Consider the following 144,179-nt stretch of genomic DNA (forward strand, 5'->3'; position numbering starts at 1 on the left):
TATATGAAAAAGTAGGAGACTCCAGTTGTCCTCCAGTGGCCTCCACAGTCACCAGATCTCAATCCAGTAGAGCCCATTCAGGATGTGGTTGCATTCAACATAGCTGTAGACAAAACTGCAACAACCTTGTGATGTTAACTTGTCAGTATGTAGCCAAGTCTGAAAACTGTTTACAACACCTTGTTGAATCTCAGCCACCGGGAATCAAGGGAGCCCATAACTAGCAAGGAGGCTAATAAACTGTCTGAGTTTAAGTGTTTAAAACAAATAGTGATTTGAAATTCTGCTAATTGGATAAGCTTTGTCTAATTCTTGATCAATACCATTTATGGCAACACCACTAATTGTCCATCTTCACCTTCTTTACATTTATCCTATGGAGAGTTTCCAAAAATATCATAATAATGAGCAGTTGAACATGTCTGCTCTGTGGGAATCAAAGACTTGACACAAGATGTGTTTGCGTATTTATATGCCCACACATGATAACAGGCTAAAACCAGTCTGCAGATCTGTTGCCACACTTTTGACTACATAATCTTGAAATCTAACCCATTTGAATCTTGTGCAGGAGTCAGGAAGAGTGCATCAAGGCGTATTTCTCTGCTCTGTATGGGAGGTTCAAAGTAAAAGAAAGATTTCTATCAGGGTGGGACTTCAGGGTGAGTTCATTTCATCTGGCACAGTGTCTGTTTGCTTGGGTTTTATCTTGGATCCTGTCGTTATCCCGATGGATGATCTCAACCCGAGATACTGGGCAAACAGGATGAGAGTTCACTGGAAATGACCCACATTCAGCTTTCATGCAGCCTGCTATTCGATTCAGGCTAAATTAAATGAGTAGATATCTGCTTATTTCTTCCTATAAAGTATAGGAGAACAAACCTGCATGGCAAGAAAACCATCAGCACCTCCAGTATTTGGAGCTGAGTACTATATGAGTACAGATAGCATCAGATGGTATTTACAGGGCAGAAAGGATTATTATGCCAGTAAATCATATTAAACCTGGAGGATGTTTGACTGGTGACTGTCTTAAACGATTCTGTATTGTGCTGCTCCAGAACACAGAGTGGGTTCAAACCAGCTGCTTTATCCTGTTAGATTGTTTAATTCTGTGTTCAGCAGAAAATATTATTCTAACTGAAAGCACCGTTTCTGCCAAATGACCTAGTGCTCATGCACCAGCCATCGGTATGAGAATACTATCATTTCAGCGAGACAGGCTTAGCAGGGCGTTTTTAAAGAGGTGGAGTGTGTCACTGTGTTGTTTTAAGAAAAGCTAAAGTGCATTAACTGCTCAGTCCCTGCAAAGTGTGCAGAATGATAGAAGATATTTTCTCACTCGAGATACTGGAACATAATTATTTCCCAAACATTTCCAGTTCAGACAAATGTTTCTCCCAATCACTTTTGGGCTTATTTTCATTACCAGTCATGCGCTGAGGTGACCCAGGTTTGTAAAAGTCATACAAAAACAATGGTCTAAAAGGGTTTATGTAGCGTTATTGGAACACTGCCCATAAAAACCTCTAAAAAGTCTCTTAATTAGGCTGTAATATGCTCTGATGCAGCGCTGTGTGCTGCTGGCTCACTGAAAACATCTTTTCAGATGTCGCCAACCTCAAAATATCTGGCAGGGATTTTTTTTATCTTGGAGGTTTTTTCATCTGCATTCACTTCTTATATACAAAAATATACTATTTGCCCACTAAAATATGGTCCACATGGAATTTTCCCCCACAGTATAATGTGCATACAGTACAAGGTGTTTATCATATATTTGCTCTGCTCAATACAGAACAACTAAAGAAAGCACAACAGAATTAACACCATCATCAATATGTCAACATTTTTACCACAAACACACAAAACATGACTGCAAAATTTCACAACAGCTGCAAACTTGATACACAAAACTGCATGAGTTTATGTTAGTACATAAAAAACTAAGTCAGACTGGAAAACACCATATCTGCTCATTCAAATCGCATCACACTGATGACTTAAATCAAATCAAATCAAGTTTTATTATTAAAGCACTTTTCATGCAACCAGCAACACAAAGGACTTATTAAAAATATTACATAATAAAATAAAGCCTTCACATGCCAAAGTATTCATTTAAAAACACAGACCACATAACAATCTCCTTCACACATGCAAGCACACACACTCAAAAAATAGACTCCCTCCCTCCCTCTAAACATGAATTAGAAATAAAATTGTTTGAATAGAAATTATAGAAATAGAAATAAAATATCTGGCTTGACACTGCTGTTAGGTAGTATGATCCACACCACAGCCTTAGGGCTGCAGTGCAGGACCCCCAACCACCCGAGGAAACAATCCTGCAGACCAGGCAGACAAAGCTTCTGCTGTCTAGGATCCCCATGAGGAAAACATTGGAGTTCAGAAGTATTAAAATCTAGAAACGAATATAAAAATCAACATCAAAAGCAATAAGAACAGGAGCTAGGAACAAGTGTGAGAACACCATTAATGACTTTATGAAGAGATTGTTATGAAATCTAATAAAATAAGATACTAAACAAAAATAAATGAATAAAAATCCAGTTAAAAGCTCTATTAAAAATGTAGGTTTTGAGCCTCTTTTAAGGTTGCATTCACATCAGGATAGTCTGGTAGACTCGGTACGATTGGAGACTCGGCTCAGTTGTAGGAGGATGTATCCATGCAGACCGAGGTCATGTTGACGCTGCACTTTGGTCAAACGCGCCAAATCTTTAATAAATCCTCATTCCCACCAAAGGTGGCGCTGCACTAGTATCTAGCAAAAGAGACGACAAGACTCACATGGAGAAGAAAACTCTTCCCTTGGGAGCTAAACATGGAGACAAAACTATTGCTGTTTTGGGTTTTTATTAAAATATACAGCAGAAAAACACTGCAACAATGACCGCAGTATCAACAACAGACTAGGCAGAGGACTCTTAATGCGATCAATATGTATTTACCCACGATGCAATGCTATGTCACATGCAGGAAGTGACTTTTTTTGTAGTTCCCCAAACGAAGCGGACTTTCCAAGCAAATGGACTCCGATTCTAATCAAAAGGCTGATGCAGATGAGCCCTAAAAACATCACCAGTGTCTGCAGCCCTGAGTGGTGGAACGAGGCCCCACCTTAAAGAGATGCTATTATGGTATTTGGAGTTTTCTGAGCTTTTCTACATTGTTACAGTGTTGAATCCTCATCAGACATGTGAACGACACTGTTTTTTATCACCTAAACCCATGTTTGAGTTTGAGTTCCAGCACGCTGTCTGTTCGGTTTCCATGGCAACGTTTTAGAGTTTTTTCTACTTGGAAATCCTTGTGACGTCCCGGGGGATAAGGTTCGGTGATTGGTTGCCTTCTACTGGTTAACAAGGGCATGTACAAATACATCAGGCGGGTGGAAAACGTGGGATAAAGTTATTTCCAACGATGGCTGGTGAGTTTACCAAAGAGAGACATCCTGCTGCATTCGTTGCTGTGGGTTGCTGTTTTCCACTTTGTTTTCAGGCTCTGATTCAGGTTCCAACATGTAGGGCTGTATGCTATGTGTTGACATTGTATTTTGTTTTTTTATTGAGTTCATATTAGCCTAATCCTTCTGTTTATGAGATGTTACAATGACGGTGAAAGCAGGTGCGGTGCGCGCTCCCGATGTAGTGCAGTGGCGGGAGGCGGGGCTTAATGCAGAAGAGTCTCAATCCACTCGTTTTGCCCGCAGTCTGATCTGACAGCCTACGGAGAGGGTCGGTCTGAAGTAAATAAAGCCATTTGTGACAATAACTTGATCAATCCCAGCCCTTCTGGTCTCAGAAATAAAAATAAATTAGCCTGAAATGCACATAATAGTTCCACTTTAAGCTTTAGTTCTCACTTAAGAATGGTTAAGAGGGCGATACCAGAGGACCTCAGGGTCCTTAATGTTCATCGTTTAAGAGCAGGTCTGACAAATAAGAAGGCCCAACACCATTAAGACATTTATAAACCCCTAAAAAAACCTTTATATTCAATTGCTGTTGTACTTTGATATGTTCACACGGTAAGGCCAGATTATCCAATGGGCAATATAGGCATGGGCCCAGGGGCCTCACCCATTGGGGGCCCTTGTGGGGCCCATGTAGGGCATATTTCAGCAGTTTAGACATGAAATAAAATGTATATAAAAGCTAGATAGTTCCACCACAGTGTCTAGTGCACTGCTATTGGTACTACTGGCTGAGAGATGTTAGAAAACTCATTTCACAGTGTATCATTCTCAATTTTTACAATGTTATGTTGTGGAACTGGGTCTCTGGAACACTCTGGGCCCAGGGGCCTGTGCACTTTTAATCGAGCCCAATCACACCACAAGATTCCTGACATGATGACACAGGGAAGGTGAGGTCAGTCAAATTGTGCTGTTTTGGTATTTGTTGCTAACCAAGTTGCTTTCATCAGTGTGAAACACACAACTTAGTGAACCTTAGTTTGTGGCTGATGAGTGTTTTTCTCTGAAGATGAGGCTTTTTACCACATAGATGCATGTTTAGATGCGTCATAAGCAATCAGATGTGTGTTAGCTCTGACGAGATTCTGTCTCATTGCAGATAAAACTGTGCCGTATGAATTTCCAAAAGTGTGTTAAAAATGTAAATTTTCACTGCAGGACTGTATCATGATGAATTTGGATAAGTGAAGTTCTGAACAGGTTGCGAAACTGACAGCGATGCTAATCATTGATCACTACAAACAAACTACAAACACATTCAAGTGAAAATGTATTTAAGAAAAACAGCTACCAGGCTCCTTGTTTTATTACTTTTGTTGCTGTTTGCATGTAAATTTTCCATAAAGTGGATGAAAAACTGCTAAATCAAGCCTTTATCATTCCGTCTGAAAAGAAATTTCGCTGCGTTGAAGGCTAGGAGGAATAGCTTGTGTCTTGCTGAACCACTGATAAAACACATGGATGCAGAAACACGGTTGGAAGAAAGGAAGCATCTCTTTAAAATTGTGACTTGAATCTTATTTATTTGTAAATGAACAGTAATCCATCGCGATCATTTTTGTTTTCCTATATATAAAATCTCTGATCAGTTTGCACCATGTCTGACCTTAAGTCCAGTGTGCTTTCCTCCTTGAACCCTCCCCATCATTCCCACATTAATCATCAGTAGCCGTCTAGCACAGCTCCAGTGGAACCTACACAGCTGCAGTGTCTGCGTTTCAGCCTTCATGCCTGCTCTCACGGCCTGTCGGTCATTATCTGATACGCCGAACCTGCACGTGATACTCAAACTGCATTCCTCTGCTCTTTGATCATGAGAGACACTTGGTGTTTTGTCTGTCAGGATGATGTACTGGGTTTCCTGGTGTAAAACACAGGATGCAGGCACACCACTCTAAATAATGACTAGGAGCTTCTAATTCCAAAAGCACCCTGCAACCGACTCTCCCAAGACATTAAGCACAATGTGCATCTCACACATTGTGCTTAATGAGTCCCAAAGGCAACTTGATACTCAGGTTAGACATTTGACGCCTACAACACAGAAACAAGAGCGTCTACACACACTTACAAACACGTGTGCTGTAGTGCTACAAAGAGCACGCAGAGAGCTGCATGGCTCCGTCTGAAAGTCACTGGAACTTCCCGACTGTCATGATGATCTACTGAGTTTAAATTACTTTTATTTTTCTCATGTGAACTTGGTTTTTGTTGTTATGTGAAGCACAACCTTTTGCATTCTCCTCCCTTGTTTCTGTAACGCTTTGTTAGGATGCCGTTGTGCAACTTTGCGTTGATAGGTAGCTGACACAACTATCGCTATTTGTCTGCTACTCCCTGTCGTACCAGGTCAGCTTACGGTCAGCTGTGGAAACACTGCAGAGATCAGGGTTTACCAGACCAAACTGCTCCCTCCCAGTGGAGCCATTGGGTGGAAAAGAGCCAGTGGTGACAACAGAGCTGCTTGCCAACATGTGCATCAGTTTTAACTCGTTCATTCATATATTATCCAAACCACTTAGTCCGATGAAGGGTTGTGGGGAAGCTGGAGCCTATCCCAGCAGTCTTTGGGTGAAAGGCGGGGTACACCCGGGACAGCTCGCTGGTCCATCGCAGGGCCAGTTAGAACTCAATACTAAAAATATTCATGGTCAAACAAGAAAGAAATCTTTAGTTGTCCGTATAGGAAACACACCGAACTGGTTATGCTCGGAGCAGTGACTTTAGTTTTGTCTAGATCAGATTGTTTGGAGCAGCTAATCGGGAAGTTTGTGGAATATGTTTTATTAATCCTGTTTATTCCACATTAAAACAAGGTGGACTGGTTTTAATTGTCAAACTCCAGGGCTGAAAACTGGTTCCACTCAGGGCCTCATGTATACTTTCAGGTTTTTTATTTGAATTTATCTAAAGGTTATTTGTTCCAGTTTCAGTGAAGATTAAAAAATCATCCAGAGCTCTGAAGTCATGTGCAAAAGCACACCACCAGCTCAGAAACATTTACCAGTACACTTCCACAGGTCATCATGTACACAAGCACGAAAGGAAAAGGACAAAGATCCTTTATGTGACTACTTACATGTTTTTCTCTCTTTATGTGGTTTATTTTGCCCTTTTGTGTAAAAGGTTTTGTGAAAACCTTTGTCCGCCATCCAGTTTCTCTTTTGATGATGGGAGTTTCCCAACAAAAACACACCCTCTGCACTGGTTCCTACTTTTACAGTACTTATAAACCACAAATACCCACCATCCACCGGACCTCTGCCTTTTAATTAGACAACAAGCACACCCTGCGGAAAAGAGACAACACATAATGCACAAATGACACTCACACAAGATAATAGCATCTCTAGAGGGAAGGTCGTTAGAGCTCCAAGGGAATTTTTTTCATAGTTTGCTCATTTTGTTTCTGCATCTTCTTCTTTTCTGTCTTGATGCTGTTTTCCAAATCCAACACATTCCTCACAGATTGACCTTTAAGGCCTTTTAAAGTTAAATTTCATTACAATGATTTGAAGCTATTTATGATTGTTAAAGTAGTGCTGACTATTGCTGTTTGGCTAGAAAAAAAAAAGTCCAACATTTTGTCAAGCCATCCATCCTCCTTCATTGCTCTTCTCCAGACTGTAGCTATAATGGCGCTGTAACTCTGTACAGACTGTGTTTGCTGAGAAAGGTTAGCATTTCTGTCCATTACAAACTAACGGTGAGCATGTAGTATGACGTCAGATTTTGGTGAACTTCAACTCATTTGTGCGCACGGAGCGCACGCTTTGATGCAGTCAAACTCAACATCTGTGAAGAGACACTGATGTCTGTAACAGCTTGGTCTGCTTTGAAACTGAATTAATGTTTAACTAGACATTTAACTGCAGGCAGATTTTCCCACAGGACTTGTTCTAGTCATGGAAACTGAAACACTCTAATAATAGAATAATTTCATATGATTGACAAAGAGAATTAAGGTTTTACAGTTCTCCTATTTAATAATATGATCAAATGTTAAAATGTAATTAAATAAGGCAGCTAATTTAAGATGATAGACAAATAACTGTAAATATAAATCATGTTAGTGACATCCACCAGTTTCCAGTCTTATATAGATTTCTGTTTCTTTAGTCTTTTTGTTTGTTTCTATTTTATTATTTTATTTTTTATGTTTGTATACCATATCCTGTTTTTCTCATTCAAGAAATGATTTTTTAAATAATTTTTATGTATATAATATTATTTTATTATTATATTGTATTTATTATTACATTATTGGCTCAAGTTTTTAATTAGACTTGGATTTGTACAGAACAACAAAAATAAGTTTTTGGATGTCCCTGCAGGTTTGGTCAGGTTGGAATAATTTAACTTTTTATTCAGGTATAAGAAACAGTTTTGGCCTGAGTTTTAAAAAAAAAAGGACTTTGTGTCCACATTTTCAACTATTATGTGATTTATTTTCTTAATTTATCTGTGAAATAACCGCGTGAGACACCAAATATACATATCTTCTGTATATAAACGTGACAGTGTTGCAGGAAATTGCAGTTTTATTCTTAATTCTCAATAAATAGGAAAAAAACAAAACAAAACTGGCACTGACCAGCGCTGCCAGATGTGTTAGAAATATGATACTCCGCGTCAGAATGTATATAATGTGTATCTGCAGATAATCTGTGTCATCTAACCAGAGTTCTTACTGAAAAAAGCCTCTCCATCTCTGTAGCTGTGACTATATGGCTGTGTAGAGGCCATTTATGTTTTTGTTTTCTTTTATGAGAAAAGGCTGTTATTTACGTTAAATTATTTTTTGTATTATATTTTAGTATATTATGTTATATTACACAGATATATTTTTATTTAAAGTCTGTTATTTAGCTCTTTGAGTGTGAGAACGGTGAGGGAAGACAGGTAATTTATGTCACATCCGATGTTTTTTTTGGATGGAAATCAGTGTCAGGTGTTGTGAGACAGGATGAAATTTTTTTTTTTTACCACTTTCAGGCGTTTTGTTGGTTTTTGTTAACTGAAACAATTGTATAATGATTCAGCCTTTTATTTAAAAAAAAAAATTATTTGTAATTTTCTAAATCCTTTCCCTTTTTATTTTATTTGGGTTTTGGAAGTGCATACAAAAATCTGACAGTCAACGCTGCCACCGCCTTTAAAAGTAACGTGGAAAAGGCTGGTACAGACTGTAATACTTTGTTTTTATTCTGCTACCAGATGTTAACAAACTACACATTAAGATTAATAACTTTCATGTAAGTTTAATGTTTGTGGGAACGGTTTGACTGAGGATTTAAGAGGAAGAAAAAGCCACAAAGCAGTGTTTAATAGCCGAAACTTGCTCCATGCGGGGAATGAGAGGGTGCATACCAAACGGGATCAAATGCCCTCAGCAGCTGAGATTCTGGGTTGACTTCCAGGACCTTTGCTGCTTCCCATCCCCAGCTCTCTTTTTCCACACATTCCCTCTCCAAATCAACTGCACAGTACGAACCAAGCCCGTTTCGATGCCAAGCTGCTTTTAATCCCTCCTCAGACTCTCTGTGCAGCGGCTGTATGTATGTTAGTAGCTGTCTGCACTGGAATGCCAGTAATGTTCAACCAGACTGGCTCTGGGCCAAACTGACTGGACAGAGGATTAACATCAGTGAACACACACACACAGATCTCTGCACACATGAGTGTCAGTGTTTGCCCTGGGTGTGGCTCGGTCCAGTTAAACTGGATATATGAGAATGAAGTTTCACGTGTGTGAAAAAAATGTCAGGACTGGCTTCACACACTCCCACTGGGGCCACTTGCAGGAATCCTGCAGGAGTTGACCCTAAAGAGTGTGTGTCGCCCTGCACATGCAGCCACATACATTTGTTATGGCAAGACAAAGAGGCCAAATATCGCCACTTAATTAGCATGTTGGCATAACAATGCCGTAAATACTCTGGTATGTATTCAGATTTTAACACCATTGTTGGCATTATCAAAGGTCTAATAGATAATCTACAAAACAAAGAATCACCAGTAATGAAGTCTTAAACCTCTACGCCACCAAGAAATAATGAATTAATGAAGCTTTTCTGCTGACAGTGAGTTCATCCACGCAGGAAGCTAGACATACCAGAGGAGATGAATGCTTATCCGTGTGTTTGAATGTGTGTTTATATGTATCTTTGCAGCATTTTAAGGAAGCAGATTTGGGTTTGGCTTCTCCACATGTGCCATATTTTTCTGTGGTCCCGTTTCTAACCCTTCTGGTTTGAAATTAGAGCCTGCATGTCTAAAAATCTCCCAGTGTGTCCAGTGGCTGCTGCTACTGTTGCATGTGTGTGTAAGTGTGTGTATGAGTGGGTTAGGCTTGATTTATTGCAGATGTACTGTAGATTTCCCTCTACAGCTGAACCTCCATTGCTGATATTTGTGGCTTTCTTGCAGCTGGGTGGGCTGCTACTCTTACATGAAAACCTTTTGACTTCATGTTCATTTAAGAAACATGGTGAAAGTAGCCTCAAAAAGAAGTCCCTTTAAATTGCTGCGCTGCTCACTAATAGTTTCCATTTGTTGGCCCATGAGGGGATGGTATAAGGGCCTTTAAGACTGCCTGCTAAAGTGTGAGTGAATCTTTGAGCCTTTTTACAACCACAAAAGTAAGTCTGTCAAGTTGCCTAAACATAGAGCATAATACTCTTTCAGTGCTTTTGAAGCTAATCCATGTTTTATGGAACTGAATGACGACAACTTGGCTATGTTTTATAACTCATACTGCTATAAAACTTATTACAAGCACATTGTGAAACAGGGCATCTATGAGTTGTAGAAAAATTACCAGCAGCATGTCGAGAAGAGACTCGCTAAAGCTTGACAGATGCAGAAAATCATATGTTGGTACTTTATTTGTGAAAAATAAAAATCTTTATGTATGCCGTTTTACAATGCCCTCAGCTTACTGCAGAAATAAGCATGTTTTACAGTCTGATACAAATAAACAAGCAAAAAAAGAGTTTTTATAGTTCAATTTTTCATTTATGATGGCTGTAACAGAATAACACAAATACCAATTTATAAATATTTATTACATTATAATATGTGTTTATGCCCTGCGATGGACTGGTGAGCTGTCCAGGGTGTACCCTGCCTTTGCCCAAAGACTGCTGGGATAGGCTCCAGCTTCCCAGTGACCATTCATCGGACCAAGCGGTCAGGATAATGAATGAATGAATGAATAGATATGTGTTTGTTTTACATGATGGCAGTTAACCAGTGGATTTGTAGTACATTGGGAGTTCAGTCTTATATGTGTTAAGTGGTTTTGTAGGAGCTAGTCTAGTCATTAGCCATAATTAATACAGGTACATCTCAGAAAATTTGAATATTATGAAAAAGTTCAGTATTTTTCGTCACTCATTTCAGAATGTGAAACCAATATATTATTTAGATTCATTACAAACATTTCAAACATTTCCTGAAATTTTGATGATTGTGGCTTATAGATAATGAAAACCCAAAATGCAGTGTTTTAGAAAATTAGAATATTGCATAAGATCAATGAAAAAAAAAAATTTTTAAACAGAAATGTCAGGCTTCTGAAAATTATGTTAATTTCCGTGCACTCAATACTTGGTTGGGCCTCCTTTTTGCGTGAATTACTGCAATTACTGCCATGCGGTGTGGCAATGGAAGCGATCAGCGTGTGGCGCTGCTCAGGTGTATTGGAAGCCAAGGTTGCTTTGATAGCAGCCTTCAGGTCATTACATATTTGGGTCTGGTGTCTCTCATCTTGCTCTTGACAACACCCCACAGATTCTCTATGGGGTTCAGGTCAGGTGAGTTTGTTGGCCAATCAAGCACAGTAACACCATGGTCATTGAAGCAGCTTTTGGTACCTTTGGCAGTGTAGGCAGATGCCAAGTCCTGCTGGAAAATTAAATCTGCATCTTCATAAAGCTTGTCAGCAGAGGGAAGCATGAAGTGCTCTAAAATGTCCTGGTGAATGGCTGTGTTGACTGTGCGCTTCAGAAAACACAGTGGACCAACACCAGCAGATGACATGGCTCCCCAAACCATCACTGACTGTGGAAACTTCACGCTGGACAAGAAATAAATGTTTGAAATGTTTCAGTCTATGATGAATCTATAAAATATATGGGTTTCACATTCTGAAATGAGTGACAAAAAAATATTGAACTTTTTTAATGATATTCTAATTTTCTGAGATTTTACCCAGGTTATTAATGTCTAACATTGATAATGGGCTATCACTGGAAGATTTCAGAACTAATAACTGAACATTGATGTTGTAAGATGGTAGATCTCGACAACTGGACCTGGGCATCCCTACTTTATCGTGTAAGATAGGGATGTGGAACCCTGGTTTTCGAAGGCTGGACCTTGCAGGTTTTCCATGTATTCCTGGTCCAGCACACCTGTTTCAAACCAAATGGATCCAACAGCTAAATAAGATCTGCACATTGATTCATTCATTTGAATCTGGTGTGTTGAAACAGGGAGACATTGAAAACTTTCAGAAGGAGAACCATGGTTCCCCACCCCTGGTATAAGACATAGCAGAGTCTGCAACACTGCCGATGCGGCACTGATTTGCCTTTGGATCTTCATCCTTACCTCACTTGGGAAAAATAGGAATTGAACCTGCAAGTCCCTCCCTTTCTGTGTAAAGCTGCCTTTTGTTAACTTGTTTCGGGATTTGCAAAAGTGTTCTGCCAATGGTAAATTTTCTCTGCTCTTTTAAAAGAGTTTCCTGAAATATAAATTTGTTTCCTCAATTAGGAATTTGTTTTCTTAGTTTTATTTTTTTTCTAAAAATGTACATTTGTTTTCTAAAAAGGCTATTTTTTTTTAATTTGAATTTGTTTTTTAAAATTTAAACTTGTTTTTTTTTTTTATTGAGATTTTTTTTAAAATTGTGAATTGGTTTTTAAAATGCAATTTCTGTTTTTGAATTTTGAAATGTGGTTTTGAAATTTGAATTTGTTTTGCACTTCCCAGCCACCGTACTCGGGACTTATCCCTCACTTCACCATCACGTCATTGTTTTCTATTCTGTTTTCATCAACTTGATCAGGGTTCAGTTTCTTACAAATAATAGCTTTCTAAATAATGAAACATACTGATTCGCCATTCGGCACTACTTGGAGATCTGTAGCTTTTAAATGTTTATATAAATACATTGCATCTGTTGAATGAACTGTTCCCGTTCCTGTGGCATCATCAACTGAAAATGTTAGATTTTGTAGAAATGTGTTTTAATGGACTTCTTATTCTCTGCTAAGGATGTTACAGGTCTTTTTAGATTAGGTTTTGTTCCACACATAGATGTTGAAGCAGAAAAAAACAAAATATTTTTGTATGCTTCAATGACAAACTTGTTTTCTACAGTGATGCATTTAGATGGCTTTATTTTTATGCACAAGTATGGTACTTTCTGTCTGTAAAAAGGGTAAATGTTTGGCTTTTCTTTGAACCAAAACATCATTTTCTGATAGATCCAAACCACACCACGTGAAAACTTCTCATTTGGGTTTGGCGGATTTCATTCAGAACCTCTCATTGTCCATGGCAAACATCCACATGGCCACAAGACATCTCAGATAAAAAGATGCATGGCTGTTGTTCCTCAAGATACTTTCTAAGTGCTATGGCTGTTAGTCTTCTGGTTTCTGTCTTTGGGAGTGTTTTTTCTGTTGTTGGGACTGTCTATGAAGTCAAACTGGAATGGACATATAACCCTCTTCTCCCCTTAGGCCTCTTCTCAGGTTTATTGAGTGAACAAAGTGAGCATTAGCAAACACCTTAAGGGCTCCAGATACTCTTCACAGTGGATTTAAAAGCAAAGAAGAAAGGAGAAATCCTTTTTTAAGTGGCTCTGGCTCTGCGTTGATTAAGACATTCAGAAGTTGTCTTGTGTTTTTAATGAACTTCTTCACTTGATTCAACAATGATGAAAGCAGTTAACCCCCCCCATGCATGAACAGATATGAAAGCAACTAGAAGTGATTCTGCCAGAAAGTGTGAAAAGTCCAGTTCCACCCAAAAATAAAAGTTGCCTACGTAGGACTTTGCAATTAAACACACGCTGAATGCGTCAGTCCAGCAACAGTAGCTATTAAATCTGTTTGGTGCCTGTATTTTGGGCTTACTTGATGCTAGTTAGGGCAGGGAAAGCATGCTGCAGAGGAAAAAGCTTAGAAAGTTTGCACTGGTTTGTTGCCTGTTGATTGAGGTAAGACTGCTTTCTGGCTTATTTATGTATTTTAGAGATATCTATCTGACATTAAATGAGGGGGAAAAGCATCAGTAGCAGCACGCTGGTCCGCAGTGACCCCCTGGCCTTGTTTTTAGAGATGCTGGTAACCTTATTTTCATGTGTGGGTTGTATTTCAGTATTTTGAATTTACTGAGGTTTCGTCAAAGTTACCCAGGTGAACTGAACCAAAGCAAAGAAATGCCTCAAATTTTGCCTCTGGGTATTTCAAGAAGCCATTACTCACTCACACTGAGGCGAAAGACACCAAGCCTGACAGACACACAACAATGAAAACCTAAACACATACCGTTTGTGGTTGTTTCAGTCTGTATGGGGGCCTTCTTGTAGATGTGTTGCAACATTTTACTTTGTGTTTACTTTGTGTTAATTTTGCATCTCTTTCTTGTTGTTTTAGCAAAACTTTAGTTATTTTGCATTTTCATAACAATGCATTGTTTTGTTTAAATTTTCTTGTCCATGGTCATTTTGCCTATTGTGCATATTTTAAATATATTTTTGGTCATTTTTGTTCAGTATTGATAATATTGTCTCTTATTGTGATCTCACTGTACTTGTGATCTATGTTTTTGTAATTATTTATATTTGGGTTTGTTTTTTGTTTTTTTTACTTATAATTTTGTAGTCTTTGTGGGGTTTTTTTCAACAGGATTTTCTAAAGTATTTATTTTCAATACTTTAAAAATGTGGCGTAATAATAGGACAGTCGCCGATTTTGGCGTTTCTATGTTTTCCCCATTTTTCTTCTTTTTATTATTATGCGCTACTTAAACTAGTATCTGAGCTCTGATTGGTTAGCCTGTTGTTTGGGGTGTGGCTATATGACTTATGAAGCAGGTGATTGGAGGTTGAACTTATAGTAGGCGGTGCTTTACTGTAGCTGTCTGGCTGTCACACAAACACCGTATGCACTAACCAGTTAACGGGAAAGGCGTCGTTTCAGAGGAACTTTCAGTGGATTCTGTTACTTTTCTTTAGAAATTTTCGAATTATTACAAATTATTACAAAATGGACCTCCTTTGTTTCAGTGGAGATTACTTTTGTTTTCCTCTTTAAAAATGGTGACGTTTCAATAAGTTTTGTTCATGCCGGTGCAGTGAAGCCCGTGACGGGAGAGGAGGAAAGCAGGCGACTGGGAGACAGCTGAGCGGATTTAAAGGAGGAAATCATTCCAGCAAATCTCTGAAACTGTGAACACAGTCAGGGGTTTGTTTGTTTTTTTAACAGTTTCTGAAATCTGTTTCATGCTTAAGTTGCTTAGTTTTTTTTTTTTTTTTGATGCGATCGGATCCGAGTAGAGGAGTTTTCTCCGCAAATGACGTGGAATAGCACGATGAGCAGTGGCTACAGCAGCTTGGAGGAAGACTCCGAAGAGTACTTTTTCACGGCCAGGACCTCTTTCTTCAAAAAACCTCAAGGGAAAGTCTCTGAGTACAAGGTAAAAACCAGAAACCTTTCTGTTTGTGTTGGTATGATACAAACTCACGCCCTTTTAAGCGAATTACCACTTTAAAATGAGAGTCACCTGTTGTGTCTGGTTTAATTCACTCAGTAAGGAAGAAGCGTCAGTTTTGATCAAACTCGTGATTTTTGCAGCTTTTTTCTTTGTGTTGACATGAAGAAAAAGCTTTGAATATTTCTTGCATTTAAGCTTCAGTGTTCTACCTCTCACATTAGCTTGTCATTGAATTTAAAATGCATTAAAATGTGTGGAGATGGAAGTTTATTACAGCACCTCCGCTTGTTTGTGGCTTCAATCCGGATTTTCTAGTTTTTGCAGCTGCTTTTACTTTAGTCTAATTTGACATTTGGCACCATGTCCTGCAACTATTAGTCTTTAAAAGTAAGGGAGTGAGATTTATTCTCATACAAATGATATTCCTGCAATTATTTCAGAATAATCTGTTAAAAACATCTAAGGTGATGATATTCTGCTTATAGTAATACCTCGGAGCTAGATGACGCCACCACAAGCCATCTCTTTGAGATCTTTCCTGACCTAAGAACTGGATTGACATAAAACCATTAACATTTGGGTTTGTCATGTCTGGAACCCAATAATAAGTTTAGTCTTGGAGTCTCTGGCTAAGTCCTGGCCTGCTACAGTCCTACAGTGCCCTCTTACATTCCTACAGGAGCACAGAGTATCTGAGAAAGTCCTCCAAACACAGCTGGTTTGTTCCTTCCCTTGAAGACGCAGCATACTGTAACAGAATTGAGCCATTCTTCTTCTTTGCCCACTTAAAATTTGCCCTCTGATGCGACTTGCTTGCAGATTCTGCAGCCATGCTTGACCCTTAACTTTTCCATAGGTCTTCATTCTTTCATGACGGCGTGCGTGTTTGTGGATTCACACATGCTGCAAGGAGGGGTTGTGACCTGTGTGTGTTAAACTGTGGCTTTAGACCTGAAATGGGAAGGGGGTGCTGGCAGCTGGGTGGTGGTTTCCCACAACAGTAATTACAACCGGAGAGTGGATGTGTCCCTTGGGAAAAATGTGTGCCACCACTATATGAAATGACTGGTTGTGTATCAGGAAAAATAGGACATTCAGTGTGTTGATGTGTACTTTGTACTTGTATGTGTACTTGTATGTGTACTTGTATGGAAGCAACAACGGTTCACTTTAAATGTTGGTGCTGGCTGAAGCTTCAGCAAATAGCAGATTATCCCATTGGTATTTTTTTATTTAAATATCTCCAAAGTGGAAGGAGCTTTTGAATAAAAGTGAAGTTACGGAAGCTCGGTGTGTATTTCTCAAACATTTAGGCCAAAAAAAGCTGCAAATCGAGCTGGTTTTCTGAGGGTTTCTGATGTTTTTGCATGCACATTTCTCATAAAGATTACTCAAATTTAGATTATGATCAAATCTGCAGATGGATTATGGTGGAATAAATAAGATTACTGCATTCTTCAGGACAAACTATGTCACTGACCTGCCATGAACCTGCAAGCGCTTGGATTTCTTGCTGTTAGAAGCAGCAGCAACAATATCAGCTTATTTAGCTTTATATAGATGTTTGTTTTGTGTGCTTTTCCCCTCAGAGAGCCTCAGTGAGCTGAATGGTGTTTGCAGAAATGAGGAAATACGGAAGTGAGCCACTTCCTGGGATAGTTGCTGTAACAGCACAAATGGCAGCAACAGACATGCAGCTCATTTTTTATTCTCACTTCAGAGAAACTCCCAGGAGTATCAGCAGCGATGGCTAGGAAAACGTGATGATCGAGAGTGTAAAACTGTGTTTAAACACGACAAATAAACATGTGGTGAACTGATCCTGGAGGCTGAAACGAGTGAGATGTAACAGTCTGATCAGAGGAGGATTTATCTCTAGCCTGGAGCAGGGTTTACTCCCACTCCCCACCACACACACACTGTTCCACCACCTTTTCAGTGTGTGAATAGTGTTTCTGTCAGGGAAATGTCACGCTGACCAGTGGGTCTGAGCGTCACATGAGAAAACACTGAAGGGTAATCCCACCCAACCCCCCCAGCATCACCAAACATGCACTCACACACGCACACACACACCCGTCTAGTGGACAGCTAAAGCAGCTCATCTTCAATTCAAATCATCCTGGCAGACTGTAGGCTTATGTGTGGTGTTTTTGTCCCTTTTTTAGACTTAATAAGAGGAGCCATGTAGCAGCTGAGACCTCTTCACTAACCAGAATTAATCTTATTTAGCAGCAATCGGAGATAAAGAACCTGTATGAGGCCCTCAGAGTGTGTTTGGTACTGCAGCGTGTGTCTACTCTAGGTTTCCTTTAGTCACACAGCCGCATGTGCAGCAAATGTAATGTAGTTTACTGTGACAGCGACTGCATTGTGCTTGTGAAATGGATGAAGGTCAGCCGCTTACCGTTTTCAGCTGACTGAGAATTAGTTAATATGCTGCAGGGTCAAGTAGCTGCTCAGACTTGGACGCATTTCCAAGTCATTTGCCTTTGTTTTATATTCTCACTGAGGACTCTAGAAAACTTTTAAAAATATCAAATATAAAACATGGCTTTCTAAAGAGTGTCTAAATCTGTGTTTTTGTTTTGCTTTTCAAGAATTTTTCACAGTCTGGCGTAAAAATGAAGGTTGAGTGATATGTTAAAATTTCCCAACCAGCCACAGTGATTGCTGATACATGCAGTACGCCAGTACCATACTAATGCACTGAGGAGTCTGACGTCATGAGACGAAGGATGCCTTCAAGTAAAACATCCCAACAGATGATCCGATCCGGCACCTGCTCACTTTGCAGCTTCCAAATCACTAAACAGGTGGGGATAACATTTGCTACAAGGCAGCCAACTCCCATGCAATAACTGCGAGTTATGTAAGTGACAGTCCTCACATACTCGCTAACCCAGCTGACTCTGCAGGAGAAGATGCTACTGTTTTAAAACCACAAATGCATTAGTATATTAAGTTATTTTTTGAGCTGGTATTTAAGCCACTAACATGAGTTATAACAGCTTCCTGGTGGAGACGGTCATCTGAAAATGACTTGTAAGAGCCATCTATTGCCACGGCTAAGTGCTAATAAGGCCACATTTCTCAGTACATGAGGTTAACACTGGTTCTGATCCCAAGTTTCTTCATTTAAGTTAAAATATGGACATAAAATAACTTAATAAGGCATGCAAATACTGTAAAAATGCAACCTGAATAGAAAGTTTGCCTGGTTTTTCCACAACAGATTAAACAATAATAATAATAAAAAGTTTCCCGTGTATATGTTTCATATCCCACACAGGTCAAAGGTTTACCAATAAACTCTCCACCTTAACCCAAGTGAAGCCTTCAGGAAGAGAAAATAAAAAGAAAATGTGCCAGATTCTGATGCAGGAGCTGCTGATAATCTGGGTCATGAAAGAGAAAGTCTAAACATTCCCCAGTTCTTCCATTTACAGTCTCTCAGAAAGAGGGGGAAAAAAAAGCATTAACCCCACCGCTCTCTGCTTTCCGTTAATCATACATCATCCCAGCGAATTCTCAGCCTGTAAATCAGCTTATGATTCCAGCAGCAGGACGATAAGACGGCCGTTCACCCTGCAGATGCATGACAGGAGCATGTTTCTCTGTAAAGAAGTCTTGACCGAGACTGTCTGGGTTGAAGAGGACTGCCGTGTTCTGTGTTTGCCTTTCAAATGAGCTGAAGAGGGCTGACATCATGCCGGACCAGGGGAGATAATAGATGTTTGTGGATCATTCTCCACTTCTTATCATCCATGTCCACGGCTGAGAGAATATATTTACCTAACTCCACCCTGTAACCTTTGCCAGGTATGGATTTTACCTGCAGTTCATTTTATTTGTCCTGTCAAACCAGTCTGTGTGTGTCCTGCTTTTATTTAGATCTGATCAGTTGGAGCTTTTCTTTGGTGTCCCAGCGCCTATCAAAGTGACATTATTCGCTTTTCGCTTCTTCCTCACCTGCCGCTGTCGGAAACGTACAACGGGACTTTCCAACGAGAGCGCTTGCCACCATGATAGATCTTATCTGTTCTTTAGTATCTCCACCCTGCTTACAGTTTTTACTTTCTTCCACTTCACTGCAAACTTTATTCTCTGCAAATCAATGTTTGTTTGAACTCTGAGGTTTTTCTATATTATTTTTTTTTTATTATAATAGCTTAAAATGTGAAGCTACTACCAGTTAGTCATCTACTAATTAATTGGCAATTATTTTTTAAACATTAACTCGCGTAAACATCAAGTCACTCATGCAGCATCAGTCTTAGATTTATTGAAAGGAAAAAAAGTAAATGCATAAATAAATGAATGAATGAATGAATAAATAAAAAGCTTAAAAAATAAAACAGGAAAATGAGACGGTATAACACCTATAATGAAAATGTTAGGATAAATATTTGTTTAAGTTGAATTACTGTATTTTTTCTCCATCTGAAGAGTTTTATTTATGTCATTCATCTTTAATATAGTGACCTTTAATATAATCACTTATTTTTTAATTATAATAGACTGTATCATTGGCATTTTTTTTACTGAAATCCTGGTTTTGTTGTTTCCTGTTCTCATGCAAATGTAAATCCAAACTATTCTTACTCCCATTTTCTCTCTCTCTCTAGATTTCCTTCCTCTGTCTTGCTTCCTCAGCCCCTACTTCCTGTCTGTTTTCAGCTGTGTCCTGCCGCTCTGTCACGACCACTGCAGTTCTGTTGTTGTTTACTTTTGACGGACGGCAGATTCAGCAAATTGAGGATATGACTGGATTTTATAAAACTGCATATAAGATAAAAGTATTCACCTAACAAACAGGTTTTGAGCTCAAACATGGGAAACTGGACTCCTAAATGTAATTAGATCCACTCCAGTGAGTAAAACTTGCAAACAAGGATTCAGATCCCTAATAAATATCAATTTATCCAGTTTATGTTAAGTAATCAGGACTAAGTGCCACATACAGTTGAGATCTCAGAGAAACCACAGTACTGGTTAACTGGTTGGGTCATCCCAGGTTTCCTGACTTGCTGGCATCAGATGATCAACAATCATGCATCTGAAGCTTCCCATCTTCTCTTATTTTTATTTGACTGAGGCCACATCTGGTTTGAAACCACTCCTTTGACAGTTTTACTCCTGTAAGTTAAATATCAAATATTTTACTACCAGTATCGGTTTTGGCAGGTGATACTGGATCCTGTCTGACATGGTACCGACTCGACAAGTTTCAGAAGCACGTCTTCAGCCTCTGTTAAATACAGATGGGTCACATGCATCATGCGCATTAAACTCACCGCCTATTAAACATTTTTCTCATTAAACCTTTTAAAGCATGTTTAGACTCACAGCGTCGCCATGCCAACTGTAAACATGGGATGGCGTGTCAGTAAGAGCTTTGTTGCGTTCACTCAGGGTGATAAATAAGTTGCTACAGGTTTGCTTTTAGTGTCAGAAACCATGTTTTTGTCATTTGTAAAATATATCTGAGCTCTGAAGTAAAGTTTAGGTTTGTTTTAACAGTCAGTACTGTAACTTTAATTTAAACATTTCCTTTATAAATTCACTGTTTTCTTTCTATTTTTCTCACCCAGAAAGAAGTGAAGTATATTTCTTTTCTTTATCTTCAGTTTTATAAGCTTGTCCTGTCAATCATGAAGGCAGCTGAGTGTTGTTCTGTTCACCGTCGGGAACATTAGCTTTGTTAAATGGGAGCTTTACAAGCATAAATGAAATTCAGCTTTGTTGCTACAAGACCCCCTTTGATACTTAAGTATTCGTCTTTGTTTTTAATGAGGTTATTGCTGGATTACATATTAATATTAATGTTGGACCTGACAGGGGAACAAAAGAAGGGTGACAGTGAACAGAAAAGGCAGAGTGATGAGAAGATGGAGACAAAGAAACAACAGCAACAGTGGTATAATCAAAACCCAGACAACCAGCTGCTACGCCTTTTTATTGGGGAAATAAAAAGACAAAAAACAAAACATCTTGTGTAACAAAGCAGGGGATCATCGGGAGCACTTACAGGAAGACAAACTGAGATAAACATAAAAAAAAAAAAAAAAAAAAAAAAAACAATTATGCAAAGATAACAGGCGCTATTAGTTGTTAAACCTGACAATAACGCTGAAATCTCACTAGAGATGCAACTTAACAATCAGAAATGGTTTTCAGATACTGCATCATCACATAAAACTGTGTTGTTTTTTTGTTTTGTTTTTTTTGTTTTTTTAAGTAGTCCTGACGACAGACCTCAACAAATATCAGATTGTTGTGAAATGTTCAACCAGGTTCCTGCTGTGCAGCGGAGGCAACCTACAGACCTTCTTCACCCCCAGACCGAGCTTTACGGCCGCTTTAAAAGTGATATTTATGGTTTCAAGCAGAATATCTAAACATTATTCAGATGAACTGCGAGTAGATTCAGAACAGATGTTCAGTCTGCTCATGATTTGTATGACTTGTTGAAAGTTTAGTGTTTCTTTAGGGTGCAGTTGCTCCCCTGCCCAACAACTTTATTACATGCTTACTGGCCAGCAGTGTGTGTTAGTGTGTCGGTGTTATGTGAAGCTTTGTGTTGTGAAGTGCAGCTTCTGTTGACTTTTCTAGAAGCTTTTTATGAGGCGCTTGCCTTTTGTTCTCCTCTGCTCTGAAAAACCTAAGTGATGCTGTTTCTTAACTTCGTGTCTCTTCCAAACACAACCAGAGTGTTTTTATGCGTGGAAAGCATAGACTGTATGTAAAAAGACGGACAGAGCCTCCGTAGCGTCACTCATAAGTTTCTGAAGAGCTGAATTGAAGCTCGGTGGGCGGTTCCTACCATCTCCATCTTGGCAGGAGCATGTGCGTCGTCTTGTCCGGAAAATACAAATATGGGCAAAGAGGTGGAGCTGAGAGGAGCTCTGCAAGCGTCATGGGGGATGACGCTTGCAGCTTGTAGCTAAGAGCTAACCGAGCTTGCCCAGAGATAACAGGAGCTAACCAGCTAATGGAGGTAAACGGACTAAATCTAAGTCACGTTGTTAATCAGCTAAAAACCGCGGTTGTTCTACATTCTTCTGACTTGAAGCAGGAGATCGGGTACCTGTCAATCAAAGGACACGACCCTAAATGTGCCAACCTTGGAGATTAAATTACTTTTAAACGGGCGAGTTAGAAACACACACCCCCCCCCCCCCCCCCCCCCCCCCCCCACAGTTGTCATGACCTATTAAACCTAAAATGGATTTTTGAACCAGGCTGTAAACATGCTTTTTTCTGCTGTGAAGTTGGTCTTTTTAACATGGGAGTCTATGGGGATTTGCTCTGTTTTGCAGCCCCTAGTGGATGAAGGGGGAACTGCAGTTTTATGCACTTCCACATAGGCTTCACTTTTAACCGCCGGAGGCTCCGTCCATCCTTCATATATGGTCTATGGGTGGAAAGACACACTGCAGCACATAACGCAGCCCCTTGACTCAGCTCTGTGCTTTGTTGTATAACAAGATAAAGCTGCCTTTGAAAGGAACTGCCTGCGTCATGGACAATATGAGGTGGTTGTCAGGACTGCGTGTGTGGAAAAGGGTTTAAATTATTGTCAGAGGTGCTGTGAGATGGAGTACACATACACTGCATAGTCCTTGTGTTGCCCAAAAAATGAAGCAATGGGAAAGACACAATTTCATTGTTAGTTTTACAGCTTTTCTTATGTTCTTGTAGAACGTTTTAAAACCTTTATACCTGAAAGTGAATGAAGAAATTTTAAAAAATTGCAGGATTTTTTTATTTTTTTGGATGCACATGAATGCGTTTTTTTTGTTTTTTTTGTTTTTTCAAAAGAAAAAAAATGTAAATAAGTAAATAGATATTCTTTGTGGAGTTGCGGGCAAAATTCTTTTTCTCATTAATCCTCAAATATAGCTGGCTTTGAACATTAAAGCTTTCTTAACTTTGCATTGCTTATCTTTGTTGGTGTGAAATTTTACAACTTGCATTGAGCAGCTGGTCAAATCATAGGTTTTAAAGAACTGCCTGCTTGCAGTCATGTTAAATGAAACAGTTTCCACTGCACCTGTATGCAGCTGCTGCTGTTGCATGGTTTCATGTCACAGAACTGCTTTCACAAGGTGACTCATCAGTCCACCAGGTTTGTTTAAAAAAAGGCTAAGTGTTGCACGACACCATCGATTCGCCATTTTGAGAGAAATAGACGCACCTTTCTGGTGTTGCTGAATCCCACAGCTAAATGGAAAATCTGCAGGTGTTGTGCTGAAATCTGATCCTACATCACATCCGACCCCATTAATGTTTGAACTTGAGCATCACAAACTGACTAGTCTTTTTTTTTTAGAGATTAATTCTATAATTCAAGTGTAGAAGTAACGTCCCTGAAGTCCAAAAGTTGTTCACACGATGTTTTTGTCCATACGTCTAGTTTTAAGATAAATCTATCTGATATTACCAGTTTGTGATCTTTGCTGGTCTGCTAGTCAGACAGATTCATAAAAAATGAAAATAATCAGCTGCTGCAGCCTGACTGGAATGGTTTCCTCCCGTGCACCAGGTTACAGTTAATGAAGCTCGTCGACAGATGAATCACGCAACCAGCTGCCTTGAACAGACTGCCTACTGTACAGACTCCATGAACAGGTGGTCAAGTGGTTCATAAACCCCCACCGCTGTGGTCCCAGCATACTTTGTGGAGGAGCTGGAACCCTTTGGGGTCAAAGGGTGCCAGATGGAAGAGGAAACCTACCTTATAATGAGCATCAGCTCCAGCAGCTTTAGGAGCTTTTTCATGCTATTTCCGAGCAGGATCTTTTTCTCTGTCATGATTTTGTTGCATTTTTGCTGCTTGCAGATAAAAGTCACGCTAATCACAGTTCATCAGATAAATTCCTAAACTCCAAGTGGCATCTATGAAGGCAAAGTAAGAAAATAATGAGCAGTTATTCAAGTTTACAGCAAAGCAAGCTGGCTTTTCTGCTTGCCGGTGTCTATATGACAAGTAATGAAGCGCAGGGCACCAAATAGTGCTCATCTGGGAGCAGTTTATGCTGACTGTGATCTATGGGGCCGCCATTATCACCAAACCACAGCGCTCTTTGAGGTGGTCTCTTTGATGTGCACGGGAGAAAGTGAGCGTCAGATGAAGATAAATGGCAGAGAGGAGGAAGTTGTCTTCGAAAGGTGTGTGTGACAACCTTCACTGGAAGCTTTTGAAGATTGTCATTTCGCAGGGAACTATTCTGCAGAAGTTTGTGTTTTGGTGGGTGATGATTAAAGTCTGCCAGCTGTTTTTAGAAAAGCGAGGGTTGATGTGTGAAGGTGTGTGTGGAATTAAAAATGAATTACTGTACAGTGCTTCCACTTTACTTATGACAACAGGCTTCTTGGTTACTGTGTAATGGGCTTTTTTTTTGTTTTTTTTTGGCTTTCATGATTCATTTTATGAGATTTTAAGTCTGGAATACATTTATTTCTGCAGTCATCCTTAAACTCAGAAGTCCTGAAGTAGCTTGGACTTAGTGTTTTCCAGACTTTTCTTTTTTTAAACTCTTTATTTAGCATTTTTAAATATTACTACACAAAAACAGAACACAAGGGGCACTGTACATTTGTGAAATATAAAGTACCGTATTTTCACGACCGTAAGGCGCACATAAAAGTCTTAGATTTGCTTCAAAATGTGCGGCGCACCCTATAGTGCAGTGCGCCCTTTGTGTGCGTGTTGTTGTTGTTGTTGTTGTAATCGGACGTAGTAGAGAACACCATGAGAACGTTAAAGGGTGAAGCGCGGGCGTTGATCGCATATAAAAGAACAGGTATGTGCGTTATGCAGAACACCTTTTTCTAACAACCCTGAAAATGGCAAAAAGACACGCTTATGAAGCACAGTTTAAACTGAAGGCCATCAACTACACCAAGCAACGTGGAAATCGAGCAGCCGAGAGAGAATTTAAGATTAATGAATCGATGGTTCGCAAGTGGAGGAAGATGGAAAACGAGCTCCGACAGGTAAAGAAGACGCAGCTGAGTTTCCGTGGACGTAAGGCAAGGTGGCCCGAGTTGGAGGAAAGACGCTTGGGCTAACGTGTCTGCTGGCACTGTTGTCCGCGCTTTCGCAAAAGCCGGCATCATTTCAGAGGAGCCGCACGGCACGGAAAGTGACTGACAGTGAAGAAAGTGAAGCTCGCATGTTTGCTGGAGATTTAGCGCAGCTGTTCAATTCAGAAACAGAGGATGAGGACTTTGATGGGTTTGACTGATGACGATTACCGGTAAAAAAAAAAAATGTGAGTACCAAACTCAGTTTTGGTCCCGGTCTATTTTTAAATACGCACACTTGTGTGCTTGTTTTATCCGTGTGTTTTACCATGCCCGCGCCTATTGATGATTAAAAAATGTTAGTACTTTGTAATCACTATTTAAATAAAGCACAACCAAACTCCTGCTCTATTTTTAAAAAGGCATACTTGTATGCTTGTGTGCATTGAGAATGTTAAAGGGGGAAGTGTGGGCGTGGATTGTACCGGTATATAAAACCCGCGCCCTATGGTCAGGTGCGCCTTATGTATGTGTTAAATACAGAAAGGGTGCACATAACTGAGACTGCGCCTTTTAGTACGGTGCGCCTTATGCTCGTGAAAATACGGTAGACAAAGTAAAGACGATAATTATGCATCTTTCTCATATACAAACCACTTTGTCCAGTGTTTATTGTAAACATGCCTTTTGATGCGTAGAACAAATGTCAACTTCTCCATAGTTCCTCCACAATTTCCAGCTATTGACCAGTCCGAGGTGGGGCCGTTTTGATCCTGTACCGGTGATGGCCTTTTTCATGCAATCATTAGAACTTTTAAGAGATAAAAGTCCTCTTTTTGAATCACCTCTCTCAGAAGTAGTCCCAACAAGAAGATCTTAGGGTCTTTGGGGATGTCATGACCCATTATTTTCCCAGTAATTTGAATGGATCCAATTTTGGACATGTCCAAAATATGTGCGAGTGATTGGCGTTCCCATGTCCACACTGTCTCCAATATTGCTGCTTTTCTCCCCTTTGTTTACTTATGATATGAGATGTAAAAAAGAATCTGACTAGACTCTTCCATCCAGATTCCCTCCACCTCTCTAAACTAGTGGACGTCTGTTGTGTCACGCACATCAAGAGCCAACCATCCTCTGACATTTCAGAAGGCAGTTCCTTTTGCCATTTTAACTTAAAATGCAAGGTATCATTACCATTTTGTATTTGCAGCCCTTTGTACAGTTTAGAAACAGTTTTACTTGGCAAGTTTTTAGCTTGTTTTTATTGTTTTATGGCTTTTTGTTTAGTTTCATAAAAGTTTGAACTTCCACCTCAAAAGCTGATCACATTTACATGGTTAAAACACATTAAATGTCCCAAAATCATCAAGCGGCTGACAGTGTGTGTTTGAGATTGTAAAGCTCAAAGCACAATATTTGACTCTGATTAGTCCAAATGTTGTGATTGGCTGGCAGACTTTGCACAAAGCAGCAGAAAAAATAAATAAAAGCATCAGATTTTTCATGTGATACTCAAACACAGCTTATCTCTTGCCTTGTTTCCCCTCATCAGGGCCAGAATTAGTGTCATTTAGCAATATTAAAAAAATAAAGAATAATTACGCATTAAGAAGAACTTCGTATCTGTCATTAAGCTCTTACTGTCACTTTGCCAGCTTGTTTAGCACAGCTTTTTTTTTTTTTTTTTGTTAATAAGAAACTAAACAAAACAATGAAAGCAAAAGAAAATAAAATTTTAAAAAATTGGTCTCCATTATAGGTTCAGGTATCTGATAAAAGCGCTCGATACTCAACCCTGAGTTCCACTCAAATCATGTTGCAGAACCGGTGCACAAAGCACCACATCACTGTAATGTGTCCAGACATGCCCACAGACGCGTGATTCCTGAGGTAAACTGCGTTTTAGGTCTTTCATTGCACACATTTTGCTCATCGCTCGGTAACACACACCATGGCCGTACATCGACTCAGACATGCTTCTTAAATAACCCGTCATCCTGTATGACATTAAACATTTCTTAAGCAGGGATTTTCCAGCATATCTGAGGTGCAGGGTTGGTGTGACTGTAGACTGACATATAGTCACAGCAGCGCAGGTATTGTTTCCATTCTTTCTATTATCTGATTTCATCAAGACACACCTTCCTTTGGAAACCTCATCATCCTCATTGTGTCCTTTGTATCGCAGCGACAAGAAATAGTACTCCAATACTACAGTATGTAATTTAAGACCACTTTTTCACTCAGCTAAGAAAATCTGGGATTAAATGAGTCTTAGATCAAACTGCTGTCTGTGGTTTGTCCTGTTTGACAAAAGACTAAACTGAGATATGAGAATTATTGGGTAATTGGAATAAAATGGTCATAAAGCAGGAAAAGGCTTTTTTGTCACAGTGGTGCGTGAAATTAGAAAGGTTTTATTTTATGATGGAGTGTATCTTGAGTGGGGTTATGCTGGGTTTTCAGCAGCTTAACAGACTTTACAAAGCCTTTCAGAGTAATGTTTCACAAAGAAATCCTCTTTTTTCCTTTTGTTGTTACCTGTAGACGTGTTTTTTGGATTATAATGCTTGTCATCAAACACTCCGTGGTATTTAGCATGGTTGTATGCTCGCCAGTGGCACATATCTTCGCAGAACCTTTGTGAAAAGATGTCAAGCAGAAGCAAGTTTTGGTGGGTAAACATGGAAGTCTCTAAGTTCTGCAAACATGTCGACACAACCGTTCAGGAAACGATGGTTTACACGATCCAAGTCTAAATCAGAATTTTTAATGTTGCCGTTTAGAAGCTGAGAAATTTAGCTTGAAGTTCACATTTAACAGCAACGTGTCTCATAGTTATCAAGACATTTCAGTCTGAATTAAACTGTTTGACCAGGAGAAAGATATGTTTTCATTGCCAGAACCACAAGCTCCAAAGTGGCTAAAAATACCATTGCGCAACAGAAACATCATCTCAGTTGGGATGGGAATGCAGCCTGAACGCGGGGGTGCGAAGGTGATCTCACACACACGTAGGATTAGATTTATTTCCGTTGTGAGGACATATCCAGACATTAAAGCCTACATATTTTCAGGAAGTGTCAGTTTGTGTAATTTGAGCAACAACTTTGTCACTTTCCTGTAGTAGGAGTGTCAGGCAGCTTGAGGGGCTTTCAGGAACAAAGTTGTCTGATATGACAGATGGTGAATTGTTCAGTTGCTTCATATGTGACTCAGTGAACCGCGGTGAAGCTCATTATCCTTCATTACTGAGGTTGTGTTTGCTTTGGCTTTCATTGGCTGACCTTGTGTTTGGCGTGTTTAGTCTTTTTGTGGCCTTTTAGGCAGTTTATCCGTCTCATTAGATAAAGAAATGAGGCTGTTTGTGACACTAAAGTTGAAGCTTTGGGCTTCAGATTTGTATAGACTGGGTTAGCTTATTTTTGTTTATAAAAACCTTTATATGTTTGTACAGGGAAAATATAGATCAGTATTTGAACTGATAGTACTCTTGAGTATAGTATTGAGACTGTTAAACATTAAACAGCTTCAAGAATTATGTGAATAAATGGGAATAAAAAATGACTTCAGCAGCTTGATTCTTATGCAAACTGCATTTCATTCAATGAGTGAAATTTTAAACCAAAAAATGTCAAATATTATCTTTTTGCAGCTCATCAATCATCCAGATTTACCAGAACGTCAGACACTGAAGACATTATCCTGCACTTTTAATGGCAGTTTCTGGATTAAACAGTGGAGGATTATTCAGAAATGTGATCAAGGATGGTGGCATTTAATAAAGAAAGACAGGCTGTAGTTCAGCTCTGAAACAAAGTCCGCATTATTTTCCTTCACGGCCTTCCTCTAAGGTCACAACCATGAAGTTTCGTAATCTCAGCCCACATATACCCGCTCTGCAAACACTTCTGAGTTTTGTTGCTCAGTTCTTGTGTTAACAAATGAGACCTGTGCAAGTCCCTCTGACTAACAGATAAACACATAGCCATTCAAACAAACATATTTCAGGCTAATGAGAACATTTCTCAGCAGGCACTTTAAACAGCAGCTACAGTGTGGAAAGACGAGCCAAATGTTCTTTATATTTATCTTCAGAGCAGCAGAGTTAACATGACTGAGGTTGGATCTGTTGCTGTTATCGGTTCCTCCTGCTTTCCTCTTTTTGCTTTATTTCTTTCAAATCTCCTCTTGTCTCGTTGTCGTCCTTCCACATCTTGTCACATATTTTTCTCCCAAGTCTTCCTTTTTTTTCTACTTCTTCTCCTTCACATCATTTTGCTCTTTCCTCGCTTAGTTGGGACATTTCTGGGTGGCCTCTCCAAACAGACTTACTGTGGTCTCCCCTCACAGGCTCCTGCACGGTACCAGTACAATGCCAGTGTGGTCCAGTTTGGCTCACATCCTTGTGCTGAGTGTAGTCTCTTGTCGCCGTGTGGTCCAGCTAGTTTAGTCTGCAGGGTTTGTTGGTTTTAAGACCAAAAGGTAGATTTTTCTTCCTCCTTCCTGTTCATTTTAAGTTGGTACGTAGAACTAGACGATGCAGCACAGATACACAGGAAGCCAATGTTCCCTTTTAAAAAAATTCCCTTTTTTGAAGATGAGATGAGAGATTATATTCATTTAAATTCAATTCAACTTTATTTGTATCGCGCCACTTCACAACAATGTTGTCACAGGGCACTTTACATACACAAATCAACATACACATCATTTCAAGCCAATTCATACATATCCTATAATAGAAACCAACTGATTGCATCGAGTCATGACTTTGATCCAATCCTCCATCCTGAGCATGCACAAGGCGACAGTGGGAAGAAAATTATACATATAACCAGCTTCTATTCATCAAGTCTAGTCCTGTCTATTTTATTTACACCATTTCTTACTAAAAACAACAAGAGAGAGAGGAGACAAAGGCAGTTTCCTGGTTAAGTTTAACTAACGTTGTTAGGTTAAGGAAGTAGGTTCAGATAAAGTGTTCATGATATTAAATGAGTTTAATGATTCATGACATGAACTTAAACTATCTCTCCATGTTTACAGAATGCTTTGAAAGCCATCAGTAAAGCTCTTTCTGCTTATTTGATACAGCAGGTAGAAGTCGTCATTTTCAGTCTTTTCAGACCAAGTTTGATGACAAATTTATCTCAAAGCCTGTTTGGTTTGTCTTTCCTCTCTTTTATATCAAGTCCCCTGTATTTGATTCATTTCATGCACTCTTGCCTAATTTTACCAAAAAATTTCCCCCAAAAGAAATGTTCATCTGCACAGTGTTAAATAGTTTGCTATAAGTTATGGGAAGTAAACAAGAGAAGGGAGTGTACAGAAAATGTTTTGTTGCTCTGTGTTTTTTTTTTTTTTTTATTTAAATAATTTCTTTAATAGAAAAGAATAGAAAGAGAAAAACAAGTATTATTGATCTTTTGCATTGTGCACTGGTGTTCTGCATTTATGTCATTTATCTGTTTAGCTTTTCTTGAGTGGCTCCATCTGACATGACATATGTTAGCAGGTTTGAAACGCAAGTAGAGTAAAGAAAATAAAATACATACACATAGATATGCATGTGTCCCCTTTTAACAACACTGTGCAGTGTGTATAGAAGTGTCCATTAGCCCAGGAATGCCCCCTCCAGAAGCGTTTGATTGTGTTTCTATTAGCTGAGGAATGTCCATACCAGCGGAAAGGTGTGAGCACTTTACAGCACATTTATGTCACACACGCGCACACACACACACACACACACGTATGTAGACTATGTTAATGCGGGAATGCCGAGAGGAAAGGTGTGACTGAAGTCTGCTTCCCCCTGCGAACTCGACAGGAAGTCACACAGAGTAGGGATGGAGGAGAGGAGGCCAGAGAAGGTAAGGGAAAATAATAGTCATTCTATAAGTGGATAAATCAGACATTTTATTAAAACTCCAGGAAGGAAAAAGCTTTCAGATCAGGGTTATTTTCAGTAGAGACAAGATTCACTTCTTTGTTGATGTTGACTGAAATAAAATTAAATATGAAGTCATTAAGTGACTGAATGTCTGAAAATAGAGCAAAAAAGGCCAAATCTGTGTGTAAATAAGCAGAAATGTTCAATGTTTATGAAGGAAAAGGTTAAAAAGTTGCATATTTAGGAGTAATATCCTTCCAAAAGGATTAACCAGCAGATTATATGTGCAGGGATTTAATTTGCAGTCACTTCTGCTGTTAAAATTTAGAATAAACAGTTTTTCTGCTCTTATTTTATGGCAAACTGAATATTTTTTTTATTTTGGACATTCCTCTCATTTTCCTTTTTAAAGTTTTGTTTGTTTAAACATAACCTGATCTTGAGCTTTTTGCAGTGTTTGTGCTGCCCAGATGAAATATTTCCCCCCAGAAGGCCCCCCAGATTGTTGTAGGAGAGCTGAGGGAGGACTTTGGTGGCATAACCACCACATTTGGGGAGCGTAGTGAGGGATTGCCACACAGTGGAGTAAACAAAAGGACAGAAATGATAAAAATGCCTTTATCTCCTTTAAAATGCTACTTGGAAACAGTTTGCGCAGCTAAATGACCGTTTAGTCTGCCTATTACAGCCACACACTCAGGTTGAGGATGAAGCTTTTCCAGCTGCACACACACTTCCCCGGTGATGTCATCTGTGTAAAGATGGAGGATGCCAGACAAGCGTGACGATGCTAAAGAAAGACAGGAATGTCGCAGGTGTGTGTGATAACAGGCTAAATAAAAGTCCCGAGTTGCTCTCAGACAAAACTTTGACTGTCAAGGGTGAATTATTTTGTTGTTTTGTTTTTTATCTGTGGCTGAAGACAAGGGAAACATTGACATGGAGATAAAGTCTGATCTCCACCTTTTTCTTCTGCTTTTTCTGACGTTGCTTGATGTCAGCGCAGACTTCTGCTTTTCTCTTCCTCCCTGCAACAAGTAAAGCGTCTGATGGCTCGTTCAATCTTGTATTGAAATAAATGCTGCCAGTTTTTTTTTCTTTTCTAGATGAACCAATAAAGAGATGCAGCGGCTGTCATAACATGATGATATATAAGCCCCTTTTGTTTTTCTTTCTTATCAGCAAACCTCAACTCAAAGTACAGTTTGTCCAGTGTTAGTCTGCAGTTATGAGGTGATAACATGTTCCTGCATCGTCATGCACAAGAACTTTATTCCACTGGTTCTATAGTTTCATTTAACGGGGTACCATGTAACTTTTGGCCACTAAACCTGTAATTTCCCACAGGCCTCAGGACACTGTTGCAAAATTAAATCAGTGACATTCACAAAACAAACAAATAAAGCAAAATTTGCCACAAAAACATTATAAATGATAGTTTCAGTATTAAATGAAGCAGTAACTTTGGCTCAACTTATGTTAATAACTTATCATCATGAAAAGTCAGCATTAGCCTTTAGCTTATGGGACATTACAGCAGTACTGCTTCCTATTAAACAGCATATAAAAAGCATAAAACTAAACCAGGCCAGTTGCCAATAGTTCTGTTATCTCTTTAATATTACATGAATTATAGGAAATGCATTTATTGCTGTAAACCAGCCCAATGTGTGTAAAATGTTTAGGAGTCACGTTAGCTTTGGTTTGTCGCCAGCTAGCTTCAGCTAGCCGCATTTAGCTTCTACTAAACAACAAAATAAGGAAACAGACGTTTGCTAAAACATTCTGCAGCTCATTGGGCACTTAGGACATGGACAAAACTGTTGTTACCCTTCAGTCAATGAAAGAAAAACTCACAATGGTCGCAGAAATAACTTGAATCTGACAGAAGTAAAAATAATTCTGTGAGATTAACCAAAGAAAGTCAGAAATTGCTTTACAACCACGCTTCAACAAAATTGTATAAAAAATAAACTCATGAAACAGTCCTGAACAAAAATGATGGGAGGCTTAAGTTAATATTTTGTTGCACAATCTTTTGAGAAAATCACTCCAATCAAATATTTCCTGTAACTGTCAATGAAACGCTAAAATATCTGATATTTCTGTAGCTTTGAAAGCATCATGCATGCCGTCTTTTAAGTATAAGATGTGATTGGTTGTGTTTTAGTCAAGATATCCTGCTTTTGTTAGAGAAGTCTACCTTTCAATTCTGCATTTCAACATCTTTATTTAATATTTTTTAATCTCTTGAAGAAACACCTCCCAACATCCTGATGCGTCTCACCCACAGTTCCCAGCCTACCAGTACTGTGTGCTTTAAGTAGACGTGCAGGAAGTGCCTGGGCAACCAGACATGTTAGTATTTATAATTATCTACTGTACATACGTGATGAACCATGTTGCATATCAGCATTTTTTACATCAAAGATGTTGTGAAATAATGACACTTGCATCATGGTTTTTCCACCTGAAGCAACGTGATCAGACACTGCCATGAAGGCTGGTAACTTTCTGTTTTTACTGTCTGTCACATAAAAGAGATGTGCAAAGAAGACTTTAACAGAAGTTAATTATTATTCCTATTTATTTGTGGTGAATATCATTAAGTTATTGAGAAAGAAACTGGAATCCTTTATTGAAAGGAAGCTACCATGCTGCTGTTCCTGTCTGTCCAGTTTTCATCCTCCAGCTTCAGTCGGAGGATTCGCTGTGCTTCTAAATAGGACCATGACCTCATTGTGTTATCGCTGTGCCTCCACTGTTTGTTTGGATTTTGGCGCTCTCACCCTCCCAGTTCTCTCTAAACCGCTCTGTCCTGGATGCTACGCTGCTCACAACTATATTTTATACATCCTCTGCATCATGGCTCTAAACTGTGTTTATTGCTGCTGACATAAATGATTCTGTAACAGCACAAACACAAGTGGAAGGATTCTTTCCCCTTCATGTTGACGGTGAGATGTCTGATAATCTGCTTTACCTGTCGCTTCCTGGCAATAAGCTTTGACTCGTTCGACCTGGAAGTCGCTTCAAATCCGAGATTAATCGCCAAAAAAAAAGAAGTCAACGCCACAGCAACGTTTAACGGAAACGTTTAGAAGTAAAGCTATGAATCTGTAAAGTTGGGAATTAGCCCTGTCACAACTTTTTCTGCGTGTGTGCTTGTGACTGATTGGATCTTCTGGAGCCAGAATATCCTCGTGTTCATCCTCTCTAATCCCGGTGAGTCAGTGTCTGTCTGCTGTACTGACAGGTCATCATCAGCAATGTGTCAAGAAGTGACAAGAGGCTGGAGAAAACATTACACAGGCACATGGAGGATGCTTTTTATTTAGCTTATAAGTGAGTGAGCAGAAAATAAAAAAAATACAGCATGGATCCTCAGTCATGGTCCTTGAGGACCGGTGTCCTGTAGGTTTTCCAAGGGTCCCCGCTGCAACACACCTGATTCAAATCAGTGTGTTTACAGACATGTGCAGAGCTTGTGTGAGTCCGGGTCAGGTGTGTTCCAGCAGGGACACTTGGATAACCTGCAGGACACCAGCCCTCAAGGACCAGGAGGATCTCTGAAATACATGCTGATAATCAGCGGTCTGTCTGTGCTTTCAGGTTTTGAAGCACAAATAAATCTTGCATTTTGTTGTTTTACAGTGTAAGATAATAAAACTGAATATTCTGGCTGTTTGTTGAACTAGTATTGTGCAAGATTCTTTAACTTTAATTGAGTGACAAGGCTCTAACTAGTTGAAATGTAATTAAAATCCAGCTGAATGAGTTCATATTTGTCTGAAAAGCATAAAAGAAATACTTTTGCCTTATTAAAGACCAATAATAACTTTTCAAAAGCGAAACAAAACATGTCTTTTAAAGTAAATCGGCAAATTTAGTTCTTGCAGTTACTATAAATTACATGCACTAGTGGGCTTGTTTTGGTGATATTTCTTCAGAAATGGGTGCAGCTAGTCATGATACTGCTCAGCTTCTGTTCCAGTTAATGTTTTTGACCATCATTCATCACATCTAACAATCATACAGATTTCCATTTCGCTCTCTGAACTGGGAATAAACTGCTTGCTTTCTGCAGAAGTGCTGTAGCATTAGCATTAGCATTAGCATTGGGCGATTGTGTTAAGCTGATGTGGTTTTACTGTGGAAACGCTTAACAGCATTTTTGCTTTACTTTTAAAAGCCACTAAACTAAATAAAATTGTCTTTTTTTTTTCTTCTCAATTTAGTTTTGTTTTTCACTGGATTTTTTAAAATCATGCCATGAAAATGAAGCTAGTAGGCTACAATGCAGCGCACTGCATGGAAGTGATAATGGCTTGTATGACACACACTGACCACTGAGAAAAAAACACATCAAAGCAAATAATTTGTGTTGGGAAGTTCTTGTATTCCAGTTTTTCCATTTGTTTGATCAATTCTTTTAGCTCCACCTGTCCTCCTGATTTATGGTGTTGGTTGTAGCCAGATTGCAGTTTTTGTCAAATTAATATTTTGCCCAGTGAACTGACCTTTTATAATATGACATAATAACCTGATTCTCATAAACTGTAGTGGCAACAGTGACCTTTGTGCACAAAACTGTTGTCACCCTGAAAGCATCATGCTCCAGTTTTTGAGTTAGCATTTAGCATCAGATGCTAGGTAAAAACAACTTTATCTGAGAGTTATGTTGCTTGGTCATAATTAAATTTTCCAAAATGCTGACATTTGCTGCTGTTTTTAATATTCTGAGAGCCAAACTACACCTCATTTAAGAGACAGAGCAGCAGTGTTTGATAGAAGTTAAAACAGGTTGGTCCATGAGAATTAGTGAAGTATATCAGTATTTGGTATATCAATGATATAAAATGGAGAAACACAAAATCTTCACACTTTAGACTGTTAAATGTGAACTATTTGGCATGTTTGCTTGATAACTATATTTCAAATTCAGTTATCAAATATTAGCCTTGCTGATGTTAAAAACAGTAAATTACTGTTAAACATAGTTGATATTTATGTGTTTATAGTGTGTTTTCTGCTGATTTTATTAATAAAAAATCTTGTATATTGACAAGGTGGATAATCGAGTTAAATGCAGGCTATTTGAGTGATCTAGCTCTATTGCTTGATCAGAAATATTGTGTTTTCAGTCCCCAAAGATGTTTTTTTTTTTTTAATTTTTTTTTTTTTTAATTGATTGTTCAACCCAAACACGACAATAAAGCTGGAGTCGTACACATCACTTAGTGGATCTGAGTCCCAGAATTCTATTACTGGTCTTTCTCTGCTGCAACCCCCCCCCCCAGTGGGCTCACAGCAATTTTAAAGCCTCTCAGATCTGCAGTATGTGTGTGTGTGTGTTTCTGGAGCTTACACTTGCCGTATGGCACCTTGTTTCTTCCTTCAGTAATTGTGTTTTCCATATAAGGGTGTGTGTGCCTTGGAAGCTTCCCTGGATTCTGCAGTGTGTGTGTGTGTGTGTGTGTGTGTGTGTGTGTGTGTGTGTGTGTGTGTGTGTGTGTGTGTGTGTGTGTGTGTGTGTGTGTGTGTGTGTGTGTGTGTGTGTGTGTGTGTGTGTGGTTTTTATTAGATGCAGTGGAGAGCTGCACTATGCCCATGTAAGCACTGAATACACAGAGCAAGTCTAAAGAGTTTGCTCTGAGATTCACCCACTGAAGATGTTTGGAGCAGATGTATTGTGTTTTAAACACCTGGAAACTTAAAAACCTTGAAGTGGTAGAAAAAAAAAAACCCTGCAGCAGTCAAACTTGTGCTGATCTGCAAACTACATGCACAATAAATAAATCCAGAGAGAAATAACAAAATAAATCAGGAAGTGTCAGCAAATAAAGTAAAATACGAATGCTCATTCTGAGATTTCTTCATATATTCTAGTATTTATTTTGTTTATTTATATTTTTTTTTTTGCTTTTTGTGTTTAAATGAATATATTTTTTCTCTTTTTAAATTGTAATTTTATTTCTTAATTTCTCTTGTGGCACTCCTGCTGCTCCATAATGATGATTAAACCTCAAATATGCAGCTCATCACCTCTATTTGTATGTAAAAAGGGATCAAATTTAGATTATTTACAACTTGCTAATGTTTCCCTTAAAAAAACACACACACATTAAACTCTTATGTTGTCATCCAGTGGGAATTATCGGTGTGGAAATGGTCCAAAGTGTCACAATCTTGTTGAAACTAAACATGAAGCTTCAAGGAAATAAAAAGTTTCCCATTAGTAACCTGTTTGACCCCATGTTGTATGGTTAATGTTTAAAACCACCAGAAAATGAAGGAATCTGACGCCGTTTGCATGTTTACTCCTGTGATTTTAACTTTTTAAGTGATTGCATTAAATCCGAAGCGATTTGAATGAATCCTCATCCATTTAGTTGATATATTCTGAACAAACATGTGATTCACACCCCTGACATCTCACCCCGCCTTATTTTTACTCCATTGGAGCCATTTTGCAGTTCTTTCCATGAAGTTTATCTTTCTTTGCTAAGAAAACTCAGCAGTTTGCATGTTTTATGTTAGAATTTAAAGTAAAGATAATGAATTGGAGAGCTGTTGTAAGAGTCTGTCATTCCTTCAGTGCTTATGTGTGTGTGTTTGTTTTAAAAAACATTTTAATGGGCTCGGAGGTCAGTCTTTTACAGCTGATTATGTAACCACTTGGCTGTTTCATGTGACCTGAATTATAGTTTTGTGCCTCTTCAGTCGCAGACGTTGCCAATGTGAAGCAGTCATTTCATGTTTCCGGAAGGTTCTGACGTGTCATCGTGACTCTAGTTTTCAGGATCATATCTGTTGAAACCCACATGCAGATGTTTGTCTCTGTCCTGCACACGTGTTTGTGTCGATCATCTTTTTGTTTTTTTCTAGATCTTTTCCTGCCAGCCGACCTCGGTTTTGACCTCCAGGCCCTCTGTGGTCAACTCCACCCTCCTCGGTTATTTATGCCCGACCACACTCGGCTGCTGGCTCTCTTTTGTCCTCGCTTGTCTGGATAACTTTACACACATTAAGCACAAAGTCCAGAAATCAGTTCTGCCTGCTCTCCAGTGTCGTGACCAAACTAAAGCCTTTTCTGTCCCCATTTATCGTTCTGAATGGTTCTCGTGGTGTTGGAGCTCTCGCTCCTGCAGGACCTTGTTGTCTAAAATTAGCACGAGACCGAGGCCGATTCAGACGGTATTTTTGTCATGTGCTTTCCCTCCAGAAGCGAGGCCTCTTCACACGTTTTTATCAGAGGGTGATATCATTCAGGGAAACACTGGGCTTAATCTGAATGAATGCACTCTTTTATAAATGTGCAAAAATCTTAAACCACCCTTCATATCTTTTACCAGGAAAATATAAAATAGGTTTGAAATTGCAAAGAGAGTGGAAATACAGAATGCAAAGCAAAAACAGAATTAGTTGGGTCCATTTCTATGTTTCAGGGATTAAAAAAAAAAACAACTCAAAAATAGTGTGTAAAAAAAAAAAAAAAAAAAAAAAAAAGCAGCCAATGCTAATAAAAAAAACTTTCAGAAAACCTGAAAGTTTTAAACTGTTTTTGTTTAAAACCATTTAAAAGGTGGAGTATGTAAGATTTTCAATATTTTCAAAATAAATTAACTAAAAAATAACTACAATCATAATTAGATAGTTTTATGAACATGTAGGTTCCAGTCTGTCCATATTTGATGTTATTAAATTACAAGTTTAATTAATGACAAAGACCTTTCTTAAATGTTTGCTTACCAGTAAAAAAAAAAAAAAGTGCTTCTTGTCATTTGTCATTTGTCATTAATTAAACTTGTAATTTAAGACCACATCAAATATGGACAGACTGGAACCTATATGTTCAAAAAACTATCTAATTATGATTGTAGTTATTTTATTAGTTAATTAGAAAATATTGAAAATCTTACATACTCCCCCTTTAAAACATGACAACGTTTGGCTGCAAGAAGTAAACAATCAGGAAATGAGGGGACTCCTGACTTTTAAGGTATTTATCCATCTCCAATATATGTGAAAGTTATTTACCTCTAAACAAACATAAATGTGACCTTAAAAGTTCTGTTTACACTCCTCTTCATCATGAGAGGCTGGGCTACATGGAAACTCCCATAATGCTCTTTTGTGTGTTGTGTGTGTATGTGTATATATATATGTATGTATATATATATATATATATATATATATATACACCTCAAGCTGTTGCTCTGCTTCTGCACAGGTATGATGCATTTTTCCATCTGAAAAGTAAAAATTCAGCAACTTTCCACCTTTTAAAAAGGTTTGGATTCATTTAGATGAGGAATTTTCTGCATCAGACGTGATGGTTACTTGTTTTCATCATAATGACACCTTCAGATATGGAGGAACATGTTCCTCGTCCTGCTTGCGTTGCTGCAACGGAGACTTCATTGTTTTGGTTTTCGTGTCTGACTCGTGTCTCATCATGTCATGTTTCCTTTTGTTCTGTCTCTCTTTGTGGAAGGATGTGGAGAAGGAGAGAGAGCTGCGGACAGAGTTCAGCCAGAAGGAAATCAGGCTGAAGATCGAGCATTACAACTCGCAGACCAAAGACCACCTTAAAATGACGCTGGTGAGTGGAGCGCCCACACGTACACACACAGGATCCGCCACTGATAGACGTAGGTTTTTCCAACTTCACCACAATGTTTCAGTATTCATGAAACCTGTTATTTCTCAGTAGCTTCATGCAATAAAAACACCTGATTTTTGTCTGATTCTACATCAGCACCACCTCCCTCCTGCTCCCCACATTCCTGCGAAGTCACGTCAGAGCTCTGTGATGTTGTTCCTTCCATTGTTCTCCCCCTCAGTGTTTTCCTTGGCAGCATTCGAGCTGTTTGAAGTTGTTCAAAGTAACTTGGGGTGAAATGCAACTAAAAAGAAATGCTGCAGGGAAAATATTCCATATTTTCCTGCATTATTCATGTTCTTTTATCATCATTAGTGCAAGTTTCTTTATTTACTGTCAGAGAATCTTTGGTTGTTTTTACTGGTTGTTTATGAACTCCTGGTTCAAATTCCAGTCATTGATCGATTAGCGAATCAGCTGCAGACATCAGAGCGGATGGAATCACGATGTGAAAATTACACTTTGCTTTGTTTACCATCCACACTTCCTTATTGTGTTCTTTTATCCTTTTATCATTTCATCTGACATTTAACTTTCATGCTGACATGGTCGTCTTTCGATTGTTCCACGTGAACGTACACACACACACTCCTCACGGTCCCAGAATGAGATCAGGATGTTGTTCCTCTGTCTGTTGCCATCTGTCCTGCAGGACACACTGTCCTGTGTTACGTGGAGTTCTTCACTGATGCACCAGATTTTATTTATTTATTTTTTTTATTTCTGATCAGTCTTTCAAAACACTTTGTTTGATTTTTTTTTTTTTTTTTACATTTTCAGCTGTTATGAAAATGATAAAAGTGTAATATCTTTATAAGCTGAGTGTTTTATTCAGTTTTATGTGTGAAACTGTAGATAACCGCAGTCAGATGCTGTTTTCCTCCTTTTTATCCCCTTTAGGGTTCTTTAAAATCTGAAAGCTAATGATCCTTTAACCTACCAAAGCAGACACAGTGTATTTTCTTTCTTCTTTTTAGAATAAATAGTTATATATCTGACCAAAAAGTAATTAAAAAGAAAAAAAATCAGCTGCGAGATGATGATTAAAATGCTATTTAAACAACTAGAGGAGCACCAATGGCTGCTCTGGTGGTCTGGTAGTCCAGCCACGCAGTTGCATGCAGGTGGTGTGTGTCTCGCAAAGCAACCTTGAAATATTCTGTTGAAAGTTGCCTAAAAGGGGGGTGGGTGTGCACTATGTTGTTTTGTTCTAATACTGAGAGTGCCATACATATTAATGGCAGAAAAACAAAAATACTGTCACTGTTTCTTCCTGATCTTTGTTGACCTTTGAAAGTTTCAATAAAAAAAACCTTTGAAAGAAAGAAAGTTGCCTAAAAGAAAAGAGAATCGGACACATTGTCATTTACCGGTTTTAAGGAAACCAACTCAACCAGATAGTGGCTGCACAAGATGCGCCGGTGGATTATAACTCAGTAGATGTCTTTGCTCTAACTGGAAGCAAATTTCCTGGTTCGGTTCCTCCACTGGAATCAGGCGATAAAGCTGCATGTAACAGACTTTATATTCACTTTGGTGCAAGAAACAAATCACAACTACAAAAAATAACTTCTACAAAGGTGCTGGTAGCTCCTTCAGCGGCCTCCTCTCTCTGCTTTTGAGGGATTTACACAAACTTTTAAACATTTGGGTGTGAATGATTTCTGCTCCACAGACACGAGGATGAAGAGAAGACCGATGAAGATGTAAAAATGACTCAGACGAGCCTGTTGAGGAGGAAGAACAGTGCTGGCTGACATCAAATAGAGCAGCGTTTCTTAATTCCAGTCCTCAGGCCTCCGTGCCCCGCATGTTTTAGACATGATCCTCCTCCAAAACGCCTGAGTCAGATTATTGAAGTTCTTTGCAACTTAATAAACCCTTTATTTCATTCAGGTGTGTTATGGTAGCGTTGGCTGAATAAGGCGTTTTTAGCCCATTTTCGGGGGGGGGGGGGGTTAAAGGACCTAGACTGAAGCAAAGCACCTATAAAATCTGAGTGGTGTTTTTCTTTCAAAAAACAAACCAAAGAAACTATAAAAGTGTAGAAACTATTCACTACCTGGTTTAAAAAGTAATACTGGGAATGAAACTGTGTTTATGTACAAATTTATCTTGCCTGGCCAGTAGCTCTCTGGATTCTCAGCACCCTGAAACCTCTGATCCCAGAACTGTCCCTGGTTTGCCTGTAAAACATGCAGGGCGGGGGGTCCTGAGGACTGGAATTAAGAAACACTGCATTCGAGCCAAACACAGAGGACTCTGCTTTCCTCTGTGGGACAGCCGGATGATAAAACTGCTCAGTTATGCAAGTTATGCTTCAACAAACATCAAAAGTTAGACACAACAAAATCACCAATTATTTTAGATATTTACTGATTCTCATATTTTTACATGTGAATTTAAAGGTGAAAAATGAAAACAACCAGAAAACCGATGTGAGACGGCGTCAACCCAGCGCGGCGTCTGAAGCCAACAGGAGCACATAAAAGACTGAGACATTACCAGCGTTACGAGTTCCTCTTACTGCTTCTTGTTACTTATTTTCTAGCAGATGTTTTGACGCGGTAATGTTGTCTCCTCAGAGTTCTACTGGTGTGTACACTGGTTTCATCAAGGTCCAAATGGATCTGAGGAGGCCAGTGACGGTGCACGGTCAAACAGGAACTGGAGGAACTGTGATTGGAGATGCCTTCTATCTGCCCCAAGGAGTCACCAAAACACTCCACATCAGCTCCAATAACACAGTCAGACAGGTGGTGAACACACACACACACACACACACACACACTGGAAAACTTAATTAGGATCTGATTCCACAGATCAGGGTTCAGAAAAGGCCATCTGTCTAAATGTTGAGCACTTCATGTAGTAAAATGAGAATAAAACAGTTTCTTTCTTCAGTGGCATTTCCTTTTTCTTGGATACTTAAAATAAACAACATTAAACCAAAAACCTGTTTGTCAAACACTTCTGAAGTGATCTGAGATAGTTACCACCATAAAATGTTGTAAAAAAGGACTTGAACAACTTTTCATACGTAATGTTCAGTGAAAGCCTAAAAACTCCTCCAGCTTAGGTTCCTTTTGATTAAAAATGTGAATAAAATTGACCATAAAGGTAATGATGTCAGCTAGGGGTGGGAAAATCTAATCAAAAAACCAATATCGGGATTTTTTGCTTCACAATTTTAAAATCTTTTTTTTTTTTTTTTTTTTTTTTTTTTTTCCCCAAATAAATATAAATAATCCATTATGACTTTTTTTTTTTTTTGTCATTTTCTTGTTTTATTGATCTTTTTACTTGTCATCTTGGGCATTATAGCAGCAGAATGATGATCTGGCTACTGCTTTGTTTTTTTTCTAATTGAAATCAAGAAGAATGAGGAGCAAAAAAAGGTTTCTACATTTTTTTTTTTGTTTTTATTCGACAAAAATCAGCAATATTGAGTAATTTAGAGAATCGCAATTTAAATTGAATCGACACCCAAATAATCGGAATCAAATCGGGACGAAAGCATATGGTCACAGCCCTACTATCACTCCAGGATCCTCTGATTTCTGATGCGTTTTGCTGTAGAACAAATTCAAAATGGAAAATATGTGAATAAGAGCAGCTTTACTGGGAATATGGACATGTTCATATTGAAATTATTATTATTTTAATGGTCAATATTACACATTATACATAACACGGATCAAACAACAAAGCATGTTCAGTCAGAGGCTTCTTCACCTGCCACAACAAGCTGTGCAGGAAGTCATTCTTGTCCAAAGATGGGGGGGGGGGGTCTTTGTTTTTTGTTTTTTTTTAAAGAGTTTATGCACAGAGCCTTTCAAATTTGGTTTCAAGAGCTTTGATTTACAACTTTATTCCAACTATCATGTCTACATACATTTTAAAATTCATGTTTTGTTTACTTTTCTAGTGTCGTGTAAACATGCTCATTCTGTCTACCAGACTGATGAAGTGGATTTAAAATTAGCATTAAATGCAGAACAGTTTCAGAAAAGTGGGAAGAGCATTTGCTAACTTTTAGATCTTTTAGATTTTAAATAAATGTGCTTCACTTCATGAATTCTACATCTTCAAACATAATAATGAATAATCTGGACAATTCGGTGAAGCTTATAAAAAAGCACATATAGAAATAAAATCAGGTTAGTTTTAATGTAAAATCTAAAAGACAATTAAAGCCTAAATGCTTGGTAGATGATACTGGATGCAGTCACTAAGAACTGTAAGAGGAAAATAATAATAATAATAATAATAATAATGTAACAGCAGAAAAATAAAAGGATCCATCTGGAGCTGGACGTCAGAAATGATTCAGAATCAAGTTGTGGCTTATTGGCTCGAGGTTTGACTGCCTTCATCACTGACACGCTGCTTTGTTCTTGTTTTCTCAGGTCATCGTCGCCCTGCTGGACAAGTACACAGTTGTGGACAACCCAGCGAAATACGCCCTCTACAAACGCTGCCACCGGGAGGAGCAGGGTAAGACTCCTGACTTTGTCTGAGGCTGCGAATGCGACAGCCGTGGAGACGGCATTTCATGCCTTTCATGCCAAGCTTTGGCTCTGATACAGTAAAGGCGTCCTCTGTGTCTGTGTGGAGGCCTCGCCCTCATGCCAGATGCCATGGGGCTCTCCCACCGACATCAGCTCGCCAGGGATACCCAGGAACTTGCGCTGCGTATAAATACAGCGCGCATGCACAGTGTGTGAAGCTGCAGCTGTTGTTTAATGTCACGTATCGCCTTTCAGTCGCTTTAACAACGTTAACATGAATTTAAACTTTAAAAATAAACCTGAGGTGGGAGTCGCTCTTGGTTTGGTTTAGATTAATTACTGCAGATGTTAAGATTGAAGTGTGACAACAGCTGGATGAAGACATCAAACATTCCTGCTTGTTTTCTACAGAGAATCAACTGATTTAAAAATAAAAGCACATAACTTAGAGACTTTTTTTACCTTTTTAAATAAATATTTTCAACCATTTGCAGAGTAATTAAACAAATAATATGGTTATAAAATGTGATTGGTCATTTCTTTTGGAAATATCTTGATGAAAACTGAGAACTGAATATAAAGATTCAGGCAAACATGGCTTTAACCACATCTGTTACTGGTTAAAGTGCTGCACCCTTCCATTCATCCTCTGCCAGCTCTGTTTACATGTACACACACATGCCTGCATGTATGTGGTTTGTGACAACGCACATGCTCTACAGACTAACTGAATGTGTGTGTGTTGCAGAGTATGTGTGTAAGCTGGCAGATGGCGAGCAGCCGCTGTTTCTTCGCCTGGTGGCGGGACCCGACCTGAACACGCTTAGCTTCGTGCTGAGGGAGCAACAGACTGGAGAAGTCCTGGTAACTATTCTTCATCTTTTGTGTTTTCTGAAGTTTTTTTTGTTCCCTTTACTTTTATTTCCTTATTGACACTTTTTTTGTTGTTTCTACCTCTTTGTTTTTTTTTTTTTTTAATTCCTGTTCATTTTCATCTCACCTTTTCTTTCCCTGACATCCAAAACACAGAAATATTATCAGTTGCTCCTATTAACATTCATCTATTTTATTATTTCTCCGTTCTTTCCTTCTTAGTTTCCTTATCACTGAGACTTCCGCCCTTCTGTGCTTTCTTTTCTACCATCTGCATCCATAAACATGAACAACCAAACAAAATGTTTCACATCTTCCTTATTAATAGTCTTCTTGCCCCCCCCCAGTGGGACGCTTTCTCCATCCCGGAGCTGCGTAACTTCCTGCAGATCCTTGACAAAGAGGAAAAGGAGCAGGAGGCGGCGGTGATTTGCCGCTATGAAGCCTACAAGCAGAGACTCCAGGAAGCATTAAAGGAGGCCAGGGGACCTTCTCAGAGGATTTAACCTCTATGAAACAGAACTACTGCCCCCTAGTGGGAGAGACAGAGGAGTTTTTATCCATCTCCAACATCCATTGTACATTTTGATTGAGGGAGGGATGTGAAGAGAGGATTCAGCGCCTTGGCAACAGGATGAAACTGATAGAGAGATGAGAAGGGGATAAAAATTTAAGACAACTCTTGAAGGACAAGCAGATAAAGAATAAATGGACGGCTTTGCAAGACTTCAGTCAGCTGTCTGCTCAGCTCGGTCGACCTGAAGACACCAAAGATTTACTCAGCTGTGCCATATTCATTCATCCTCTCGGCTGTTCTCCGTCCACCCCTCTCCTCTTCTGCTGTCAAAACATGATTTCGGATTCCTCTTTGCTTCTATCCTTCAAGTTTGTGAAAGACTCAAGGCCATATGTTGGGTTATTTTTATTTAATTTGTTTGTTTTTAAAGGTTTGTACATATTTTTTTCTTAATTTATATGGGTGAAGCTCTTTAATGTGTTTCTTTTTAAAACAAAGTCTTATTTTCATTCATAACATAGAGGCAGAATCGATCTGAGATTTGACACAGTAACTGAGAGCAGTTCGTTCAGACTAAAACTGGAGAAATAGACACAGATTATATGAGCGTCAGACGCCAGGTTGTGTGAAGTTTAGCTGATTTTAATCAGAAATGGCCCAAAAGTCTTGGTTGCATATTCATGATGGTTTTGTATGCTGACAGTTGTCGTCAATGCAGGTGAAAAATATTTGTGAAAAGAAGGAAAAAGTAGGTTCAGGAAGTATATGGAGTCCCAAGTGTGCCAGACAAATTTACCTTTTTTTTTTTTTTTTGTATGAATATTTTAATCATATTGGATCGTGTTCATTTTGTTGCTTTTGATAAGAAAATAAGCAGTAAAAATCACAATCGAACCAGATGAGCTTACACCTGGAAAATGATGCATTATTTAAAGACCAAAAATGATTTAATTGTATTACTTTTTTTTTTTTTTTTTATAGTTTAACTACAAAGATCTTTTCTTATACTCAATCACTTTATGTATTAATGGCTTTTTTCCCCCCAGTTTTTCTCAAAACATTTTTTCTTTACTTTTCCTCTAGTTTGTAGTAGTATTTGGTTTAATTTCAATGTTTTGAGGAAAATTGAAAAAAATTACATAAGCCACTTACTTTTTTAAATGGTGATGATATGCAATGTTTTTTTTTTTGTTTTTTTAAATCTATTTTTCCCCATTCTCAAATTTTTCAACTTTTAAAAAACATGTAAAATTCATCTTCTGTTTTAACTTATTTTTTCCAGTTTTATGAACAGACACCAGAATATTGAACACTGAAAAAAACCTTAGTAATATTTTTTCATACATTTTCAGTGTATCATTTTTCTTATTTTATTGTTATATACACTATATAAGACTTAGACACAAGCTAAACCAACTTGTTTTATACATACTTAATCTATTGATAATTGTGGCACATTTTGGGCTCCGCAGTTGTCAGTTAACTGAAAGTTGCAGACAAAGGTACATAGAAACAAAATAAGAGTAAAATTTCAGGTTTAAAGAGACTGAAAACTCTTATTGTGGGTACGGACACATAATCTAAGGTTTAAGAGGTTTTTGAGCCCTGAAAGTAGCTTAGTTTTGTCTGCTCTGTAAAAACATTGCTATGCAGAGTTAAGACAGGAGTTATAGGCAAGCGCTGGTGGGAGGGAAAGCCTTTGTGTTTGAACACCACCAGCAGAGTTTGATGAGGCATGAACTGTACAGACCGATGTCGGCTGGGTAGACGCTAAACTCTGACCCAGCGAGGTCGAAGGAAGAGGCACGGGAATGTAACTGGAAGTTGACAGAAGTGTTAGGAGGACGTAGAAGAGAAACATTAGAAGTAGAAAGGAAGAAAAATGAAAGAGGTTTTTTGGAAAACATGGGAACTATATGAGTCATATGAGCAGAGTAACCATGGCCTTGAGGACAATGACAAGATTTTCCTCTGAGCTCAAGTTGCTCTGATTAAAGGCTTGTTTGCTTTTGTTGTATTCATGGAGGCTCTTATAATCCATATCTGAGAGAAAAAGAGGTCTGTAAGTGCTGATAGCTGCAGAGAATTGAGGATGAAAATGGCTGCATTGTCCCATTTGCCTGTCTTTTAGTCTTGTCTGTCTGCAGCCATTCATTCCAGATGCATGTTTGTGCTGTTATCTCAAGTTCAACGTGCAGCCTTGACCTCCTCGTCAACCTATTTGTATTTTTTTATCTACTAATTGATATAGGGGAATATTACAACAAGCAAGATGGAAAGGAAATGTTGAAAATTCATATAAAGGCAAAAGCAAGTGAAGAAGGTGAAGTTGTAAGGGTTTTTTGCAGTTATTTGTTTTATATATGCGGGTTGCTGCTTATAAAGAGGCTGCTTATTTTTGGCTTTTTGTTCCAGCATTTATTCAGATATTTAGAATGACAATCATTTGGATAAACAAAACTGTTAAGATGAAGTTGTATTATGTGTCTTAGATGCTGAATGATAAGTTGACAGTGCTGCAGGAGTTCTGTGCGACATTGCCATCTAGTAGTCAAAAACTGCAACTGTTCTCATTTCTGTGTCAAACATGCAGTGATTATCTCACAGATTTATTTTATTTTACTTTGTTTCTTATAACCAAAGATATTTTTGTGGTGTTGCCTGGAGCAAAGTTATACTAAAGGCCTCGTCCCTCTGCAGGGAAAACCAATAATGTTTAGAGATTTATTTAAAAGGGGCGTTTACCCTGATTTATTCTTTTATCAAACACTGGGTTCCTTTTTATGGAAGCTTAAAGGGCAAAAAAGAAAAGAAACTAACTTCATCTTAATCTTAAAAGCGGCTGGATAAAAACAGAAGTATTAAACAAAGACATCAGATTGCATCATGAGCCAACATGTGTAAAAGATCCCTTATTCATATACATACTACATATTTAATTAATTCTTGCCATTTTTTCATTTGTTTGACTTTATGTGAATACAAATGTATGATAGTCAAAGGTTTAATGATAACATGTATTAAATTATCCACAAGTTTGATCTAGTAATATAAAAAAGATAAACACAAAAGACATAAAATTTCAATCATTCAGCCATTTTTTGAAAGCAAAAATGTTTTATTTAAATGGGTCAAAACTTTTAAGCAGAAGTTGGATATTTTCAGTTGGATGTTTAATCAAAAACGTATATTAAACTTTCAGTTCCTTGTTGGATAGAAACGTCAAACTTTTTTGGCCCTTTTTTGCCTCCGTACATTATATTTTAACATACATGAAGTCTGCATGAGAGCTGTTAGGGGGTCTTCCAGCCATGTTTGTTTGTATTGCTGTGTTTCTTATAAACAACTTTAGCTGTTGGAACACATCAAACAAGACTAACAAATTTATTCTGGGCACTTTATGGTTGAATTCAGGGAAGACTACTATTTCTTATTTCTCTCTCCTGTTTAATCTCCACCACTCTGTACTTCACCCTAACATTACACTATAATCCTATTTGGGAAGCGCCACTTATGTTTGTTCTTTTATGATAACTAACAGAAGTGTAGTGTGGCACAAGTTGGTCATTTCATCCACCTATATCCATATTTTGCTCGAAGTTACCTATGAAATGTTCTTAATGGCTTGTTCATGTTTGCCTGACAGATGTTCACACTGTACGCTGACATCCGGGCTGCTCAGAGCTGATTCTGATTTATAATTTCAAATATAAATCAAGCTTTTAGATAAGTTTCCTTTGTATGAAAAGCCTTTGGTCTGGTTGTGCTGATGTACTGAGAGCTGGTTTCTAACATTTTCGTTCTTTACCCAACACTTCCAAAGATGCAGATGGTTTTCTGACATTTTATACCATTTTATTTCATTTTCTGAGCAACAATACCTTGTTCAAAATAATCAAATGAGCAGAAAATCCAGCTGAAGTAGATTTGCTGACTGTTTTATATCCAAAGATCCAAAATTGGATTCACTACTCTGTCATATACTTGTACTAAAAGCTTGAATTTGGTCTGAAACGTTGTGCTTTCTGGCCTCAGTAGTGCCTTTCACAAGTTTTACAGCTGCAGACAGAAATCCAACCTTGTAGAGAGACTGAAGGTTTCGTGTCTGTGTGGGCAAAAAGTTCCCTCAGAAGGGTTTATTTTTACAGGTGTTTTTGGGGGTTTTTCTTTAAATTTGTTACCAAGTGTAGTTTGTCCTCCGTCGACGTGGGCAAATGCTATTAAAGTGAAATTAAAAGAAAAAAGTTTCTATTTGCTTTTGTTTTTTATATTTCTTCTTCATTGTGAATGAATTATTTGTCAGGTAAAAATCTGCTCCTCATGCCCTTGAATGAAGATAAAAATCACTGCTTAGATTATTTATTAATCTGCATTAATCCTTAAATTTGTTGCTGTTTTTCTGGGATGGGTGACAAGCAGCAGCCTGAGCAGAGATCCTTGAACTTTTTTCTCCCAAAACCACCTCTTCCATCGCCATCAGGTGGGGGGAAAAAAGGAAATGACTCTTTTCAGCAAGTTGTGAGAAGGAGACCTCTCTAAAACGTCTCTCTTTGCCAGATCCAGAAACTATTTACAGGAAACTTATTCTTCCGTTCAAATTGAGCTTTGGTTCTTTTGGACTCTACATTTACGCTCATTAGACGTGGGTAAAGTTGGAACAGAATCAATAACATTGCCTTTTACTTTGCCTAAAAGTTCACAACAAACTGGTGAAGCTCCAATCTGCCTTGAACCCATTGATCTGTTTATGTCCAAAGGAACTGAAATGCATGAAATCGTCCATTTAAGGCACTTCCAGCCCACAATGGGATTTTCACCAGTTTGGAAGTATTCCTCCTTCTCCCAGCAGCTTATCACAGCTCAACACAGCCAAAAGGAACACATCATTTATGAAGTTATGGAATCCGAAACCAAACAGGTTGGAAATTTTCCAGCATTGGCTGCATGTAGAAGTTCCGTCCATGTAGATTAGAAACACAACTATTGTCTAAAACCCACCAGAGGTGGGTTCGACTTGTTGCCAGCAGTGGGAACTAGCTTCTTATTGAACAAAAAACAGCAAAGAACCACCTGAGACATAAGTAGAAGTCTTGGCAAAGCAACACATAAAAACCTTTTTGGAAAGAAAGTTTCACACAACAGTTGTATCTCTGTGAGGGTACAAATACATTAATAAATAACTTTTTTTTTTTTTTTTTTTTTTTTTTGAATTTATAACTTCCAGATATTACTTGCAAATAATTTTGATCTCAGCCTAGCTGAACAGATGAACTAATCACAGAAGTAAAAAGAGTAAACAATACAACATGTAACCCATAAAGTTGTCTTTGGTGTTTGTTTGTGAAGATTTACATTGCTGCATGAAAAATGCTTGAATTCAACAAAAGCAACTGATCATGGTTGGATAAATATTTTCTGAACCATTTCTGCACATGAAAGTAAGCAGCAGTTCAGCCTCCCATCTCTTTCATTTTTTTTTTTTTTTTTACTGTGCAGCAGTGTGTTTGGAGGGTCTGTTGTTTGGACCAGATGCAGCAGCTCCTCCTTCTGCCCCTCATTTGACCCCATCTGAAATTACCCCACAGACAAAAAGTGGCACCCCTCCCCTCCTGGCTGCAGTCTCACAGCCAAACATTGAACTCTGATCCATGTGAAGCCGAGAAAAACCAAAACCAACACTGCTTTCAGAGTAAATGTCCCAACATCTTGCAAAATGTTGGGACATTAATAAAAACCTTTTCTGTCTTTTGTATTTTCATTCTGATAAAGATGGATTAAACATTAAAACGCACGTAGATTCACAACATGTAAAAAAACAGCTAATACTAAATACATCAATATTTACATGAATAAATATAGACAAGTTATGTAACAGACCAAAATGTTGCCATAGTGTATAGTAAAACTAATTTAAAAAGTTGGATTTAATGATAATCAAGATTTAGAATAATAAAACAGATCTGGGTGCAGAGCAGATGTCTCACACTCAGAACTCTTTATCTCCATCCAAATCCTCAGTTAGCAGCCTTTAAAACAAGCTGCTGTGAACTGAGCTGTAAATTCCTGCTTTAAAAAGCCTGTTGTAGGTTTCTGCAGTGATTTAACCAACATATTCTACAGAAAGTCTGTTAAGGAGAACAATCTCCAGTTTTTATTGATGCAGGTAGTGAAGGTGCTCCTTCTGTTACAGTATTTTTTGGGGAACATTCATACTTAAAATACAAGAAAATGGTGGGGAAATAAGAAAAAAGGGTTTAGTTTGTAGGATGTCACGTACATGATTATTTTATTTTCATCTTGTATTAATTTTTTGGTCTGTTTGGTTATATACTGTGCTGATGTGTGGGTGAAAAGAGGACACATAATATAAGCATAAGTAGTTTAAAATATGTTTTGACTTATTGAATGAAATGAATAAATAAAAAATGAAAAATAAAAACTTTATTTTTATAATTTAAAAAAATCAAATAAATAAAATAATAAAATAAATAATATAAACAAATAGTATGAATAAATAAATAATACAAAATATAAATAAATAAGGTAATATCCTTGGATATAGGACGGCGGTTTATTTTACTCTGACAGTTTGCACCGGATGAGCTCGCGCAATCTCCGTTATGCTTTACGATCTGCAACGTCTCGCGCAGCGCTGTGACCCATTCGCTGAAGAGTCCTCGCGCCGCACCTGAGGAGAGTCGCGTGCTCCAGGTTCAGCCATGTAAGTCCCAAACTTTCTTATTTCGAGCTGGAACAAAAATGACACCGCGAGTTTGTCTGCAGAGAGTTTTACTGAACTGCTACCTGATCCGCTAATGCACACAGCTGGAGGCGTTCAGAGTGTGACTTACATACACCACCTTGTCTAGATAAAAGATTTAATCAAAGTACCGGGAGAAAGTCTAAAGTTTTTAAAAGTGTGGATTATTCTTCCTGAGAGGTTCCATTAAAAAATAAAGTTGTGGTTTTGTGCGTGTAAAAAGTTTGTTTAGACTACACAGCAGAGGAATTAATCATTTTAATGTGTTGCGTTCAGGGTCTCCTAAAAATTCTGTGTTTTTCTTGCTGAATTTCTCAACAAAGCAGGACAGATTTTTTTTTTTTTTTTTTTTTTTGCAGCCAAGCAATGAGACAAAACTGTAATGCTACACATGTTGATTTGATTGTGCATCAATTCTGACTTGTGAAATATCTCTCAATATAATTAATGTTTTTACAATCCAATACTACTTAATGGGGGTGGTTGGAAACTGGGCATAAGGTTACAAAAGTCTTTCCTGCAAATAACAGAACATGACATAAGTTTTACACTGACTGGGCACCACTATGTCACGTCTCAACTTTATTTCTGATTATTATCTATTTACTAAACAACTGGTGTCCGAGGTTTTTTCTTTTACATTTGATGGAAATTGCGCAACCATTAGTGGTCTGATCCTCCTGGAACAACCTATGCAAGGTCAAAGGTCACTTCAATATGTGTGACACAACGCTGTGGTCCCATTGACTCCAGATTGTGGAGTGATGTTATTGGAAAAGAATTTGAAACAAATCTATTTCAACATTACAGCACAAGTATGGGGATAATTCTTGATGTAAGGTTATTTAAAGTGACTTATCTGAATGTTTTGTGCACAGCGTGCACATCACACAATAGTTTTTTTCCTAGTTGTTTGGCCAGGTGTCCTAATAAACACTGGTCTCCTATAGAATCAGATTTGTTTCAGAATAGTCTAGAATGAATAGTTTTGTTTGTAGTTTCCTCTTCCTCTTTCTCTCTTCTTGCTATTTTGGTTGCGCTTCATAGACTTTGGTTTGGATTCACGATTGTTTGGTTTAATTTCTGACCAAGCGGCAACCTCTGGCGGTTAAAAGTGAAGCCTATGTGGAACTGCAGTTCCCCCTTCATCCGCTAGGGGCTCCAAAACAGAGCAAATCTCCATAGACTCCCATGTTAAAAAGACCAACTTCATGGCAGAAATAAACATGTTTACAGCCTGGTTCAAAAATCCATTTTCGGTTTATAGGTCAGGTTTACCTTCATGACAACTGTGGGGGAGTGAAGTTTTTCTAACTCGCCCTTTTAAAAGTCATTTAATCTCAATGTTCGGCATATTTAGGGGCGTGTCCTTTTGATTGACAGGTACCAATCTCCGGCTTCAAATCAGAAGAGCGTAGAACAACTGCGGTTTCAAGCTGGTTAACAACGTGACTTAGCTTTATCCCGCTCACCTCCGTTAGCTGGTTAGCTCCTGTTAGTTCCGAGTTTGCTCGGTTAGCTTTTGGCTACAGAGAGCTCGATGTCAATCATCCACCATGACGCCCACAGCTCCCCTCTCAGCTCCACCTCTTTGCCCATATTTGTATTTTTCGGTTGAGACGACACACATGCCTCTGCCAAGATGGCGATGGTAGGAACCGCCCACCGAGCTTCAATTCAGCTCTTCAGAAACCTTCGGGTGACGTTACAGAGGCTACGTCCATCTCTTTATATACAGTCTATGTTTCTGACACAAACTTTTCATGGGCGGGCTCTTTCAGGGGCTCATTCCGATTGGCTGATGAGTTTTGGAGTGACACAAACCTTTGCATATAGCTATACTAAGTGTTGAAGAGCTCCTTGAAGAGCTGAATCTTCAGCTTGCTCTTAAAAGTAGACAAGGACTCTGCAGAGCGAATGATTGATAATTTTTATTTTGAGATCATTTATTTTACTTTAGTTTGAGAAAGTTTTGGTTTTAATTGTTGTTTTTTGCATGAGTTTTAAAAAGTTTTGGTTGGAGATTCTGAAACAAATCTGATTCCATATTCTTCCTGCTTTTCACAGGTTGGGGAAGAGATCATTGCTAGTAGCTCTGGTGTCTGTTTCTTTTGGAGTTTACCTGTTGCCGTCTCCCATAGACCCAAAACCACATGTGTAAGCGTGAACACTTGCTTTTTTTTAAAAAAAATTATTTACATTGATATTTATCAACTGGGCAGTTGGTAACCATTTATGTTGAATCAGTCTGAAAGGGCCTCCTCCAGCCCTCGAGGGCCCACTGGCCATTAACACCCGCCTTCAGAGGGGCCGCAGGCTGTTTGAGGGGAAACTACATGGACCAGAATCCTTCACTGCGGATGAGAAAGGTGAATTAGTTAATTCCCGTATTGCTGCTCAGAAGAAGCATCATGTGTGCCTCATATCATTGGATGCTGCAGCTGATCAGATTTCTCTAATTTAATTTTAAAAAATGACAACTTCCATGTGCAAAAATCCTTTTGTGTTTTGATTAATATACTTCACCTTATCTGCTTTGCTACCTTGTTTGGCTTTTACTGCACAGGACACATTGGTGAAAATATTAGAGCTATTATCTTATTTTCATCACCCGCCTATCAGGGCTGAAATTCATCGAGCTCCAAGTTCCTGTCATGGAAATGGAGGTTGACTAATCTAATCTGGTTGCATTTACTTTCTCCTTCTAAACGCTTTATTTTATTTGTTTTGCTTTTCAGCAGCACTTTTTAATATTCAAAGGAAATTTTACAATCTGTGACATCAATTTCCATGATACATTAATAATTAGTAATGGATCCAAAACTGTTTGTGGAACTTTTCTCCTTTTGAACAAGCTGAAACTCAATTCAGCTATTTTTGGATCGCACTGACTCACATCAAAGCCATCTCAAGCCTCTTTTAAAGATATAAATCACTGTAATCCACTTATAATCCAGTTAAATCAAATTGATTTATATGATCCAGTGTTAAAGCCAGTTCATAAAAAAACCAAAAAACTGCAAAGCTAAGGAAAACAGCAGATTGCATTGAAGGAAGATGTTTGTTGTGTGTATTTTCAGGGAATGTGTACACAGGAACGGTGGATGGAAAGCTGTGGAGAATCGGGCCTGATGACAGCCTCACCCTCATCACACACATGGGACACAATCTGCCAGAATGTGGTTTGTATTCTTTTTTTCTAGTCCTTCATCCGTGTTCTTTCAGGGACAGTTGGATCCTTCCTCTTCTTGACTTTCGTGTGTGTGTGTGTGTGTGTGTGTGTGTGTGTGTGTGTGTGTGTGTGTGTGTGTGTGTGTGTGTGTGTGTGTGTGTGTGTGTGTGTGTGTGTGTGTGGTTTCCATTAAACATATGTCATTAAGAGCTCATCATAATTATCTATTTGTTCAATTTTCAGTTCAATTCTATACCATTTATTCCAGTTCATGTTTGCTAGAAATTAGCAAGGCGAGATGCAGGCTTCACCCTGAACAGGTCACCATCACAACACAGAGACACACAACTATTCATGCTTTCACTCATTCTTGGGAGAATTTAGTGATCAATTAACCTCACATGCATGACTTTGGATTCTATTCTATTATATTCTATTCTGCAGTCATTTAGCAGACGCTTTTATCCAAAGCCAGAACACCGTGCAACCTAATTCGGTTTTAAATTTCAAGTCTTCTCTGGGCATTTTACAGATTTATAATTAATAATTGTAAACCAGTTTGTTCACACAAACTGATTCATTAAAATAAAATAAAATGGCCTCGCTAAGGTAACCAGTCAGGAAACCGCACTCATGCTTGGTGAACTGCTGCTCCTGGATGTACCGCGGTCCAAACAGAAGCTCAGAGGAGACGGAGCTTTTTTAGTTGCTGGTCCAAAACTGTGGAATGAGCTTCCCCTCCAAATCAGACAAGCCTCCTCACTGTCCATTTTTAAAACTCAACTTAAAAAAACATTTTTATTCCTTGGTCTTTAACCCAACGTAAGACAGTTTGCTATAGTTTTTTATTATTGGGTTTACTCACTATTTATTCAGTTTGTTTTATTGTTTTAATTCTGTATTCCTTGTATGACCTGTTGTTTTATTGTGTTGTTTATTTGCATTTCTGTTGTTTTATTCTGTTTTTATTTTGGCCGATTGTGTACAGCACTTCGTTTCGACTCTGGTTGTTTTAAAGGGCTTTATAAATAAAGTTGAGTTGCATCAAATCTTGACTTGGAGCATCCTGAGCATGCACGGAGAACGGGCGACAGTGGAAAGGATTAAAACTCAAACCTCCATTCAACGACTCCAACCAATCACATCCGTAATGAACAGAAAATGTGAAGAAATTATTGTGGTTTTCAAACGGCAGAAATGAAAAGTTTTCTTTTTCTTTATGTTTTTATATTCTCTTGGTTATATTAAAATTAAACACCACAGTTAGCTGGCTGCTGAGTTTGTTAAAAACAAATATTCTGAAGCTTTAATATTTATTGTCTTGTTTCAGGCAGCAGCACTGACTATGAACCTGTGTGTGGTCGTCCTCATGGTGTTCGTCTGGACCGCCACGGTCAGCTGATAGTCGCCGACTCCTACCTCGGGCTGCATAGTGTTGACCCCAAAACAGGACAAAAGACTCTACTGTTGGCTAATTCAGACGGTAATGTTTGTGGTTGTTTTACTACATAAAGCTCCATAGGACTAGTTCAACCAGCCTGGTTTCACCGCTGCTCCTTCCTGTCCTCAGGTCCTGACGGCATTCCCTTCGCCTTTCTGAATGGCCTTGAGATTTCCTCCCAAACGGGTATCATCTATTTCACAGACTCTTCCAGTCGCTGGGGGCGCAGACATGTCAAACTGGAGGTTAGAAGAAGAAAAACATGGATCAGATGTTTCAGAATCACTTCCCTCATGTTTTAACTTAACAAAACACACACGCAAAGAAGCATCTGAAAGAGCTGAAGCAAATTATGGGAATCAGCTCTTCTGACAGAAATCAGATGAAGAAAAGCCGATGCAAGAAGGCTTTTTGTCTTTTTAGTGTTGCTTAGTAACAGCAGCCCTCCAGCATATAATGGGAGTCTCAGTCTTGTTCTTCATACCCGTCCAACAGAAAAACCAGAATGCTTTGAGTCCATTCAGTGCTGCTGGTGAGGCTCCAGGAAGCACTTCAGAACTAGTTAACCTTGAACAGATTGTAGCAGGAAAGATTTGGAAACGATCATGTAAATGAGAAAACTGACTTCCTGGAAAACGCCTGGCGGCATGTAAAGCAGACGTCCCAGAGGAACGAACTTAGTCATTTAAAATATGGAAATTCAGCTGCTTTATTCCATGTGAAGGATTAAACAGTCCTGGAAAATGGTGATCACGATGCAACAGGAAATGTGGCTGTTAGATGAGGTGGGAAATATCCTGGTCTGTCTGAAAAGATCTTTGCACATGAAGACAAATGTGTTTTATGAATTTTCCCATCCTGTTTGTTAGATTCAGATATTTCTGGGTTCGAATCAGAAGTTTTGATCATGAATGCACCCAGTAGAACTAAAAACTAATAATACATTTAGATTGCGTCCAATAATCTGAAATAGTCTCTAAACTAAATAGAAAGATAAACCAAACAAAGTTACCACAACAGTTTACATTAAACAAGAAGTTTAGACAAGTTTATTTTATTCCATGCAAAAACAAACTGTAACCAGACATGACACGATGTACGTACGTAGACATAAAGGTCAAATGAACACTGAAAAACAGACAACATGGAGGGATCTTTTAATAATAATATTAATTCTATGCTTAATATAAATAAAGATTAGAAAAAATATGTATATATGTATATTTTCCCCTCATCCGCATGGCATTCAGACAGAGGTGACACCCCACACGTTATGAGTGGACACCCTGTTGCTCAATACTGAAATGAGTTGGAAAAAAAAAACGATACAAACAAAAAAAAGCTGAAAATAAATAATTGCAATCAAAATTATCAAAAAGATAAGACAGTGTGGTTGCAGTGTAATTATATCAGCATTCTGTAACAATAAGAATTCTAGTTTTTCTCACATATAATACATGGATGCTAATACAGCATGTCATACTTACAGATGAGACAATGAAGTTTAAACTGAGTACATAAACTAATAGGAAGTACCGTAATAGCAGTTATAATAACAATAAGACCAGTAATACCACTAACAATAATGTTGGTTGTAATACTAAGAGAAATTATGGTAGTTGTAGTTATAATACTAATAATAGTTAAATCTAGTCAAGCTAATCTAACATGAGGACTAAAATAAAACTGAGCTGTTTGACGTTTCAGGTGATCGAGTTGAACAGCCTCGGTCGTCTTCTCTCATACGATCCTCGGACAGGAAGTGTAACGGTGCTGTTGGACTCCCTCTACATGCCCAACGGTATTGTCCTATCACCTGACGAGGACTTCCTGCTGCTGGCCGAGACCAGCATCGGGCGCATACTGCGGTAATTACACACTGAGATGTAGATGTGTCATTTAACCTTCAATACACTGCCGGCGAATGAATGAGCCGAAATACAGCAACACAGTTTACTATTGGTGAACCTGCAGGGCCACATTTAGAAGGCAATGATGTGTCTGAAGGGGAACTCGTTGAGCTATTCTTCAACGAAGAGATCATCGCTCTGTTCGTCCGCGAGACTAATCAGTAGGCAGATCCAAATAAAAGAAGCAAAGGGGAACAGAGCAGGATGATTGAGCCTTGTTGCTCACTTTGAATTTCAAGGTAGAATATACCCCTGATCTTCACCAGTATTAAGTTCAAAAGACAATGAAAAAGACACAATGAACAGATTTTTCTTTATTTAATCATGCACAAAATACCAGGCTGTTACAACAATAAACAAGAAAGATATGTGCCTTTAATACAGGTAGGCATGATTTTTTATTGTTTGTGAAAAAGAATCATTTTTTTATGCAGTGTGATGAAGGTTAAGTTGGCTTTTAAAGGTTTTTCTGTCTAGTTTTGACTCGTCATCGCAGCATAAATAACGCAGCTGTTTTGAATGCTTAAGTTGAGGTGATTAAAGTTTGAATGCAGTAAAATGAAACTATCTGAGAGGAATTGTCGCTTTTGTTCCCCACCTCTCCATGTCTCCAAAACCAGCATGGTGAAGGATCGCACGTTCTCCCTGAAGTGTGTTTTTATAGGTCCTGTTTTGTGTGTATGCAGCGGTTTTAAATTACACATTTAGCTGACTCCGTCTCCTCTCAGGTATTGGCTGAAGGGCTCGAAGGCTGGCACAAAGGAGGTAGTACTGGACAACATGATCGGTTACCCAGACAACATTCGCCTTAGCGACCACGGAACGTTTTTGGTCGGCATAACAACGCCTCGCTTTCGGAAGTTCATGCCTCCCTTCCTGGATATGATCGCTCCGTACCCGGCAGTCAAACGCTTCCTGGCCAAGGTCAGTGTGTTCATCATTTTCACACCGACGTCGATATCCTTCATCCAGTCTGTAATTACTTGATGTAAACACGGGACAGCGATGCTCTCTGTTGTCTCTACAAGATGTCTTTCAGTCTGCTAGTTGTAATCAGGTAAAGATGTCAGGTATCAAGTCGCTACAGTTATTCAGGGATGATATTTTTTTATTTCACTGCTATCCAAAAGCCTCTTCGTACCAAATATAAAATAATTGTGCATATTTCCATTAAAATGAATCAGTAGGTGCTATTTTGTGCTTTTTTTAAATTTTTTTTTTTTTTTTTTTTATAAAGGTGGAGTGTGTAAGATTTTCAATATTTTCAAAATAAATTAACTAATAAAATAACTACAATCATAATTAGAAAGTTTTTTGAACATGTAGGTTCCAGTCTGTCCATATTTGGTGCGTTATTAAATTACAAGTTTAATTACTGACAAATGACAAAAAGCACTTTTTTTTTTTTTTTACTGGCAGGCAAACATTTAGGAAGGGTCTTTGTCATTAATTAAACTTGTAATTTAATAACACATCAAACATGGACAGACTGGAACCTACATGTTTGAAAAAAAACGATCTAATTATTATGATTGTATTTACTTTTTTAGTTAATTTTTTCTTTTTAAATATTGAAAATCTTACATACTCCACCTTTAAAGTTTGGGTTAATGTGATGTTAATAGATGGTCGAATAAATGAATAAATAAACTTTGATCCTGTTCATTAACTGGGAAACCAGACTGAGGAAAAACTGGTTAACAACTGGTAAAATAGTCGTTTAGACCTATCATACTCCAGACTGTAAAACAAGAAACAAATCTGGAGCTGCAGCAGTAAAAGTGGATTTAGGCAACAGAACAACGGCCAAATGATGAGTCGAATCAATCTGGGGTAGATTTTGTTTTGTTTTGAATTTACTTCAAAGTTTAGATGAGTCAGATGACGTGTCTCAGGGTGTCTGGTTAGGATTCCTCTCTGAAGGTTTGGAGCATGTCCTGGCAGTACGTGGCCTGGGGGAAGATCCCGGACATGCTGCAGGGACTAGGAAGTGGCTGGGAAGTGGGAAGTCTGGGCTTCTCGGCTTAAGCTGATAGCTTCAGTCTAAGAATCCTGATAAATGCTAGTCGGAAGTAGCATGAAACCCTTCAGCCTGGCTGTGTTGCCGTATTGTACTGCTTTCCCATAATGCAACGCTCCATTTTCACTTCTTCCCATCCTGCCTGTCATACAAAGCTGTGTTCAGACGAGATGGTGTGAAATGTCTAAAATCTAACAGGACAGAAACAGGACCCCTTAATAACACAAATACTGTGTTACAGTGACCCACTTATAAGTGTGTGTGTGTGTGTGTGTGTGTGTGTGACCTAAGCTCTTGGTGGAAACAAATGTCATTTCTTTTTGGACTGTTGATTTGACAAAGCCAGGTAAAGTTTGTAGCTTGTTTGCTTTGTTGACCGTTTACATGTCTAAGCAGCTGGAACCATGTTGTGTTTGCAGGTGGTTCCTCTGAGTTGGTACAACCTCCTCCTGCCACGCTATGCTCTGGTCCTGGAGCTCGGATTGGACGGCAAAATCCTGGGAACGCTCCATGACCCGGAAGGACGCTTAACGTGGGCCATCAGTGACGTCTTCCAGCACCGAGGGAGGACTTACCTGGGAAGTACCGACCTGCCGTTCCTGCCTGTCGTGGAGGGCTGGGAGAGCTAAAGAGCTTCATGAGCACAGGAGACCGTTCCTTATTGTGACATTTTACACCTGGAGCGACACGTGGTTTCTGATGGACACCAGTAACTCCAGCATAATGTACATTCATGTGGGCACATAAAACTCTCCATCTGCATCTGAAGAACTGAAATATACTTTATTACAGGTTATTATATGATATATTGTTGTTATATTAATGTTAAGAGGAATGAATAGTGACTTTTAGGCAGACAATAATGGAAAAAAACTCCCAACACGTTGTACAGCGTGATGAAAGAAAGCAAGAATAGTGGGGAACATTAATCTGCAGAGTAAAAATACTCACTTCTTCTCAGAACTGGACCCCCAGGTAGGATTAGGAACAACCTCAAATGAACGAGTGATAAATTTATCTTCACTTAATTGGCTTAAAGGCTGCGTTTAGACTGGATGTTTGATGACAATCATATGCACTGAGGCTAAACTGGAATGAATCACTAAAGTTCAACAAACACGCCTAGTTAGTAATCAGTCACTTTAATCAATATTTAAATGTACATAATCTATTAATACTGATGTTTAAGCGTTACTGCTGAGATGTTGATCAGGTTTAACTATTACTACTGAAATCAGAGATTAACCCTTTACAATATGAATACTGACTGAAAACTGTTTCTAATAATCGAACAACACGTTTTGAGTTTTTTTAAATAAATATTGTTAAATTTTTGTTGAGACTTGATTTAGCTGATTGATGCACATGGAGCTCAAACAGTGTCTCATATGATGAATCAAACTGAGGAAATTCTGTTTCTCCTTTTTGTTTTGCATCAGAATTAACATCTTTACGTTTGTTGGTAGAGATTGTGATGCTGACATTCATCCATTCATCCATCCATCCATCCATCCATTTTCTGCTGCTTATCCGGGGTCGGGTCACGGGGGCAGCAGCCTAATCAAGGAAGCCCAGATGTCCCTCCTTACAGCCACATTTGTCAGCTCTGCAGGTAGATCCAAAGTCATTCCCAGGCCAGTCAAGAGACATACAACATCTCCAGCGTGTCCTGGGTCTTCCCCGGGGTCTCCTCCCAGAGGGATGTGCCCAAAACACCTCACCAGGGAGACGTCCAGGAGGCATCCTGACCAGATGCCCGAACCACCTCAACTGGCTCTTCTCAATGAGGAGAAGCAGCAGCTCTATGATGACTGAGCTTCTCACCCTATCACTAAGGGAGAGCCCGGCCACCCTGCGGAGGAAACTCATTTCAGCCACCTGTTTACGAGATCTCGTTCTCAGGAACATAGGTGAGGTTGCAATGCACCAAAACTGATGTTGATTAACCAGGAAATAACCGGTGCTTTCAGGTATAAATGAAAAGTGTTTCCAGTTTGAGTTTTCTTAGTTTTTTTTTTTCTGTGAAAACGTAACAAACCTTGACTTATTACAAGTTTTCTGCAGGGTTCTTTATGTAAAGGATGCGTGACAACAGGTAAGTAAAAGAATGACTGTATATTTAACCAAAACAAACTTTTTCTTACAGGTCTAAAAACTTTTTTCTGATTAGTTTAATGTATAAAAGATTCAATTCTGACCAATCAGTGTCATAATTTGATCAACTTAAACATTTAAAGATGTTTTAAGTAAACAAATCTCTTGTGATCTTTGAAGAATGTCTTTATTTGGACAAAAACACGAGCCAAAAATACATCATAACAATCATTAAAAACTACTCTGAATAATCAAACTATAGGTGCCAAAACAACCGAACCGTTCTGAAAGACTGGAAAGTGCATCGGTGAAGTGAAACAAAGTGACCGGCGTTATGAGGGGAAAAACACGGGCTGGTTCAGTCCTGTTGCGCCATGAGGATTCTGGTCACACGTGATTTTAGCAGAGGAACACTGAGGAAGAAAGAGCTACTGGTACCTAGCTGTTTATTGTTTTATTCGGCAGTAATTTAAGTTATTTCCCAACAAAAATAACCAAAAAAAATCTTTTCTTCTAACTGTCCAGTCACATTTCCACATTTATATTTGTGTAGTTCTGTTTAAATCTGTATATCAGCACAAACTCATCATTGAGGAGTAGTTCAACATTAAAACAAAGTGCATACTTTGCAAAATGTATATGACTGCAGTTTTATGGCACTAATATTATCCAAAGCTAAATTCAGTTCCCTTTAAGTTTAAAGATGGAAAGAGGAAAAAAAAATATTTTGTTTGGCCTTAAAATCCAAACCCATAAATTGAAACCGAGATCAGATCTGAGCTGAAGATGACTTTTCCTGACATCTGTGGTGTTAAATGACATCAACTTTCCCGTTAGGATACTTTCCAAATGTCATTCAGAAAATTTGGTTCAGTTTAATCCTTCAAACCTGACATGATCTCTACTCGCCACCTATCACACACTGTTTTATCTGTACATGAAATGTTAAAATTCATCAGCAAAGTGATTTGTTAAAACGGTCATGATTTCTGTTTTGAAATTATTTAATAAGTTTTTGGTCTTAAACTGTGGTGAGATGTCGTTTTTCTGCAGCGTTGTAATGAGCTGTTAAATCTGTACATTAGAGGTGACTTCTGGAAACATTTCTTTATAAATGAATGACTAAATTCAAGCAGGAAGCCAACAAGACTGTCGACATTTCAACTGCAGAGTTATTTCAAAGTATTTAAAACGTAACTGTTTTTCCCCTGTGTAACTTTAACTTCGCTTGCTGTAGGCCTTTGTTTATGTTGTGTGTGTGTGTTGCAAGGCACTGATCTATGTGAAAACTGTTTTCTGATTCTCCTCCAGTAGGTGGTGTCGCCTGCTTTTTTTGTGGACATTTTTACATGAATCTTCTTTTTGTTTCACCTTTATTAATGTTCAGTCTTTTGATCAATTCACATATAAATCCATGTTTAGTTTTTCTGTTTTTGTCCAGTTCCAGTGAAAGCTGCATTTTTTTCTTTTCAACATTGTTTAATCACCCAATGTTTTATTTTCCTTTTTTTTATTATACTTTAAATAATTTTATCTGTATTTTCTGTACTGTGAAGCACTTTGGTCAGCGGGGGCTGCCTTAAATGTGCTTAAATAAAACTGAATTGAATTGAACATATAGACTTGTGTTTCTATGCTCTAACCACGGACTCCTGTCTTTGTTCCAGTACAAAAGCATGGAAGAATAATTGATTCATTCATTCATCTCCAACTCAGCTCCAATAGGTGGTGAGTCTCCTTTTTTTTTTTTTTTAACAAGTGTGTGTATTTTGGTTTTTAGATTGACCTAAAAAGAGAAAAGATGAACATGAACTTTTATTGTTGCAGTTCGTGAATTCCCCATGAAAGGAATATGTTGAAATTAGACTTATAACTAAAATGCAATGTGAATGGAGTCTCATGATTGTTTGGAAAAGTGTCGCTGAGCCAGAAAGTACTGGAAGAAAATTTATCCAACACTGTCTGTGCTGGACATTAATGTTTTGTTGATTTCTTCTCTTAGGATGTCAGATATAGTTTAAAACTAGGCACATATATAGTTATGTCGAGATAAACTCTGTTTAAAATAACCAACGGTTAATTTGCTTGTTTGACAATTAAAAAAAATAATTGTTGGCTGGATTGATGTAGAAAATCTGAAGGTTTTAGGACATATTGGCATGCAGCACCTTAAATTGTTGTGCAACCATCTGTGGTTTACTCAAAATATTCTTTTACCAGAGTTTTGTGAAACATCCAACTGCATATGGAAAAAACTGTGTATTGGAAATCTGGAGGAAATGAAATCTAAAAGGATGTGACTGAGCTGACGTGCAAAACGCTGATAAAAGGATCTGAATTCATGGCTTGTTAGTGGAAAGCAGTCTGGAATTATCTCGCTTCCTTTCACAAATATTAAACTTATTTAACAGAGCCAGTAACACAAAGTTTAAAGGTGGGTCCTGCATCTGGAGAGGCCTCCCGTCTCCATGGTAACCCACTTCCTCCTTCCCTCCAATACCTGATCCGTTCTGTAAGAGACTGGCTCAGCTCAGGAGGCCGAAAACGAGGCAACAGCAGCAGGAAAGGCTGAATACAACACACAACACAGCCTGTATTCCTCCATCCTCTTCGTCCTTATTTCATCGTCTGTCTGAGTCTGCTGAGCCTCAAACTGTGGCTGGGAAACAGCTGTTGCGGGTCAAACTTGTACCTGGGGGTTAAAAGAGAAAAAAAAAACATTGTTGAAGCTTAAATATGCAGGTCGTGATAAAGTAACGCGCAACGAGAAGTTTTAAGCAAGTAAAAAGATTATTTCCTGTGTTTAAATAAAGCTTTTTATTGTTAATGTACATCAGCATTTTGCCTGTAATTTGGTACTAAAATAGTTAACTTCTGAAAGCTTCAATGAAATTTCTAGCTTTTGTAAATCTAATACAAAAATCTTTACTTTAGATTTGTCTCACTTTTTAATTAACTACATTTTGTGCCCACAGATAGACTTCCTTATCCGTTCATTTGTAAATGTTTATTTAACAAGTATTAGGTTAAATTAATGTAAAATTAAAGCTTGTTGTCTTACAAGCTAGTTAGACGACATCAAATGACCAGTTAACAGTTTCCCTGGGCTTTTTAATCAAAATTTCTTCATTAGTGAGGTTTTCATCTAGACGGTAACTTTTGGTTAAGTTAAAAGAGAAACGTCTTAGTTGGAACAGACCTTGGATCGTACACACCGGGACTGCGACATGACTGTCCAGAGCAGGACTGCAGCATCATCAGCCGATGGTTCATCTTCTCCAGGACTTCCTGGTCGATGGATTTTGCGATGTTGGTCAGCTGGTACGGGTCTGCTGTCACGTTGTAGACCTCTACAAACACCTGAAAAAATACACACATGCCGACACGTTCATTACGTCACTCCTACTTCTGCAGCTAGATGGCGCCAAATAACAGACACAATAATTATTTACCTCGTTGTCATCAAACTCGCAGTACTGCAGGTTGGCAGAGGGGGCGACCGTGCGCACGCAAGCGTAGGTGTTGTTGTACGAGTCCTCACACACACAGTCTGGAAAACACTCCTAGAGAAAGAGTTTATTTTAGCCATCTGCCTGTTGCTTTAACTGAGATTATATACTTCCATCAGGTCGTACCGACACTCCTGGTCCCAGCAGGGGGCAGGCGGGGTCCGACACGTTGCTCCCTTCTCCTTCATACTCAACCAGGATATCTGTTCTCCAACTGCTGCCGTTTATTTTCCCCTCCTGGTACCACACACACACACACACACACACACACACACACACACACACACACACACACACACACACACACACACACACACACACACACACACACACACACACACACACACACACACACGCTTTAGCTTTCCTGTTGCTCTAGTTGTAACATATTAAACACTGTAAATTGTTCGCTAAGTCTGTTTTATATTTTGTTTTCTAAAAGGAAAAGCTTCAACCTGATCGTTTCTCAGGGGATTAGTGTGGCAAAGTATGTCTACGTGGTGACGCAGGCTTTGTTTGCTCGCTCATACTACAAAAGAGCAACATCAACTAATAGTTCTCACCATAATGGGCAGGAAGGACATGCCATCCATTTGGGTCTTGTTGACGCTGTAGCCACCGATGTCCAGAATGGTGGGGCCCAGATCGACGTTCGCCACCAGCATCTGGTGACATGACAAATTTAGCTCAGCAGATGCTGCAGGGGATGAAGGACTAAGGCAGAAACAAAACAGTCGCACTCTTTCTGTAAGCTGAATGGTTTCTGTGAATGACACGATGCTCTCTGTGAAGCTGCAGCTTGAATGTCCAGCATGACTGTAAGCCTAAAAGTCTGAATGTTTCCTGAGGGGAGATGGATGGTGAGAGGACTTCAGCAAAGGAGAGTCCACACAAAACCTCCCGGATCTTCAGGTCTCCAGTAAGGAGTATGACAAGGTACCTTAGAGCAGAATTTTTCAACCTTTTTTGAGCCAAGGAACACTTTTTCTCACTGAAAAAGCACACCACAAACCAAAATGTTTTTGTTTTTTTTAAGTCCATATTATTCATATAAAGTCCATCTCTTCAAAGCCTCTTGAATAGAAGTCAGATAAACACAAGAAGATGGAATTTTATCATCTTTCACGAGGACCTGTTTGGTTGAACACAGCAGATTTTTAGACCAATTAGGTGTAATTGGGTCATTTCTCAGGGCTCACCTGATAATCTGTCTAGTGTGCCACGGCACTGGTTGAAAAACACTGCCTTAGAGTTCTCTCCACATCTTTACACACATCCACTTAGAGTAAAAACTCTGCAGAAGACACTTCAGTGTTTTTATCACTTAAGGACACTGCCTAAAACATCTGTGTTAAATTTGTTAAACATTTCCATCTGTTAAGGATTTTTTAACTTTATTTGTTAGCTGATCTAGAATCAGACATTTATAAAGTACTAGAAATCAAGACTCAAATAAAAGTACAAGTACTCTATGAATGAATTAATTGGAAGTGTTCTTGAAGTGCCACACTTAAGTAGAAGTTCTAAAATTTTTCAACATTTTTTGTACTTAAGTATTCCAAGTAGTTTATTTTTCACATCTGTCTCCCTTTGAGGACATAAAAGTCGGATGAAATGCAAAGTGACCGTTCACTGAGGTCACTTTGAAAAAGATTGGATCTTGATCCGATTAAGTACATGTGAAGCTGGCCTTATGTTGTTCAGAAGCAACAACAGACCAGATATGGGTCACAAAAACCCTTTGCCTGCAGTGTGAACGAAGCCTTAGAGACTACCAGCAGGTTTACACTGTCATCCAGATGTGCACTCTGAGTTGTTCACCAATCACTCACAGATGCTGTCCATGAACAGATTTTACACATGCAACATTTTCAGGCCCACAGTTACCCACTCAGAGCTTCTGTACATTTTCTCACATGGACAGAAACGGCTTCCTCACACGTCCCAACATGGACGTTACAAGCTGCAGCTCGGCTCACTGAATCAGTCAATACAAATCCTGTCCGGATCCACGTGTGTGTTTGTGTACCTGACTGGTCTGGTTGGGTTTGATGTTTGGTCCTCTGACCATAAGAGGAACCCTGATGTCAAACTCGTAGAGCTGCCTTTTATCCAGTGGCAACGAGAACTGACCTGAAACAGGAAGGACAACATGTGGATGCGTCGGGGCACAAGTTCAGAAAACAGACAGATAATGTGGAATAAACACACACATCTACCTGTGTGGTACCCGTTATCCGAGGTGAAGAAGATGTAGGTGTTATCCAGTTCACCTCTGACCTCCAACCGCTTCACTATCTTCTCCACCAGGTCATCTACTGACAGTAAAGTCTGCCACCTGCAGGCCGGGAGGAGCAACAGCAACGTGAGGAACACAGATTTATAAATAGACAAATTGGAAATAAAGCGAGCTAAAGGAACCCACCTTTTCCTGAAGGCATCATCAAGGAACTGAACAGATGAGTTGGTCATGGGGGTTTTCGCCTGTCTGATCAACCAGTGTTTGTCCTGAAAGCAGAAGGTTCAATCATCCTGATTAAAGACTGATTGGCTCTGATTGAGCTCAAGTCGTTTATTATCCGATAGGAATGAACAGGCTCACCTTCCCGTGGATGTTGAAGTTGGGGTCCCTGGGAGCCTTGGTGCTGTTGAAGCGATCCTGGTATTGAGGAGCAGCTGTCCAGGGGGAGTGAGGCGCCGGCGTGGACACCATCATAAAGAACGGCTGGTAGCTGGATTTATACTGGAGGAACTCCAGAGACATGTTGGCCTGAGAAAGACGGGGTCAGACTGATTTATTAGCATTTATTTAATGTTTTCTCTCCTGTTGAAACGTCTGATGATCAGAGGACTCACCAGAACATCTGTCAGGTAGTCTTTACTGTAGTCCGCTCCGTGTTTCTGAGCCTTTCCATTCACCGACAGTGTGTAGTTGTAGTATTTAGAGTTCTTCTCCTGGACAACACAGATTACATTTAAGACCCCATCCAGGTGTTTTAGCAAATTACCAAAAGTACGCAAGTGGATCGGGTCATAACTTTCCATTAGAGACAGCTGATCTGGTTAGACTCACAGCAAACACGACTTAACTTTCCAGCTTTAAAAATCAGTGCTTCTGCCTCGTTTCAATGGCAGACTGACATGCATTATGCACATTCCTGCAGCGTCCACGCTTCATGCGTCCAGCCCAGGGTGCAAGCTGGATGCTCAGTTATTAGCCTTCATTAGAAGCTTTGGTAAAGGATGTTTAAACAAGTACCAGCATGCAGACAACAAGCTCTAAGTGGAAATTATTTAAAGCTGAAACTGAAACTTGAGCAGGTTTCATTCAGTTTTACTCATGTTGGAAATAAGAGATGAGAAACTCTTGAGTTTGAGGCATTTCAAGTGCCCTCCAATGTATTTTCAATAAACTCATAGACTAAATGTCATTTTTAAAACATTGTCTCACATCAGAATTTCTGCTTAAGTCTTTCAGCTGCAAGCTTTTTAACTGAGAAACACCTCCTGCACTAAAGTCCAGAAAAACTGGAAGATTGTACGAGGTAAAAGGGGGAAAAACGGGCTTGTTGTAATATCCTGAACTTTCAAATACAATATTTTCATTAGAAATGTTTTGGTGAATAGATTCAGGACTAGTATCTGTCCCGGGTCAAGAAGTGGGCAGGTGACATCTATGCAGACCCGTCACACTCACTGTTCAAACTTCTCCTGTCAGGCAGGCGGTTTAGACACATCTAAACTGAAAAACCAGCAGACACAGGAAGAGTTTCTTTTCCGAGGACTTCACTGTCATGAACAAAACCCCGACTGACACACACGTGCACATATCCATGTAACCTCAACCTGTAATTACCGTCAAATACGGTGTAGATACCATGTAAATAAATAGAGGATACCATGTTTATTGTTGCTTGTACTTGTATTGCTATTTTATTATTTCATTTTTACTTTGCATTTCTACTTATTTATTTTAGCTTTTTTTTTACCTTCCTTTTTTTTTGCTTATTTATTTTTTCCATTGTAAGAACCAGGAGAACAACTTGCCACCAGAGTAGAATTCCTTGTTTGTTTGTAAAAACATGGCAAATAAAGTCATTCTGATTCTGATAATGTCTGATTCTCGATGCAGGTTTCAAGATCTCACAATAATGTGACTATCAGACCAGAAGAGAACTGGATAAATATCTGCCTACAACTGGTTTGGGTCAGAGTAGGACTGGACGGAGACGGAGGCTTCTAACCAGGTAAATGGGGTGGGATTACACATAAACTTATGGTTTTACCCACTCCTTTTGAACATTTTGTTTTGTTTTTTTTTGTTTTTGTATTTAGATTTCATTATGTTCAAATAAACCTTTGCAATCAATGTCTTTAAAGTCTAAAACTTTCTCATAAGTCAAGTCCACCCCTGAACTACCCTGAAGAGGCCTAACAAATGGGGGTTAAACTAGACTAATCTGATCATGTAGGAAGGTTTTATTTTTATTCTATGGTTTTTCTAAAACCTTGGAACTGACTGAATTAATAAAATCCTGTGTGTGTGTGTGTGTGTGTGTGTGTGTGTGTGTGTTAGAGGTCACCAATAGACACAAAACACCTTTTCCTTTTAAGTTTCCTTGTTTGTTTTAAACGTTTAGTTGTGTAGACACTCAAGACACAGTTGTCATTGTTACTGCACTCATCTGGTTTCTCTCACTTCCTTCTAATATTTTAAGCTCTGAATTCATTTCTTTTTATTCTTATTGAAGGATATTTGTTCATTAACAAGAAATAAACCTGAACTTGAATGGCTGAGATGCTGCTGATGACGTTCTGGTTTGTAGCTTCTGTCTTTTTTTTTAAGTTTTATTCGAATCTGGTCTGTGAGTCTAACTCTGTCTTACCAAGGCAACCCAGTAGTTCCAGCCTGGAGGGACGTGCTCCACCCCACCAGCATCAGAGTGGCCATACTGGAAGACACAAACAGTCACATGGAAATGATTTCATCACATGTATGTATCATTCATGTTCTCATAAGATACAAAATATTTGGACTGATTTGGTTTAAAACACAGTAAAAAAAGAAAGAAAACTGTCTATTAATAATAATCATGAGGATAAATAAAAAAGAAATTTTTTTCATAAACTAAGTTAGGAAAGCATTTTGTTCTTGATGAAAATCTTTTAATAAGTTGCGTTGCATATAAACCCATATTTTATCATCGTCAGAGTGAAACCAGCATCATTCCCGACAGAAAATCTTAGAAAATAAGTTTTAGATGGACGATTAAGATAAACTCCAGATTTTACCACTAAAGCTACATAAAGGGATTTTTGTTTTTCTTACTGATAATGAATCTAATTAGTTAATTAAAAAAATAAACTACTTCAACCACTGACTTAAGATCAGAAACTAGTAAAACATGAAGTATTTATATTGATTTAATCTTAATAATGATGTTTTGGATTGTCTCCATTATCACCCCGATTATTAAAAGCATTTATCTTCTTTGGTCTGGTTAGAAGTGATAATACCCAACATATCTTCCCCTCTTCTCTTTGTTGTTTCTGCTCTGCAAAGCACGTTAGGTTACATTTTTATGAATAAAGTTGAAGTTTTACCACAGTGTGCTACATATTCTGCAGAATATGCACATAAAAGCTGCACTGCAGGGCTTTGGCAGTTTCTATGTCCTATTATGGTATTTGGAGTTTTCTGAGCTTTCTACAGTGTTAGTGTTGAATCCTCATCAGACATGTGAACGGCACTGTTTTTTATCACCTAAATGCATGTTTGAGTTTGAGTTGGAGTTCCAGCACTTGCTCCGTTCGGTTTCCATGGTGACGAAAAACGTGTCGTTTTAGAGAGTTTTTTCTACTTGGAAATCCTTGTGACGTCCCGGGGGATAAGGTTCGGTGATTGGTTACCGTCTACTGGTTAACAAGGGCATGTACAAATACATCAGGCGGGTGGAAAACGTGGGATAAAGTTATTTCCAACGATGGCTGGTGAGTTTACCAAAGAGAGACATCCTGCTGCATTCGTTGCTGTGGGTTGCTGTTTTCCACTTCGTTTTCAGGTTCCAACATGTAGGGCTGTATGCTATGTGTTGACATTGTATTTTGTTTTTTTATTGAGTTCATATTAGCCTAATCCTTCTGTTTATGAGACGTTACAATGACGACGAAAGCAGTTGCGGCGCGCACTCCCGATGTAGTGCAGTGGCGGGAGGCGGGGCTTAATGCGGAAGAGTCTCAATCCACTCGTTTTGCCCGCAGGCTGATCTGACAGCCTACGGAGAGGGTCGATCTGAAGTAAATAAAGCCATTTGTGACAATAACTCGATCAATCCCAGCCCTTCTGGTCTCAGAAATAAAAATAAATTAGCCTGAAATGCACATAATAGTTCCACTTTAATGATGACTAATCCAGCTTTCATTTTGCATCCTGTCTCTTCTCTGCGCTTCTTTCATCCAGTAAAAGTCAGTTTAATGTCCCTGCTTGTCTTATCTCTTCTTTCTGTCTTTCTTTTCCTCTAATATTGCATTTCTTTGCTGATTTAGCAATAATATGTGTTCAAATGTGGTTTATGTTTGCCAGCTGCTGGAGTATGATGTGGTGCCGTAAAGCTAAAAGCAAATGTCACATGATGCTCTAGGCTGGAAAAGAAGTTGAGAAGTGCAGATTCTCAGCTTGTGGAGCTGCAGGACAATGATGGCTACAGGAATCTGCAGAATAAATGTCAGTGTGGCATCAAAATGAGTCAGGAGGGAGACAGAGGTTTAAGGTTGGAGAGTTTAGTGTTGCTTTGGAAAAATAAAAACTGCAGGATGAGACATGAAAGGATGTTTACTTTTTAACCTTTTCAAGTCAAAATCTTGAAAATTTTAAAAGAAATTGTCATACATGTTAATTAGCTGATTTATTTTTCCTTCTTTAAAAAGAAAAGCAGAACAGAAGCCACTGATTCTTTGAGGTGCATCAAGAGAGTCCCATTTGGGTATTTTTCTGAGTTAAAAATATTCCACACAGCTTTGGGTGAAAACTTTTCACTGAAAAGTCGCCCTCTGACGTGGACGAGAGGAAAGAGAGGAACCCAACGCTGAAGGCAGGAAGTCAGCGGGAAATTAATCAGCTTTCATGTGCAATTTAAAGATGTAAACATGATTTTAACTCTTTCTATTCAGATTCCTGCAGGGTAGTTTGACTAAAACAAAACTTTACCCCCCTCTTCCCTCACCTGGTTGAGATATTTCCCAGCAAAGAAGGTCTGGTAGCCGCTGTAGGTCTTCAGTAAGGCGGGGAAGGTGTGGGACTCCTCGCTCTTCTGCCAGGCTGTGCTGCTGCAGTTCCCCTCCAACGTGTTGTTGATGACGTGGTGGTTGTGGGGGTACTTCCCGGTCAGGATGCTGGCTCGGCTCGGGCAGCACAGCGGGCTGGCGACAAACTGACGGACAGCGGAAATGTCAGCCCACGGGTGGAAGGAAAATGCTGGTGTTGACCCATAATGGGGAACAATGGTAAAGATACTCACTGCATTTGTGAAGGTTATTCCTGCATCACCTATTAGTTTTTTGGTCTTACTCAGTGGATTCTGAAATAAAAATACAAACACACACATTGTGGATCTTTTACACATTGCTAAATATGTCGAGTGAGGTCTTTTCATAACGGATGTTTAAAATGATGTTGGAGCACCTTTAGGTTTGATTATGGAGCTAAAATCTTAGATTGATGGTTGGAGATTGACACAGATGTGTGAAATCATCTTCAGTAACTCCAAAGAAGTTCTCAGACGGGTACAGATCTGTGGTCAATCCATGAGTGAAAACTACACTAAATGCTTCCTATACTGCTCTGACACACGTTGGAAGATGCCATCAGGAAAGAACAAATCTACTGAGATTCATTCACCAAGCATTTTATTTATTGTCCATCTTTTAATAACCAGTTTGCTCTTTATGCTCCCTAGACAACATTCATATGAGTTCTGCTGTTAATGGTCTTTTTTCTTTCTCACCAAATGTTTAGGTGATCCACCACATCACTTCCTGGAAGATCCTCACAGATTTCACTCTTGTTTCTGTTAACAACCCACATACAGATGTCCATAACCCTGATCCATTTCAATTTAATTCATCTTATTTAAGGTCTAAAAATCAACATAACATTTATAAAATGGTCAAATGTTTTATTTATTTATTTTTTTTAAACTACTTGTACTAAAGCCCTTCTGGTACACATGCATGAACAATGAGAATTTATTCTTTTTTTTTTGTCTATTTGAAAATTTCCTCCAGTCTCAGGGGTTAAAAAAAAAAAAGCAAAAAAAAAGCTTAAAGGCCCTTCATTTCAAGATCTGGGTTTGGATTTCCAGACTCACTGGCCCTCAAGTCCAGTACGATGGCAGAAAGATATAAACAAATTAGGGCTGTGATGATATGCTTTGGTCCCCATTTGATTCTGATGTTTTTGGTGCCGATTTGATTTAAATTGCAATTTTATCACAATTCTTCAATATTGTTGATTTTTGGAGATTAAAATTTTTTTAAAAAAATTTTATGATTTTAAAAAAAGAATTATTTTTTTTTTGCTCATCATTTTTCTTGATTTCAATGAGGAAAAAAAAACCAAAACAGTAGCCAGACCATCATTCTGCTGCTATAATGCCCAAGAAGACAAGTAAAAAGATCAATAAAAACAATAAAAATGACAAATTTTATAATGGATTATTTGTACTTGGGAAAAAAAAACCCCAAACACTTTCACCAAAAAAGAAAAATCAATTTTAAAATTGTGAAGCAAAAAAATCCCAATATTCAATTTTATGATTCAACATCCTCCCCCCTAAAAATGCAGCTCATTTGCCATCTTTGAATTTAATATTCAGGTAATCAATCAAGAAACAAATTAATCTGATATCTGTTTTCTCTTCTGAGGAGACAAGAATATCATTGGCTGTTCTCAAAGTTGTCAGAAATGATACAGCCCAATAAGACACACATTTTTAGCATTTGGTAATTTAAATGAACAATTTAACAGGATTTTTATGACTTAAATTCTCAGTTTTGTCAATTTAGAAATCCTGACAGAGATGAAGACACCTTGTGTTGGCATGAAAATGAAGGACATCTCAGTCAAAAAAATCAAAAATCAGGATTTTTTGTTTCACAATTTTAAAATCTTTTTTTTTTTTTTTTTGTTAAAACATCGATTTTTATTTCCCCAAATGAATAAAAATAATCCATATAATTTTTTTTGGTCATTTTTTATTTTCATTTATCTTTTTACTCATCTTCTTGGGTATTATAGCAGCAGAATGATGGTCTAGCAACTGTGTTGTTTTTTTTCCTAATTGAAATCAAGAAAAATGACGTGGAAAAAAAAGTTTTATACATTTATTTTGTTTTTAATCTACAAAAATTAGCAATATTGAAGAATTGTGAGAATCGCAATTTAAATCGAATCGGCACCTAAAAAAAAAAGTTTGAAGGCTGGCTGTGTATCTTCATCAGAGATATGTTTACTTAAAAAGTGAGGGAGGTGATAGGAGGTGAAAAGCCTGCTGACTATGTGAGATTCCTACATGATGTGTCCAACCAGGAATGTGAACTGTCAGCTTTATCAGACTGCATTTAATCAAGTTATGATATGCATCTAAATAAATTACTTTAACTGATCCATCGTTAACTATATATTTATAATAAAAAGGATAAGGATTTATGTTGACTGACCAGGCCTCCGATAGCGATGTCCAAATCGTCTGTCAGGATCAAAACAATGTTTGGTCTCCGGTTTGACTGGGAAAACAATCCGCTGCAGAACGACACGCAGATTAGGAGACAATTTAATAACGTCGTCCAACAAAAGCGATTTGTCCCCATTTCTTAATTCAACTAAAAACTACTGCAGCTGCTCGTCTGTAGCATGTAATTACAGCGTGAAATGCGGTTAGCCTCCTCCTTTAAGAAGCGCAGAGTACAGAATCGGCCTTGTGAGAAAAATACGTCGTCATTTTCTGGTCACGTGATCCTGCTTTGCTACGGAAGCCCGAGTCAGCTGATTAAAAGTCGCAACGCTGCTCCGCGTCAGTAGTGTCTTCTGATCGCTATTTGGGACTTTTGTACTCCTCTCCGATTTTATATGTTTTATTTTATTTTTATAGCTACTTACTGCTTGTTTTTATTTATAAGAAAAACAACAGGTTTACTGAAACTGACACATTTCACAGGTTTTGATTTTCATAACTGAATTAAAAAACAGCAAACATTTGTTTTTGAACCACTTATCTTTAAGCTTTAAATAACTTGCAAAGGATATTGGATATTTCACAGTTTTGCTTTTTAATGATGAGCTTAAATCATACAGTCTGATGAAAATGAAATTTTGGATGTACAGTTGTGCTCATATGTATTCATCCCCTTTCATTAAAGAAAAGACTGAATTTACAACAGTCACTCAAATAACTGGAGACCTAAAAAAGGAAAAATAACTAAAAATTTGCAAAAATATAATTTAGTAAAATAAGACACTATTTTTTCATTTAATTAAGTTTAAGAAAGAAAAAAATAAACAAACAAATCGGTCCTGGACAAATTAGAGCACTTTTCTGTTGAACAGTGGGACAAAATACCTGTCAACAGGTGCAGAAGTCTGACTGAGAGGAACAGAAAACACCTGACTGGAGCGGAAACATTAAAGGATTGTTCAACAAAATATTAGTTTATGAGTGATGTAATATGTAAAAAATTATCTTATTTGTTTGCTTTTTATAAAAAAATATTTCTATTGAACCAGACTTAGAAAATAATGTAATGATTTTCATAAAATTTTTATTTATTGTTACTTTAGTCAATTTCAACTTATTTTATAGGAAGCTGTTTTTTCCCCCTTCTTTAATGAAAGGGTATGAATAAATATGAGCACAACTGTAAATGTATTTTCAACATCTGGCTTCTGTTGTATATTTGAGACAAACATGCTTTTTTGGCTATTTATTTATTTATATTTATTTATTTGGCTATTCCAGCTTCCCCATGACCCTGAATTGGATTAAGCGGTTAGGAAAATGAATGAATGGATGAAAATAGAAACTTGTAATAAAGCTCTTTAGAATAAAAATAATTGATAACACTCTTCTAATGTTTAATTTGAAATATGACATATGACAAGTATGTGCAGCCCTACTTTAATTTGTAATTAAATGTTGTCCTACAAAGCTTATTCTTTATTGCTTATAGCAGTAAATAAGGATGAAGCAAAAAAACTTGTAAATTCTCTGAGAGCATCTCACAACTAAACTGGTGTCACCTGGCAACAAGGTAATGGGATCACTGGTTACACAGTAAAAATGGTGTATGAAAAGCTAAGCCTTTAAAAAGTAAATAATTCACCACTCTACAAGATGTAAGCAGGAACGTTTCATTAACTGGGGAAAAAAAATAATGCTATTGTACGTGATATAACTAGAAGTGAATTAGTCTGAAGTCAAACTTTTCCAGGAAAAAAAAGCTATTCTTTTTTTTTTTAAGTTATTCATTTTCGCCTCCTGAGATCTGCAACAATATCTCTGAAGACAGTTTTTGCTTGTTTACAGTTCTTTGTTCAAACATAACCTTATATACTTCCTTTAATATTACTCATCAGACAGATTTTATATTTGACTTATCAGTTTATGTTCTGTATTTTTTGTTCAATTGTGTAATACAAAAAGACTGCTTACTAAGCAGTTCTTGTTAACCGAGGAAGCTGCTGATTGGTCCATATTATTCGGCTTCTTTTTCATTGGTTAACCGCACCGATACACCTGCTGCACCTGTCGCGCGACCTGAAGAAAGTTTTGCAGCACGTTGAGAAGTTCAAGTGGGCCGGCCCATTGTGAGGGGGGGGGGGGGGGTGTGGGGAAGGCAGGGAAGCCGAGTCCGGTACATTCAGGAAGGAAAATAAAAGCCGTCAGACTAGTCTCCACCTTTCTGAGGTGAGGAGTGGAGCACTCCAGGAAAAACCATCCTCCCGAAACGCTCAAAGAAAACTTTGCAACTTTGTTTCTGTTGTTCAGAGGAATAATAATTAGGCTACACAAAAAGGAACCACTACGCCTAGAGAGGTGTTTTCGCTACTTTAACCTTTTTGAAAAAAATAAAATAAAATAAATAAATTAAAAAATGGCCTCAAGGCTGAAATTAGGGAGTAATGAACTTCTGGAAGTTGACATATGCGCCAAGGACGAGAGCGGCGTATATGTCAACTTCGACGCTTCCCTTCAGGATGACTTCTCCGGCTTTCAGCGGTGGACAAGCCCCGCCGAGTCACCAAATGACACATCATCACCTCCGGGAGAGCAGGAGGTCTTAGGCGAGCGACCTGCCTCCCAAAGAAGCAACACGGCGGGCGACAGCGACACAGACTCCCTGGGGAACGGAGTTCAAGTCCCGCGGAGCTCCATAGTGGACTGCCTGCTGGTGGAGCTGTATGAGACGTACAGCGGAGGCGGCAGGAGACACGCGGACAGCTGGGACAGCTCCACGGAGGCGTCCGGATCAGAGTCAGCCTTCCGGGGCCGCAACAACTCCGGCTCCAGCTTTCTGCAGGAGCTGCAGGAGAAACACACCAAGAGGCACCAGATGAACTATCTGGCCCAGAAAGGTGAGGCATGCTTGTGTTTGTTTCAGATGGAAACACGCGGCCGGTGTCACTACATGAGATGATGGCACCAGGAGAGGAAGGAAACTAGATATGTGACCTGCGGAATGTAGTTCTGCAGGTAAAATAGCACTTATAAACACTATCTTATTGGTAGATCTCTCTGAGAACTTGAGCTATTTTTAACCTGGTTCATAATACTAAATGAGCAGGGCCGGATTAAAAGTACGCAGGCCCCTGTGCTTAGAGTGTTGCAGGGCCCCCCTTCCCCACTGCAACATTGAGAAAATTGTGAATGATACACCGGGAAACGACATTTCTAACATCTCTCAGCTAGTGGTACCAATAGCAATACACCAGACACTGTGCTGTAACTATCTGCCTTTTATGTAAATTTTGTTTCATGTCCAAATTGCTGGTGTTTGCCCTACGTTTGCCCCAAGTAGGCGTTGGTCCCTGCGCCTGTGCCCATAATGCCCATTGAATAATTCGGCCTTGTAAATGAACCTTAGTCCTGCAGGAGACATATCTGAGCACGTGGCCTTTCAGAGAGTAAACCCTGCTTTTCTGGGGAGACATAAGAGAATATCAACAAATTTGCCTTCAATGGCTTCAAAATGTATAATTAAGGCAATATTATGAGGCCAGTAAAGTTTATTTGTATATTACGTTTCATGTACAAGACAAAACACTAAAAGTGTCACTGATGGTGTAAAAAATAAGCATATCAATTCATTAAATGTGTTGTTATCCATCTCCATCATCATATGAAACTCTTTGTCGCAGCGTCTCATCACTTCAGATTAAGGACAAAATGACTGAATGCTAGGGCTGTGACGATAGGCTTTTGTCCCAATTTGATTCCGATTTTTTTGGGTGCCGATTCAATTTAAATTGCGATTCTCACAATTCTTCAATATTGCAAACTTTTGCAGATTAAAAGCAAAAAAAAAAAGTGTAAAACTTTTTTTTTTTTGCTCATCATTTTTCTTGATTTCAATTGGGGAAAAACAACACGGAAACCAGATCATCATTCTGCTGCTAAAATGCCCAAGATGACAAGTAAAAAGATCAATAAAAATGACCAAAATTTTGTAATGGATTATATTTATTTATTTGAAAAAAAATTTTTTTTTTTTTAAACAAAAAAAAAAAAATCTGTTTTAAAATTGTGAAGCAAAAAAAAAAATCCAGATTTTCGATTTTTTCTTTTTTTTAAAAATTTGATTTTCCCACCCCTACTGAATGCATTGTTTTAATTTATTTCTAATGGAAGGTAGAAGTGTAGGTCGCTTTCTACCAGTTCTTGTTTCCAGATGGTGCGTCGTCAGTTTCTGTGGCTTTAGGAGGAGGCTGAGGTTGTTTTTAAGTCTACAATCCACTAGTGAACATCTAATCAATCAACCTGAGAGGTGCAGAAGTCATAAGATCTTTAAATTAACTCTAGGATGGGAGAAATTATGATTACCGCTGGTAATATTTCATCTTTCCAGTGTGTCCGAGTGACTCTGTCTGACTCTTCAGAAGCCTGACAGCGGTAGTGTTTCTTCTTCAGACTAAACGGCCTGTTCAGTCAGAGTGTGATGATCAGTGTGTGAACAGCTGATTTACGACTCCTTACTCTTCCCTGCGGTGTTGCCTCGGAGTCCTCACCGGCATGTTGCTGTGAGTGCCACTCTGCCATTGTTTCCTCTGCTGAAGTGGAATCCTACAATAAACGCAGCAGGGCCTTTGGCATATCGGGCTTGGTGGAGTTAAACAACACAGAAAGCTCCCTGTCAGGAAGAGGAAACCGTCTGATAATGCCTCCAAGAGCTGCTAAAACACATCTCCTCTCATACGTTTGGTTAAAGCTTAATGCTAATGGTTGCTGATGAAGCTAACACCCCTGTTGGTAAATGCAGCTCCACTTGGGCTTATTAAAGTCAGCTGAAGTGTACTTATAAGAATTTATTTTAGATTGAAATGAAAATCCCATTAAACTGATATTATTAAAAATGCAACTTCTTAATCCGGGGATTTGACACCCAAACCTAGTAGACTTTTAGGGCTCAGAAGAAAAGGAAATACTCCCCTGTTTTTGCTCATAAGTCTTTATTTTTTTTTAAAAACTCTGCAAACTAACCATGAATTTTGTACTTTAATGCACAGACTAGGATGGGATTGTCCAAAGTTGGTCCTCTTCCAACACATCTGGCTTCCATTAAATGGATCAAACAGCCAGTGAACCTGTTCACAGTGAGCGATTAGCTCGAGTTAGGTGTGTTAAACCAGAGATACACAGAAAACCTGCAGGATTGGGACCCTTGAGAACCGCAGTTGGACACTCATTCTGCAGGATTTCCCTTTACATCATATCTCCGTCCACTTCTGCTCTACCAGACCAAATGGGAAACAAATCTGTCCACTGCCAATGGAATAAAAGTCCTGTTGGTTTACAAGGATGAAACGAGCTCTAAGTTTTTAAATTCATTTAGTTTAATAATAAATGGAGGCAAGTTCTGATCAGATGTTAAAACAAGTTGCTATAAACCTCTTCTTAAGTCTCCTTGTATTTTCCATGTATTTAAAATTTAAAATCAATCTCCTAAGTCTATTCTTTTACTTTCTTGTGCTTGAATCCCAGGAGCAACAACTGATTCGACTGTGTTCCTGTATTACGTGTTTCTGAAGCTCTTTAGTTGTTTTTTCTTGCATATAAACTAAACAGTGATGAAATCTGTCCTGAAGACCTCCTTTGTTGCCATATCTGTGCCAATTTGAGAGAAAATCAGATTTGAAAGGTTGTGTTTCCACCAATGGGGACATGTGGGTGTGTGTTTATGTGCAGCAGCTGCTCTGGTTTTCATTCCCTCTTTGCCTGCAGCGTGGAAATGATCCTAATGAGTGTGATATTTGGGTTTATCAGTGGAAAGCGGACGTCACTGCAGAGTCAAAACTGGTTTGGTTTTGTAGGCATCATAATTTGGGGCAACCCTCAATGGATATACTGGTTTTATGACAGAAGTATTTTTTTTTATTGTGCTAGTTGTTTGTTCAGCTGATATTTATCAGATAAAGGCTGATTGCTTCATCTGCGACTGAGAAAGAGGCGTAAAACACCGCGGTAGAAAGTCAGGGTAACATCGGCGTTTTGGAGCTGGGTAACCAGATTTAACTCCACGATGTGTGTTTGTTGTTTCAGCCCCAGAGGAGCTGTGTTCAATCATCCAGGAGGTGAAGTATCGAACAGGCCTGCAGTCAGCTAAGCTGATACGCCAGCTAAGGAGACGCGACAGACTTTGCCACAAACTGCAGAAGAACTATGACATCATGACGGCGTGCCTGCAGGCTGTCTCCCAAAAGCGACGTAAGAGCACACACTTCATCGTATTCTTCTTGTTTAAAGTTGAACTTTGGCAGATTTGCACCTCCTGATGAAAGCTGATGTGGCGCCAGTCTTGCATGCTGTTCTCTGAGCGCCATCCAGCCAGTAAAAGTCAGTCCAATGCTGGTTCCTGCTGTGTTACTTTCTCTGATCATTTCTGTTGTTAATCAGCCACAGTAAACTATCAAAACCAGTTTGCTGTGCAGCTAAGTACATATGCAGCTGCAAAGTGATGCTCTGGGCTGGAAAAAAAAGTTCAGTTTCTCAGCTTCAGGATGCTGCAGGTATGTGGATGTGTCGTCGAAGCAAATCAGAGGCAGTTTCATGGTCTGAAACTTGTAGTGTTGCTTTAAGGTCTAAAGAGTCGGTGGGAGTTTTTCATCATTGCAGAGACTACAAGTACTGTTGTGTACTCATTCACATAGCAGTGTATACGTTCATCTAGGGCTGGGCGATATAACCGAAAAATAACATCTCAGATTTTTTTTTAAACCAAATCCGATTTCTGATTTTAATCATTTTTTCCCCTTACTGTAAAGAAAAAATAGTAATAAATTACAAACGTCAAAAATGATTTTTAAAAAAAAAAAAAAAAAAAAAGCTTTTATTGCAGTCAGCCTAAAAGTTTATCTGCATTTAAAGTGCAACTAAACAAGCTGTTAAACAAGATTGTAAAAAGAGAAGCAGGCGCTGCCATCATAAGAAACATGTTTACACTTAGTACGTCTCCACTGTGGGATAGTTTTTAACTTTTGATCATACATTTAAGAACAGGCCTCACTTCTGTAACTGTATTCTAAAATAAAAAAAAAAACAAATGATAAATTAAAGTGCCGCCTCTTGGTATAAAAATGGTGTTTCCTTTGACATTAAATAACCAAAACAATTTCCCACATTGGCAATGAGGTCATAAAAATGAATGTTTTCTTTACACTTAACATGTGTTTAGAGATAATTGACCTCTTTGATACAAAATACTGTTTTTGAAAAAATCCCTGAAAGTTAATTAAAGCTATATTTCTAACATACATGCCTTACATTCTTGCTGTTTTTTGTTTAATTTACACATTTTGGCGAGAAAGACGAGCCTGTCGACTGCATCTGGCTTCAAACCCCTGTGGACGTGACAATCTCCCCCCCACACACTGAAACCCTGCGTTTCCATGACACCTGGAACTTCACAAAAACTAAATATTGCCATAAAAACCCGCTAATGGAAACACCGACATTCATAAAAAAAGTCTCAAATGTTGCTAAAGTTTTTACGATCTCAAGAGGAGGTTTTTCAGTCATTTCTATAAAGAAATATATTGCAGAAGTGTAGTGGAAACACTTTTTTTGCATTTAGGTGTCCCCAGATGTGACCTGGGGGTCGTGACCAGGTAATTCCCGGTAAAGATGGCGCGTTTGGAATAAACAACAGCGAAATTCGGTTTTAGAAAAGAAAATGTGGGAGAAAAGCTTCAAAAATCCGAAGCAAATTCTCCGCAGCAAGTAGAAAACCCTAAAATAACGCTACGTGCCCACTTTGCATTATCTGCAATTTTTGTAAAATCTCACGCGAGAAACGAGATTTTATGAAACGTGATGCTAACGTGCTAAACACTGTTCAATGGAAACGCCCGCAAATCACAATTGTTGTTTGTCAAAACTTATGAATATCTTTTTTTATTTTGCAAAAAAATGTAATTAAATTGCAAAGGGAGCACTTGTTGTACGTTTCTAGCTGCCATGTTGTTGTGTTTATGCGTTTCCATGCGCTGATGTCTCTATAAGGTGCGGAAGCCCAAAAGGTGATGGCGGGGCAAAAAAAATCCAGATTCTCACAAAAATAAATCTTCATTAACAGCAAATTTGAATTAATTGACTAAATCGATTAATCGCCCAGCCCTACGTTTATCAAATACCTGAAAATACTCTTTCCAGGCGTTTCCATTGGCTTCTAAACTTTTCAGTCTTTGCCAGATTGTCCATATGTCAAATGTTTATAAGTTTTATTTCCTGAAAAGCTCATTTACAAATATAATTCTGTGGAATGACCTCAGATACTTTTACATTGTGGACAAACTGTGAAACAAACTCCAACACTCTCCAAACATGAGCCTCCCGGCTGAGTGAAAAATATTCCGGTTGCACGTATTATCCTCGCGCTCCTATCAGGAGTAGTAGGAAAAGCAAGGGCTCATATTTACATCAGGTATCAGACTGTAGGGGGAGTCAGATGCTCAGTTTCATATCTGCTCAAACTCTCCATTGAGTTGAACGTCCTGTTATGTAATCACATGACTGATTAATTTGTTTTTCCAGCTTAAAAAATTGTGGGTTAAGTCTTCTGAGAATGTTAAATACCCTGCATGAAGCTGGATATCCTCTTTCTTGACTACATCGTGGAACTGGGGCAACGATGAGACAAAGTCCTCACATCACCAGGATTACTTTGCAGCAGACGTTTCCAATCATCTCTTGAAATGACCTCGCCATGAAGTTTCCAATTCTCAGGCTAATAAAAGTAGAGGGAGGAGTTTCAGTGTCTCATTTGTTTCATGATTATTTTAGGTTCAAAGTGGGTTTTTTTTTTTCATATATTTGTAAAAAGAGGAATGATTCAACCTAATTAGACAGAGGACATGAAACTTTAGCTTGTTTTTCTCTTCATGCTACAGTATTTCTGCATGTTCTGCTACCATGCACAGACTCACACGGTGATGGAGTGTTTTCCTGCTCCATTGGGGCCATATTCAAACAGGGTCTTGTGTGCAGTTATAATCAGTACTTAACAAGCTGCCCCAGCACTGTGCAGCCACTGTGGCTGCTAGCGACGACTCCCCGCCTCATTTCTAAGTCGGTTCTGAACCTCCAGCAGAGTCTGTTTCCCTCTTTGGTAGCAGAAGCTGTCAGGATGGATCCCTGCAGCTCTTTACTGGGATTTTTGTGCTTAATTTGGTTTGCAATGAAAGAAAATGGAAGTGTTATTAATTGGCTAAAGAAAAATAAAACAAACCATTTGGTTAATTTAACAGCATTGTTTAAGGCGGGGGTGTCAAACTCTAGTTCTCGAGGGCCGGTATCCAGCAGGGTTTTGTTGTTTCCTTCTACCAACACAGCTGATTCAAATCAAATGGATCCAGCAGCTTCTTGTCGACCTATTTATTCATTTTGGTCAGGTGTGTTGGAGCATGGTGACAACAAAAACCTGGATACTGCTCCTCCAGGACTGGAGTCTGACACCTGTAGTTTAAGGCATCTCCGCTACACCCTACTGCTTGAGCCTGAGGTGGGTGCCCCCTCTCTGTGTAGCGTGTAGTTTATCCAACCACCCAAATGTTCCCCAGTACCCTGGTAAAAAGTCTAGACGGCCGCTGCATAGGAAAGCAGTATCTTATTTCTATTAGAGGAAAAGTCTCAGGACTTTGTGAGCCATCTTGTGACATCCCAACCACTTTTTACATCTAAATCAGGGGCTCTCAGTTGGGTCGTACAAGAGCTGCACTTCACCATGTTTTCCATGTTTACCCGGTCCAACGCAGCTAAAACCTGAAAGGCTTTTGGATCCATTTCATCTGACTCAGGTGTTGGACATGCTGGACTGGACCTTCTAGGACTGAACCGAATCAGGTTTTTCCTCTGTAAACTGTTAAAATGTGTCTAAAAATACACTAAAAAGAAATGTCCTTTTCAGAATAAAGGAGAGGTGAAGAGTTGTTGCATTGTAAAAACATAAATTATTCTGAACTTGGATAGTTACATTAAGTAGTAAACATAATTACTTCCTAAAGTTTCTTTCTTTTCCTACAATATATTTCTATAATTACTGAGAGGTGTTTCAGCTGTACTACAACATGAACATGCCTCTAGCGTCTTTAAAGATGTAAGATTTTAAATATTTTCAAAATAAATTGACTAAAAAAAGTTTTTTGTTTTTTTTTTTAAACATGTAGGTTCCAGTCTGTCCATATTTAATGTGTTATTAAATTACAAGTTTAATTAATGACAAAGACCTTTCTTAAATGTTTGCCTACCAGTAAAAAAAAGTGCTTTTTGTCATTAATTAAACTTGTAATTTAATAACGCATCAAATATGGACAGACTGGAACCTACATGTTAAAAAAAAATTCTAATTATTATTGTAGTTATTTTATTCTTTTTTTTTTTTTTTTAATATTGAAAATCTTACATACTCCACCTTTTTAAACAACTGATTTAAAGGGATAAAAACAGTAGATAGTTGCACATAGAGCTTAATATGACTTTCTGTATTATTCATTTTGCCTTCCAAACAGCTGAACACTTTCCAAGTGCAACTCAAGATAATGTTTCCCTTCAGCCAAGTTCTTAAAATGTGCTGATCAATAAGTTTCCTACACACAATCACTCCTGTAGGCGGAAGAACGCTGGAGAAGAGGGAGCACTATGAAACAAGATCAATGGACTAGCGAGTCACGCTGAGCTGCAAATCATGAAAAAGCTTCTCTTTTAACATCATAACCATGGTAACTCAGGCTGAACACGTCGCCTGTCTTTACAGCGCTTTATTTCAAAAGATAAACATTAAATAATGTCATGTTTAAAGTCAACTATTGCACTTTTTCAGGCGTTGTTACGTTCAGCGTGGCACAGCAGCCGTATTGTTATTCAGATAACAGCTCTGCTTCTACTTTTTTACCTGTTGGATCACATTTTCTTTACTGAACATCATTAATCAATCTGATTTATTAACATCTACTGGTTATTAACGGACCTCTGCAGCTTTCAGGCCGAAGATGGAGATATTTATTAGTGCTGCCACTGAAAGGAAAAACTTAATGTTTATTTTAATAATGAAACATTATTACAGATGCTTCAGTCTTTTATGTTTGTACATGATTATTCTAAAAGTCTTTAAGAGTTTATTTACTGCTTAGGAGGCGTTTGCTGCTCCTCTTCAGAGCAAATCATCATTGATTAAGACTGCAAACATGATTTTCATGTTCTGTCAGGCTGTTTGATGAACTTGATGACTTCACTTAGTGTCTGCTAAATGTTCTGCTGGTGGTTTGTGGGTTTGTAGGCATCTGTCCTGTTTTATGAATCAACTCCAGGATGAGTCACAGGCACGCCTGCTTATTTAGTCATTTACAGAAGTAGTGTGTGCTGAACGACGGCAGCTTAATAATAAATGACTTCTTCCTCTTTCCTCGGAGCGTTGTAGAATCCAAACATTTGGCTTTATTAAAAACAGGTCTGGCTGCGTTTCCTGCTGAATTAAACAACCAACAACAACTTGCAAACTGCTTGGACAGATTTTAGGCTTCATGTCAGGAAATTTAGATCATATGTAACTAAATATTTTATATATAGCAGCGTCTGGAAAAAAAAAAAAAAAAAGAAATTTACAAACGAAAAAAAAGTTAATAGATAAAAAAAAAAAAAAAAAACACATACATGTAATAGTCATCATAAATCATACATAAAAAGACAAATGGAGTTTGTTTTTCATGACAGCATTCCTTCTTTTCATTACCTCATTCTTCTGTCCTCCTCCATCCTTACGCATCTCTCCATCCTTTGCACCTCCTCCTATGACGCGGAACCGGATGAGGAGGTGTGCAGCAGCATCAGCAGCAGCCTTACCGGCCGTGCACGCGCACCACAAAGCTTTCCACTTCCTCCTCGGCCATCGACTATTTTTGACGTTTTCTCGTCGTTTCTGCCCGCGGCGTCGCTGACGTTTCTGTCCTCTCGCGGAGGATGCAGTCCGGTGTTCCAGTCGATGTTTTAAACATCACTTTGATCGATTAATATTTCAGGTGTTGGTGAACGTTTGGAGGAAGATGCATTCCCGCTTTCTGGTGGAAGAAGGATTTTAAATGCGGGGCGAGGCGATGAGGTGATCGTGCGTTTGAGGGGGGGTGAAACGGTTTGATTCCGCGATGAGGCAGGAGCGGCTCCCCGCTGCCGGCAGGAGGCCGAGGCCCGGCGCGAGGCAGCGGCAGCAGGGGTCGGGAGGAGTGGGGAACATCATCAGCAACGTCCTGAAGAAACGGAACGGGATATCCAGGAGCGCACCGAGGCTGCTCTGCACCTTGGAACCAGGTGACCCAGCAGTGTCTGCATCCAGTGGTTCCTGGTAGGGGTGATGGGAGGGAACGGGTCCCGGCAGGGGGTGATGGGAGGGAACGGGTCCCGGTAGGGGGTGATGGGAGGGAACGGGTCCCGGTAGGGGGTGATGGGAGGGAATGGGTCCCGGTAGGGGGTGATGGGAGGGAATGGGTCCCGGTAGGGGGTGATGGGAGGGAATGGGTCCCGGTAGGGGGTGATGGGAGGGAATGGGTCCCGGTAGGGGGTGATGGGAGGGAACGGGTCCCGGTAGGGGGTGATGGGAGGGGAACGGGTCCCGGTAGGGGGTGATGGGAGGGGAACGGGTCCCGGTAGGGGGTGATGGGAGGGAAACGGGTCCCGGTAGGGGGTGATGGGAGGGAAACGGGTCCCGGTAGGGGGTGATGGGAGGGAAACGGGTCCCGGTAGGGGGTGATGGGAGGGAAACGGGTCCCGGTAGGGGGTGATGGGAGGGAAACGGGTCCCGGTAGGGGGTGATGGGAGGGAAACGGGTCCCGGTAGGGGGTGATGGGAGGGAAACGGGTCCCGGTAGGGGGTGATGGGAGGGAAACGGGTCCCGGTAGGGGGTGATGGGAGGGAAACGGGTCCCGGTAGGGGGTGATGGGAGGGAAACGGGTCCCGGTAGGGGGCGATGGGAGGGAAACGGGTCCCGGTAGGGGGCGATGGGAGGGGAACGGGTCCCGGTAGGGGGCGATGGGAGGGGAACGGGTCCCGGTAGGGGGCGATGGGAGGGGAACGGGTCCTGGAGGCAAACGCAGGACATTGTTTTGTGCAGCAGTTATGTAAGCGTTTGTTTTAGATGTCAAATGTGAAGCAAGTTTACCAGCAAATCCTGACTGCACAGATTGTTCCATCAGCTGAAGGGTTGCTTTCCTGCGTCTCAGTGGTGATGCCAGATTTCACTTATCATTTAGTCATAATTGGGATTTTTTCTTTAGATAGGTGCATAAAATCTGTTGAAGCTTTAGATACTGACATTGAGGCATTGAGGATGCTGCAGCTGGGTCATGTGTGTCGTGGTCATAGTTTCAGAATCATTTGAAGAATTAATACCCAATAAATCCTAGATTTTAAATCTCTCATCTCGCAAACCATCACTGATGAAACGTTTAAGAGCTGGGAGATCCAGACCTATAAGTAATTTAACTAAATAGAGATGCGATACAGTTTTAGTTTACTTGCTGCAAAGCTTTCAAACTGAATTAAACTTTTTTTTTTTTTTTTAATCAGCAAAAAATAACTGAGAAGAAACTTGTTTTCCTCTCTTGATTCCCAGTAACGGCACATGCAGTCAGACTTCTGCTTTTCTGTCTGGTAGTATAAGGAGAGTCATTTCAGAGTCCAGTTGTGCCCCATAGAGGATAAAACGAGCAACTGATGCAAGCTGAGATGAGAGAAGGCTGCATGGTTGTGTAGTGCTTTAGTGGAGGATAAATGTTAGAACCCACATAGAAAGAAATAAACAGACTAATCATTTGCTAACAGATTTATTTATATTAGTTGATCTGATTATTTGCCATTTTTATACTTATTAGACTGTAAATATTTTAAAGTTGTCCATATAAACAGCTACTGTTGTGTAACTGAGGACACTTCTTTATGTCTTTGTTTAGATATAAGTTTCTTTTTTAATCTCTTCAGTGTTTTGAACTGTATTCAGGTTTGGCCTCTGAACTTGCCTGGTGTGCCTGCTCTGAGATAAATATGCGTTTTGTGCGAGCTGTGTTGGACTAATCTGTAACAGGGAAGTAGGAGGGCTTTCTGAGTTAATCCTCTCCTGAAGCCCTGAGAGGAAAAAGCGCACAACACACGTCCAGAATGGCGCAGGGGGAAACCTCCCAAGCACACCCAGCAGGTTGAACTCGCTTTCTTTCTTAAGTTTGGGGTTTAGTTATTGAGAACAAGAGGTTTTATTTGTCTGTGTGATCAGCTGTGGCGTGTTGGAGCCGGAGGGCCGCGGACACGCAGCCAGATGGAGACAGGAAGAGAAATGGCCGCAGTCTGAGCCGTCGCGCCACATTCGTGACAAGTCAGGACATTCAGTCTTAACTTTAGATCAAAAATTAATTTCCGCTCCCTTTCTGGGAGATTTTAGCCGTCAGCACTGTGTTGTTTGCAGAAGTTCAGGCTGCTAGGAGCTTTTAGAGGACGTCCAATCAGCGCAGATTCAGCACCGGGAAATGGACAGCGACGCTTCGTGGCGCAAAGTTCAGCCTCGTTACTTTCCTTTATATCAAGGGTGTCAAACTCTATTCCTGGAGGGCCGGTATCTGGCAGGTTTTTCTTGTTTCCTTCTACCAACACAGCCGATTCAAATCAAATGGATCCAGCAGCTTATTGTCAACATATTTATGGATTTGGGTCAGGTGCGTTGGAGCATGGAGACAACAGGAACCTGCAGGATCCCGGCCCTTTAGGACTGGAGTCGGACACCCCTGCTGTATATGATCACATAAACCCATGACAGCCTTCTGGTAACAGACGTAATACACTTAGAAACACGAATAGTTCTTTAAAATATGGATGTATAAAAGCAAAAAAAAAAAAAAAGGCATCGCCTCAGAGGTATTGTATTTATTTTTCTTATTTTAATTCAGTTGTAAACATTTTGTTTGCCCTTACCTAATTGTTAGGTTGGATTATTAAATTACTGGCTAAATAGGAAGTAATTTATCTCAGCTTTTAAAATAGTGGAGAAAAAAATGACTGAATCCACCAAAGGGGGGTGGGAGGGCTGTTTTGCATGTAGCCTGTTTAACTTTCTGAGTATGTATGTATGAAGTGGATTATTTTTCGTGTTCCTTTCTAAACTTAACATCCTCAGGCGAGGATTTATTTAAAGGTTCAGGTTCGGTGTGAAACCCAGTCAGAGGTTAATAATAGAAAAAGTTGATGCATCATTAAAACCGGTTTCTCTTGTATCCAGTCACTTTACTGAAGCGCGAACAGCGCATGGAGAGCGCATGACCATCACCAAGCGGCTCATTTCCACCCATATGGACAAGAACCTTTTCAAACATTCATGTCTCCACAATTCCTTCCTGATCACCCAAATTTTAATGCAATCTAAGTTAGACTGGGAGGAAAAAAGATCACAAAGCCCACCCAGAGGTCTTTGTCTGTCTGTTAGTAACTTCACACAGGCAGACAGACAAAAACATAACCTCCTTAGTGGAGGTAATATTCTCTTAGAATGAGCCAAAAGCAGAGGTGGCAACTCCTGGTCCAGGAAGTAGAAGTCCTGCCATGTTTTTGGATCTACCTGTACATTTAGAACAGGTGTTTTCACCAACAGGCTCGTTTACCTGGCAAATAAACTCTGACTGGTTGGAACAGCTGCCGGACAGGACTTTTACTTTCTGGACCAGGAATTGCCACCTCTAGTCAAATGCAGCTGCTATATTTGTGCCACTGTTTTTACTACGGTGTCTCTGAATGGACAAACAACTGTGTGTGTGAAGTGAGAACCCTGTGAGCATTAAAACCGCCGTGTCAGCATTGTTTTACAGCTGCTGGAGCACAGTTTCAGGATAAGAAATGTCTAAAAATGTCATAGAAGACGTACACATGCACATCTCTTCACCTGAAGTCGCCACATCCGTTTGCAGATCAAACATTTTCGCCTGGAAGAATTTTGGCCACTAAAGGCCACCGTCTGTTCACAACTGTGTTTGACATTAGAAGTAATTTCTGTGCCCTTCTTCATCATGAATTATTAGCACCCTGTCATCCTCTTTATGGTTGCTAAACACAGCTCTCACCATGTGTTTGTTTGTTTCTAGGAGTTGACACAAGACTGAAGTTCACCATTGAGCCGTCGCTGGGAAAAAACGGCTTCCAGCAGGTGAGTGGTGAAGCAGGCTGCAAACCACCTCTTAAAATAATGCCTGCAATGAACTTAATACATTTTCTTAACAACAAATCAAATGTTAAGCTGAGAAATGTAAATGTTTTTGGAAAACGTGAACTTTGAGTGTGATGTGTGCTGCATGTGATGAAACAGGCATGTTCTGGATAGTTCCTCTCCTCTTTAGCCTGGATTAAAAACTGGCCAGCGTACGGGAAATTAATTTCTTATTAATAATAATTAATAACTCTTGAGTGTAAAGAGGACAGTAGTGTTTCTAGATCTTAGCTGTGTGTTATGTCCATGTAAGGTTGAGTTTTTAACTTTTATTTGTGTCTGCGGGGATGGTGTGTGTGTGTGTGTGTGTGTGTGTGTGTGTGTGTGTGTGTGTGTGTGTGTGTGTGTGTGTGTGTGTGTGTGTGTGTGTGTGTGTGTGTGTGTGTGTGTGTGGTTTTCAGGAGTTGTCTTGAAGCAATGACTTCCCCACAGAACCATGATGGAAGTGTGTTTTATTTTTACAAACATGATTGTGAATTGTTTGCCGGCAGCCTTTCCCAAAGAGGCGTTTCAGAAAGACTTGTCTTCTTGTTAACAGGAGGCTTTTTGACGAATGTTTAGCGAATTACAAACCATTTCAGAATATAACTTAACTTTTTTATGCCCTGATGTGCATGATGTTACTGCCCTGTGATTAAGTGAGCAATTAGAACAGAAATAAATGATTTGATTTAAAGGTAATTAAAAGCAGAAGCAGTCCGAACATGAGAAAACGGTTATTATTGTGTAACTCTTGTGCTGCAGACAGCGATGACTTAATGTTACGTCTTCGTGCCTTGTGGAGTAGAGCTGAACAAATATTGTGTCACGTTTTCTTTATTCGATCAGCTTAAAGCTGGGGTCGGTAATCTTTCTCAGAGACATTTTTACTTTAGGTGAAGTGGTTCCTCGTCCTGATAGTCGTCTGTACATTTTGTAATCATGAGCAATAAGAAATATAGTTAGACCCCTCAGTTTACTGTAAATCTGTAAAAACTCTGACCAATCCAAACATTCGGGCCGAACTGAAGTTGTTCTTTTCTTATATTTCGTAGCTTCTTCACGGCGGAGAAAATGCAGGAAGGATTTCCCGACCCGGCTCGGTTTATTTACCTCTTCCCACTAAACAGCTGAGAGAGAGAAAATTGTTGGTGGAAAAAGCTGCAAACTAGAAAAACACTCTGAGAGCGCAAATCTCCGCTACAGCATTAAAAAGAAATTCCTGCATCCAAACCAAAATTAAACCTGTTCTTCCTTCTCACATTTTTAACAATTTGCTGAAAATCCGTCCATAACTTTGTGTTATCTTGAACACAAACGGATAAACGGCAGTAAAACCATAACCTCCTTGGTGGAGGTAAGAAAGAAGCCTTGGATCAAGCAAGGAGCGAAACCAAAGGGGGAGGAGCCGAGACAGGGCGCCACTTTCACGTCTTTCTAGCTCCCTAACATCACCTGCCCCAGCTTTAAGGGAGTCCAGAACCAGCCTTGTTTGGTCGCTTTGGGTGTCTTTGGGTTGCTGGTTCTGATGCTTTGACAGAAGGCTGCAAAGCAGACGTCACTCTGCACGGACATGATCTGCAACATCTTCCTGCAGACGCTGAAAAACCTGTGGTTCTTTCAGAGGCAGAATGAGCTCTGTCCCCTCCTGGAGATGGCTTAGCTTAGCATTTCCAGTCCAGTCTGTTGTCCCAGTTGTCTTGCTTCTTAGCCTCCTCCATTGTGGTTTTCCTACAACCCCAAGTTGTCTTATTTTTCTCCTTTACACTGAAGATGGTTTCCACATGGTGCGAAGCTGTAGACCAGTTCCTTGGAGGGAGCAGGACTCTGGGTTGGATGTTAGAAGTATTTAGTTCTCCTGGTGCGGCTGAGCATCCTTTTTAAATGCAAAACTTTTTTATGTAACAAACTCAGGTCTGATTGTCAGCTTATCCAGGTGCTTTCGGTTGCATCCAGCTGGAACTTCTGGAGCTAAAAGCTGGATTGTGGTAAACTGACGACACAACACCATCTTCCCAGTGCTGCCAGTTTTACAGTTTTCACTCTTGTGCTGGTCTCAAATGGAAATGAGCAAACACCTTCTGATATGTCTGCATTCAGCTAAAGCAGAGTTTTTTTTCCATTTAACTTGACTTCATGCAGCCTGCTTTTTGTGGAAGCTGCTTATGAATGTGTAAAGGTGGTATTTGTGTATGACTGAGACAAAAACGGCTCGGTTGGGAATGTTGCAGAGAAAGGGTAACAACTGCTTTTCTTTTTCCCAACAGTGGTATGATGCCCTGAAAGCTGTGGCGAGGCTTCCGACTGGGATACCAAAGGAATGGAGGAAAAGGGTAAATGCTTTTATTAACTCTAACATATGCTTTTGTTGTTCTTTTCCCATTGCTGCACACTGGGAATGGAAGAGATGGGTTGTTTATGTACCAGTCTGTCTGTTTTAAGGTCATTTGGTTGTGTTACTAAAAGAAAAATGAGGGTTTTTTATGTCTTTGTTAACTCGAAAGCAGCAATTTCCAGTGTTGAGAGTTTCATCAGAGTCTACAGGAGCAGAATGCAGAGGCGCTTTGTCTTCCTGTGGAAGTGGAAGCGATTGCTTTTATCTTGTCTGTACAAATGAAGAATGAAAGCTTGACTCTTTGTGAAGAAAATAAAGAGCTTGAGGGATGAAAAATGAGAATATTCCAGTTTGTTTTACTCTCTTTGTGCATGAAAACATGCATTGTGATCCTCTGAAAGTCTAGGTGTTGCATGTTTCTGTACCAGCTGTTTTCTTTGTGCAGGTGTGGCTAACGCTGGCAGACCAGTACCTGCACAGCATCTCCATCGACTGGGAGAAAACTCTGCGCTTTGCTTTTAACGAGCGCAGCAACCCAGATGACGACTCCCTCGGCATCCAAATCGTAAAGGTACCCCGGCTTTGCTTCTGTGTTGGAGCAGCTGATAAATGTGTGTGCAAGAGAACATGTGGAGCCTTTGTGTGTGTGTGTGTGTGTGTGTGTGTGTGTGTGTGTGTGTCTCTCTCTCTCTCTCTCTCTCTCTCTCTCTCTCTCTCTCTCTCTCTCTCTCTCTCTCTCTCTCTCTCTCTCTCTCTCTCTCTCTCTCTCTCAGCAGGATGGTGCTGGAGTGAAGGTCTCCACATACCTGAGAGTGTAGATGAGGAAGGGAAATAAACAGTTGTCCTTTTAAAGACAATATTTAGTTTCTAAAACTGATTTGAGCTTAGTTTTCATGCAGAACTGGAGCTTATTAAGAGTATTATCTGGTATTTCTGCATTTACATCTTTTAAATAAGAGGGAAAAAAAAAAAACCTTGTGATGCAGCTGTCTGCAATCAGAATCACACTTTGTTTGCAGAAAAATATGTTTCTCTGTAAAGTTTTTCCAAAGTGAAAACACTGATGCTTGATACTGTTTTGTCTGAGCAGATAAGCAGATTTTTTTTAAATGGTTTAGTGACATTTTTACTGTTTGTTCTGCTGAATAATGTTGTCAGAAATGTTACTGCTTGCTTGTAATAGTTCAGGATGGTGTCGCTTGTCAGTAGCTGCAACTTTATGAGCCTCTAAATGTTTATGAAGAGGTTGCTTTACAATTAAATGTGCCTTAGTTGGGAGTTATTAGTTTCCATTTTAATGCCATGTTGGGTTGTATGATTTACATAGAAATGTAGAATCTTGTTATTCTATTTGAAGCATTCACTTTTCCAAAGGCAGAATTTTGTGTTGTTTAGTTTTAATGATTTGAGATGTTTATGGCCTCATTTCTAACTTTAATCTGCCTGTCGGGGATTTTATTTAACCCTTTTTATGCATAAATTAATAAAAACAATGCAACATGTTTTTAAATGCAGTATTTTACCTCTACATATGTATGCAATGATACTTTTTTTTTTTGTTTATTAGAGATAATTAGAAATTATCATGATTTGTGATTTATTTTATTATATAAAATATTTATAAAATAATATATAATCATAATTATATTATGCAAATCTTCTATGAAATGCATCTGTATTATTTTCTTTTCCTATTTATTGCAATGGCAAACTTGTGTAATTACATTATGCTCAATTATATCATATATTTATTTATTCTCCAGTGAGTGGAAACATATCGGACGACTCAGTAACATCCACTGAAGTGATTTATTTACAAAAATACTGTCCTGATTCATGAATACGCAAGAAAAAACTTGTAAATAAATGTCCACTATGTTGCCACTATGCATGAAAGGGTTAAAGTATATCCTGTTATACTTCGTCTCTCGAAATATACAAAGATTCTTGATTTAATCTTTTATCTGTTCTACAAACAAACCTATTCATATTTTTTATTAAATATATTTGTTTATAAAGAAAACATGAATATAAATATGAATAATGCCAATAAAAGTCACCTCATCGCGCTGATCAGAGGACAGAAATCATGCAAATGAAATGGTTTATTAAAAAGATATTTATAAATCTACTGGTGTAAAATGAACTTAGTAAAAGCTGGTGATCTTCGTATGAAAGTTCAGAAAAGCAAAGAAACAGACCAGAAGTTAATGATTTGTTTATCAAATGTTTATTTTTGAGGTGGAAGATATTGATCATTTAAAATGGATGTATTTTATAGTCTTGTTGTAAAAGCTTCATCGCATGAATCGCTGCTTTGCTGAAATCCACAAATGATTTGAGCTCGGACCATACAAGCTATTTCACACCCTCGCTTATCTGATCTGCTTTTTGTATTAATATAACATTTATAAGAATGTCCTGGCAGCTTTATGTATGTATCTTGGAATCTGAAGCAGTGTTTGCTTATATATGTCAGAGAACAGGATGACTTCATCATGGAAAGGCAACACGCCTCACCGAATCTTACAGAGTTAATGGCCTCTTTTTGTCAGGAGTGCAAAGTCCAGTCATCTGCTTCTGTCCACCTCTCTTCCCAAAGTCTCAAACTGGTATTGATTCATTCACACTACACTGTGATGAAATAATCCATGTTTTCCACCCCTCTCATCTGCAGGATCTTCACCGAACAGGCTGCAGTTCTTATTGTGGCCAGGAGGGGGAGCAGGATCGGGTGGTGCTGAAGAGGGTGCTGCTTGCGTACGCTCGCTGGAATAAAACTGTGGGTTACTGCCAGGGATTCAACGTCCTCGCTGCTCTCATACTGGAAGTTACAGAGGGCAACGAGAGTGATGCGCTAAAGGTATTTACTCACAGTAACAGCATTAAGACAGTTATTTTGAGTTTTTGTTTATTCTGCTTCAAGAAACAGGGCAATGATGCAGATTGCGTTGCAATTTTTCCTTTTAATGAGGTTAATTTCTTATTTTTCTTTAATCAGGTGATGATTTATCTGATCGACAAGGTGCTGCCTGACAGCTATTTCGCCAACAACCTGCGTGCATTATCAGGTAGCCTCATATACACACAAACTCAGTAAAAACATTTTTAATAGCTTTTCAAATAATACTTTTCCTCAGAGGAAAAATATGGTATTTTTCTGTCATTCATTTAAGAGCAAATCACAATTGAGATGGTGTTTAATTCGATGACTTTACTTTAAACTCCACATGTGTGAAAACCAACCACACCAGACCTGTCCCCCATGGCCTCATGATTATACCTCCATAAATGTCCACGTCACCATGAGTCCCAGATCCACCGGCTGTATGACGTCTTTAATAATTGAAACGGTGTATTTTTGTAATGATTAGTTTTATTAACCCTCTAATTTTCACACAAAAAAAGTTTTGATTTGGACTAAAATAAGTAAATGGTTGATTTATAAGTGAATAAAAATGTAACGACAGTCAGATGTGAACCGGCTTGTTTGGTTGTTTTAACAACCAGGTTGGATTTTACATTTCCTGCTCAGGCAGGTTTATTTCCACAATTTGTTCCAGACATTTACCTCTTTCACTGCAGACTTCCCTCTACCAAATGGTAGATCAGGACCTTAAAGGGTTAAGAGATTAAAGTTTTCGCCTGGTTAGTTATATAACTGACCATGCAGCGGACTCATCTGGAAGTCTCAATGCATCAAATTCACCCGTCGCTCCGTTTACACAACAGGTTAAAACGGTGCCACAGCGTGCAGCATTTTGCTTTACGATCTATAAAAGCTGCAGTCGGCTATGTGATGAAGATGTGATGAAGATTTATTCCAGACACTGAACCACCAGGATGCTCCTCCTGCAGGCTCGCTGTCCAAGTTCAGAACCATTATTTATCTGCTGGAACATGAAGCTGCATTTCTATGATTCTAATCTCATCCTGTGATTATTTATAACCATGTGGACCAATGAAAAATGAGGACAAACCGGTGTCAGTGCTCATCTTTTATCACCAGTTTTTGTTTTCAGCCTTCCTTTTGGCCTTTTGTTTTTTATCTTTCCCCATCTGTCTCACCGCTGTCTGTCTGTTGCACATGGCCTGAAAGTCTCCACCTTTTCTGGGTGTTTAGTAGTCGCCAATCTAAGCAGAAAGATTTAGCAGTCTACAAATGCGTAGAATCCGTTTTTGCAAACACTTTAAATACAACTTAAGAACAAACTGAAGAAGATTTGTAAGGATATATTTTTGCAGAATTGATTAGGATTGGGGAAAAAAAAAAAAAAAGAAAAACTCATCAAGCAAAAATAAGGAAAGAAATATTTAACTTGTGGAATTTTTCCAGAAAACAATATTAACTAAGCAACTAACAAGCCACTGTGGGGACTAATTTATCATTATAGAAGTCATTTAGGTCATAGATTATGAAACTAAAAATGTTCACTGGTGACGTTCCCGTCTTCTGAAGTGTGTCAGATAGTTTTATCAAAACAAGCCTTTTAATATGTCCAGCAGTAATTAAAAGACGTGATCCAACAGTTGTGCTTTCTTTTTAACATGATCTCTCCTGGTGTCAGTGGACATGGCGGTGTTCAGAGACCTGCTGCGCTTAAAGCTCCCCAGGCTGTCGCAGCACCTCCACCACCTTCAGAAAGCAGCCAACCGAGAAGCTGGAGGTACGGTCGCTCGTCACTGCTTCGATAAAAAGCTAAACTTGATAAGAAAGTCTCCTCAAACCATCGTTTTCCTGCTAGGATTTATTTAGCAGACACTAAAGGAAACACTTGTGTTCAATGTGCAGATATAAAATCTGGGTGCCTCCTCCTTGCAGGGAGCTACGAGCCTCCGCTGACCAACGTTTTCACTATGCAGTGGTTTTTGACCATGTTTGCTACCTGTCTGCCGGCGCCCACTGTTCTGAAGATCTGGGACTCGGTTTTCTTTGAAGGGTCAGAGGTGCTGTTTCGGGTCGCCCTTGCCATCTGGGAGAGACTGGGAGAGTAAGTGGGGTCTTGCTTTAACTCTCACCAGTGTGGAAGATCTTAAAAATCACGATGCATTGATGAGGAAATGAATAGAAAAACGGCTTTCAGGTAGGGATGTTCCATGTTGGCTTTTTTACAGATATCCGACTTTTTTATCCGATTTGATCCAAACCGTAGTTTCAGATACTGATATTTTTGGAGCAAGTTGTGTCAAATGTAAATTTGATTTAAAGGAGACGTAGCTGAGGAGTTTGATATATAATATGTGCATATTGTCTAAACATTGTCATTAACAAAAAAAAAAAAAAAAAAAAGAAACTGACAATTTCCAAGATTGAAATTTAATGTCGATATCGGCCGATAATATCAGACATCTCTACTTTCAGGATTTTGTTTTGCACCAGTTCAAATGCTACTTGCCTAATAGGCACAAATTTGTACAAATACATAGTTATAAAGTTAGACTAAATATTTTTACATGTGAACTACCTGATTTAATAAGTTCATTCAGTTCTATTCAACTTTATTTGTATAGCGCCACTTCACAACAATGTTGTCACAGGCCAAGTTACATACACATCAATTCAAGCCAGTTCATACATATCCTATAATAGAAACCAACTGATCACATCGAGTCATGACTTCGATCCAATCCCCCATCCTGAGCTGCACGCGGCGACAGTGGGAAGGAAAAAACTCCCCTTTAACAGGAAGAAAACCTCCGGCAGAACCCGGCTCAGGGAGGGCAGCCATCTGCCTCGACTGGTTGGGGTGGAGAGGACAGGAAAGACAGATCAACATGTACAACTGCACTTATTCAGGAAGACCTGCAGAAAACAGAGAAATAAGTTAGAGACGGCAATATTGGCATATATTTATACATTAATACATTAGAGTAATAGAGCGAGGTACTTCTCAGGGCATCAGGTAACATCCCCATTGCTACATAAGTAATGGTTGGCTAGACTACCCATAACTATAAGAGCAATGAGCATAACCTGGACAGTTGGGTCCCGTACATGCTAGGGGTGGGAAAATCTAATCGAAAAATCGGAAATCTGGATTTTTTTCTTCACAATTTTAAAATAAATTTTTTTTAAACAAAAAAATCTTTTTTTTTTTTCAAATAAATATAATTAATACACTATAAAATTGTTGTCATTTTTATTGTTTTTATTGATCTTTTTACTTGTCTTCTTGGGCATTATAGCAGCAGAATGATGATCTGGCTACTGGGTTGTTTTTTTTCCTCATTGAAATGAAGAAAAATTACGACCAAAAAATAAAGTTTTATAGATTTTATTTTGTTTTGAATCTACAAAAATAAGCAATATCAAAGAATTGTAAGAATCGCAATTTAAATCGAATTGGCACCCAATAAATCGAAATTGAATCAAAAGGGGACAAAAGCATATCGCCACACCCCTAGTACACGCAGACTCCATTAATGACATTTGTAAAGTATAGAAAATAGTTGAATTGGTGTTAATTTCAAATGGCACAGATATTTTTGTAAGTGAATAGAGGAACTAAATGAACTCAAAAAGGGGTTTTCATTTAAATCAGTTGTCTTTAGATAAAATATGTGATGTGTGGGAATAATGGGAGAAATGCACAAGTTAAATGCCTCCCTGATGAAGTAAATATGATGAAGTCAAATTTGTAGGTCTGTGGAGAAAGATGTGAGATCTTTAAATTGAGTGTTTTTTTTTTTTTTACAGAAATAAGGCGAGTTTTACTTCTGCCGTCTCCCTTTCAGACACGAGGAGGAAACATAAAGCTGTAAATGTCAGAACATGTTTGTATAGATATAAAACTCTCTCTTCCTTCATCGCTACTCAGGAGAATCGAGTACTGCCAGACTGCGGATGAGTTTTACAGCATGATGGGTTGCCTCACTCAGGAGATGCTGGAGCACAACCTCATCGATCCCACAGAACTCATGCAGGTACCAGCTAGACACCATGTACACTTAAAGCATCTGATAAATGCAGTGATAAAACACTAATGGAGCGCTGTAACCGTCCATCAGGAGGTTTACTCCATGGCCGTGTTTCCCTTCCCCCAGCTGGCTGAGCTGAGAGAGAAATACACCTACAACATCACTCCCTTCCCTACCTCAGTCAAATCCAATGGAAGGTTTGTCCTCATGACATCACCATGCCAAATGTTGACGCTGCCAACCAGTAGTGATGGTAAACTGTCTTCCAGCGACGGTCTGGGCAGCTGGGAGAGTGACGACGACGCTGACATGGACGATGAAGATTCTGTGGTGACGGCGCTCGGCTGTCTGGGGCCTCTGGGTGGTCTGCTGGCCCCTGAGCTGCAGAGATACCAGAAGCATCTTAAAGGTCAGCACAACCACTCAAACTAACCCAGAGGATTAAAGCAGCAACCCACAGGGAACCCACAGTCAGGAGCCAAGCAGCTTCTCCAAATCCTCATGTTCTGCCCTCGATTTGAGTCCAAGTACAAACAGTTTCTGATCCGTTTCCTCCAGATAAATCCCCACTTCCTCTCCTCCAGCGACACACACACACAGGAAAGCTGCAGACAGCCAGGGGAGGGCGAGGGTGGGGGGTGAGATCTGAAGAGGCAGCTCTTCATTCAGATGATCTCAGCACAGCTGACTTGACCCGATTCAGACGCTGCTGGTTATTTCCTGTGAACACGTTTGTTCTGAGGCAGCGGAGTAGTTGTGTTCCTGCACACTCAGAGGACGATGCCGCTGTTGAGTCCAGCCAGAGAGAAAGAAAACAAATTAAATCAGGTAATGTTGATGACACCATGCGAGGCTAGAAAAGACTGGCAGCCAAAATCTGTGGCCTTAAGTCGTCTCAGTCATGTACTTGTGTCTTCTGAATGTTGTTTCAGTAAATACAAGATTTTATCCTCTTTAGATTTCAGTCAGAGGCTTGTTTTCTTTTCTTTTTTTTTTAAACTGTCGGCTTGTGATGTCTCAAGTGGTCCGCTGGTCTTGATTAAAGCAAAACTGGGGAAGCAAATAAGCAGGAAAAGGAGCTTCAGTGGACGGAAGATTGGATTTGTGGCGTTTGTTGACATGTTTTCCTTTTGCTACATAAACCGCGGCCTCTGGCGCTCGTCTCTTCCAATTTCAGGATTTCCTTTTTATGTGTTAATCTGGTTCATGTGAAGCACGCACACATGAGGAAGTCGGACATCGGAGCCTTATGGAGGCGTCTCTGACACAGGAATGCTTTTGTGTCGCTTCATTTACACTTTTAATACTAGTTGGGATCAATTTAAAGGTTGTGAAAAATGGACGGATTGTTGAATTTGAAGCCTGAACTGTGTTTTATTCTGACATCCAGACCAGCGAGCGGAGCAGGGGAACATGGCTGAGCTGAGCCCAGGAGCGGTTGCAGCTGCAGGAGGAGGAGGAGGAGCTGCAAAGGCAGAGCATCAGGCGGCCATCAACAGCATGATGATGGAGAGAATGAGCACTGACATCTGCGCACTGAAGAAGCAATATGCACGCATCAAGAGGCGACAGCAGCAGCAGGCTATGCAACTCTACATCCGCACAGGTTTGTTTTCCCGCTCCAACATCTCTGATTTATAGAAGGTTTGGGGAAATGTTTGGCTGTCATCAGAAACATCCGTTCAGCAGCGATTTTATCGGTGAAAACGTAGAATAAACTGATGAGGGATCAAAAGGCAACAGAAGAAGATGATCTCTCATGAACCCAGATGTTTGACGATGCTGTGTGGCTCATAGGACCTGGACCTGAAGTGGCCACAAGTCCAGGGGTTCTTCAAGATCGTTCCAGCAAACACGGCGACCACACTGACGGTACTGGTGTCAAAGCTACAGGCCATCTGGTGTACTGGGAATTTCTCAGGGGCTTTGGTGATTTAAGAGGTGTTGTGATTATTATTAATAATAATAATAATAATAATAATAATAAAGTAACTGGATGTCTTCAGATTATCATCTCTCAGGGGGTTCACAACGCAGATTTCCAGCTGAGTTTTGCTTTTTAAAAAAATATTTATTTACTTTTTATAAAGAATGAAAGTTAGTTGACATTTTTTTAAAGAAGGAGACAAGATTTACAAGTTTTTTTAACCACAAAAACAAACAAATCCATCAAATATGTGCACATTTCTACATAAACTGCATCATTTCTGGTTCTGAAGGCTTGAAATGTAGATCAACATTCCTTATCATCAACATTAAAATAGACTGAATTCCCTCCTGATGCTTGTTGATGTGCAGATAGGTGTGTGTGAATACACTCACTTGCTCTTACTGAGATGTTGTGTGCAGTGGAAATAGCTGCAGCTCCGTTTTCTAGCGTGTGCACGACGATTGTCTTTGCACTGCATGTTCCTGCAACTGCTTGTTCTCAGTGTAAGGGTGAATGTGTCAGCGAGCCGATAGTCAGCTGTTTGTACACTCTCAGGTACCATGATTTCTATCTGGTTGCTGCATTACCTCGTCTGCTTGTGCACATCTAGCAAAAACCTCGTTCACACCCACCTCCTCATTCTACCGACGGTTTTGGAAATTGGGAGTTTGATTTCCTTTAAACACTGAAAACGTACAAAGAACATGCCATTTTTAAGCAAAGCTGCGTTTATGAGGCTGGTTTTGTCCTGTTCTCGGAGAGCAGTCAGTAAAGCAGAAGTGTCTGAGAGGAGACATGAAAGCTGGGGATGGTTCAGTTCTGGTTACGTGTATTATTACAGCCAACTACCTACATTTCATTTTAATTCAGAAACAGCTGTCACTGCTGAACCAAAACATATTTATTAAAAGCATAAGCAAAGACAAAATCATTAAATCAAAGAAAAAAAAACAAAAAAAGTGTGTTTTTGTCACAGAAATGACGATTTACTGTTGAGCCAAACATTCTGCAGTGACAGATGTTTCTCTCATTTTGCAAACGATGTTTTGGCTTTCTTTGGTGGCGTGTTTTCAGCTTTTACTAACGGTTATTATTAAACTAAATCTGCCTGCAGTTCGTCTCAGCTCCTGCTGGAAGGCTTGACGTTTTCCTCCTCAGATCCCAACATTTGTGCAAACACTCCCTCTGCTGTTTGCACACTAATCATCACAAATCAGCTTTAACGTGATTTAAGTTGATCAGTAAAGGGTCGAAATACTGCAGAGATTCTATAATATGATCCTGTGCTGCAGTTCAGAGCCCTCTGATGGGTCTAATCGATCCCTTAACCCGGCATCTATCAGGCTGTTTTAATCTGCTTTTATTCCCTCCTTTCCTCCAGATAAATGTCCTGCCACGCGGGTCCTGGCCTCCCAGCTCAACCCCTCCAGCTCGGTCATCAACCACCTGCTTCTGGGCCGCAAACCATGTGGCAGTCCTCGAAGCTGGACACCGATATCTGGTAGCACTTCCACGCGACCTCCTTCTCTGTCCCAGAGTCACGGGTCGCCATCTCGGCAGCACTGTGGCAGCACCGGATCTCCAGGGAGCTCGGGGTCTCCTTGGCGCGCTCACGTCCGCCAGCATCGGAGGAACATAGCAAGGGTTCGAGCTCAGCTGGGCTTTGGAGACTCTGAAGAAAGGGAAGATGAGGACGATGAGGACAGAGAAGCAGTTGGGATGGAGGGTGAGGAGAGGAAGAGTCGAGATAAAACGGGAGACGATGAGCTGAAAGAGGGGAGTGACTCCTCTGTGCCGCCATCTTCTGATGCTTCTGGTGCAGATTCAGTGTGTGAAGAAGCCCCACGATGTGCAGACGTGACGAAGGAGGCAAAGGTGGAAGAGGTGGTGGTGCAGCTGGACGCCTTGGATCTGGAAGATGAAACGGACGCGAGTTGCTCCAGCAACGTGGAAACACAAGCCAAAGTAGCAGAGTGGAAAGCTGCAGCGCCGCTTCCTCTCCTCCCTCCTCCTCCATCCTCTCACAGACACAAGGAGCCGGATCTCTCCGGTTCAGACACACACCTTCCCTCTATTCCTTTACCTCCTCCTCACCACTCCTCCATCTCCTGCATCCCCTCTTCCACACCTTCAACCCCAGGTGTATCCCCCTCCCCCGTTCTTGGTCTGCCCCCCTCGTTCTCTCCCAGTCTGACCTCTTCCCCAGCACCAAACTCCACATCCCACCTCCCGTCTTCTTCGTCAACCAATGGCTTCTCTGGTCTCTCTCTCCCTCCCTCCTCCACCCTTTACAAAACATCCTCCCCCTCCACTCCATCGCTCTGCTCCATTTCATCATCGAGGTCCACCATGTCTTCGTCGCCATCAACCCCAGCATTGTCATCCGCCTCCTCCACTCCCAAGCAGCAGATCTTCTCGCCGTTCCCGTGTGTAAAGCAGCCCAGAAAATCAGTGGCAGCCAGGAACCTCGGTCTCTACGGACCCACATCCAGAACCCCTGCAGTCCACTTCCCTCAGCTGAGCCGCAACCTCCACCGCAGCACTGCTGCCGGGACGACGGGGAGCCGATGAACCACCACCACAGATAGGAAACATGCTCCACCATGTTGCCTCCTGCGTTTTGAGCAAACATTCATCATCTCATATCAAGAAGAGTGAAATGTTCGAGAAATGTGAAGCTTTAAAACATGGAGGGAGAACCGAACCATCGATCCTGAAACTCGCAAACTTTTAAAGAGAAACATGAAACACGCAGCAGAATTTAAAGTGTGAGGACAGTTTTGTAGTTGTAGCGATTCAGCTGCATTGGTAACATACATGTGAGGAGTGTGAGACAGAAATAAGCCCTTTATTGTGTCCTATGCAGGTCTTACGTGACCATAATTGGACACAGTGTTAAAGATGAAGAAAATGTGAGGTAAAGGCAAAAAGCTGCAGTTTATTGGTTGATGAATTGATTCACATTAGCATTTGTGCTGTGCATCAGCATCTCCTCAGTAGCAGAGGATTCTCCCTGGGCTGAAAGACCGAAACCTGGCCTGGATAACTGCTTGTGTCCCGCATTAGATGGACCACAGTACACTATATATCAAACTGTTTTTTCCTGTTGATTTGCACAATAGCCATTCAGTTGTTTTGATGCCAAGTATTTAACTGCACAACCCAAAACAATAGACACCTAAGAAGCTCTGTTAACTGGAAAAAAAAACACTTGTGTGCTCAAAAAAACCTGCCAATTGCAATGATGTCGAGAAGCACTTAATATTCTTTTCTACTAGTAAAATATGTCTGTGTGTGTGTGTGTAGCGTGTCTTATCTGTTAAACGTGAGGAATGTAACATCTCCATCATGACACAAGCGTGACTGAGGATGTTAATCTGAGACGAGCCGGGATTTGTTTTGACTGAGCATGTGAATTGTGTGTAACTGAAATGTGGCAACATTAAATATAAGATAAGGTCCGTCTGAATCTGGTGATTGGGATGTATGAATTATCCTAAATGTCTTGCATTGCCTGTTCTGACAAAATGAACCTGTGCAGCACTTCAGATATGAATACAAATATGAATAGTCAACCCAAACGAAATTGTTTGCACAAATTCGCTGCATCACACTGGGTTTTAAATTCAATTTAATAAAATGAGATGACCATCCAGCTTTAATATATTTACATTTTGAGACACTAAATCTGAAGAAAAAAGCCATAAAATGATTTAGTTGCTTTTTTTCCTCTTTTTACTGCTTATGTAAGAATGACAAACATTCTTTTGGCTATATAATAAATAAGACTTATTTAATGCTTTCCATGTTGCAAAGTTTTTGTTCAAACCAAAGATTTTTATTTATTTATTTATTTTTTTACCTTTTTCAGTGATGTATTCTGCCTTTTGACAAATGAGAAAAGGAATATCACACCATTCTTTAATAATTACATTCTTTGATTTGACGTTTTCATACATTTTCCTCCATCCTCCCTGATCCTGCAAATAGAAAGTGTCAGAAATCACTTCAACTTATTTCTCATCACACAACAAATATAACAAGATATTTTGCATATTTTCAATCAGCGCAGTATAAAAACTGAGCTGTGACTTACAGCAGCTACAGCATAAATGTTTGCCTTCATCAAAAAGAATCACCCAGAAACGTCCTGATGGAGCCAAACTTCTGGTTTCCATCTTAGGATTTGCTCCGAAAATAAGATAAATGGTAAAATCTTGACATTTTTAAGGGTTAATATAGTTCTGTGTCCTTGTGGAAATCCATCGTTTAATCTTCATTGAGCCAGTAAAGTTTAAGAAGTGTGAAAGTTTGTTTGTATTGGTGGGATGTTGTCAAAAGTAAAGGCTGAACAAGGGCTTTGAAGAAAAGGTTCAGTCCTTGTTGGTTCATCGACACAGTGCTCCAGTAGGACATCTAGTGGTCGATAACATGAAGTGCAGTGTAAGTGTTTTTCCCTGTCATTCTCATTCATAATGTCTAATTGTATCCTAGAAATGCTTTATTAACAATTTGCGTTGTGGAACATTTAAATTAAACTGCTGAATTAATAAAGTGAGCTGAACTAATAAAGACTGATCCCATTTGCACATGGGATTGGTTCAATTACATTAAATTGTGTATGGGGTGAATTGGGATTTAACTGTTAATCAAAGTTTCGTAGATGGACGGCAAAAACACCAAGATAAATACGTTTCCCCCAGTTTTGAACTGTCAAAGCAACTCATAGCATGGTGACAATTAGGGCAACTGAATCTGAAAATAAGTTAAAAAAAAAAAACCAAACAAAAAAACTCAGTTTAGCTTATTAATTAATGAAAAGCCAGGTGTAAGTCAGTGGTCACGTGACCGAGTTTAATACGTAACTCGGCAGTCACTGCGCATGCGTGGAAGCCCCAGGCGTTACAGGACCGTCACTGAAATGGTTAGGTGAGTTACAGGTGTCCAAATGTCCTGTTCAATTATTACAATTACAGTTAAATTATGTTGATACGTTAAATGTCTTGAATGTAAAAGGACATGGGGGGTTAAAAAGAACCCAAACAGAGGCAGGACTATATGTTAATATACATTTTTCTTTAAAAAAAAAAAAAAAATTAAAAAACGATAAAAAAGAAGCTTCTAGCTAGTTGAACCACGGCTACAGGTGACGTGAACTTCACATGCTCTGGTTTTGTTGTGAAGACGAATTATTTCAGTTTTCTTTAGAGTACTGGAGACTGTCAAATGTTTAATCATTTGCCCCATTTGTTCATGCCTTTAAGTTTAATTGCATGTAATTATCGCCACTACATTGATGGAGATGGAGTTAATTATATGTAAATATGTTCTATAAAAATAAAAAATTAAGTAATAATGAAAATCAGATATGGTGTAGGTTTTGACAGAATTAAACAGGTGAAATTAATTTATTTTCACCTTGCGCCTGCCATGGACTGAATGTGGGTCCGCACCATTTTCAGTCCGGGTTACCCGGTGCAGGGGCGGATTAAAAGTGTACAGGCCCCTGGGCCCAGAGTGTTCCAAAAGGCCCCTTCCTCCCCACTAGATTGTGAAAATTGTGAATGCTATACTGTGAAATGACATTTCTAACATCTCTCAGCCAATAGCAACACACATTTGGTAGTTATGTAACTGTCTGGCTTTTATGTACATTTTGTTTCATTGCCAAACTGCTGGTGTTTGCCCTACATGGGCCCTACATAGGTCCCACGCTCAACCTCGTGCACAAGCTCAGGTTCCTTCCCCACCAGAGAGGTGACATTCCACGTCCCTAGAGCCAGTTTCTGCAGCCGAGAATTGGACCGCCGGGGTCCCCGCCTCTTGCTGCCGCCCAGCTCACATTGCACCCGACCCCTACGGCTCCTCCCGCAGATGGAGGAGCCGTAGGGCAAGGGAACATTTCCACCCATGTTCGTTGTCATCATAGGGGTCTTTGTCCCAAATCCAACACAGCTAGATTGAATAAAATAAGTTTTATATCAACACTTTATTTCCTCGTCTTCTACCTTAGTTATGCTTTTTGACACTTAGTTGTTTTTTTTTTTTAATTTTAAAGCTATGATGTACAGTATGTAGGCATACATGTATGTACAGTATGCAGTAACACTGTCATGTCCTAGTACAGTTAACCGTACCACATCACCATAAAAAAGCAACCCTTAGTTCCTACCTTTAACATTTACCTCCTCAGACGAAGGCTTCAATGTTACTGTGCATTGTAAAGTTTGTATACTGGCTTTGAAATTATTGTAAAAAATGGGTTTTAAAGGCGCGTCTGAGGAGACGCAGCCTGCAGAGGGACAAATGCTGCAGAGTGACTCTTGTTAAACACAATTCTCCTACTTTTCCCACTGCAGCCTCGCACAGTTTTTAATAAAAAAGCAAAGTAAAAACTATGCATATTGTTTGTCAGATGGTAAATACTGCTGTTAACAAGGCCAAAACAATAATTCTGCTTCTATTTTGGCGAGCATAGTCACTAAACCCTGTTAAACAGCTTTAAGACTTTTTGTATTATTATTTGTTCAAAACCCTTAAGTCATTTGTTTGTCCTGTTTTTTAATACAAGAAAATATTTAAATATTTGGAAACTAACTCGTAAATTTAACTCTTGCCTCAAACAAATGAAACAATAAATAAATAAATAAATGGCATTTTTCCCATTTGTAAATGTGTATATATAAAAACATTTTTCTCTAATAATGCATTGCATTTAAAGCTTAATTTTTAAATAAAGCCATATTCATTTAAACAAGATTTTTTATTTTTAATTCAAGTTTTTATTGAACATGACTTCCAAAAGACTAAAATGTCTCTGAATGTGAGAGATAGTTATTGTCGTGAGATAAATTAATCTGTAGTTTTGTTTCTCAGGTGCAGCTCAGTTTTTTTGCGGTTCTTGATGTTTTAAACCTGCAGAATTTCCTAAATGAAACTAAATAGCTGTAAAACAGCAGTGAAATTTATCTTCACTTTTCTGCAGCTCTTATGCTTATATTCACACAGCAGGTGTTGCTTTGTCTGTTGCATGTGGAGCCAAAATTTTCTATCTTCACCTAAAGGTGGTAGTGTAGTCTCTTTTTTAAAATTTATTTATTTATTTATTTTTTAATGTAGTGTAGTCTCTCAGTCTCTACTGTGGCATAGTGAAATGAATTTACCATGCATTCCAGGGAAGGCATGTATTTTCTTTCTTTTTCATGCTTTCTTTAATTAATTATGTCATTAAATAACTGTCTTTTTGTCCTTAACTATGTTCTCAACACAATAACACATAACATGATTTACATTTAGAGCAGTTAGATGTAGTTGTCTGTTGTTGTTTTGTTTTTCTTTTTAAGCCTGACATTTTTAGGCTTTTCTCAGTAAACTCTGTTGGAAAATACCTCGTGATGTCAAATGTTACATGGAAAAACTGATGACTCTTTTGTCAACATTCCCACCTCCACTTCCTCTGTGCACATTGCAAGACACCATGCATAAAAAAAAAAGCAAAAAAAAAGCCATGTTTCGTAAACACCACCTTAAAAAGAAAGAAAAACTCATCCACTTTATTTTACAGGATCAAAAATGAAGATGAGGATTAAAACTACGAGTTTGATCTACTTACAGCATCAACAGCACTAAAACACATGGAGTCTACAACACAGGATATCCACACAGTTAGATTACAGTTATTTACAATTAAAATTTATTTTTAACATCATTTTTTCAGTCAAACTAAATCTTAGTTTGATTTACTTGAAGGAAGAAAATTCAATTAGATACAACATAAGAAGTTTTACTGAACTCAGTGAAGCCAAACGGAGGGTGGAAATTTGACCTCTTTGTTAATTTCTAAGTATTTAGACAGGTGTGAAATTTGTGGCTTGTTACCATAAAAAACCCCTAAACCTATGACATACTTTCACAAATACACTTCATGCTTTAAGTTAACTTAACCCTTTAAAGCCCAACGTGGTCAGATTTAGCACAAAATCATGTTAAAAAATATCTGATACTTGTCCTTTGTCCCCTAATGGACAACAAGAAATAGACAATAAAATATAGACTAAATATAGTCACACACACATATATATATATATATATATATATATATATATATATATATATATATATATATATATTAGGTTAGGTTTTAAAGGGTTATTTATTTAATAACATTTATGTATTAACAATAACAAGGATTATTTTCTGAAGTTATTTATTCATTATTTATAGTCACATTTTCATTTAGTTGTTTGTTGCTTTCCTTTAAGTTTAAGCATCTCATCATGTACTGGACACTGGAAACTGGTGTTTGTATATTCTGTGCAGCATTTCCTCTTCGTCGTTACCATCATCGTTCTACTCGTGACCTCAGATAAGTTCTGTGACCTTCACAGTTTAAAGTCTGTGCGGTTTGTTTGCGCTTCAGTCCGTGCTGCTTGTCAAGCAGCTGGTTTGACGGTTTTTGGTCAGCGTGCGGCGATGCGAGCCATCCCGGGGTTAACGAAGGAGAAATTTCTGAACATGGTCTGGTCAACGCTGTTGATGAGCGTGCGGTCGGCACAAGAAAGCCTCGGCTTCTCGTTGATGAACTCCTTGTCAAAGTTGCTGTAGTCGCCTGGGGACGTCTGTGAAAATGGAGACAATCAGAGTTCAGCAACATGAAGTGAACAACTCGGGTTTATTTACACTAGAATTTTTTCTGCTCAACATGAAGTCAGAATGACATTTTTCTATTTTAAACTATAAATTATAATGTAAAGTCAGTGCAAAGTGTTGAGTCACGTGTGTGTCTGTACACGTTTTAAGAGCAACAGGAAACATTTAAAAAGTGCAACCATAATGTAACATATCAGGAAAAACTTATCTAACTTCTATCATTTGGCTTTAAAGTCCAGGTTGGAAAGTTCTTTGAAGATGTTTGTTGTAATTCATGAAGTCGTCTTCAGAAATTGTTCTTCAGGTATTCTGGAAACCATTTCTGATTGAGTAAACGGATCCACTGAAGGTCCAGATTAATCTCTCGGTTCCTCCTGGATCTTTTTCCTTTTTATTTATCATGTTGCTTCTTCATCCATATCCTTCAGACAGGTTTTACTGCGGAAGCTGCTTCTTTTGCCCTCCACTTGTTCAATTTCATCAGAGGTTTTAAGAACCTTGTTGAGATCGGCTGATTCTTCAAATTTATTTGCTTTTTTTAAATTTTTTTTTTTTTTATACAAAGGATGACTTTATATTAATCCTTAAAGGGGTCCTATCATGGTATTTGGAGTTTTCTGAGCTTTCTACACTGTTACAGTGTTGAATCCTCATCAGACATGTGAACGGCACTGTTTTTTATCACCTAAACGCATGTTTGAGTTTGAGTTTGAGTTCCAGCACGCTCTCCGTTCGGTTTCCATGGCAACGAAAAGCGCTTCGTTTTAGAGAGTTTTTTCTACTTGGAAATCCTTGTGACGTCCCGGGGGATAAGGTTCGGTGATTGGTTACCTTCTACTGGTTAACAAGGGCATGTACAAATACATCAGGCAGGTGGAAAACGTGGGATAAAGTTATTTCCAACGATGGCTGGTGAGTTTACCAAAGAGAGACATCCTGCTGCATTCCTTGCTGTGGGTTGCTGTTTTCCACTTCGTTTTCAGGCTCTGATTCAGGTTCCAACATGTAGGGCTGTTATGCTATGTGTTGATATTGTAGTTTGTTTTTTTATTGAGTTTTAATTTGCCTAATCCTTCTGTTTATGAGATGTTACAATGACGGCGAAAGCAGGTGCGGTGCGCGCTCCCGATGTAGAGCAGTGGCGGGAGGCGGGGCTTAATGCGGAAGAGTCTCAATCCACTCGTTTTGCCCACAGGCTGATCTGACAGCCTACGGAGAGGGTCGGTCTGAAGTAAATAAAGCAATTTGTGACAATAACACGATCAATCCCTGCCCTTCTGGTCTCAGAAATAAAAATAAATTAGCCTGAAATGCACATAATAGTTCCACTTTAATTTCAACAAGTAAAAGATATTTGGGTCAGATGTTGAGTTGAATGTGGTGAATATTTAACTAAAGGAGCTATTTCCTTAGTTTGGCTTTACGAGAAGTCACATGGGAACTACTGAGATGGCAAAGCATGTTCAGTTTACTGCCACACGGGTTTCTTACTGTGCCTGTGTTTGACTAAAACACATAACTTGGAGATGGTATTTTGTAATCCTCTAAAAGAAAAAACAAACCAAGGCGACTGGGTCTGGATGATTATGAGCATCAGGAGGCTCGTGAAGACCACGGCTTTAGTTGGTAAACATCGCAGCGGCAACTGTCGCTCTTTGAGAGTCACACAGTTTTTACAGAATTGCTTTTCTCTGTTAAGCAAGTTTGGGAACACAGACTTGAGATTTTATCCTCATGCTGGAATTTTTCTTCTCTCAGATGGTTGCAATGGTAATAAAGTAAATCATGGACTTGTCTCCCGTTAAGCAGACTTCACACCAACACCTGTCTGCTTACCAGGGTTGGTTTGAAGGGTGGCGTCACCTGCCGCTGCTCCAGGGCGTTCCAGTCGAAGCTGTTGAAAAAGCTGTGCTGCCTGATGTTTCCTCTCACTCCCAGCCGCTCCTCGGGTTCCCTTACAAACAGCTGCAGTGCAAACACACACACGTTACACACCGCAGCGACACCATTAGCCATGGAAGACGACATGTATACAAGCAGGAAAGACAGAGATTCCTTTGGATTTGACTTTTTGCATGTTCTCCTTGTGTCTGTGTGGGTTCTCTCCAGGTACTCTGGCTTCCTCCCATCCACAAGACATGCAGTCAGGTTGATTTCTGTGGTCACTGATCAGTTCTCACATGCAAGTCGCTTTGGATCAAAGCATCAGCCAAATGACTAGAACAGAATTTAATCTGGACGTTTTTGTTGGGATGTTATGCTGATGATTGATTTAATTTGATTAGTGGTATTTGCATCTTCGCTAGGGCTGTGACGATACGCTTCCCGATTCAATTCAATTCCAAATTTTTGGGTGCCGATTTGATTTATATTGCGATTCTCACAGTTCTTCGATATTGCTGATTTTTGTAGATTAAAAACAAAAAAGATGTGTAAAACTTTTTTTTTTGCTCGTCTTTTTTCTTGATTTCAATGAGGAAAAAACAACCCAGTATCCAGACCATCATTCTGCTGCTATAATGCCAAGAAGTAAAAAGATCAATAAAAACAATAAAAATGACAAATTTTATCATGGATTAATCAATTTATTTGTTAAAAATTTGATTTTTTTTTAGGAATAAATATAAATAATCCATAATAAATTTTTGTCATTTTTATTGTTTTTATTGATCTTTTTACTTGTCTTCTTGTCTATTATAGCAGCAGAATGATGGTCTGGATACTGGGTTGTTTTTTCCTGATTTAATTCAAGAAAAATGACAAGTATAAGAAGTTTTGTACATTTTTTTGTTTGTAGTCTACTAAAATCAGCAATATTGGGGAATCAAGAGAATTGCAATTTAAATCAAATCGGATTCGGCACCCAAAAAAATGGTAATCAAATTGAATTGGGACGAAAACATATTGTCACAACCCTATTAATTTCTTTCAATAAATTGGTCATAAAATCTTATAAAAGCATGATTTCTCCTCTATTACCTCTGTGAGCCAATCAGATCAAATGCTTTGTAATAACTGGGGTTGGCCTGATTTGTATTTTCACTGAACATACGAAAACATCTCCTGAAGAACGGATATTTCCAGACTTCCAAATCAATCTAAAGATAATCGGGATGATCTTGACCTTTTAATATAAGATTAAACACAGTGTCAAACCTGCACTAGTATGTCTTTGGCTGCTTTAGGGAGCCATGCGGGATAAACAGGGTTGTCTGTTCGGATGGACTGGAACAGCTGCTCTTCATCATGGCCGTGGAACGGAGACTGACCAATCAGCATCTCGTACAGCAGCACTCCAAACGACCACCAGTCCACTGAACTGTTGTACTTCTGACCCAGCAGGATCTGGATCACAGAAACACACAGACATGGCTGAACAGGATGAGACAGCGTCTCAGTCCCTCCTTCTGGGAGGATTACAGAAACTTACATTAGAGATGTCCGATATTATCAGCATATAGATATTATCAGCCGATATCGACATTAAAATGTAATATTGGAAATGATCATTTTTTTCTTTTTTAATGATACAACTTTTACTCAACATGCACATGTTGTATATTGATCCCTTCAGCTACATCTCCTCTAACTAAAAATGACTAAATATAAGCATGCCATGTGTAGTTTTTCAGTATATTTTTGTTTGGCGCAACTTGCTCCAAAAATATCTTATCAGCTGATATAAAAAAATCAGGAGTTGGACAAAATCAGTATATCTGAGATCTGTAAAAAGACTGATATCGAACATCCTTACCCAACGTACATTTCGCTGATTGGATGAAACCTTTCCAGAAGCATGTCTGACATAAGTGAAAGTGTGTTTACCTCAGGGGCGATGTAGTCAGGCGTTCCGCAGAAGGTGGAGGTCCGTGAGTCCTCTTGCATGTTCTCCTTACACATCCCAAAGTCTGCTATCTTTATGTGACCATCTGAATCCAGCAGCACATTGTCAAGCTTCAGATCTCTACAGAGAGACAAGAAAGGACCAGATGTGTGTGATAAAGCTCGCATCATGAATTCCACTCCTGTTTCTGGCTTTCATGGAGCGCCTACCTGTAAATTATTCCTTTAGAGTGCAGGAACTGGAGCCCGCAGACGATCTCAGCTGCATAGAAGCTGTAAGAAAACCAGACATTAAAAACTGAATGGTGTTGCATCTGTTTCCAGGAGTGTTAAGTTTAGCAGCATGTGCGTGTTTTCATTCACCACAAGCTGCAAATCTGAAGGTAAAGAGAAGTCACTGGACACATACGTAGCTCTGTGCAAGTCAAACTTGTGGCAGTTTTGGATGTGGAACATGAGATCGCCTCCATTTAGATACTCCATAACGAAGAACAGGTTTTCCTGGATGTAAAAACAGACAAATCAGGCTTGTTATGCCATCAGAGCTGCGCTGAATGTCTGAAGATGTGTGTGAACGGTCATCACCTTGGTCTGGAAGGTGCAGTAAAGGTGTGTGAGGAAAGGATTCTCCCAGGCTAGAGACAGAACTCTCCTCTCCACCATGGTGCACTCCACATCATCGTCCATCAGGACCACATCTTTCTTCAAAGCCTTAACTGCGAAAAACTGTCCGCTCTTTTTCAGCTCGGCCAGAAACACCTGGAATCACAGAGGGGACCGGGGATGCTCTCTTAGCTTCGTCGCTAACTCGTACGGCTTCACGTTTAGACACGAGGAAAGCAGCTAAATAAGTGAGAAGCTTTCTGTAGAAGCCAGCAGCAGAAGAAAGACCACAAACCTCACAGTTTGACGTGTTAGAGATATAGATCAGTGAATCTACTGGAACTAAAAATATCATTTGAAAAGCTTTTTCTCTGAAACTGCTCATAAAATCCCATCGAGACTAAAGCAGTGATCAATTTATATCATGTTTTGCTTACAGGGGCTTCCTGGTGAAACACCTGCTTCATCCGAACTCTCTGCTTTGCTGCGGCTCTTATAAACCTTTTAAAAGCGGCGGCCTGCGCTTTGCTTATGTTGCAGTCCAGATCCCCTCCCGTACCTTTCCGAAGCTGCCTTTCCCGAGCATCTTGTGCAGAATAAAGTCCTCTACGGTAAATTTGGGCTGATGGTCCTTCCTCGGGACGGCGTACAGAGGCTCCTCTGGCGACACCTCGGTGCTCGTCTTGCTGACATCTGCCGGTCCCTCCCATGAAACTCCTGGTAAATCTGCAACACGAAGCAGGTCAGTAAGAGGACATGCAAAGTTACAAATACTGGAAATAAATGTGATTTAAGGTGAGAGTTTTAGAAGCTGTGTACCTTTGTTGGCAGGCGTTGCTGTGGCAGGTAAACCCATTATTAACCCCGACGGCGCTCGGATCACTCCTGCCTGGCCGATACCGACTGGACCTTCTCGACCGATGATGTCCGACTCTCTGGTGCTTTTTGCCTTTAGAGGAAGGTAAGACCAGCATCACCTTTTATATCCTGCATGGTTACTTGGTCCAAATGGTATCTGAAGTGTTCTTGCATAAGACCTTTCAGAACAAGTTCACTCACTTACATTTAAAATGCAATTAATTATTTCAAGTTCAGCTGATTTCATAAAAAAATCAACCAACTGTCCGATTCGACACACTTGGACTTAAGAGTTATACTCCAATATATCGACAGGAATTTAGAATTGAGCTTTATTTAGGTAATGGAGAAACATTTTTCTGCCATTTTATTAGAATTTGATTGAGCTGCGATCAAACGGATTGATGAGAAATTAAAGATAGGAAACAAATTTCTGGTATATCTTTAGGGTTTTTTTTTTGTCTCTGAATGGTTTTGCTCAGTTATGGAGGATGTGTTTGTCTGACCTGCTGTTTGCTCCCGATGATGGCCAGAGCTTCTGCCATCAGCTTCTGGTTGACGCCGCAGAGGTTGGCGACTTTCTTCTGGCATTTGTGATGGACGTTCATGCCACATTCTGCATAAAACATAAACACAGTTTATCGTCTTACGTGACAATAAAAAGCTGTGATGCAGAGTTATATTATTTAATAAGCTGCTTTAATCAAATGCATAAAACATTATCTTAGAGTTCAGAGGAGGTGGTTGGACGCTGACTGGATATGTTTTGTTACTGCAGACGTGAGATGTGTTTTGTTACCATAGTGATGTCTCAACCAGCCTGACTGGATCAGTATGTTGGCTTCTAAAACCAGATTAATGTTCCACCTGCTGCAGCAGCGTGTTTCTGGACAATACATGCAAAGAATTTTGAGGATATTTCAGATGTAAAATTCACAAATATTTGCTGTTGTTTCAGTTTAGTTTATTTTATTTAGGATCCCCATTATCTGTCGCAAGCTACAGCTTTTCTTCCTGGGGTCCGGCACAATTCTAATATCAAAAACAAAAACTTATTTATTTTGTTTGACATATTCAGAATAATCTCTTTACATCCATTTTTACATAAGTAAATGCATGCATGTAATGTCCATTCATGTTACATCCTATCATGTAAACTATTCACTTACAAAAAATATGCTCACTTATAATTGAAATCAACCTATATATTTGATTATCTATAATACAAATCTTCTAGTACACCTCTATCCACATTATCAATTAGTTTACTCTATTACACATTCATTTGTATTTATTATATTTATCACCAAACCCTTAGAATTATGATTTATATAGATACTTGTAATTTTGAAAAATAGTCTTTAGATAATATTTTAAAGTATCTAAGGATGTTTTTAAGTTGTTGGAAGTACTTCATGTGATGCTGTGGACTGCATGGTGAGTCTGGTGGGAATCATGCTTCAAATTCAGGGATGAAATGATATTTGTGACATGGGAAAATAATCCTCTTATGTTATGTAAAGCATTTAAAAACCTGCTGATATTTGCATCGTCATGCGCTCTGGAAGAGGAGTACCTCCGTTGCTCCTCCACATGTTCGGTGCTTGTTTTTTTCCCAGGATTCAGACTGTTGCATGCTCGATGTCCTTTATATAACCAAGACTAAAATACCGGTAACTAGTACCAAAATTTGTTTAAACAGTATAGTTTCTTTGTTTTAAACATGTATGCCAATAAAAACCCAAAACGGCCAAAAGAACAAGAATCATAATCCAATAATATTCATGTGTCGGCATTAATGTTCAACAGATATTCTCAAACAATCTCAGCTCGTTGCAATGCTTGCCAAGGAGCAATGCAAATGTCATTTACCAAAAACAACAACAACAAAACTGAAATACTAAGTCCTGGATGTCATGAATTTTCACCAAGCTAAGCAAGATGAGCTCCAACCTGCTCGTCGTTGGCTGCAAATATTTTAATATGTCATAGTGAAACCTCAAAAAACCCAAAGTAGTATTTTAATCCTCCTTTTAATGTTTGTAATTCTGATAATTAAACAAACTGACTTTTGCTGCCCTACATATTTGGATATTTTTTGCACTATAGTGTAAGCACAGTGAACAGCTGTGACCTAGATCCAGTACATGGGTGGTAAGAAATGTCACAGCCAAGATAAAATAACAAGTTGGTTATGTACATGACCAACATATTCATGTCGCTCATGTACGTAACCATTCATATACAGTCATATATATGAATATGAATAGTTGCTGCTCTCACAATTGAACAAATATGTAGTGTTTTAAGGCAGTTTTACAGTGTGTGTTACTGCGTGTTCAATGACATTATTAATACAGATGAACGTTTGGTTTAAGCAAAGTTGGAGTTTTTCACACAGCTTCCTTCAGATTATTTGTCTTACGAAACAGTTTTATACGTCATTCTGTCGTGTGATTAAAGTAGAAAACTCTCCTTGTTTCTCCATTTTGCTGCTGGATCATTTTCCTGTTGCACAAAACAGTTTCAGTCGGACTTTAGATGTTAGACTGTGGTTTATTTGATGCTTTAATATTGTAGTAAATGGAAGTCATAGTTGACTCATGTTGACCTGGACACAATTATTCAGATTAAAAGCCAAGTTGGGATAAAAAATGCTTCATAAATGAACCAATCAGATCTGATTACATTCAGATTAGAGTTTAATTCATTTTCTCTGATTAGCGGGCAGCAAAACACTTATTCCTAAATTCAGGAAGCAACGATCCTCATTGCACGTGCCTGATCAGTCAGTCTTTCAGTGAAATGACCTTATTCTGCACTTTATGTTGAGGCTGGTGTAGAACATGGCAGCACAACACCGAGCCGGTCCGGAAGTGGTACAAACCCGATGCTTGAGGTTTGAAAAGGGCTAAAAATTGTGATGAAACTGACTTTGTAAGAAGGTAAAAAAAGAAATGGTTTGTTTACAGTAGAAATGACGTTTCTTCTTCGTGTTAGAGAGTCAGAAAACTCTGTTCCTGTCTTCATTCAGACATGTGATGCACGCAAATGCACGTCAGGATCAGAACAACTCAGGGTCCGTGTAAACGGTACAGATACAATCAGAGCTGCAACTGGAGTGAAAAAATGTCACATGACTGTGAGGTACCCAGGTCCTGCAGCTGGAAAACGAGCAGAAATCATCAGGCTTTCACCTGCGTGCTTCACTGTTGGAATGAGGGTCTCCACCGATGAGCTGCTTTGGGTTTTGTTGCGGTTTCTATGCGTTACGGACAAACATCTCCAGTTTATTCTGGACATTGTTCCAGACGGCGTGTGTTTTGTTTGGAGCTGACTCTGCCAGCCTAAGCCATGCAGCCATGTTCAGACTTCTTCTATTTGTCCTGTCTACAAACTGGGCCCTGGAGGGTCTGAAATGTAACTTGCTTTTTGCAGTTTCTCTCAGCATACATGGAAACTTTCCAGAATACTTCTAACCTTTCTTAGATTGATGAGGAGTAACTTTTCTTCTCTAGGCTCATTGATGATGATGTTTCTCTTGAGCATTGTGTTGTTAGCACACCTGAAAGCTGAATTCCTGCGGTAAAAAATAAAGGATGTTTTCTCCATTATGATTCAGCTTTTTGTTGAATAAACAAAGATACAGTGTTGTATAATTGATTATTAACTGATGTTTCTTTAAGATCATTTTAAGACCTTCACAACCAGATTATTTGGTCGTATTTACAACCTTAGCATGAAAGAAGTTAAACTTTCGGTTTCACATTTTTAGATATTTTTTTCCTGTAAATTCGCATTCCTAGTTTGATAAAAGAAATACTGATTTGTTTTGTTTTTTTTAAAAAAAAAAGGTGAAAATTGAAGCAAAAGCAAGAATTCATATGTGCCTATCCGTTACCAATGTGAAAATATGAAAACAGGAGTAAAATCATAGAAGTCCTGCCTCTCACCCTCACATTTGAGCCCCTGCTTGGCGAGCCCCCACAGCAAAGTCCCACAGTGTTCACAGAAGGTGGGACTTTTGTAGTTGTAGACTTTAAACCTGTGGGGCATGTCAATCTTGAAGCGCTCCTTGTGGATCTGCAACACATTGCACACATTATCACAAAGGTTTCAGCAGCAAAGCATCGTCCCAAACACTGTAAGGCAGCAGAAACACTTCCTGCATCCCAACAGAGGGTTTATTTTTAACAGCAACCTCTCATGGCATGAAGCACATGAGCTCTGCAGGCATGTGGCGAGGAGGAAGTGAAACAAGGACCAGAAGATAAAAGTAGTAAATGACACATTTTCTGGTGTAAAGATACTCCTCTGTATGACGCCGGTTTCATTAGCAAGCATTATAACCACAAGCTTACACATGCCGCGTCACCAGGCTTGGAATTTGTCTCTGGCTGGAAGACATAAAGAAAGCTTGTGAGACGGCGTGACATAGACTTACCATGGTCTCTTTGCTGTTTATGGCAGAGCCTGTACACTTGGCGATGACTTTGTCTATGCATTTTTTGTGGATGGCTGCATTGCACTCTTAAAAAAAAAAAAAAAAGAAAAAAAAAGAAGTTATGAACTGGAGGTGCAAACAAAGGCATCACTGAAAAGGTCTTTGACCTGTCAGTGGAAAATAAGCTGATACGTACGTCTGCATTGGTAGCCCTGCTTGTTTAGACCCCTACAATGGGGGAAAAAACAGGTTTAATGACTCATAATGAGAGAAATGACTAATTTGGTGATTTAAGATGTTGATGTCGGCCGTATACCAGACAAACTCCTTGCAGACGGAGCAGAAGGTCGGTTGAGGGAAGAAGGTGGCGCTGAACTCGTGACATTTGACGACGTGGACTTTGGCCTGTTTGATGGCCCCACGCCGCTGATGGAGGGTGAAGGGACCTTCCCTCTCCCGCTCAGACTCTGGGTCTGCCTCAGTCTGACCTGCAGCATCTGAAAACGCATCAAAACAAGCTTTCAGAAGAGCTGCGGAGGTGATGGCTGTAATTTACACTTGAGTTTCAATTTCACACCTTTCTGCAGACAGAATCTTTCTTAACTAAAACAGTTTCCTTTCAACACGCGGTCAGTCTGAATCATAAGTCTCTGTTGCACAATATCATTTCTGCTGAGAAATTAGGTAAATAGTGAAGAGAAGGACTAATAGTTTCCTCCCTTCATGTATGTTTAACATTTTATTTCCCCAAAGTCTGAAGTCTTTCAGGTTATACACATGTAGCGACTTCCACAGTAGCTACTGAGGCGACGTCTGGGTTCGGTCGATTTGTTTGACGCGCTGTTGGTGGTTCCCCAATGAAGCACATAGGTCACAGAAATTGTGGATTTGTTTATAGGAAACTGTTACATAAACTGCCTGATGATCGGATGTAACTTCACCAGTGTAATATGACGGTGTGCAACGTCAACTAGAGCGGTCAACAAAACTTACAGCTTCCCAGCCCTCCTCTCCAGCAAAACCCGAGTGACTGGCTGGCAGAGCCCTTTTAACTCCTCAGCCCTACACCGATCCACATCCACGTGACCCCAATCCATATCACCATGACTACCAGTAGTTCAATTTGTCCTCTGTGGAGGACCTTTGTAAACCTAAATATTTTCATCTCCCTGAATGCTGCTGAACTAACACTTTTTGGTCTTTAAAGAGGACATTTAGTGCTTTTAAATGGTACCTCATTTGTGGGGGGGGCTTTGTGAACTTTCTCCAAGAAAAATGGCCTCCATTGCAACAAGCATGTTTTATGGGAGGAGCAAAAGTGCATAATACTTTTCTTTGTGCTGATTTTTACTTGAAATTTTGTTGTTATATTTTCATTGAATATCTTATCGCGTGTAATGTTTCAGTTCTTAATCTTCACTGCAAAAAACTGTTTTTATCAACCAGTTTGTCTAGAAATAATCACAGTCTTGGACATAAAGGAAGGACAAGCATGAGTTAAAATGTTTGTAGCTCTCATAATACTTACAGATCTAAATATTTATATTTGTTGATTTATATTCATTTACCCAGGGGAGTTAAAGTGATTGTCATGGCCAAAAAGCTGCTAGAAGCGTTTTCTACAGATCGTACATCATCATAATAAGTACAAATCTAATAAAACAAGGCCTTACTCACAAAATATAATACAAAACCTTCACCAAGGAAATCCCAGGTACTCTGATCAGTCACTACCATTCACATGAAGTAATTAGAGGTAAACTGTGGCTTGTAGGTACGAAGTTTTAGCATCATTTGAGTTATTAGAGGCAGCAAATCGATGATTGTAAATCACAGAAGCTTAACATCTAGTTGTTGCTGCAAATGTTGATTAAAGTGCAAAGAGAGGAACTTTGACCAGTAATATTTTAATAAATGAAGTGTTACCAACAAAGTTTCCGACTGACTTCTATGTTAGAAGGAAACTGTTGCTGCAGGAATGGACTGACGCTCAGTTAACAAGTGAAGTAAAAGTACAATCATAAGAGGGACCAGTCACTAAACAGGCTGCCGTATGATCCAGTACAACATCCAGGCTTTCAGAAGCTGTTTTGGAGGCAGTCCTATAAATTATACCACCATGATTTCATAACATGAAGTCCAACTGACTCTTTACTGCAGAACAGTAAAACATGGTGAAATATTTATAATGAGAATTAACACACATGGGAAAAAATTAAAATAGTCAGAGCCACTTTGCAGTAAGGTTTCACTAAACTCCCATCCATTTAGATGGATCATTTTTAAAGTAATCCTACATATGTCTCATTAGGACTACTTTTATAGTAGTAGCAACAGTGATAATGCTCAGTGTGTAACATAAGACATGATCTTTTAATCTATAAAATGTTTTTATTAGTGTAGGATCATGTAGAAATGCAAATGGTTTAGATAGAAATGTGATATTTTCCTCTCTAAAACCGCTGCTGTGTTTTTACAGTAGCCCAGAAGAGACAAACTTAGAAGTGAGCAGGTGTTTTCCAGGTTTTCCTGCATACTTGTTTCAGATCTAGAGGTGCAATAAGCAACTCATGCGTTTAGATGTACCTGCTGGACCGATTAGTCAAAGCATTATATATTTACAATCCGTCCATGTTCTACACTGCTTGGTCTGATTCAGAGTCAAAAGCTGGAGTCTATCCCAGTAATTAGCAGGTGAGAGCATGGTACACCCTGGACAAGTTAACAGTCCATCGCAGTGTGTTCTGATGTTTGATACTAGCTGTAAGTCCGATTCATAATTTATTCTTTTATGTCTAATTTTCAAGAAAAACTAGAAAGTTGAAGATATCAAGCCAGAATAATTTTGCACAAATGCATTAAGGTGACAGATCTCTATGTGAGCCAACAGACAGGAGCAACAGCCTGGGAAAATACAAGAGTCAAGAGTTAAAACGACCAGAGAAGAAGAAGAGCCTGTCTTGTAGAAACTTAACATGCAAGTCGCTTTGATTTTTCTAGTCAACAGTGTGTAATGGAGTGGAAAAAGAAGGTGTGGGGAGAAACTTTCAACCACAAGACAAACCCTTTACACCTGTGTGCAATAGAAGAAACTGTAGCTGAAAATATCTGTAGTCTGAACTTTGCTTTAGAGAAGAAGATCGGTGACCAAAAAAACCCTCTAATAACAGACGGCCTTCACAGCGTGGAAGTCCCGTTTCACAAAGTCAAGCAGTTTCTGGTAAATATGTCTATATAAGATTTCTTCCTGAAGTCGGCATGTTTCCAGACATGGGGTTTAATCCTCACACCCATAACACTTTCCAGTGTTGTGACATGAAGCTGTGCTGATAGCTCTGCGTGTATCATCTGCTGACCCAGATCACTGACGTTGATGCTTGTTTTTTTTGTTTTTTTTCCCTTGCTACTTACATGTGCTTGGCTGTTCTGTGACCACAGCTCCGCACATGCAAACAGGAAATCAAACAAGAACATGTCGCAAAATGTTGAAAACCCACTTTTGTTTTCTAAATAAGCTAATTTGTTGGACAGTTTAGACAGTTGTGCTGCTTGTGTCTGCATGTAGGAGGAAGTTCTGCTTGTTGGTGATGTGCCCGTCACTGTGCCACCTGTTGTTCTGAGCCATGACTATTTGCTTGATCTATAAATAGATGCTTGAGGTGGTTTCTTCTTTTTAGTTTTCTATGATTTCTCAGTCCTTCGCGAGGTGATAATATCAGGGAACCCCGGTGAAAAGACAAAGTGCTCGTGTAACCATTTAGCATTTAGAAACAGCAGGTGGCAAACAGCTGGACTCCTATTTATAGTGCAACAAGATGTAATGAGGATGGGACGCTTACCGTGGATTAAGACACGAGAGATGGCTTGTATGAAGGGCTTTTAAAGAGCAGTTTGGAAGATTTCTGACCCTTTAAAACTCCTGTTTGAGTGGTGGAAATTGGAGTTACTCACCGCTTTTCTCCAGGTAGTATCTGGCCTCCATCAGCAGGCGACCCTGCGGCTTCAGCTCCAACTGTGGCCAGAAGAAAGAAAACCAGAAATGAAATTATTTCATCCTGGAAACAAATACATGAATGCTAAAATGGAGGGATGTGGATTAGGACAGAGAATCTGGTGCGTACAAACACAGACTGAAGGAGCAGACTGGAGACATTTGTTCAAATTTGATCATCTATTTCTTGTTTGTTTGATTCTCAGTTTGGAAAAAGGGACGACTGTCATGAAGAAACATAAAAGCTCTGATGCAGAGTGTAGATTGTTTTTAACTTTTGATTAGTTAAACGAAAGCATACATGATCAGGTCCTGAGTATGATTAAATATGGAGGTGACCAGCTGATCCCTGACTGGATGTGGTGAAAAGCAGTCAGAGAGCGCAGACCTCCACCATTCAGCTCATTTCCATCCACACTGATTTCCACTCTCTTATAGTCCAACCTTTATTTATATGTACACACTATTAGACTCCTACATTCATGAATAATGAATCCACGGTGTCTTTTTGCATGTTTATATCTACATCTCTTCTCTTGCAGAGATAAAAATTCCAAAGATCCTGTAATTTTTTCCTGTTCTGGATCGTAGTATCCAGAATTTTGCTGGGATCCATTTCTAGCTTTGATATCTTGTAAAACCTGTTAGAAACTTCTCTTGGATTCTATTTTTTTGGGCAAGCATCCGGAACATTTATTGTGGAGTTACATGCATATACACTGAAAATAGTCGAATCTCGCAGTAGTGTAGAATCCTTTAAAACATTCCCGGGTCCAGATGGTGATCCGGATCGCTTTTAAAATTTTATAAAATCTGAGTTCTACTAAGACCCATTCTCAAAGAAAAGATCTTGAAAATGCATCTGGTTGTGTTGCGTAAAGTTGCTGACAGACGGACAGAGAGACAACATTAGTAAAAACCTAACTGTGCCACAGTCTTGGAGGATGTAAGAAGTAGAAACAGGATTTACATGAGCTGGGGTCCCAGTCATCATTTTATGTAAAGTATCCATCCATCCATCTAGGGCTGCAACGATTCGTCAACTTTGTTGACGATAAAAATTCATTGACACCAAATAAAATGCCTGTAATGGCTTTGCTGATAAAACACTGCGCCAGGCAACTTAACGCCATTTACCAAACACAGCTTTTCAGACAGTATAAGAACTCTAAACACCAAGTAAATGACGCAAAGCACCACAGGAAGTGCTGGGGCAGTATTGTCATGTTTATGCAGCGTCTTCTTAACCAACGAAGAACAACTCAAGACCGATGGCGGCGCAACCTAAACAGTCGAGTGAAAACAGCTTTAGACCTTGTGCTTCAAAAGTTTGGGAATTTTTCCAGCTAAACAACCTGTCCAAAAAGGTGAAATGTGTCATCTGCCATGCAGAGTGGACATACCACAGCAGCACGACAGTCATGCATGAGCATGTGCAGAGAAAGTTTCTGCGGGTGTTACAGAAATAATTGTGACTAATCGACTGATCAAAAAAATAATTTACAGATTAGTCGACTATTAAAATAATCGTTAGTTCCAATCAACCGAGACAAACACCAATTCACACTCACTCCTAGGGACAGTTTATGCTGGGTGCAACCTGTGCGATTTCGAGGGGATTTCACCACCATTTTGCTGTCGCAGACCACGCTACGTCATCGTGGAAACATCGTAGCGTCGGGATGTCCGGTCGGGTGGTCGTACGCCGTACAGTGTGAGAACACTCACGAGGAAGGATTCATTGCTGCTACGTTCTAACGATGATGCTGCGACCTCCCGATCAAACTTCTGGCATGTCAGAAATTTTCGCCGTCGCTCGTACAGTGTGAGTGGTGTTACATCACGATTCTACGTTCGCACCTGCGCAGAAGACACCGGTGGAGCTTTAAACAACGGCGGGCAACCCCAACTTCAGACGTGTGCGGTGGACACAGCTGCTAGAAGAGAGATTAGTAGAGCTATGGAGGGAACACGAGGTTTTCTTTTTTTATTTTGTTTCAGCGCACAAGACAGCGCACACAACTGCCACAACTTGCTGTCTGCTCGCCATCTTGTTGTCAGGCACGCTGTGGTTGTCATAGGAACAAGGAACCTTTGTTTTTTGTTGTTCACACTCGAGCACGTCGTGCCGTCACACGCCGACTGACGCCGACAACTAGTCGTGGTTGTCAATAATGGTGGCTGACAGCAGTCGTACAGTATGAGGACACATGTCGTAGGGTCAAATAGAGTACGAGGGACAAACCCGGTCGTGCAGCGGGAGCATTTCCCCGACAGTCAGATTCCTAAAATCACACAGTGTCCGCACAGCATTAGAGTAACCAGTTAACCTATCATGAATGTCTTTAGATGGCGGGATCAAGCTGGCCAGACGTTATAGATTTTAATGCACTGCTGACAAACAGTCTCTCTTCTGTTTCCCGTCTTCCTGATCGGACACTTAGTTCTTGTGGCAGTTCTGGATGTCATTCAGCTTCCTCTCCCGGTGGTTTTTACATCCTGCAGAGGGACTAAAACTAGCTATGCCACCAGCTATCGTAGCACATTTATCTAGCTGTTCTGATGCAGGTGTCAGTGGATCTCCTGACATGTAGAACATACAAAACACTGTACAACTGTGGTCCAAGATGGCTAATGCAGGCTCCTCCTGCAGGATAAAAGCCTTGCTGTAGAGCAGCTAACAGTTCCAGTTTGCAGGCATGAAAACACAGAGAGGAACATAAACATGAAGCAGCTTTCACCTATTTCATTTTTGTCTAAAACGACACACCCAAAATACAAAAGTATGTCTGCACAGTAAAGTCTACAAGCAGAATGCTGGTCTGAAAATACAACAGAGTCATGTTGGATTAGCATCTGTACTGCACATATCTCTTGCAGGCCTCGCTACAGGAGGCTCCAGTCAAGCAGAGGTGAATATGAGTGTTGATGAGCTTAATCTTTACAGATTAACCTATTATAAATAAATCCACTCTGGATTAGTTTCGCTGTCAGAACTTCATCTATCAGATGATTAAATTGTTCACCGCAGGTTGTTTCACAGCATCAGAGGTAGAAAAGTAGTGGCTTGCGGACGTTGCCTACTGGGACATGTACCTGGAGGAGAGCCATCAGTAATATTGTTAATCACACCGGTGCTTTTCATGCTTCAAACATCTTCATAAAGGCCATTTTGTTTGCAGTACAGAAAAAGTAGCAATGCAACTGTGATGGTCATTTATTAATAACTAAAAGGGGGATTACGTCCTCAAACCGTCAGGGTTTTGACCCTAAATGAGCTGATCCATCTGGGTTTGGCCAGAATAGCAAAACAGCTGTTATGGGTTTTATCACACACCCACTCACACACCAACGCATACCCAAATCTCCAGCTTGCCGTTCTCCTTCCTGCAGCGTGTTGCCAACGAGTCCAAAGGCACCGTCGCCTCCGACTTGAGCTCTGCCGTTCGATCCTTCACCATCACGTGCATGATGCGCCCTCGGTGGACGTGGGCATCGAATGTGCTGCTCCAGGGTGGATACATGGTGGGCTTCTTCTGCTTGTACACTTGACCCTTCTCTGCAGGGGAAAATGAAAGCAGAGGGGGAGAGATCTTTAGGTGTTTCCGGAAATAAGAGTTTAAACTAAATCTTTAGTTTCAGTTTCACATGTAGAAATTAGGTGTCGGTGGAGGACGTATAAACATTTTTCTTTCTGTTGGCAATATAAAAGAAGAAACCTACACTAATATAACCCCCTACATACTATACACCCAGAGTGGCAGATATTTTATCCGACTGTGCAAAAACTATGAGAAAAATATCAGTAGACTTCATCTGTACTAGTTTCTTCATAAGCATTAACACCCAAACTCCAACATATTTCCTGTTTTATTCCAGAGAAATCGTCCCGTTGATAAAAATTGGCCACTGCACCAAAGAACATAAGAGCACGAGTTAATTCTGCTCGAGTGGGATAAAAAGTAGTACCCAGCTTTATTTTAAAAAGCTTGTTTGTGGTTGGCACGATGCATCTTCAGTACATCTCCAGACTGACGACCACAGCCGGTTGTAAAGTGTGAAGTAAGTTTTTATCTTGACATTTGTTTTTAACCACAAAGCATGCAACCTGTGAGTTTTGATCAACAACACCCAACAGATTATTCAGCTGCTGATGGAAAAGTAGCATCAGGATTTGCACTGAAGGACCAGATGAGTCAACTTAGATGCTTTTTCCAGTTTAAAGTTGTCATTTAAAAGCTTTATCCTCTTCTTTTCTTAAAATGCACTCATGCATGCACTCATGCATGAGTGCATTTTATTTATATTTGCTCAGTACCAAAAGCAGTGTGATATTTTTCCTTTATAGCTGCATTTTATTCCTTTACAATGCAGAAAAGTTGCATCTTTTACTGCGACAGACCAGAATTCCAGATGGACCGGCACCAGCATGTCCAGCTGGGTGTTATTTATAGATATGTGCAAAATCAGACCTGCAGCCCAGAAATAACGGCGTCGTCTGCAGTCATTTCATGCAGCTCTGAATGTTGACTGTTCTCACATTCACACTGAAATCGGCCAGATGTTGGTGGGTTTTAGATCGGCTTTAGGGTTTGTTACAAAAATGTTCACTGCTGCTGCCATTCGTCAGTGATTTGCAGTCGTTTTGTTTTTTTTCATCATTTTAAATTTCTGAATGGTTATTAGGAAAGTTTTGATTGCATCATCAGGGCAAAAGAAAAACCAATCCAAGCCTTCACTGTTGAAATTTGCTGATTTATCTCTGCATAAACATCCCATATATCCACTTATGTAAGAGCCACATGCCACCTCACTGCTTTAACAATAAAGCCCACTAAGCTTTTTACTCTCAAAGTGACCCTCAGCCTTCTCTATCATTGGCTTGTTGCCTGTCTGTCCATCGGTCCTGCAAGCTGCTGTCAGGAGCGATTAAAGCCCGTCTCTCTGCTGACAAATGGCCTACATCAGTCTAGCTGTCTTTTCTCTTTCTTACACACAAAGTTCCCTTTCAGCCTTTTGCGAAGCATGAAGGTGCCACGTTTGGGTGTGACGCACTTCTCAGCCTGTTCCTGTGCTGAATGAGAGGCTCACATGTATGTTACTGTTCTTCTTTACAGTTTAGCCTGGGCTGAATTGTCTTAAATCTCTAAATAACATGAACAATGAGCCCGACTCATCGACGGGTTTAGCTTGGCGTCGCTGAATTTATTAGAAAGTGGAAGTTGAAAAAGATTAAATAAACTGCTGAATAAGATTTTCCATTGAAGCATTAGGAAATATCTCATAATGGTAAAAAAGGAAACCGACTGCAGATTTACATAATCATAATGACAACATACATTTAGCAGAAAACACATTTTCTGATTAAAAGACACAGAAGCTCCGTCCTGCTTTTAGAAATTGTTGTAAAGTACATATTGATCTGTCTCAGAGAGTCAACCTTAACCCTCTGATGCATGAATTCATTAAAAACAATGCCTTTTTTTTTTTTTTAACATGCAATATTTTACTTCTACAGACATATACACTTTTATTTGTCTTTTAATATTGTAAAATTTTTTTTAGTTTAAAATAATTGTCATATTTATGTAACACAAATATTTTATAAAAATTGACAATTATCATTTTCTTGTCCTGTTTATCACTAAGGTAAAGTTGGTAATTACATGTATGTTTTATATGAAATTTTATATTAAATTAGTATATTTTTCAGTGAGTAGTAGTGTATTGGGTGACTGTTTTACTTTACTAATGTTCATTGACAAATTGCAAAATATACCATCCTTACTGATGAATATCCTAGAAAACAGCCTTTAAATGCGTCCACTGTGGTGGACACGATGCAGCAAAGGGTTAAATAATAGTTTGCTTCAGTTTGAGAAATAAAGTGATTAAAAATGACAACAACCGGCAGTTAGAAGATATCCGTGTCCTCTTAATGAAAATATAATATTCAGAGTTTTTTCTTGGCTGTAATATAGAGTTAAATTGAAATAAAACATGATTTTTTTTTTTCCATACTAGAGCTGCTCGATTATGACAAAAGTTATAATCACGATTTTTTTGACTGAAATTGAGATCTCGATTATTTAACATGATTATCCTTTTATCTTTAACATAATTTTTTTATTTATTTTTTTACATTAATCCGTGACTTTAAAAAAAAAATGTCTTTAAGATTCCACATATTATAGAAAACAAACAAATAACATGAAGCTTTGTCTTGACAAAGTGCAAATACTGATGTAAACTGAATAGATAAATATAAGTCAGGATTAAACAACACTGCGCATTGTGGTGTTCTCGACTCTGCGTCGGGCATTATAACCGTTTAACCGTTTAACACACGGTTACAAGTTGTTTAATCCACTTATACCATGGTCCCCCACAGTAAATATTTCCTAACAAATTTGTATTTATTTTCTACAACATTTGCTGAAGAATTTTGAATTTGAATTTACGCTTTATGCCAAACAACCGCTGTCAGGCTACAGCGCTGTTGCTATGGTAACGCCTGTAACGGAGGGATATTACAGTGTTGAACTCGCCGAACTACGTGTGTGTGTTTATACGAAAATAATGCAGCCAGTTGTCACTGACAATGGTATAAACTATGTTTAGGTGAACTTCCACAACCTACTGCAGTTATTCTACATCAACCTGCAGCCGGAGCCGACTGAGACTGGCCGCCTGGGAGTGCTTTAGGACGGGAGAGGCTCCCGCTGCTCCTTCCTTACAGTAACTGCAGAACAATATGTGCCTTCAAGTCAGTCGCCAAAACACCAGAAAAGTCTCTTAATAACTCCAGTAAAAGTCGCTAGATTTGTCGCTTTTAACAAAAAAAAAGGTCGGCAGATTTAGCGAGAAAGTCGCCAAGTTGGCAACAGTGTCTGAATGAAAGCAAAGCGGCTGTGGGAGGAGTTTACAGCACAGCGCTGCAACGCCAGAGACGCTCGATTAGCAGCTGAAGACAGCAGGAGAGGAAACTGCAGAGAGAAAAATAATCACACCCTCTTATTTTTTATGATCGTTGAAAACCCAGATCGTAGTTGAGATTAAAGTCTGATTAATCGCCCAGACCTACTGTGTACAGCAGTTTGTTGGATTCTGCTGCTGTTTTAAATGTGCTTTATGAAGAAAGTGGTGTGGTACAGATAGATGTGAAGTACAACTGACTCATATGGTACAAAACCCTTTAAAGGCAAGAAATAAAAAGTGATCATAGATTATAATTTAGTGTTTTGTTTTCAAAAATAGAAATATACAGTACTGTGCCAGTGTCTTCAGCCATCAATCATTTCTCAGGTTTTTGGGTCTATTTCCTCATCAGTTGTGGTAGGAAGTGGTCTTAAACACTTGGACTTTGGCTGCTTTTTCTCTAATATTTAGTTCCTTCCTTCCATTCCTTGCACCTTATCGCTTCCACAGAAATATGTATTTTCTTTTAGGTTCTTTAACGCTGACTTAGGAATCATTCAAGCATAAAAAATGCTCCTCCTAACTCAAGGGATGAACCAGTGTTGACATATGGTAACTGAGCAAAAAACAAAACCATTTTTTGTTAGTAGCAGCGTTTCACAAAAACACACAAGATTCTACTTTTGTAGTTAAAGCAACAAAAGATGAAATAGACGGACAGAAAGTAGTATTTTTCTGTTTATAAAGCGTCTTGAGAAATAGCCTTTCTTAAGGAGGAAAACAAGGAGAAATGGGGTTGTGGCTTAAAACTGGACTGGAAATCGGTGGAAACGGGTCTGATGGAGGCATGAATCCTCCTCAGAGGCAGGATCTGAACATTACCGATCATCTGGACAGAGAGAACAAAGACTGGAAACATCCATATAAGAGCTTTGGTCCTTCAGGAAACCTGGGGAACGATCGATGAAGACTACTCAAAGAAACAAGAAGAAAATTAGCCTCAGTCGGGTCAGGCTGTGTTTGAGAATAAAGCAGCGCAGTTAAAATATTGACTCTGATATTGATTAGAACCATATAAACCTTGTTTTCCCCTTTTGTCTGCACTTGTTGTGTTAACTTTTGTTTCTGTGAATCAGATGTGTATCCAGACTTTACAGAGTACAGTAACTGCTTCCACACCTGACCATGATGTGCAATAATAATTCTGTACTGAACTCACTTATATTTTGTTATATTTTTCTTTAGATTTTACAGTTGTGTGTTTGCACTTTTCCCAGCTGCTGTGAATTTCTCCTAAATGATCTAATAAAGGATTAACTTATCTCATCTAAACTCTGATTCTAATAAGTATAAATATACAGATGCAAATTTTTGATGGACAATAAAAACAATTATTTAAAAACAACACACACACAGAAAAAGAAAACATTATGTACCATAAATCTCTACTGAATTTTTTGGGAATGTAATAAATACACCAGAGGGAAACTGACACAGACAGTGACTGGTGGCCAGTAATGTAAACCGTAAAGCTGCAGCTGCATCTGAAAATAAACTACCGGAATGCAAAGTTACTTGGTTTTGAAGTGTGGCGCATGTTGGCAGGGTTTTGGAAACAAACCAAAATGGACTTTTTAAAGGCGAAAAGCGTTTGTTGGGTTTCCCATCGCTGTTATTTGAAGACGACATCAGTTGCAGGAAGCTCAAAGTGCCTGATGGCAGCTTATCTTCACTGTTTTTGTTTTTTTCCCCGCTAGTCAGCATTGGGCTTTCTCCTCATCAGCATTTACGTTGTGAGACTCTGCATGTTGCCCCTGCGATGTGTGTCCATTATAAACAAACCAGTAGAGCTGGGATCAAATCTAGCATTGCAGAGTATTATTCATATTAACAAAACAATGCATTTTATGTACTGTGGCTGTCTGGGTGTTAATGTAACACATCCAGTGTTTTCTTGCTCTTGTTGGTTTTGGACATAAAGAGAAATGAAACTTAATGACATAAATGCTTTTAGTGAGTCAATTAATTGGAAATGAAACACATTTTCTTCTTACTCTTCAAGCTGGTCCTGTGGTTTCACAGAAAAGGAAGAGAAGCACAAAAGGCCTCCTCTTTCCTCTCAGTGACTCTACTTTAGCTTCATCCAGCTCTCGCTAGCCAGATGCAGAATAAAGATATATGCTGGGAGTCTCTTATCATGCTGGAAAGTTTCCTAAAACTGGGACACTGGACAAAATCAGCCACCGCAGAAGGGATGTGAAAAAAGAAAGGATGAGCCCACATTGGTCTACATGACAGGAATATTGTTTTTTAACTCCTGAATAAACTTCTTAATGTTGTTATGACGACTGCATTTAAGTTTAAGATCTTTTTGTTTTTAAAATGAAATTTATGTTAAGGATAGACCTCGTGTTTAATGAGGGAAAGAAAACAAATGAGTCTTTCTTCAGGCATTAGACGTTAACCTCTGTTCACTAGTTTGCTTTTTTGTCCTGCTGAAACTATTCTTCACTACTTTGCAGATTAGCTTTGCTTCTCCTCTCCTGCTCTGCAGCCTTTTAAATCCGTCTGACAAGACGTACGTAACGGCAGTCATCAGCGTAGGATTTGTTTATTGTTCCCTCCATCATGTTTGCCACTAGCACACAGCTAATAACGTGATGCTAAATGCTGACATTAAACCTTATCAGACCTCCAGCGCTGACTTAGAACAGGATCTTGAGTTTTAAAGGTGGAGTATGTAAGATTTTAAATATTTTCTAAATAGATTAACTAAAAAAATAACTACAATCATAATTAGATAGTTTTAAAAGATGTAGGTTCCAGTCTGTCCATATTTGATGTTATTAAAATACAAGTTTAATTACTGACAAAGTCCCTTCTTAAATGTTTGCCTACCAGTAAAATTTGTCATTTGTCATTAATTAAACTTGTAATTTAATAACGCATCAAATATGGACAGACTGGAACCTACATGTTCAAAAAACTATCTAATTATGATTGTAGTTATTTTATTAGTTAAATTATTTAGAAAATATTGAAAATCTGACAATCTACCTTTAAACTTTTATTTTAGAAGTTTTCTTCTTTAAGCAGTGTTTAAGGATAATGTGACGTTTGATTCTTCTTACTCATGTCCAGCTTTGTCTAAAAATAAACTTCTGCATTTCTATTTTCATTGTAAACTATTGCGACTTACTGAACGTCATGATCATCACTTCCTAGATGTGTCAAAGGGAATTATTCTTTTGTAGAAAAGACACACTCAGCATGAAATGGATAATTATAATGAAACATTGAGAGCATGTTGGTAGTTTATCTAGAATGTAGACCTGTAGCTGATTCATGCCAAATTCATTTACTTTTGTTTTTCTTTTTTATTAATGAGACTCAAACTAACATCAAGAACCTACAAAGGTGTCTCCAGACTCCTTGGCCATCTAACTAAAAATGAAAGATCTGTTAAACTAAGATAAGCATCTGAGAAACTTGAACCATTGTGCAGCTCTGACTAACAACTGAGACATACACACGATGCTTTCACTACAACTGTGGCATGTTTACCTGCAGAGTTACACCAGAAAGCTTCACCTTAAAGCTTTATTTAAAGTCCGTCTCCACACATAAACAACCACAGTGATACTGGGCTGATGAACTGTGTAGAAAAAGTTGACGTAATCAGTCAACAACGTTGGGATTATCAACTAACAGGCTGACAAATCAGTCCCACAATGCTGACATTACAAGTTGTACCTAAATATTCAATACTCCATTAGTGGATTGACACATTTCATTCGTTCTGATGACTTTGTTAAAAGTTACAAACCTGTTTCTATGGCCTCCTTCATGTAGACAGCACAGTACGGGTTCAGCACCTCCTCATAATAAGCCAGACCAGGGTCGATCTCAAAGTTGGAGAAACCAATCCGCAAAAACGGCGACATGTTTGCCGGTTACTGTCTGACCTCCAGGGAAATATCCAAACAGCCTCCAGGAAGCCTTTAGGGCGACGTCGTCGTCGCGAAGCAGTTTGAAGAGATCAGATTTGTCAGGAAGGCGCTTCTATGCTGCTGTCAACCAGCTTTCCTCCACCGCAGCGCATACAGACAACCCCTTTTCCTCCAGAAGAAAGATGGGCAGGCAGGGAGGGGGAGGAGACTGAGAAAGAGGCTCGCTTTTTTTCCGCCCTTGACGCTTTAAACAACCTGCGAGAGGAAGAGATGAAGACGATTATTTCATCACTTGTGATGGTGTAACCACAAAATCTGACTGCCAACACTAAACTTGTCTGCTCCAGCTGGCTGTAAAACCGCCTAAAGCTGAATAAACAGTCAAACATCTCCTCATATGGACTCTATAGACTGCAAAACGACTAAAAGCGTGAATAAAACACACAGATTTCATATGAGAGGAGTCTTGTTTTTATTCACACCCAAAACCAAAAGAGAAGCAAACCAACCTCACGAACCTCTGAGGAGCTGAAACAAAACCAAGAACTTCAACCTGTTAAACAGCAGCCGTCATGCTTGGGAGAATTTCTGAGCTCCTCTCAGAGAGAAATAACCAGGTCGCTTTCTGTAATCAGCCATGAAAATGACTACAGCGCTGTGACACACCTGTAACATGCTTCCTCTGCTGCAGCACTCCTCCCAGCGCGACAGTCTTCCATTTGGTGGCGGTCGATGTGATATTTGAGTCCTCCTGAAGAGCTGTGTGTGTGTGTGTGTGTGTGTGTGTGTGTGTGTGTGCACACAGAGGGAAGGCTGGGAGGTGTCTATTAATAGTGCTGAAACATTAAACGCAGATAAATAACTGCATATGTCTGAGTGTGCAGTGCCATAAGTTGGCATAAGCCACCTTCATTACTGGAAAACCTGACTGCTTCTCAGACAGCTGACGTGTTCACTTTCCTGTTGCAGCTCTTAAAAGGTGAGAGGAATATAAATATCGATGTAATTAATAAAAAATATCAGTTAATTAAGCAGATATCCAGCAGTTTGAACTTTTGCCCTCTCAGTTTCGCCGTTGCAGGCGACTTTGTGTAGCGTCTCAGCATCCTGAAGTCACCGTTTTCAGCTTACAATTCTTGTTTTCTCATTCTTCTCTGTAGCATTACTTCCATTTGCAGCAAACAGCTTCTTTCAAGGAAAACGCTCCTTTAAAAAAATGCTGTTTCGTACACTTGACCTTGATCGCTCAGCTGGCAGGCTGAGTCGGCTGCCCAGATGGCGAGCGCAGCGGTGCATTTAGCAGCTTAAGACCTGCATATTTCTACTCAGATTATAAAAACAAGTCACAACTGGAAGGATAATAAATGCAGGACTTACAAGAATCCGTTGCACACAAACATGACTGAGGGTAAAGTTTTAAACTGTTTGTATTGGTTTGTACTGGTGAAATCTTAGTAATTCAGTTCAGTGTCATAGAGGAAAAGGGAATCATGTCATAATGGGGTAACTGGTTACTTCAATGGTTTGTTAAAGGCATGCTGTGAAACTAATGCTGTTGCCTTACATGGTTTTTTTTGTATATTTTTGTTTTAACTTGCTGCATAATCCTACAGACTAGTAACCAAAACATAAATACAACAAGGCAGACTCCAAAAATAAGTAAAAAGAATGTAATGACTTGGTGTTGTTTAGTCCCAGTTTCTGTGTTATTTAAATAAACCTTAACTACATGACTAGTCATATGAACTAATAGCTCAATGCATCAACTAATATCAGATGACTTACTATAGTGTTTAATACAAAATTGGAAATGTCTATTTCCATGTATAGATATATCACACTGTCACCAAAAAAAACTTGATTATACCCTTTTTATATCAAGTTATAGTATAAACAAACACTATACTGATCTTGATTTTCAAATGATTACACACGCCCACCGCTCAACTATGAGAGTGTGTGTGTGTGTGTGTAGTACACAAAGCTGCAGCTTCTCATGCAGGTTGAACATTTTATATACGCCTTAGTTCTGGCAGGAAGGTGTAAAACTACCGCTGCTCATGTTACAGAAGTGTAACCACACTTCCTGTTTCTGAGTGATTTAATTTATTTTTCACAGTCTGCTGCACAGCGAAGACAGAAAAACAACATCAAACACAGGAAAATAAAAGGCTGCTTGAAATGTTGAATACGTGGGAAGAGAATCTGAGACATGGAGAAATATTTTCTTGATTTTTATTAATGAAGAATTGTCAAAATTAACACATAAAAGAAGTGTTATGACTTATTTTCAAATCTAAATTAAAATGATTTTCCAAATATACTGTTTAAGACTTCTTCTATAACAAATATGTGTAGCTGAAAATGTTTTTAACTGTATATCTCAAATTGATACCTAGTTTAATGTCAGTAAATCCAGATTCAAACTAAAAAGTTGAAGTTAACTCTACAGAAAAGATGCAAATCGCTGTGAAAACTGTAAATAATGCAGAATGTAACAATTCTCATAAAATCAAATCCATCAGATTTCAAAATGTTACTGTTTCATGAATAATATCAACTAATTTTCAGCTTAACGACAGCAACACATCTCCAAACAACTGGTCCAAGTCTAAAACGACTAGAGGAGCATTGGGCAACTGATTAGGTTAAAGGATACCAGGTCAGTAACATCTCTGGGCTCAAAAGGAGCATTTCAGAGAGGCAGAGCCTCTCAGATGGAAGGATGATATGCAGTGTTGGGAATAAAATATAGATTTGTGAGATTTGCAAATCATTACATTTTGTTTTAGTTCCATTTCCACACGAACTTCCTTTGAACTGAGGTTGTGTGCTAAAACATCTGTAAAGACCTAATTGTACGGTATTTTAGCTGTTTACATCAAGACTTTTATTAAGATTTATATCATGAACTTTCACAGAAACTTTTACATGAAAATGTTTTTAATGGTTTAATCAAGAACAGAGGAACTTAAAAGAACTGACATGTCAAAGATGGTCGTTTCAGGTAAAAAAAACCCACAAGATTACAGTTATGCATTTCTATGTTTTTCTGTCTGGACTTGTGGAGCTCTGTGCTTTTGTCATAAACCCCCGTCATCATGAATCTACACACATGTGTAAAATCCTGTTTTTATTCTTATTTTTAGCCATTAATGGACATGATTGCTTGGACATTTTTCCGCTAAAAATATTGTTTGCACTGCAGCTAACCATACACATGACCATACAAGGCAAAATGAAGAAGTGCAGTTGAACCAAATGTGAAAGTGAGACCCTCGTCATTAAAGCAAAGAAAAGGATGTTTCATTTGATCGTCTCAGTTCAGGAATCTGAATGAGTCAGTCTCCGCATGCTCATTCTTTCAGAGGACTTAAAGCTTTTCTGTGACTATGTTCACACTGCAGGCGTTGATGCTCAACAAACTGACGTACATATGAGAGTGAGAACAACACAAGCACTAAATCAAACAGAAGAAGACATCATAGGAAGGTGCTTGTCAGACAGCAGCAAGTCCAGTTGGATGCAGGTGTTGACATGTTGTCCTACAGGCTGTTTTTTTTTTTTTTTCTCCCCTCACCACAATATTGCAAATGTTAAGATATAAAGAATAAATCCCACAATATTTGTTGCAATGAACCAGGCAAAGTTCTCCAACTCCTCAGACAAATGGAGTTAAACTAAGTGCAGAAGTGCTCTTTGAAGAGCTGAGTCTACAGTTTGCTCCTAAAAGTAGACAAAGACTCTGCAGATCGGAGAGTTTGGTGTTTGTGTTGTAATTAGGAAGTTCTTGTCCAGTCGTAACTGATACAATTATAAATAACCGATAAGACACTGCAAATGCTGACCGCACCTCTGGGTCAGAAATGGGTGCTGATTTTAGACGTTTGTCTCACTTTTAAAAATTGAGGTAAAAATGCAACAACTGTTCAGACTGAGGTTGCTTTGAAAAAGATGTGATGCGTATCCGATTTGTTAGCGACGAAGAAAGTGGTCAGAGAGAAATCTGATTTGTGTTGTTCAGACTGTCAGGGAAAAAAAATGAGTCACAGATAGGCAAAAAGTTGGAAACGAATCTCTTTTCCCTGCAGTGAGAGCAGAGCCAATGAAGTATTATCACCTTAAACACTATATGAAGCGAAAAAAAAAAAAAAAAAAAGGGTTACTCTCTTTATATTTCCAAAATCCAGGAGTCAGGAGTCTTGGATCCATGGAAGCAGTTTGTTTTTCTGTCCAGCAACACTGTTGACAGAATGGATTTGCTTATTTTACGTCATGAGTGACAAGTCCCGGTCCGATGCTGTCTTTGCAGTGAGACTGCGGCACTTCAGGCCCTAAAAAGACGAGAGTCTGAAGCAGTTGCAGTATGAATACCATTACATTTACCTTCACATCGTGATACCGAGCCTGTGGAATGAACTGTCTTCTGTCGGATAAATCACAGGCGAACCTTGAGTTATGTGTATGGACGCTCTCCTGTGGTGTGTGTGTGTGTGAGTGTGTGAGTAGCGAGGATTGGCTGAGTGGGTTGGAAAGCGAAGGTATCGTTCGGCCAAAATAAGTTCTTTTACTCAGACATTTCAAAACATATATTTAAGAGGGTACACCATGTAATACCGCAGTACACCATGAAACCGTGATCATTTTGGTAAAAGTTATCACAGTTTCATACCGCCATGTTCCTGGCTGTGACAGATGACAGATGAAGGCATTTTTGGACAAACATCATGGATACACCGAGTCAAAGATGAGCTCAGTAGACTTAAAGTACTTTATGTGAGCTCATGTTAACACATTTTGTCAGAACGCAGCTTAAAGTATCAATTTGTTTCTTCCACAACTGTCAAGTTCTGGCTGGAGCTCCATCTGACGCTTGGAAACATGCCGTTTGTGAGACTGTTAGTAGTTTTTGTTTTGCTTTGTTTATGATTATTAGCTTCCTGACCTCCAGCATTTCAACCAGTCAGAAGACAACGAAGAAGATCTTATTTGTCCTGAAACAATTACAACCTGTTAGGAGTTCTGGAGGGGTCTAAGATAATCCAGATGCACCAAAGATTAGGACTTAAATATGTGTACATTTTTGCAGATAAACCAATTTAAATGCCTCATTAAGAAGGTCTTCTGCAGCCATTAATAGGGCTGTGATGATATGCATTTGTCCCGATTCGATTCCGATTTTTTTGGGTGCCAATTCGACTTAAATTTCGATTTTCATGATTCTTTGATATTGCTGATTTTTGTAGACTAAAAACAAACAAGCAAAAAAAAGTATAAAACCTTTTTGCTAGTTATTTTTCTTGATTTCAATTGGGGAAAAAACAACACAGTAGCCAGACTGTCATTCTGCTGCTATAATGCCCAAGAAGACAAGTAAAAAGATCAATAAAAATGACTAATGGATTATTGTTATTTATTTTAAAAATTTATTTTTTAACAAAATTGCAATTAGAAAACTGAATTGATTATCATCTTTTAATTAAATGTAAATCTCACCAGGTAACAATGCATCAAATGCTTAAACACATGATTAGTTTGAGGCTTAGGTGCACTTTTTTCTCTACTAATAAAAAATCTAATAATCTAGCAAAAGACAAGAACGACGCCCTTTGCATGGTACAGAAATCTAGCCGACATGTCAGGCCAAAAATTTCCATTTTAGGGGAATTTTTACTACTTTTGATGTCAGATTTGTTTTAAATGGCCGGTGTGTTTAGTCAGTAAACATTGGGATAATCAGGAGGCGCTCATCGATTGCTGTTGCACACATAACATTTAAATAATCGTCTTCGTCAGACATGGAATACCTTGTGGATTTTCAGATCATGTAATTTAAAAACGTGCCTGTGGTGACGTGCTAAAGGGATTAATCTGTCTATGCCCTCTTTCATAAAGCACCGTACTCTAAATGAGAGTGGATTTGGACAGGGCTAACACTGGGGTCATTGTTAAATCAAGCCGCAGATCTATGTGCTATTTTGAAGCAAACAGCAGCTCATGTGCTTTAATTCAGCTTCTAATGGTTTTCCCACCCTGTGGGGCAAAACACAGACGTTTGGATTGTTTTTATAGTTGTAGTTAGTGGATACGAGTCTTTATTATTATGTTTTATGAGCAGAAGTTGTGAAATGAATCTTTTCTTGCACTGATTTGTCCTTGCTTGCGGATTCACTGTTCTTCTACCACCCATCGCTCCTCAAATGCATGCCACCTTCACCGATCCTCAAACAGACACAAAGATCTAAAGAAGGTCAGGAGCCAGTGTGCCTACGCTGGAGACCTTTTACCAACCTTTTAATGACGGAGGGCTGAGTCAAGCGCGTCTCCCACCTGACCCTCTGTAACCACTGCCATCAAAGCACGGTGTGTGGGAGCTGTTTGAAGAGAATGTCAGCGGCAGATCTTTGTTGTGATTGGCAGGTGGTCCAAATGTGTGGTGGGAACCCTAAACTGTATTTGGTGCTTTAACAGGAACCCAGTCCCTTAAAGGGGCCCCGAAGTGGTCATTAAAGCAGAATGTAGAAGAACGGAGCACACAGCTACTGGCGGCAAACGTGGCGGAAAAGACAGGGGGAAAGGCGGCGCTTTCCTTCCGGTCAGTTTGAATGATGGTGGATTCAGTAGAGATATGACATGGTTTTATTTGATAAATAAAGCTAGAGGACGATGTCGTAGGGCAGTAATAGTCAGTGTTAATGCAATAAGAGCCGCACTCAGCAGAGAGCCGCCACCGCCCCCAAACAAAGCGTTGCTAGGCAACGTATCCTGCTACGTTGCCAAATCAGTAACATTCAGCTTTTTAGCAAGGAATGGTTATCCTAAATATTGCATGAAGTAATGGCGTCTCAGCCCCGTGTCTGGGTTCACTACAGGAATCCTCCAGGAGCTGCGAGCTGATCGCTCTGATTGGTTGACGCCAAACGTCGAGCGGCCAAAGTTCAGCTTTGTCCATCTCTGGCTTTTGACGCGCGTTCCGCGCGGAATGCCAACACTCAAAGCGCGACGCGAGAAAGCTCAACGCCCCCTTGCCGCGCCTCCACATAGACTTTACATGGAAACCTGCCACTCTTGACGCTCAAAACACGTTTTGTCTGAAGACACTGTTAGGTCTTCCTCGCAGAAAAAATAAGT

General features: G+C 39.2%; 5 protein-coding genes across 6 annotated transcripts; 3 read left to right on the forward strand and 2 right to left on the reverse strand.

The window, feature by feature from the left end:
* Positions 1–14,821: 14,821 nt before the first annotated feature.
* Positions 14,822–46,467, forward strand: rassf3 (Ras association domain family member 3). Its single transcript, XM_079262846.1, has 6 exons — positions 14,822–15,220; positions 39,664–39,771; positions 42,417–42,587; positions 44,241–44,328; positions 45,091–45,206; positions 45,563–46,467. The coding sequence occupies exons 1-6, from the start codon at positions 15,098–15,100 to the stop codon at positions 45,719–45,721; spliced, it is 765 nt and encodes a 254-aa protein (XP_079118972.1). The 5' UTR covers positions 14,822–15,097; the 3' UTR covers positions 45,722–46,467.
* Positions 46,468–52,437: 5,970 nt separating this feature from the next.
* Positions 52,438–61,664, forward strand: LOC306773121 (adipocyte plasma membrane-associated protein; the record flags this gene model as incomplete). The annotated part of the gene is made up of 9 exons (XM_079262853.1): positions 52,438–52,453; positions 54,560–54,649; positions 54,740–54,861; positions 55,573–55,678; positions 56,999–57,147; positions 57,235–57,350; positions 58,813–58,973; positions 59,744–59,939; positions 61,455–61,664. Coding segments are annotated over exons 1-9 (1,152 nt in total). The 5' UTR covers positions 52,438–52,451.
* A 1,340-nt stretch (positions 61,665–63,004) lies between these two features.
* On the reverse strand, positions 63,005–76,636 carry gnsa (glucosamine (N-acetyl)-6-sulfatase a). The gene is made up of 14 exons (XM_079262816.1): positions 76,356–76,636; positions 74,156–74,215; positions 73,862–74,068; positions 71,525–71,590; positions 69,495–69,593; positions 69,241–69,408; positions 69,064–69,146; positions 68,858–68,976; positions 68,668–68,771; positions 67,202–67,303; positions 66,765–66,875; positions 66,582–66,692; positions 66,329–66,489; positions 63,005–65,821 (listed from the first exon to the last, which is right to left on the reverse strand). The coding sequence occupies exons 1-14, from the start codon at positions 76,503–76,505 to the stop codon at positions 65,746–65,748; spliced, it is 1,617 nt and encodes a 538-aa protein (XP_079118942.1). The 5' UTR covers positions 76,506–76,636; the 3' UTR covers positions 63,005–65,745.
* Positions 76,637–78,785: 2,149 nt separating this feature from the next.
* tbc1d30 (TBC1 domain family, member 30) lies at positions 78,786–106,363 on the forward strand (the record flags this gene model as incomplete). Its single annotated transcript, XM_079263027.1, has 13 exons — positions 78,786–79,266; positions 82,448–82,612; positions 92,509–92,570; positions 94,877–94,942; positions 95,390–95,515; positions 97,622–97,807; positions 97,946–98,015; positions 99,513–99,611; positions 99,767–99,935; positions 101,763–101,868; positions 101,953–102,271; positions 103,253–103,468; positions 105,174–106,363. The coding sequence occupies 13 exons, from the start codon at positions 78,786–78,788 to the stop codon at positions 106,361–106,363; spliced, it is 3,255 nt and encodes a 1,084-aa protein (XP_079119153.1).
* A 5,572-nt stretch (positions 106,364–111,935) lies between these two features.
* On the reverse strand, positions 111,936–137,765 carry prkcq (protein kinase C, theta). Of its 2 annotated transcripts, none has more exons than XM_079263003.1 (18): positions 137,715–137,765; positions 136,925–137,303; positions 129,540–129,739; positions 126,141–126,201; positions 122,506–122,686; positions 122,386–122,417; positions 122,190–122,275; positions 121,699–121,828; positions 118,252–118,361; positions 117,707–117,836; positions 117,447–117,613; positions 116,870–117,043; positions 116,694–116,785; positions 116,495–116,557; positions 116,267–116,405; positions 115,598–115,786; positions 114,278–114,406; positions 111,936–112,410 (listed from the first exon to the last, which is right to left on the reverse strand). In XM_079263003.1, exons 2-18 carry the CDS (start codon positions 137,040–137,042, stop codon positions 112,252–112,254), a joined length of 2,160 nt encoding a protein of 719 aa, XP_079119129.1. In that variant the 5' UTR covers positions 137,043–137,303; positions 137,715–137,765; the 3' UTR covers positions 111,936–112,251. The 2 variants fall into 2 exon arrangements, with proteins under 2 accessions (XP_079119129.1, XP_079119130.1); XM_079263004.1 differs by lacking the exon at positions 137,715–137,765 and adding an exon at positions 137,558–137,685.
* Positions 137,766–144,179: the final 6,414 nt, after the last annotated feature.

The sequence above is a fragment of the Telmatherina bonti genome, assembly GCF_933228915.1.
Source record: "Telmatherina bonti genome assembly, chromosome: 23".
NCBI classification, from domain to species: Eukaryota; Metazoa; Chordata; class Actinopteri; order Atheriniformes; family Telmatherinidae; genus Telmatherina; species Telmatherina bonti.

Coding starts and splice junctions, on each gene's coding strand:
- rassf3 (XM_079262846.1), top strand. CDS start 15,098: ATGACGTGGAATAGCACGATGAGCAGTGGCTACAGCAGCTTGGAGGAA. Junction 15,221..39,663: donor GGAAAGTCTCTGAGTACAAG/GTAAAAACCAGA, acceptor TCTTTGTGGAAG/GATGTGGAGAAGGAGAGAGA. Junction 39,772..42,416: donor ACCACCTTAAAATGACGCTG/GTGAGTGGAGCG, acceptor TTGTCTCCTCAG/AGTTCTACTGGTGTGTACAC.
- prkcq (XM_079263003.1), bottom strand. CDS start 137,042: ATGTCGCCGTTTTTGCGGATTGGTTTCTCCAACTTTGAGATCGACCCT. Junction 122,276..122,385: donor GCAGGGCTACCAATGCAGAC/GTACGTATCAGC, acceptor TTTTTTTTTAAG/AGTGCAATGCAGCCATCCAC. Junction 118,362..121,698: donor GCAGGGGCTCAAATGTGAGG/GTGAGAGGCAGG, acceptor TGTTTTATGCAG/AATGTGGCATGAACGTCCAT.
- gnsa (XM_079262816.1), bottom strand. CDS start 76,505: ATGGGGACAAATCGCTTTTGTTGGACGACGTTATTAAATTGTCTCCTA. Junction 69,409..69,494: donor ACTACCTGACAGATGTTCTG/GTGAGTCCTCTG, acceptor CGTCTTTCTCAG/GCCAACATGTCTCTGGAGTT. Junction 67,304..68,667: donor AACCCAACCAGACCAGTCAG/GTACACAAACAC, acceptor TCATGTCACCAG/ATGCTGGTGGCGAACGTCGA.